This window comes from Mustela putorius, unplaced genomic scaffold, assembly GCF_011764305.1.
Source record: "Mustela putorius furo isolate JIRA1106 unplaced genomic scaffold, ASM1176430v1.1 tig00000127_pilon_pilon_pilon, whole genome shotgun sequence".
NCBI lineage: Eukaryota > Metazoa > Chordata > Mammalia > Carnivora > Mustelidae > Mustela > Mustela putorius.
The window spans coordinates 9,102,594-9,212,662 of NW_025421288.1; the positions used below are offsets into that span (position 1 = coordinate 9,102,594).

The following is a 110,069-nucleotide window of genomic DNA, read 5'->3' on the forward strand; positions in this document are numbered from 1 at the left end:
TGGACTAGATGTGGGGTGTATGGATAAACAGAAGCCCAGAGAGACGATGGCAGGTGAAGACAGCTAGGTAGGTCATAACGCTGCACTTGACAGGTGACACACATGTTGATAGGCTGGATGATAAAGGAGACGGATTTTATGAGGGACTGGCAGACTGATGAGCACACACGCAGACAGGGAAGTTGCTTTAGAACCAAAGGATGCCAATCGTTGGGATGCTAACAGCCTTATTTTCTATTTAGTCAAATAATAACGTGCGCAGGTGATCCGCGCTCCCGGTTGGAGGTTTGAAAAGGCCCGGAAACTGACGGAAAGAAACGAAGAGTCAGGCTCTGGGCACTACCCGAGGGAACTCGGGGTTCGCAGGGCCTCGGGTGTTGCCGGAAATGGCCGACGACTGCCTTGCGCTGTGGGGCGGGACGGGGGCGTGGCCGGCTCGCTGCACGCGGCGCCACTTCGGGTGTTTCCGGAAACCGCAGCGAGCCTGCCTGAAGTGGGCGGGGAAAGGCCTATGGGCGTGGCTGGAGTCTTCCGAGTGGCTTCGTGGGTTTCCGTAAACAGAGCCGAAGCTTGGGCTTCGGAATCGAGGCGGTGCGCGCGTCCCCGGGGGTTACCTTCTTCGGGTGTTTCCGGAATTCACCCGTAGCCCGCGGCCGAGAGGAGGAGGCGCGCCCCCCTCCCGTTCCTCGCCGCTTCGGATGTTTCCGGCTGCTGCCGGCGGAAAGAGCCGAGGGCCGGCGGTGGTGGCGGCCATGTTGGGAGCAGCAGGTCCGGCGGCGGCTGCCTGTGTGCCGGGCGCGGAGCAGTGCCGCTGAGGGCAGGGGAGGAGCGAGGCAGGCGGCCGGCTGCGGCGGCAGAGAGTAGGCGGAGCGGCGCGGCCCGGCCGAAAGGCGGCACAGCCCAGCCGGGGGTCGGGGGGGTGCGGTCCGGAGCCGCTCGGAGCCGGCGCGGCCTAGCCCGAGCGGCGCATCCCCGGGCTGGCGTGAGCGGCTGCCCGGCCTCCCCGCACCCCCGGCCGGGGCCCATGCGGCGGGTGCCCCTGCTGTGAGAAGCCCCGCCCGGCCGGGCTCCGCGCCTTCCCTTCCCTCCCTTCCTCCAAGCTTCTCGGTTCCCTCCCCTGAGATACCGGCGCCATGTCCAGCGCCCGGACCCCCCTACCCACGCTGAACGAGAGGGACACGGAGCAGGTAAGGAGCCCCGAGGGCTCCCCGAATTCTCTGGCTGGGCCCCTGCACCTTGCAGAGCCTCCTCCCTCCTCTGCTCTCCTCGTGTCCCTGCTGCCACCCTGCAAGCCTCGGCTGCCCTGTCATCTGGCTCTCGGCCTCGCACATCCCCCTCGGAGTCCTGTCCTGGGACCCACCTCGTCCTGACTCCAAGCTGCACACTTGTCTTTTCTGCTGACCCCCCTCTCCCCTCACCGCCTTCCTGCGCTCTTCCGTGTTACCTCCCTAGCTTTCCCTCCTCTTCCCTTTTTCTCTCAGGGGCCTTTCTGGTCTTCCTCCACCCACGCTTAAAGCCGCCACCCTCCCGCTCCTCGAAGAGCACCCCGCGATTTGCCCCAGATCGTCGTCCACCCCTCCCTCCGTCTCTCTAGTGTTGCTTCTCCTCCTCCCGCACCGGTTCTCCCAGTCCCTGCTTATCACCCTCAGGGTCCCTGCCCCGGAGTGTTCTCGATCCCTGTCCTCTTCCAGTTCCCCCAGCCTTCCCCCCCTTCCTTCTCCGAATTGTGCTCTCCCTCTTGCTTGCAACCCACCAGCTCCACCCTCATCACCTTTCCAAATGGTTCGCCTACTCTTTGCTCATCACTTTCCCTTCTTTTCTCCAGGAGCTCCCTGGTGCCTCGCGCTGGCATTTGTTGCTTCCGTGTTTCCCAGACTGCTGTCATGCGCATAGTTTTCCCACAGGTTGTCTTTGGGGTTCCAGTCCGGAGGGTTCCCTTCAGAGCCTGGATCCCTCGGGTTCTGTTCCCCCAGGTTTGCTCTCAGTCTCCGGGTTTCCGGTTTTCTCCCGGAGCGCTTTACCGACCTGCTCCCTGGACGCTCCCGGCCGAGGGAGAACATTCTCCCAGCCCCACTCTGCCAGTACAACCTGTTGCTGAGTCCTTTCTCTGGCCACGCTCCCTCACCATCCTTGCCCTTCTGCCTTCTCACACTGCCACACAAACCATGATGCCTTCCTGTGTCTTCACTCCTGGTTCTGTCACTTTTTAGTTTCTTCCTCCTTGCTCGATGCCTTCCGGTCTCTCTACCCTCACCCGGTCTTCCTTGCTCTGCCTTTTACCCAGCGTTGCCTTTCATCTCCGGATTAGTCTCTTGCCTTTTCCACATCATATTTCTTGGCCCCACACATGCCCCCGTCCAGTCTTTCCCGATTGGCTTGTGTTTGTAACTCCCGGGGCAGGCACTCAGTATACTAGTTTCTTGAGCTACACTGCCCCCCCCCCCGCGCCTCCTCCCCCCCGCCGGCCCCCACCTGGCAATCACTGCTATCATCTGTCACCCAAGCTTTAGCGTTTTCTGTGTCACCTCACCTGTGAGCTCAGAGGCATCCACTTTCCACCCCTCCTCTTGCTTTCACCCCGTCCCTTGCTGACTGCTAACTGCCCCGGGGAGAGTCCCCTGCCTCCTTCTCACCCTTGTCGGTGGAGAACTTTACTAGGCCCAGAAAAACTTGACTTGAAAAAGGAGCTCTTCTCCCCCGGGGCTGCAGCTGCCTTTCTGCATCCTCTCCCTTACGACATCCTTTATGTTTTCCTCTTGTTGCGCTCTTTCTTCGTAGCTCGGTAGAATGTTGTTCTATTCTCTTGCGTGTTCACATCCTTCCCTGGAAAATCTGCCCTTGTTGCGTTTTCCTGCATTTTTCTCTCGTGTCCCCCGCCCTCGCTCTGTCACCTGGGCAGTCAGGAACTCAGGGGGAGTTCTGGTCTGAGTTTTTCTCTGCACCGGTTGACCCTTTTGTTGCTGATGGACTCATTGCTTCTGGGGGTAAAACGAGTTGAGAGGGGGGCCCGGTGGATTTCTGTTTCATCACTGGGTTTTGCAACTGGCTGTGCATGGGACTGAGGTCTTTGGAAACCGGAGTGTGGTCTGTATCTCCCAGCCTCGCCCCCGTTTGCCAGCTGCTAGTCTCCTTGCTGGGAACCGCTTTTTCTACGCCCTCCTGAGGTGGCCTGTTCCATTCCTTTTCCTATCACCACCTTTGTCTTAGCAGGTAAACCCTGCTAAACCGGAGAACTTTCCCAGACTGTTGATTACAAGCGGGTAGGAGGAGGCCAAGTGACTGACTGACACCCTCAGGCATGTGGGGAGTGGCGGCGCCGTGCCTGCTCGCTGGCCAAGGCTGTGGGGGGTATTGTGTTCAGCAAAGTAGAGCACGGACCGCCTCAATGTGGTTTCTTTGTGCTGTTTACTAAATGTAAATGTATTCTCGCCGTGGTCTTTTTCTTATGATGTGTGCATTGATTTCCTCTCTTCCCCGCATGGCTCGCAGACTGCTGAGCGCGTAGTAGGAAGTCGGTGCACACCCATTGATTTTGTGAGAGCAGGAATCGGGTGAACCATTTGGGAATGCAAGCTGCGCTTTGATAACGGAGTCTGGAGCAGTGGCTGCATACTTTGTCATCCTGTTCCAAATTTACGAATTACTCATCCCGTTTGTACTTTATGGACTAAAGTGCCCCCAGCCGCTTCACCGCTTCTCCTGGCGTTCTCAAGGTGGCCGATGATGCTGTCTACTTGACGTTAAGTCTCGCCCCAGCAAAAGCGCAGCCTTTGGAAAAGCTTGGATACACCTACCCCAGGCAGATGCCTGTATTTTTCACAAAACAAGGAAAAGGATGAGTAGCAGCCCTCCTGGTCACGAGGCCAGGGATGCCAGAAGCATTGGCCTCCTTTAGAGTAGATGGTGCCACCAGGTAGAAAGCAAAAAAGCCTCTGGTCCGGTTGCGATTCTGGTCCCGGAAGTTCAGTCGTTGAAGTAAGCCATAATGTTGTAAAATAAAAAGCGAGGAATTTGGTTGGGCTGATTGCTTCCCCACAAAGATGCTCTATCGCTGTATTTAGGTTTAAATTACTTACACTGGTTTCACCAGGAAGTAGGTAAACAAACTCTCCTGGTTGTCTTTAAGCTCCCACCCCTTGTTGCTCTTCCTCTCTCCCTTTCTTTATTAAAACATGTGGCTGATGAGAAGCTGTTTCCAGGAGCTCTTTGATCACATCTGAATTAAACACACATCACACACACACACAGAAAATGTGGAAGCATAAAAATAAACCTTGTGTTGCAGGGAGAGTGCCTGTTTGCTGTCGACTCTGCTTCTCGCAGGGAAAGTGGGAGATAAAAGAAAGTCAAGCCCCGTAGTCCCGAGATGGTTCTGTGACACCTGGTTGCAGATGTGCTTTCTCTCAGCCATAAACTCTTCTTTCATTTGCAGAAGGAGGGTTGTGACCTGGGGCTGGTAGTTTTGATTCTCAGTCTGCGAGCGGAGCCTTCTGTCCACTTTTCCAAATGGCTCTGCTGGCCCGGAGGCTTGGCAGTGGTGAAAGCAATCAGCAAGATGACTGTTTGTCTTCCAGCCGGGGCAGCAGTAATGGGCCAGTGTGGAGGGGGTCCAGCTTCCAGAGTTCTGCTGCTGGCCAGAGCTTCCCGTAGCTACACCTGGTAAAGGGCCTACTGGCTTCAGACCTGCCCCACCCCTGGGCCTCAGGAACCAGGAGGGAGGCCTTCTGACAGAAAGCAGGAGCCTTTCAGTACCAGCCCTGCTTCGGCCGCAGTGGGCAAGGGAGGGGGTCGCTGTCATTCTGTTGGGGAGTGAGCGGTGGTGTTGATTCTTTTGGGTGGTTCTAGGAAGAGGATTGTGGAAGTCTGGCTGAGGCGAGCAAACCTAACTCAGAGAATCCTGTAACGAACAACTGAGCCGCTCTAGACACACATCCCTTGGATGCCAGTGTTGATTCTGGCTGAACACTGCATCGAATAATTTGGTTTTAGCGTCGACTCTAGCAGAGAGCTGGGTTGGCTCTCATTTCCCTGACGTGTCCTGGGGGCTGTGCGGCGCTGTGCTCTGGGGGCAGACTCTGACTTCTGCCCTCTGACTCTGGCCAAGGGCTCCTTAGTGGTGCTGCCTTCTGGTCAGGGGTGTGGTTGGATGACATTCTCACTTCCTGCATGGCCCTAGAAATTAGAATGAGGCCCTGTAAGAGCAAGGGCTGTCGGAGTCGGGAGCTCGCGGAGTTGCTCACCAAACCATTATCTTTGAACCCAGTAAAGGTAACCACCGAGTGAATTGTAATAATTTCTCTAATCTGTGGACTTTGAGAAGTAGCTAAACAGATGGATGCAAGAGAGTCGTTGAAACTTGGCCTGCTTTAGATTAACATCAAGTTTGCACAGGGAATGACTGCATCTTTCAGATGGTGACCAGAGATTGGGCCTAAGATTCTTTTCACTGTCAGTGTCTTAACTGATGCCGGTGAGATAGGAAAAAATTGAGAATATGCCTGAGAGGTTTGCATGGTTAGAGCTCTGGGAAGGCAAAAACTTCTCCGACTATACACTTTCCCCTTTGGACAGAACAACCCAGTTCTCAGTGGGCATTTGACCAGGACTAACCCATTCCTCCATGAACTCTTTCCCATTGCGCACTTAGCCACCTGGCTGGCCTTTCTCTTCTCCCAGGAGCTTCCCTGACTTTCCTACATATGTATTATGTCGGCTGGAATGAATATTTTATGCCTAGAGTGCAGCCAAGCCTCAGACTTTGTGGCCCATTATCGACAAGCGGGGTGGGGGATGGGCGCCACCTTTGGCCCCATGATAACTCTGCTAAATGGACTCTCCGCCACCCCACCTCCCCCCAGCAGCACTTTGAAGCCTATTAATGGACCGGGATGAAGTAACCTCAGCAGATGGAAAGGGCAAGGAGGGTGGTTGTCCTTCCTTTCCCAAGACTGCCTGATGAGGCTTTCCTGCAGTAAGCGGGTCCCGCCGCAGCCCCCCGCCGCCTGGTTAAGCTGCAGACTGGCTCCTGGGCCGCCTCCGGGAGAGGAGATGGAGAAAGGGTTTGATTCTGTCAGAGCTGGTGGTGCTGCCAGGTTTGCCACTTGCCTAGCAAAGCAAAACCGAGAGTGATTGGGGAAAGGGTGGGTGGAGCTTGAAACCTAGGCTTCCTCCTCCAGCGGAAGTTCAGCAAAGTGACAAACCAGATAGGTGGCTGGGTTTCCTTCTCTTGATGGAGATGCCAGCATTTGTACCTTTTTGCACTTCTCGCTTGGATTCTCCAGGCTTTCTCGCAGCCTTCATCAAACACGAGTGAGTCACTGCAGTGTTATCTGTGCATTTCCCCCTTCTGTCTCAGCAGAGGGAAGAGTAAGCCTTTACAAACTTTGTGGGGGAGGAAACCACCCATTTCCACTTCTGGCATGGGAAGAGGCCATCTCTCCCGACGTTAACTCTGAAAGCTCTAGCTCTTGGAGCAGAATGTCACCATCCCACCACAGCCCTTTTGGTGTTGGCCGCCGCTAAGTGCCATTGCTGTCTTTTGGGCTGTCGGTGCATCTGATTCTGAGACCATACCAGGAGAGAACCTGGTGGCCTCTTGGTTTCCACTGATCCTCCACTGAAAGAAGGATCCCAGGGGGGCCTGGGAGGCTCAGTGGGTTAAGTGCCTGCCTTCGGCTTGGGTCATGATCTCAGGGTCCCGGGATGGAGTTCCGCATCAGCTCTCTGCTCAGCAGGGAGCCTGCCTCCCCCACTCTCTCTGCCTGCTTCTCTGCCTACTCGTGATCTCTCTCTCAAATAAATAAAATCTTTAAAAAAAAAGAAAGAAAGAAAGAAAGAGGGATCCCAGTTCTTTCTCTTGCCCACTAACCCTGCTCGGGGCTTTAGGGGCTACAAATAATCCTTTCACCTGTCTGTCTGCTTTGGCTAGAGGGTTTGAAGTTTCTTGGTCCCTAGGCACTCTTTCTCCCTACTTCCATGTATCCCTACGTTTACCAGTAGAAAATGAGGGCAGAAGCGCCAGAAACAAATGCATTTCCTTTTGCTCCTCAGACGGTTAATGTTAGGCTTATGAAGCCGGGTAGGCACAGGTTTGGTAGGCGAGGGCAAGGTAGACACTGATATTGATGGCTGCTTGAGTCCAGAGGGACAGCAGATAGGAGCGGAGAGGCGGGGGGTGGGGGGAGGGAGAGAGGAGAAAAGGAGGGGTGTGTTCAATGATTGGCTCCAAGCCACCTTTTTCTTTATAACATAAGGAAGGCGGAGCAGACCTGAGGCTTCTCTGTAGAACCAGTCAAGCTGGTTTTGAGCAGCCTCGGCCTATTTTTCTTGTGTGCTCTTTGGGAAGTTGGCAATAGAAAGGTCTGCCTCCTCTGGGGCTCTGCTCATTGAGATAGGAGTTTAGATGAGATCTGTAAACATCCCCATCCTCTCCCAGTACTGAATGGGTCTCTGAGCCGGGCGTCTCTGCAGGAGCAGGCTCTCTCTACACCCAGGGATGCTCAGGGCAACTTTGTCTTACACACCTTTCACCGGACACTCTAAGATACGATTTCTGTTCTTGCCCCCCCCTGCCGCCGCCACCGCTAGTCACGGCTTGGCAGAAGGCCCTCCAGCCTGGCCCGGGAGGAGAAGACACTGGGTCTGTGGCTTGGGATGGGAACGGGTTCCTGGCTGTTGTGATCTGCTGGCTAAATCCAGTAAGACACCCCCCCTCGCTCCCCCACCTTTCGGCTTGATGCGGTGGGACTATCTGTCCAGGCCTGTTGGGGAAGAAAAAGGAGAAAGAAAACTTTTTGGTCTTTGGCAGTTCAGCAGGTACTTCAGCCATGGGGACAGTGAGTCTGTTGCCGGTCTGTACCTGTAGGAAAGGTGGGAGTCTTCAGTCACCATGTGCTGGCACTTCCTGAACAGCGAAAGGGAAGTCTTCTCCGGGAAAAGACGGGATTATAAGGCACCTATGCCCATCTAGCAGGATTGTTTTCCCAGTCCCCCACTAAACGGAAAACTCCCACACCCGAAAGTTCGCTGATTAATGAGTGAAACCACCTGCAAACATCATTCCTGCCCTTGCCCTTGCTCTTGCCCTTGTCCTTGGGGGCGGGATGCTCCTGTCGATACTACGATGAATGTACTCATTGCTCCTCCTGAGCACCATTTCGGTGAAGGTTTTGTTTTATCACCCTCCACCGTCTTCAGATCCGAGGGTCTGCTGGCCTTCCCCTACCCCCCCCCCCCCCCGTCATCTCCCCGCCTCCCCACCACAGATGGCCATCATCTGAGTGTCTTTGCATGTGGTGTTGGATGCACTTGTGGCTTGTTGCTTTGTTTTTGCCCACAAGAGTTTGAATTACTGGTTCTCTAGTCACAGGAAGTGGGGCCCCTTAGGCCTGCTTGGTCTAGCAGTAGCATTCTAATTGAGTTGAGCTTATGGCAGAGTTGCAAAGAGATCCCAGCACTTGGAGACTTCCAATAAGTGGTGTGTTGTGATTACAGCAGGTTCTCCAGATTCCATACCCTGGACTGGAGTCTTGGTCAGTCTCTACTCTGACCTCGGGCTTACTTAATTGCTCCAGGCATGTTTGCTCATCTGTAAAAATGGGGTAATGCTATCTTGTAGATATAGTTACTGGGGGCATTAAAAGGGGTACTGAATATAAGGCACTTAGAATAATGGCTGGCAGGACATCGTAATCACTGTCCTCACCATTTAGTGAAGCAACTCAGTGGGTTTTTCTGAGCACCAACAGCTCCGGGTCAATGTATGTTGGAATTTCTCTGAATTGATTAAAAGAATCTTGGTTTCTTTTAGTCATTAGGGTCCCTTAGGTGCTGTTTCCAGCATTTTTTTTTTTTTAATTTGTTTATTTTGGGCGCCTGGGTGGCTCAGTTGAGCATCTGCTTTTGGTTCAGGTCATGATCCCAGGGTCCTGGGGTCCACCACCATCAGGCTTCTTGGTCAGCGGGGAGCCTGCTTCTCTCTCTCCCTCTGCCTCTCCCCCTGCTTGTGTTCTCCAGCTCTGTCTCTCAAATGAGTAAAATCTTAAAAAAAAAAAAATTGCTTATTTTAGGGTTTTTTTGGTCTTTTTTGTTTTGATTTTTGTGGGTGTTTTGTGTGTGTGTTTAAGATTTTATTTATTTGACACAGAGAGAGATCACAAAGTACTCAGAGAGGCAGGCAGGGGTGGGGGGTGGGGAAACAGGCTCCCCACTGATCAGAGAGCCTGATGTGGGGCTGGATCCCAGGACCCTGAGATCATGACCCTAGCCTAAGGCAGAGGCTTAACCCACTGAGCCACCCAGGCACCCCTTGTTTTTGTTTTTGAGCCAACCCCCTATCTGAGTAGAAATGCTATTGGAGAGGTTTAGATACTATTGAGATCACTTTAAAAAATGGATTTTACTTTTTTTTACAGGATATCAGTATTGGGTGATCTTATCAATTTTAAAAAGAAAAAGAAACACCCCAAAACATTACCTTCTGCTTGCCCATATTTCGGTGTTATGAGTGGTGGTGTTGGTGGTGGTGTATATGCAGCCTCATCAGGGCCTAGAAGGCCAAGTCCAAAGTCACCAGAGCATGGGTTTTTCTGAGTGTTGGGATCCGGTGTTACAAGAGGCCTGCTGAGCGAGCCCAGGGGATTTCTTTCACGTTCCTTTCTTCTCAAGTGCAGTATTTACCCTTTGGCAACAGGAGAAAGCTCCCTGTTTCTCTTAAAGACCACATGGGAACTTAGCAGCTAATGATTTTAGGTTCCTTTTTCACTAGCAAGGGGGCCTTCAGGGGCAGGTCCTTGTTATCTCTGCTGGCTTCTCTGAAGTGAGAAGAGAGCCTCCCCTTCGTGAGGCCTGGAAGGGTCTCGGCCATTTCTCAGCGGCTGCTCCTAGGAGTTTGCGGACTTTGAATCTTGGGCTGAGATTTTGGTCTCAGTCCGTTCCTTGTTTATCTTTATCTCTCCAGCTTCTAGAGCCTGAATGCCTGGCCAGTACAGCAAGTAAGTTGCTTCCTTTTCTCACATTGCAGCTGCCAAGGAGAAAGGTAACAGTGTCGCCTCAGAGCTCATCAGGGAATATTTCTTTCACTGTATTTTCCTCTTCCTTTTGACCCCTCTGCTGACTTCTCTCACTTCCTTTTTTTTTTTTTTTTTTTTTTTTTTCTGTTTGGTTTCTTTGAACTCTGTTGCTTCATTATCACTGTCCATCTCGGGTTTTCATCTCCATGGCCCACTCTGCCTGACCTGTTTCTGTGCCTCTTTTGTGGCCTGGCTCAGGAGAGGGATTCTGATAGTCTGAGAGCTCCTTCATGTATAGAATCCCAGAACCACCCAGTCCTTTCTCCTATTCGTCTGATTTCTATAAAGTTAAGGATTTGCTGCTTTAGAAAACATTTTCTTTTTATGTCTCTGGAGCCACCTTCTTTAGTAAAGCCGGGCTTGGCAATCTGACAACTTATTAGGGGCGGCATCCCGGTTTCCCTGGTGACAGGGTCTAAGTTAGTTCTCGGCTGTTTTCCCGTGGCCTGCCCGGAATGCTACAACACTGGACCCTGTCCTGAAAGAGATCCAAGGAGAGAGTTGTTAATTCTGGTAATGCAATATTGAATGTGGTCCCCGAAGTGTGATTTGAGGACCCTGGGGCTCCCTAAGACCTGTTTGGTGGTACGTGAAATCAAAATGAGTTTCATCCCAACATTAATGCAGTATTTGCCCTTTTTCACTCTCATTCTGTTGGTGTACAGTGGAGTTTTCCAGAGGCTGAGTGATGTGTGCTGACATCATCACTCTGATTAATGAAATGTGTGCTTCTGTATTCTTGTGTTTTCTGGAATGTTTAAGGTAGTCCTTTAAGGTATAAATATGAAAGTTTGCAAGGATGAATTCAGTTTGTTCTCAGTACTTCTCCTATACTCTTAGCAGCTGTCTTCAGTTGTGCCTGCTGTAATCCCTGTAAACCTCATTATTGTCCTATAAATCATTATTTTGAAATGCCAGCATTTTCCTGGCACCTTCGAGGAAACAAGTAAGTACAACTTGCAAAACTTACTTGTAAAAGCTTTGGGGGAAAGGCTAGAATATTTAAAATTTCACTTACAACTTATTTTTGCACTCTATTCTAAAACAGGAAAATTTATCCTATTTCTCTTATATTTAAGAATGGATTGTTGGCTTTTAAAAAGGGAGATTAGAAGATTTGCGGTCTCTCTTTACTGAAACGGACACATCAGGACACATCAACAAGTGAAAGGGAGGAATCTGAAGAACCTAGGCAGGACTGTAAAATAGAAATGAAAAGTTATTAAAGGAGATGATACTATAACGAAAGCTGTCTTCTCAGCAGTATAGTTGTTAACAATGTACTTTATCAGGTCTTATGCAACAGAACACGTCTGTGTAGTATTACAGTGCTGGTTAAGTTGCAACATCGTGTCAAGACCAATCATTCAAAGCTTAAAGAAAAAGGAATTTGAGTATTTTAAGCATACATACCATGAGCTCTTTAAAAGCCAGAATTTGCTCCAGCTTTCCAGCCTAGAAATGGAAAAAATCATTTTTCTTACCGGATAACTTTTTGACATCGCTTTGGCTGGAAAAGCCCGCCCAGTAGCCGAGAGACTAATAAAGTCTTGAGCAGCGGGCATTGCTGACTGCCCACTGGCTGAAAAGTCAGTAAAAATCCAGGGCAGGAGCACTTCATGTGTTACTCTGACTCGTCGAATTAAAGATCTAGCTACAAATACGAAGACTGAGTTCATATCTTGTTTGCAGAATTGTTCTTTTGCCTTACCAATGTACAGACTTACAGACATGGCTCAACCTGTGTCTGCACCAACTACACCTCAGAGAATTTTGTTTTCTGTGAATGCTCAGCAGCTAACGCAAGTAGTAATAAAGATGCAAGGGGCTCAGTAACGCTCTTAACTTTCAGGGTTCATGCTGGAACAACTTTGTTTCCATTTGCACTATTGGTGCAGAAGCAGTGACAGAGAAAAATGCTGGCATCATAGCGTGAATCAAGGCAGTGAGTGGCACTGGATTCTACTAGTGGTGGTAGTCGGGGACTTCTTTCCTGCTCTGTGCTTGTCGTTTTTTTTTTTTTTTTTTTTTTTAAAGCCATTTTACTTAAGAATGTCTTAGATGAAGCACTAAAAATTATTAATTTTTATTAAATCTCAATCCTCTAATAAAAGTCTCTTTAATATTTTGAGTGATGAAATGCCAAGTGTCCTTGGAGCCTCGCTGCTGGATAGCGTGGTACAGTGACTGTCCTGAGAAAATGCACTAGTGTGTTGGAGCTGAACCAGCTGCATGGGTCATCGTTTTTACTTGAAAGAAAAACTGGCGGATAAACTCTGGTTATTCATACTCGAGTGTTTAGTGGACATTTTCTTGACGTTGAACGGAGTGAGTCTGTCACCATTGCCAGTGATAACATCCAAGCTTTCAGGCGAAAATGAGACTTTTCAAAAACTTGTGTTTGTCAAAGAGCTTTTTGATGAGATCAGTGGTAAAATGAATGGAATATGATTTTTTGATACTGTATGAAATGTCAGTATTTGGAAATTCTTTATAATTCAACAAAGGAACATTTCCCAGATTGTCAGTAAGTAAAACATCCCCTCACAAAGTACAAGATAACCAGTGGATTTTAACATAAAAGGACACAAAAAATTCATTGATAAATTTTCAGATTGCACATCGCAACTAGCTTTTACAAACTACTGCTTTTGAGTTTTGGTCTAGTGTCGAAGAAGATAAATTCTCAGCCTTTGAAAGGCTGTTAAACATCGTTTTCCAACTACAGGTCTGTATGAAAGGAGATTCTCTTTATATCTTAAAACCAGAACAACAGATCGAAGCACATCGAATACAGAAGCAGATATAAGAAGTCGGCTCTCGTCCATTAAGCCAGACATTAAAGAGATGTACAACAATGTGAAACAATGCAATCTTTGCCATGAATTTAATTTTGTTTTAGAAAACACAGTTTTTTCACACAAAAATGTAGGTTTTCCGTATAAACATCTAGTGGGCTTAGTGTTTTGAGTGAATTAATGAAAATATTTTTTAAGTTACCATTTCAGTTTCTAACAGGGTAGCTATTGATAGCTGTAACCCCCATAAACAAAATATTTCTGCAGTCCTCAGTAATTTATTAAAGAGTATAGAGAGTTCTGGAGATCAAAACGTGAAAAAAACCTTTGTTTGTAGACAAAACTTGAGCTGATTGTCTATCTTGGGTTGGTTACTTGCGGTGACTTCATGAGGAGCCCCTGTTTACAGTTCGTGCTGCTATATTGTCCTGTCTGGGCCCCAGAGACTTTGACCCAAGCTAACTTATTTCCTCCTTATAATACGGACAGCATTGGCCCCTTAAGGTTTTTCGTTGTTTTATCTGTGGCTTTTTGGTTTATTCCCCCTCCCTCTTTTTCCTTAAAATTTTTTCTTTTCCCCATTTTCCCATTCTCTTTATTCTTTTAAGTGTTCCTCATTTTTCCCCCTAGTTTTTTAGTGTGGAGTTTTTCGAGTTTTTGTCTGGTATTGTGTTTTGATTGAATTATGAGATAAGTTCATGGGGAGGACTTCCTTTGGCATGTGTGAAATTGTGATTTGGCAAATACAGGTATTTTTGGATGTTTTTTTCTCTTGTTTTTTTGTTTTGTTTTGCCTTGTTTTTCATTAAAATAAGTAACTTAAGGGGCGCCTGGGTGCCTCAGTCGGTTAAGCTTCTGACTTTTGGTTTCAGCTCAGGTCATGATCTCAGGGTTGTGAGATCAAACCCCACATTGGGCTCCACGCTCAGTGCAGAGTCAGCTTGAAATTCTTTCTCTCCCTCTCTTTCTGTGCATGTGCACTCACGCGCGCGCTCTCTCTCTCTCTCTCTCAAATAAATAAATATATATATATTTTAAAGTAACTCATGTTTACATGCAGTGGTGTATTATGTTCTTTTAAATGGATGGATACATAGTTAAGTCTTTTTTATTTCTTATATAGTAACTATTAATAGATATAGTGCATATAAACAAAAACTTTTGGGGGACTCCCGTTATTTTTAATAGTTGCAAAGAATTTCTGAAACCAAAAAGTATAAGAAGCACAGATGTAGACAAAATTTGGATTAATTCTCCCTGGTTTTGGTTGGTCAGTGTCTTGGTAATTTCATAAAAAAAAATTTTGCAATTCCTAGCCCCTGTTTAGTCCTGGCTGTGCCTCAAAGAGGCACTTGCCGGCTTGGTTTGCTGTCACTCTGGCGGAGGAAACTGGTTCTCAGCGACCTGATCCAGGACTTTGACCAAAGTTAGTTCTTTTTCTTCTTCAGATACAGAGCATTGGCCGTGTGAGGTTTTTTAAACAGGTAATTTTTATTTTTAAATTTTGAGATAATGTTAAATTTAGAAAAGTTGCAAAACTTTTCTAAATTTAAGAGAGTTCCTATACATTCTTCACTCTGCGTCCCCTTGTGTTAACATCATAGATAACCACAGAACGTGTATCAAAACTAAGAATTAATAACTTGGTGTAATACTATTAACCAAAACTAAGAATTAACCTTGGTGTAATACTATTAACCACAGTGCAGAACTTGTTCAGATTTCATCAGTTTTTCCACTGATGTGCTTTTTCTGTCCTAGGACCCACTTCAGGATCCCACATTGCGTTTTGATTGTTATGTCTCCGTAGTCCACTCAGATCTGTGACCATTTCTTAGTCTTGCCAGGTCTTTTATGACATTGACCATTTTGAAAAATACTGGTTAGTTTATAGAATGTTCCCCAATTATGGTAACCTGAAATTTTCTCGGGGCCTTATGTTCTAATTCCATTTTTTCGTCGTGGTGAGACACACATAAAATTCACATTTTAATCATTTTTAGGGGTGCCTGGGTGGCTCAGTGGTTTAAAGCCTCTGCCTTCGGCTCGGGTCATGATCCCAGGGTCCTGGGATCGAGCCCCACATCGGGCTCTCTGCTCCGCGGGGAGCCTGCTTTCTCCTCTCTCTCTGCCTGCTTGTAATCTCTGTCAAATAAATAAATAAAATCTTAAAAAAAAAATTCACATTTTAATCATTTTTAAGTCAAGTGGCATTAAGTACATCCACAGTGTTATGTAACTGTCTTTATCATTTCGAGAAATTTTTTGTCATCTCAAACAAATTCCGTATCAATTAAACAAGAACTCTCATCTCCCCCTCCCCTAGCCTCTCGCAACCTCTGTTTTACTCTCTATGAATTTGACTACTCTAGGGACCACATGTAAGTGGAATCCTACAGTATTTGTCTTTTTGAGTCTGGCTCCTTACACTTAACATAATGCTTTCAAGGTTCATGCATGTTGTAGCTTTTTTTTTTTTTTTAGATTCTATTTATTTATTTGATAGATGGAGATCACAAGTAGGCCGAGAGGCAGGCAGAGAGAGATGGAGGAAGCAGGTTCCCTGCTGAGCAGAGAGCCTGATGCGGGGCTCCTAGGACCCTGGGATCATGACCTGAGCCGAAGGCAGAGGCTTTAACCCACTGAGCCACCCAGGTGCCCCATGTTGTAGCTTTAATTCCATTTTTTTTTTTAAGATTTTAATGTATTTATTAACAGAAATCACAAGTAGGAAGAGAGGCAGGCAGAGAGGGGGGGGAGGCAGGCTCCCCGCTGAGCAGAGAGCCCAATGTGGGGCTTGATCCTAGGACCCTGAGATCATGACCTGAGCCGAAGGCAGAGGCTTTAACCCACTGATCCTCCCCGGTGCTCTTTAATTCCACTTTAAAAAGTTAACTCAGGAGGTGCCTGGGTGGCTCAGTCACTTCAGTCTTGGTTTTCAGTCTTGGTTTGGCTCGGTTCCTGACCTCAGGAGATTGAGCCCCACCTACTCAGCAGGGAGCCTCCTTGAGATTCTCTCCTCCTCCCTCTGCCCCTCCCCCACACACCCTTGGGTGCGTGTATGCTCTCAAATAAATACATAAATCTTTAAAAAAAAATGTGAACACGGGTTTTACTCTGATGACATGTCTTGAGTTGATGTTAGAAAATCTAATTATTGGGACATGTAGTTGTAGTGAGCTTAGTAATATTTTAAATGAATTAATAGTGTAACATTTTCTCAGTTTTAATTATAATACAGTCGTTATAACCCACATAAACAAAAGCTCTTTGAGGTCCTTGGTAATTAAGAGTGTAAAGAGAGTGTAAAGGGTTTCTAGAAGTGTGAGAATCTTTTGTAGACAAGCATGGGGTTGATCATCTCTGTCCTCCATTGGTTGGCTACTTGATATGACCTCACACTGAGCCTTTGTTTTGCAATTCCCTGAGTGCTGGCTGGGCTGCTGGAAGGTCCTCGCTGCCTGGGTTTGCAGTTATTCTAGCTGAGGAAGCTGGTTCTTAGTGACCCGAGGGACTTTGACCAAAGTTGGCTCTTTTCCTCCTTCTAATACGGAGCATTGGCCCTTTTTTTTCCCCCATTAAAAGGATCATTTGGCTTACTTGGATTTCATCATGACAGATTTTTTTTTAAGCTTCTGCGTTGGCTATTGGTCAATTCCAAATTTGAAAACAGCAAAGCTTGCTTAGCTTCTATCCTTGAAGAACCTTGGTGCCCATAATAGCTGAAGGCCAGTGGGCTGCAGTCGCTCACTGCGGCCCTAGCACCAGCAGTCTGTTCCTCCTGCCGCTGCGGAGCCCACAGTCTTTGTTCCTATTTTTCTTCCATGCTTAACTCTTTGGTGGCCCTGTTTCTGAATGAAACATGCCCGCCAAATCCCACACTTGATGGAGAAACACTTTATTTTCTACTGTAAGAGGTAAGCAGATTTGGTAACAGGGTGCGAACTATCTTTGCTTGATGAGTCTTTAAGGGACAGGTAAAATAGCGGTAGATAACAAAGTTTCGGAAGTATTTTAGCATTCTCCACCTTGTTCTTTGGCTCGTACTCATTCTCCAATTCCCATGACCCCCCTGACTTTGGAAGGCTTCCCTTGGGGCAGCTAGGAGTAGACCTTGGGGTCTCCTCTAATTGTCACTTGTACCAGCTTGAGGCGGATCTTTTAAAATTCATCCCATTTGCTCAGAATCACTTCTCATCGGGTCATTAAAAAACAGTGTTTAATCAAGTGCTCAACTTATATCAATTTGAGTCTGCATATGGACTTGCAGAATTATAGCTCCATTTCCCATCACTCAGCAGTCCCATAATCCTCTGCTTTTTACACAAAGCTTGCTTCTTTTCAGATTCACATGTGGCTTTCATTTCAATTCCAGAATTGAATTTGATGTGCTTTTCTCTCTCTCTTCGGCCACTGGTCGGTACGGAAGATAGACTTTTGCTATCAAAGGAGATTTGTTCATTCTGTTAGCTAAGCCAGACTCCGTAACAGTGCCTCCTGGATGGCCCTATAGTACATTACTTTTCCACGTGGTTAGGGAGCTCTAGAAGGGACCAACTGGTTGAGGGCTTGAATGGTTGACTACCCCTTCCCATCCTCGCTCACAGGGCATAGTTTCCGCTGAGGCCACTGGCTTTAGCTATAGACATCATAATAGCCAATACGGATTGAACACTTAACCAATATGGATCCCAGACACTTGTTTAGCTGTCTTACGATGATTAACTCATTTAATCTTTGTGAGATGGTAGGTCCTCCTGTTTTACAGATGAGGAAACGAGAGGTCCAGAAATGTTGAGTAGCTTGCTTAAGGTTACAAACCTGAGCGGTCCAGTGTGTGTCGGTGTCAAGAGCAAAACTTTCTTGACTGTGGTGAACCCTTTGGTTCTGCTTCAGTTGTATCCACGCAGTAGGAGGTAGGTAGATCCCTTAGGATTTGCTTCTAGTCTGTGGGGAGTAAAACCTGTCTCCCAGGTTGGCTTCTGAGTGGTCATGGCCTCCTTGGCCCCAGATTGTTTCTGTTCTTTGTGGCCCAAGGGTGAGATGCGGCTCTCTGGGCTTACCTTTGTGGTCTTGACCGCTCGTATAAGAGCTACGGAAAACTTTTTTAAAAAACTTTGTTATTTAATCCTGGCTTCTGATTGTCCTCTCTGTGTCTTCTCATCTTCTGGATTTTTAAGGACCATTTCAAAAAAGCCAGAGTCCCGAGACCTAAAATTGGTAACCAGCAGTAAGTACCTCATAGCATGGGACCGCTTAGATTCCTAGATTTGACTGTCTTACCCTGTAGTGCCTGGGAATTGCTGGGATTCTAGAACTCTTTTTGTAGGTATTCCCCCACACCTCCCTTCCCCCCAAAAAGGAAAAAAAAAAAGCTTTTGTGCGTGGATCTTAACTGTATGTTTTATCACAAAAATAACGTTCTCCCTTTACAACCCTCTACGTGCCACTGACACAGAGGCCCAGAGCTGCTTGCTTTTGGCCGTGACTGCCAAGGGCGCTGAGCACCGCAGCTGGTAGTGCCAGGCCACTGTGTGCATTCGGTTCTTGCCAGTTCAGTCCTGGGAGCTGAGCTCTGGCCGTCCTGCTGGGCCTCTCTCTCCCGTTGCTTGTTTTATGTGCCACTACTTCCTGTTTGCTTTTGTTCAGTCTTTCTTTTGGTTCCCTGCTCTCTCCCGAAGCCAGCCCCCCACAGCCATGCTTACGGCTCTCCCAGACCTCTGCTGTTGTGTCTAAGACTCATTGTTCTGTGCCCCTCTATGGAATTTTAATTAACTTGAGTTTAGGAGTTTATGATTGGATTTACTTGCTTGTCTTACCTGCGCAATAGTGCCCTTTTCTTGATCCCGTTCGGCATTTGGAGTTTTATTAGCAAAGTTCTAAAATTGTAAGGCTGTTGTAAGATGCCAGCATGGAGCGAGGTGAAGCAGTAAGCTGCTGCCCTTATTTCAAGCCTCATTTACCCACCTGTGCCCCTCTCATTGTCCTTGCAGAGGAAGAGTCGTACTTGGCGTTCAAACCCGATTTCGCTTTTCCAAGATCATGGTTATGTGCATTTCTAAATTACTGTAGAACCCGTCTTTTTGTTACCGGGTGAAACCAAACTCCAGGTAGGTTACCTGGAGAAGCAAAGCCTGTGGGCCCCCTGGAGAGGGGTCACCCCTCTCCACACCCACCTCCAGTTCACTTTTATCTGCTAGCGGAGGTAGCCGCTGTTCGCACGCAGGTGTCTTTTAGTGACGCAGGCCACCGCGTCCTTCGAGAGTGCATGGCAGTGTTTTCTTAATAATAAAAAGGCTGTCGTAATGGGTTAGGCCCATAGGGGCTCGGCCCTTCTATACTTGTATTCCCAGGGAGCAGAATCTCTACCTTAATTACCACGTCGCGCTGGCGGAGAGGTGTGGCTGCTAATTGATTAGACCACAGTCCTTTGCATTGATGCGGAACTGTTGGGGTGGTTTTGCTTTATTTCGTTTCTAAATAAACAAATAGATTTGAGCCAGGTAAGTTTATTTTGGAGGGCTGAAGAGCCGAGTAGGGGGTGAATCTCCTGTCTTTAGCGCCACTTCAGTATCCTTTCCTAGCTTGGCGGTATGCACTGCATCGGCTCCCCTGCCGTCCTGGTGTGCGCCGTGAATGTGTCTTTCCCCTCCCTGCCGCTCTGTGTGCTCCCTCTCTGTCTGGTAGAACCAGATTCCTTTATTTGGTTTGCTGTTCGTTCCCTCCTATCTTGGAATGGCTGAACTCTATTCTGAAGTGTATTTTTAAGATAGTGTTTAAAAGCAAACACCCTGCCTTTCTTGAAACCACAGAAACTGCTTGTGAAACAGCCGCCAGGGCAAGCTGCCAGACCTGTGCTCTTAACCCACCCCAGTGACACATGTCAGACCCCGGCAGCGCCCCGTAGTCCTGACGGTGGCGTGAGGATTTTCTCAGTAATACGAGTGTAGGTGCTGAGCTCCCGGCTTTGCCTCCAGGATGCCCGCATTATAACCCTTTTCCCAGTAAACCGTTCCAGAAGAGTCTTGTGTAGCTAATCTGCTACCTACTCTATAGGAAAGGTTTTAAACAACAAACCCAATTCCCATTCCCCCTCACTTTTTTTTTTTTTTTTTTTTAATTTTAATTTCAGGAAGTGATTTTCTTTTGAGATGATTTGGACCAAGCCTCTTACCAGCTTTTCCCATTTACCTTAATTTTTTATTTTTACCTTAAAGTTAGAACTGGCTTCAGAATTGTTTTCCTCCACAATGGAAGAGAACGTGGGCCTTGATCTTATCCCCAGGTCCTGAAATGACTTTTTTTTCTTTCTTTTTCCTTTTTTTTTTTTTAAGATTTTATTTATTTATTTATTTGACAGAGATCACAAGTAGGCAGAGAAGCAGGCAGAGAGAGAGAGGAGGAAGCAGGCTCCCTGCTAAGCAGAGAGCCCGATGCGGGGCTTGATCTCAGGACCCTGGGATCATGACCTGAGCCGAAGGCAGTGGCTTTAACCCACTGAGCTACCCAGGCGCCCCATCTTTCTTTCTTTCTTTTCTTTTCTTTTCTTTCTTTCTTTCTTTCTTTCTTTCTTTTTTTAATGGCATAGAATTTTCTCCGTTTGTCTAGGGAATTTTATTTCTTTCCAGGTACTTTCAGAAATGAGTATTTGTTCCTCCCTACTACCTTCCAGAAGAGCTCTGCCACTCTGGTACTGCCAGCTCTGCCACTGCTGGTAGCCCGATAGGTAAGGGTCCTGTTTAAAAACTGGGATCAGTGTGCACTGAGCCCTGGCACTGATTGAGTGGGAGTTAAAGGGGGAGATGGGGCTTGATGACCAACAGTTGGGACATAAAAGGAAAAATATATAAATGTGGCTCCCTCTGCAGGGTCAGCACTGTGGTGGGGGTTCCAGATGCCGAGCTTTAAGAATCCCTTGCAAACTTCCCCAAGAAGTTTTGTTCTCTTAGTTTACTCTGACTTCATTTCCGTGACCTGAGTACCTGTTCTGACTTTGTGTTTAAGCTCTTTCCCATCTTTGCTTGTCTGTTAGGCCTGTCCCTAGTTTCCAGATGGGGAGGAGACCAGGAAGGCTCAGTGCTTGGCTCTTCAGTGGTTCTCCCTGGATTGGCTTCCTCTCGGGCTGTCATCCACGACTCAGCACTGTTGACTCAGTGGGCAGGCATTCCCATTCGCTGAAGGCCCAGGGTTTATACAGATCCTGGCAGAACTCTGTGGTCCTAGCTGAAAGCGGGACCTGCGACTTTCAGATCTCTTCACCCATGGTTCTTCTGAAAAAGAACAAAAGCCATAGACGTAAATTGGGGGGAATAAGTGGACTGTTAACTCTAGTTCCGATTTGGTCCCACATTGGGCTGCATGATTTGTGCTTATTTATCTCTCCTGCTAGATAATCAGTTCTTTTGAAGTCTGGGCTGTTTTTATCTTTTTCTGTATCCCTTCCTCCCCCAGAGTCTTTTGGAGTGCTTTATGCATGGGCATGTCTCAATTATTCGTGAAATAAAAAGGCAGAAAAATTTTGAAATAGGCATTCTTTACGGATAGCCAGCCTTGAGGGAGTGTGTCCATGTTGATTTGTAAATCAGACACCTCTCTATCCAGTTTTTGGACATACGAGTCTTAATTTGTGTCTTTTAACAGGTGTAGTGATGACTAAAGAGACAACTTTTTCAGGATGAGAGGGTAAGGAGAAAGGTTAACGTTACTGGATTTTGTTAAGCACCCAGAGAGGAAACCCTAGGGGGAGAACACACTGCCGAGGAAGCCTTGTCTGGCTTCCTGAAGTAGGGACCGGGGCCGGAAAGCAAGCCCTCCTCCTTTTGCGGAGTTTTCTTCTTGCCTCGGACACACAGCATCTCTGGCTACGTCGTTGCTTCTGGTTAGGCTGGCCTCATCCTTCTCTCTCTTGGATGGGTGAACAGAGGCACACTGAGTGTTGGGGATTTTGTCCAGAGGTGGCGAGATCATGTGGTCTGCATCAGAAACTGGAGTTATTTATAGTGGGCGAAAAGCTCAGGAGCATGGCACAGGAAGAACTAATTTCACACCACCTCAGTGCCTGGTGATGATGAGAACCCAGATTTTTCTTTGAGCATCTCGGGGGATGATGAGTTGCTTTTCTGAATTGACCCAAGAACTATGAGATCAGGGACCATGTTTTCCAGGACTGTTGTGGGTAGGGCAGGAATGAGAGGATGACCATTTTCTCCTTTCTTCTTGATTCCCTGGTCCTTGTGACTCAGGGTGTGAAAGCTCCACCTGACTTTTGAATCTCCTGCTTTTGAACTGGTGCAGAAGGCGCTAGTTGTGTTAGGGTGGTGGCAAAAGGACCTGTTGGACTGGTCTGCTGGGACCCGCCTTCCCCCCCTCCCTGGCACGGGGCAGGGAGACTGAAACTGCTCCTTGGGGCTCTGCCAAGCCAGTCTGTCCTCGTGGGTCACCTGCCCAGGGCAGTCAGGTGGGCAGCTCCAGACTCAGGAGCTCCCCAAGGAGCTAGGCTGCTGGGGAGTCCTGCTGCGGGTGGGCTTGGTCACGGGGTGTGCCAGTGTGCCAGGAGGTGCCCATGTGCTGAGGAGCACCTCCTGGGTGCGGCTGACACTCAGTGTGCAGAGCCCTGGGGCCTGCTGGAAATAGACTCTGTGTCCCCGTAACTGTCCCTTGTGCCTTAGAGCCACGCTTATGGTAGGCAGAGAGTCTGGGAGGGTTGAGGAGCTTATAAATTGTGCCTAAATGAAGTCTAGGGAGGGAGAGGATCCTTCCCTAGGGCACCCTGAGTTCAGGGTTGTAATGTTTCTAAGTCTGGGGTAGTCACCTGAGTAAACTTTAATTTTTTCAGCCCTTGGCAGAGGAGATATTTCAACGTGTGAGCCTGGTGTCCGAGGCATATTATGTATGGAACCAGACTTTCAGGCAGGTTGACCCTATATAAGCCAAGGAAGGTCAGGATGTGGTCTTGAGGATGTACAGACCATGCCCACTTCCTGCTGCTGTCTCAGGGGCAGCCTGGAAGGCTTATGAGCACAGAGGCCCTGAAAACCCTCATGCCCACACAGGACAGACTTCATTTTATAGGTGGGGAGACACAGGGCGCGCAGGAGGGTGAATGGCTTGCTCAAGGTCATAGAACTTGTTTGAATGGGACCAGGTCTGGAATCACTCTATCTCTCTCGGGGACCTTGGCACTATACACCCCCTCACTTCCACTTCAGAGGCAGTCCTACTGCTTAGGAGGCCTGCATAGGCGCTGACCCACAGACCTCATGGCAGAAGGGAGGCTGGGAAAGGACAAGTGGAAGGGCAGCAGGCCCCAGCTCCACACGCCGGATATGCATTCTGAAGTCCTGCCAGGCACTCCATCCGTAGAGGTGCCAGAAGGCCTTGGGGAATGGATTGAGAGCAACGGGCACTAGCGTTCTAGCCCTGACCTGGTTGGAGGGCTCACGTGAGGCAGAGTTGTGCTGAGAGCTGTCAGGTGAGGAGACTCTGGGAGAAGCAGGAAGACCCTGACCCTGACTTTCCCTCGTGAATTAGGAAGACATTTATAGAGAGCCTGCTAGGTGCCGGATACTGTACCCAGGCACTGAGGACACAGAGATGACCCAAGTCCTGGAAATTTCCCTCAGGCTGCTCTCAGTCTTGAACAAGACAGCCACCAAGAGTTGTGAAGTAGGCCCTTCAGCAAGCCACGAAGTCCTTGTTCAAGAGGCTTGAAGTGATGTGTGTCAGGGACCTTGTGAAGTCAGAGGAGTGGAGCAGGGAAAGCTTCCTGGAAGTGATGTCTGAGCCGAGGCTAACCAGGAAGGAAAATGGGAGTGCATGGTGGAGGAGAAGTGTTCCAGGCAGTGGGAGGCAGTAGCAAAGGCCTGGAGGTCGGGGAGAACATTCTACATTGGAACACTGTTGGCTGGAGCCCAGAGTGAGACTCTAGGAAGGGCCAGGGGCCAGGCTGGAACTGCAGGCAGGGAAAGGGAACCAGCCAGCTCATTACGCAGCTGAAGGAAGAATCCAGAAGCCATGTGGGTCTGGACTGAAAATCCATTTTATGGATTGCGTTGGTATTTTATGGATATGTAAACATATATGTCTCTACATAGACATTTACACACGTACACACGTGCACACAGATACATAAATGCGTTGGAGGAGCGCTGAGCCTGTGAAGCCGTCTCTTCCTCTTGCCAGTGCCCAGCGCCCTGCTGACGTGACTGTTGGTGCCCCCCACCCCATGTTGCAGAGTGAGGGGTGGGACTGGTTTTTTACCTGCTGGTTTGGGTGGAGAGGAAGCTGAGGCTACCGTCCTGGTCAGGGGACTGTGGCTTTAGCTTTGGGGCGGGCTGACTAAGGACGCTCAGAACCGATTTCCCTCTTCTCCTAGAGGAGTGACTCTCAGGCCACTGCTGCCACCTGAGGTCCTGGCTGGCTTTTCAAAGGCAGCCTGTGGAAGGCCCCTGGTAGCATTGGGTGAGAAAGAGGAAGGACCTGGTGGCTGTCCCTCCTGCCACTCTGGACAGACAGTTCTGTCGCTCAACAGCACCTCTCTGTGGCAGCCTTGGGCTCTGCTCTGGCGAAGGAGGCGTTCTCTCCTCCCCGTGGGAGGGGCCGTCATCTGTGGCTTCTGCTCTGCCCTTGGTCACAGAGTCACTTGCGCAACACAGCCAGTGAGAGTCCCCCTGCCGGCCTGTCCTCAGCTGCTTGAGTGGCAGACCTTAACTTCCAAGGCTGGAGAGGTGACCACGCTCCAGACTGCAGGGTTCAGGGCACAGCTGCCAAAGCATGTGAAGAGTGACCCAAGGTTAGAGCATGGACTGTCCACCTCAGAAAGGCGTCATGGGAGGCTGGGTGGCTCAGTGGGTTAAAGCCTCTGCCTTCGGCTCAGGTCATGATCTTGGGGTCCTGGGATTGGGTCCCACATTGGGCTCTCTGCTCGGCAGGGAGTCAGCTTCCCTCTCTCTCTCTGTCTGCCTCTCTGCCTACTTGTGATCTCTGTCAAATAAACAAAATCTTCTTTAAAAAAAAAAAAAAAAAAGGAAGGCGTCATGGGACCATGTTTCGGTTCAGACTGCATACGGATGCTGCCCTGCACATGGCTGGGCTGTCCCCTCCCCTGCCAGGGAGTGAGTTTTGTTCCTGTGCTCGCCTGGCTTTTACTGTTTCCCCTTCTGCCTTTCCCCAGGGACCGTAAACCTGCCCACCTCCTCTTATGTTCTCGTTCTGATAGGAGTACCATTCAGAGTTCTTGGCAGGGGACCAACTCACTTCTATCCATGTTGGTTTCCCCTCCTTCTCCCAGTGTGTCTGATGTGCGCGTTCCCCAGAGTTCCTTCTGTGGCTGGTTGGCTCTGTAGGGCCGAGATTGGAGCGCGCGCTACGGGAACTCAGCTGCTGCCCTCCCTGGTTTTAGGGGCGGAGCTTGAAAATAGAGAATCATAATCTCCCTTCCTCCTCTTCCTCCTCTTCCTCCTCCCCCCCCTTTATCCCCCTCCTCCCCTTCCTCCCCCCTCCCGCCCCGTCCCACCCCCAAAACTGCCAAGCAAACTGGAGTGACCGGCTCAGAGGCTCCAAGCGGGGACTCAGCCCGCCTCACTGCCCCGCATGACAGCAGCTCTCTGGAGGAAGATGAATGCACGCGTGAGTATGTGAGCGCCGGAGCACATTCCCGTCTCGGGCTGGTTCTGTGTGGCAGGTGTGGACGCACGTGCTGTCAGGGAGACCAGGGCTGCTTAGAGGAGATGGTGACCCAGCCAGGTGTGTGTCTGCCCAAGGCCCACCCCCTGCTTCTCTGAGGCATGGGGAAGTGGAGGCCCCCCCAAACAGCCCTGCTCTTCGAAAGAGCTCGGTGGGTGGTTTGGGGAGGTTGTTCTTGGAATCCCTTGCAGTGTGGTACCCCTCTTTTCCCTAAGCCAGGCTCTCTGGTTCCTAAGCCGGACTGCTACCCTCTGTTTTCATAGTAGGGGTCTATCTTCCCTGGTCTCAGCTAGACTGAGTAGAGGGTTAGGGAAGTGGTAGCTGCTCCCCTTTGCTAGAAGGGGAAATTGAGGGAGGGAGCGCAGGTTGCCAGCAGGTGTTTGACCGGCCCTCTTCTGCCCATCTTTCCAGCCAGCCAGGGAACACCCAAGTGGAAACACCTTGCTGCTAAGGCTCAAGCGCCTGGGGCAGTGACCAGACCAGAGTAGCCCAGGCTTGCCCAGAGAGGGGCCGGTTGGTTACTTAGGGGCTGTGACAAATGGCTTTGTGGTGGAACAAGGTGGGGGAGAATCTCATTTCGCAGAGCCAGGGGCCAGCTTCTCTGCAACTTTGCTCTTAAGAGCTTAGGCTGCCTGGAGCCACGGACTCAGGGGCTGACCTCTCTCCCCTCCTCCTCCCTGTGTCTTGTGACCAGTGCTGCCATTGTCAACTTGACTTGCTGGTTAGAGAGGATGATCCTCATTGGGTCCCCAGACTCCCTGCCACCTGAGTCCCTCTGCCCTGGAGCTGTCCCTGATTGCCTCCCTGTTCTGGCTTTGAGGAGGCAAGAAGTGGTTTAGGAAGTTCTGTTTGGGTAGTTTGACTTCCGGTTGGCCTGTAGACCTCTGAGAATGGAGTGCTTGTTTCATCCAAAGACCCCCTCGGACCCTCCCTGCGTAAACCCCTACATAAACCTACGTAAACCCTGTGTAAACCTCCCTGCGTAGACCCTACACCTGAGACATTTCTTGGAGGGCCAGAAAGGCTTTGCTTGGGTATGAATTTAGTTTGGGGCTCTTCGTGGGGGACTATGTTGCCCTTAGTCTCGCCCCACCCCCAAAAAACCCTAACATTAACCTTTCGTACAAAGAACATTGAAAGAATTGAGCAGTGCCTCAAGGTCACGGGATCATAAGTGCATTTGGCTTAGTTAGCTGGTTTGGTGTTGGAGATTTCTGCTTTATATTTGAGCAAAAGATTTCTTGACAGGAGGCCTCTGAGCCGTGTTGCCAGTGCTTGCCCTGTGTACAGGGTTTGCCCCCTTCCCTCCCCTGACAGGTTGTTTTAATCCTCTTGCCTATAAACAAGTGCAGCAGAACGTGTCCGGCCAGCTCACATGACCTTGGTTATCTCTTCACGGGGTAACCAGCATCAGTTTTAGATACCACGGTCACTTGACGTGGCAGAGCTGTCAGGGTGAAGAGGTGGAGACACCAGGAGGAAGCCTGGGTCTGCCAAGGACGGTACCGTGGTCCCCTCTTACCCAGTGTCACTTTCCGCGGTCACCCGCAGTCCAGAAGCAGATGGCCCTCTTTCTGACATAGCGTCGGAAGGTCAGTAGTCACCTGACGCTACGTCCCTCATGGCACTTCATCTCAGCACGCAGGCATGGTGTCCTCTCCCATCCGGACGAGAAGGGGGAATACAGTACAGGAAGATACTTTGAGAGAGCGCGTTGACATAGCTTTTATTACGGTATACTGTAAAATTGTTCCATTTTATTATTATTATTTTTTTAAGATTTTATTTATTTATTGGACAGACAGAGATCACAAGTAGGCAGAGAGGCAGGCAGAGGGAGAAAAGGAAGCAGACTCCCCGTGGAGCAGAGAGCCCGATGCAGGGCTCGATCCCAGGACCCTGGGATCATGACCCGAGCCAAAGGCAGAGGCTTTAACCTGCTGAGCCACCCAGGTGCCCCGTTCCATTTTATTATTAGTTTTTGTTGACAGTCTCTTACTGCGCCTAATTTATAATCAGACTTTGTCACTGGTATGCATCTATAGGAAGATACGTAGTATATAGTCGATCCTCAACAACATAGGGGTTCAAGGTGCCGACCCCCACACAGCCGAAAATCCGTGTATAACTTTAGACTCCCCCAAACTTAACTACCCATAGCCTAATGTTGACCTTACTGATCGCGTGAACAGTTGATTAACCCAGATTTTGTATGTTATGTGTGTTATATACTGTAGTCTTAAAATAAGCTGGAGAAAAGAAAATGTTACTAAGAAAGTCACAAGGAAGAGAAAATACATTTACAGTACTGTTCTGTATGGAAAAAAATCGGTGTATAAGTGGATCCGCACAGTTCAAACCCGTGTTGCTTATGGGTCAGCCATATACAGGATTTGGTATCATCTGTGGCTTCGGACATCCGCTGAGGGGGTCCTGGAGAATATCCCCCATGAATCAACAGGGACTGCTGTTAAGTGTGGGTATATGTGACTCCTTAGTGGGGACTTGGCGGCAAAAGTCAGCGCCTGTGGGACAGGGGCGAGAAGGAAGGCAGTTTCATTCCTCCTGCTTTTACTCTTCCTGAATTCCTACTTCCGGTGTCTCGTTTCTCTTTCTCCTCTATCTCAAATCCTGGCTTCGGGGCCCAGGACCTGCAGCTGTTTCGGGAAACTGCCCCTGAGACAGATGCCTGCTAGTTCATGGATACAAAACCCAACACCAAATATCCCATCTTCCCAAACAGTGATCTTGTGTTGTGTGATGGACAGCTGGTGGCAGGAGCCCGGCTGCCGCTGCTGAGTCTCAGAGCCCGAGCCGCCCCAGAGCTCGGAGTGCCGGAGTGCCGCGTGGTTTCCATCACCACCCCCCCCCTGCTCCCCGCATGCCGGCTTCCCTGTCTTACTGAAGAGGCAGTACTCTTCAGGACGTGCCAGGGATTCTAGCCACACTGTGTGTGAGTTGTGTGTGTCTGTTTCTTAACGACTAGGCACATGTCCCATTGTGACTGTTGATTTGCAAGCTTCCAGGTCCGTATATCTAGAAAATATTGCCGACATTGTATATCATGGGAGCTGTGGGGTGCACGCTAGATTTTCCTAGGGTAGGATGTGTAGGTTTAATATGTTTTCAATCAGGGCAGGGTAGAGTGGCCTTTTCTGGAAGGGATAAAACAGTTGAGCCGCTGGAGCCTTTGCTGGCTCTACCAGAAACCCAAGTCCAAGTCCAAGCTGTGCCAAGAGATGAGCAGAACCTGGTCTTCATCTCCGGAGCTCTCCCAGGCCAGTTTGAAAAGATGCATGCACCTCAGGGATCTTAGTTCCTTCTGTGCCTCTGGGGTCTTTGTGGTGGTTGCTCGGACTAGGTAGAACAGTACAATGGGTAGTAGTGGCCTCCTGCTACCCAGCTAGATTCTTCTGATCAGAGTTATCCTGGGTGGGTTTTTTTCCTCTCAGTCTTCAGATCTTTATTTAAGCCACCACGCCTGTTAGTAATTAGAGCTGCCCTTTGGGATGTGTTGGGGAGGGTCTGTTTGCCTCTGTAGGTACCCTTTCTTCCTTGCACTCTCTAGGTGAATTCAGAGGTGATGAGCTAGAGACTAGGCTGCTTGCCTCCTTCAAAATAACCAGCATTCTGCTGTCTGCAGCCTGCATAATAGTGCATTTAACAGTGCCCGACAGTGGCCCCCTCTTTCCCCAGCTCCACTGTCAGATGGTGGTGTCGTTCCAGAGGGCTTCCACCAGCACTGAGCCAGTCTGTACCAAAGATCCCTGCTCCCAGTTCCATTTCAGAGGTCGGAAAACTCCGACTCACAGGGACACCTGGGTGGCTAAGTCGGTTGAGTGTCTGACTCTTGGTTTCGGCTCATGTCACGATCTCAGGGTCCTGAAATCAAGCTCCTAGTTGGGCTCTGCGCTCAGTGTGGAGCCTGCTTGAGATTGCCTCTCCCTCTGCTCCTCCCACTTGGGCTCTCTCAAATAAATTAATCTTAAAAAAAAAAAAAAAAGACTCTCTTCCTAGGACTTTCTTTGAAAAGATGAATTAACTGTTAAAAGTGCTTGTTAAGAAAGCCATGGATAATGGCTGTCTTCTCATGTACCATCTCTTCTGCTCCCTAGGTCAACTGCACAATCACTAGGGCACCCTGAGTAGAGTGGCCATTGCCACCAGAAAATGACCAGGGTTTGGCTTTCGGGGACACCGAGGCCTACTGGCAGAAGCTGACATAGACACAGTCTCGCTGAGAAGCTTTCCAGTCTTTCCCACCTAACTTCTAATGAATGAGCCTTTTCCCAAACATCTGGCCGGCTAGCAAAGGCACCTGCCCAGGTCGTGGCCACTTAGTAACAAGGTCCAACAAGTCTCCATCCTCAGTCCAGGGATGAGGCCACAGTGGGCCCAGTGAGATAGATGGGAAGCACATCCCAGGCTTCAGGTGCCAAGCAGGGAGACCATTCTAAGGAGCATATGCCCCTGATCTGTCGGGGGACAGTCCCAGGCTCCCTTTTCTTCTCTCTCTAGCTGGAAGAGAGAAAGCCAGAGAGGTCTTCCATGATGAGCCCTTCTTTCCTGGAAGGCAGTACCTACTCAAAATTCCTTTTGAAACTCCAGCCTCATTTCTCACCTCTGCCTGGGTTCATTTCTCCTCAGACCCTGCCTCCTACCTGAACACCCCAAGTGCTTTGAAGCCTTGTCCCCCAACTCCAGTCCTTTTGTTCTAAGCCCTCACCCAAGGTTGGAAGGCTGTAGAGACTCAGTTACTGCTACCCGTGCTGCTTAGGGAGCAAAGACGTGTTCCTAGGACCCAAGGCAGAACTCTTGAGTTAGCTTTCCCGTTCTGGGCTGTGGTTTAAATCTTCGGTACGGTTGACATACCACTTCAAGTTCAATGGCCGGCCCTTGGGAGCTGGCCTGAGACAGTCACCATTTGTTCTTCTCCGAATCGAACTCTTGGGAAGTTGGGGATTTCTTGACCAATGTGCCCAGCCTATTTGTATATGCTTTGTATAAGTGTTCTCATTAGTCTGTTGGCCTTCTGGATGCCACATGACAAAGACAAACAGAAACATACAGGGGCGCCTGGGTGGCTCAGTGGGTTAAAGCCTCTGCCTTCGGCTCCGGTCATGATCCCAGGGTTCTGGGATCGAGCCCCGCATTGGGCTCTCTGCTCTGCAGGGAGCCTGCTTCCTCCCCTCTCTCTCTGCCTGCCTCTCTGCCTACTTGTGATCTGTCTAATAAATAAATAAATAAACAAATCGTTTAAATCATCCCTACTTTAAAAAAAAAAACAAAACCAGAAACATACAGAGGTACCACTTCACACCCAGAAAGGTCGTCTGAGAGCTACACTCCCTCCCGCGATCGCTCTAAGGGATGGGGGAGACCAAATTCTCAATTTTAGCTGATTGGGCTTATTGTCAGGAGGCACTGGAAACAGCCCCCACTCCCCTTCCCCGACCAGTCCCACCACTCAGAGGACGCTTCCACCTGTGAGCCAAGCAGCCCCCTGGGGGTTTGCTGAGGCCAGGCACAGCCAGTTGGGTTTTTAATGGTCACAGAAGCAGAGCAGCCTCACTGCGGCCCCACCAGGTGGGGACCATCGTGAGGTGACATGGCAGTGATGACCTTAGGTGGTTTCTCTTCCTTATTCCCCAGCTCGAGCTCCAACCTCTGGCTGTGGGGACTGCTGGGGCAAGGGCTGTCCAGTGTTCTTCCCGTATTTCCTTCTGCTCCTTCAACACCCTCCTTGAGGCTGGAGGAGCAGGGAGACAGTCTTTTTTCCACTTCCAGAGGAAGGTGCAGTGGAAAGAGGCACAGTGCTGTCTTATTCAGCACCTTCCAGTGGGGAGCTGGAACTGGATAGGACCCAGAAGGCCTGTTTCCCAGCCTGGAGCTGGAGCTGCTCCTCGGCGTGAAGTCGTTCTAAGGAAACCACTTGGGAAGGGGCAAATACAAGGGGTTAAATCTGAACTCAGGTAGAGAGGCTGTTGCATAAATGCCGAGAGAGGTTTTTTATGGGGGTTTTTTTGTTTGTGTGTATGTGTGTGTGTGTGTGTGTGTGTTTTGTTTTTTTTTTTTTAAGATCTCGTGCTTCTTTTTTACTTTGTGTTGGCAAAAACCCCAGGAGAAGATGGGAGATTCTGGGAGGAGATGATTATGCTGGGTGAGTCAACTGAGCTCCCCAGCTGCCGTTTTTAGTTCCTTTGCTTTTCTGTAACAGGAGGCAGCCTGGGGAGGGCTGGGGGCAGGGTGGGAATGCCAATTTTTGCAGCAGGACAGGAGGAAGGTGTGTATGGGTGAATTTTATTGGCGTTCCAGGGGTGACAGGGCCTTACAGTCATTACATCGGTTCAGGGAGGAAATACGAAAGCCGAGCTCTCAGTGTGCCAGAGAATAAATGTCTCCTACAAGTAAGTCACTGTCACTTCCCCAAATCTTAGAATGGCCCGTCCCAGCAAGACACAGTGGTTTTGGATAGCAAAGCAGGTGTGAAATTGGCTATGGAGAGGCAGAGAGCCGTCTTAAGTTGCGCCCAGTGGTTTTTGGGCATCAGGAAGTTCAGAGCAGAGCCCCCCACCACCATGATGAAAGGAGGGGCCTTGGGCTTGTTTGAGGGGGGTCAGGGACGGGAGTGTGGGGCGTAGGCCCCCCATCCCTGGCTGTGTCTGTGTTCTCAGTCTGTCTCCAGTCCACCTCTTGATGACATTTGCCAACATCATTGTGTCAGGAGAGAGCACCAAGGGCCTTGTCACCACCTGAGGAAGTTAGTTCGTGGAACTAATGCTTTCTAGATGCCTTCCCTGCTTGGGCGAGGGGATCTTGTGGCTTCCTGCCCACTCGGCTGTGTCTGCAGAGGACAGAGATGCGGGTTACTGATGCCGGGCCCAGAGACTCATTAAGATGACCCTACATGTTTTCTTACTTATTCCTCCATACCCATTTATGCATTCAGTACCGATCGCCGACCCCTGCTCTGCGGTAGAGGCCTTGGTGTGGCGGTGAATCCGACCTGGGTCCCTCCCGAAAGCTCTGTGTTGTGGGAAGGCCGGATGGGGAACCAACAACTACCTTGAAAGAGGAGAAAGGGGTCTTGTGGCAAAAGGTCTTGATCTTTCTCCTGCCCTTGTGGCACCTTCCAGGAGGGGGACTGGAAAGATCGATAACTTGTATCACTTTTATTCCTCAAGTATTTTACCACGGGCCAGCCGGGTGCAGGTACTGAGTGTCTAACTAAGGGCATATGAGGGTGAGCAAGACACCGCATCTGACCTCTCAGAGCTCGAGGAGGCTAAGGTGTGGCGACACAGGGTCCGATGAGATGAACGGGTACAGACGGGGTGCCGTGAGAGCCAGAGAAGAGACCGATCGCACTCTGCTCGGAAGGTGTCTGGATAATTCCTCAAACAAAAGGATTTGGGATAAACTAGGGATAAGCGTGTTTACTGACCTGGATCCCTTAAAAGAAGATGTCACATGAGAGCGGGAGCCTTGCTTTCAGTGTGTGTGGGTGTGTGTGACTCTTCGTACCACACTTCCGAGCCGTTTCCTCCCCCGCAGCCAGAGTGGCGGAGCTGGGGTCCCACTGCAGACCTGGGACTCCAGCCCTTTGCTCCACCATGTACAGCCAGACAGTGCTGAATAAAAACGTAAGCTACAAAGGAAGGAAGAGGGAGGCCCAGGCACCTCAGCTGCACTGGTTAGACTCCCATCAGCCCCCCACAATCCTCTGTGCAGTGAGCCAAACCTTTCTGCTGCAGGCTGCCTTCTGCCTCCCCCAGAGCCCTGGGCTGCTGGCAGGCGGACGCTCTCCTGTGATATGGAGGAACTTGTTGGTCTCCATGGTTACAGTAACCCACTGGTACGGGCGGCGCCGAGTGGAGCGCGAGGTTGGCAGTGTGAGCTTCCCCCAGCCCTTGGCACCATGTGGTACTGGTATGTCGGCTGTTTCTTGGGCCTCTTCTGGGAGGAAGGAGTTAAGGAGCCTGTGAGGAAAGGAAAAGCAGGCACACCTTCCTCCTCCTCTGGGCTACCTAGAGGCCAGAGGCGTGGCTGCCTTCTCATTCACCCACTTCTCTTGGCGAGAGCGGTTTTAGGTTAGGAAAGAGGGTCCTTTTTGCCTGACAGCCTAGCCATGGTGGACATCGGACTTCTCTGTGTTCCAGGAGCAATACCAGCTTTATTCCACTGGTGCTTTTGGTCAAGTTCTTAGAGATGATAGCTCTTCTGGGCTCAGAGGACCCCTTGAGATGGGAAGCAGGTTCCTATCCAAAAGAGAAGCAAGATCATAGGAAACATTGTCCAGACTTACCGAGCGCCGGGCCCTGCGGTCCACCCTGGTGTGCATTTTTCATTTTGTCTTCACGCCGATCTTGTGAAGTGGGGACAGCTGCTGTCCACATGTCCCCAGTGAGGAAACGGGGATCTAACAAAGTCAAGGAATCTTGGTTGTGCTCAGTGAACTAGTAAGGAGCAAAGGCAAGCCTCCCGCCCCAGGCCCCTCGGCCTCCAGAGGTCTGTTATGGTATCCTGCCTCCCTTACCAAGTGAGCAGAGATACTGCGGTGAGTCTAATGTAACACTCACTTCCCTCCTCTGTTTCTGGAAAGCAGGAACCAGATCTCTCTGAACTTTGTAACTAGCCCTGGCTCCAGAGGTAGGCCCGCAACAAAGGTTTACTGAATTAGCAACAGTAATTGGGGATTGAGATAGAGACCAGACCCCAACGAGCAGATTCTCAGGGACGAAGTGGGACTGGAAGCTGCCAAAGCTCTGGCTGCTCCGTAGGATCCGCCCTGTTTGAGGAAGAGCCCGGCATTTCCAGTGGCTTCGAAGGCAGGAGATTTGGGGGATGAGCACTGTACGGTGGTGTCCACGCATGCCAGGGGGCGAGCTGGAGGTGCCGGACCCGTTCTGGTCGGTTCTTGCCTGCTGGTCCTCCCAGGCACGTGCTTGCTCCTGCCGTGGCTGCTCGGAGGCCTACTGGCTGCTCCCCCTGGGCTCAGGCTGCAGTGCTAGGGCGAGGCTGGCAGCTCAGAGAGCCAGCAGGCAGTGACCCTCCGTGCTTTGGGCTTTGGGCTTCATTTGCTTGCTGGCTCTGCAGGTCCCCTCCGTCAGGGGGACACCTGCCGCTGCTAGGAGGGAGCAGCCGTCTGACACACACAGCCCCACCTCCCTCCTGCACCAGGCTATTAAGGGAAGGTGAGGCCCCCCCCCCCCGCCGGCGGAGCCATCACAGTTAATTTTGGGGGCGGGGAGGTGGCACCCGACCTCTCCACTGGTCAGTGCTTCCTGCAGCCTTATGAGATCTCTCCTACCCACAATTCCCCTTAGGTTTCTTGACTCTTGGCAGTTGAGAGTGACAGTTGCTCAGGATTAAAGGGTACAGAGAGGGTTTCTGGATGCGGCGAAGGAGGAAGGGTTAAAGAGCTAGCCATTTGCCACGGCCCTGTGACTTGTCAGCTCAGTCATACCCATTTCTCCCCAGCCTCTGTTTGAGGTCAGTGCTCGGTACTTCCTCAGTTTACAAAACCCCTTACTGCTTCCCACCAACAGGATTGAGGAAACAGTCCTCTGTCGCATTGCAGAACCCTAGGGACTGGAAAAATGAAGCCATTTGATCGTACTCTGATGACCTCTGAGTGAAGAGGCAGGTGGTCGCAGGCCAGCCTGAGCCCAGGGTCCAGAATAAACCCTAAGCTCTTGCACTGAGACCGGGGCCCACTTTGGAGAAGGGTGAGGAGCAGGGTGTGCTGTGGGACCCGATGGGTGTGTCCTTGCAACAGCCCTACGCACTGGCCTGAGCCAGACACTGGCATTCCTGTTGCCCTGGGTATCTCCCCCCAACCCACCTCTCCGCTTCCTTAACGTCTTTTGGGGGAAGCCAGCAAAGGGGGCCATGAGGAACAGCAGAGTGCTGACCTGGACACCAAAGGCCTGAGCTCCAGTCCCAGCTCAGTGCTGGGGGGCTGTGGGACCTTGGGCAAGTCTCGTAACTTCTGTGCTTTAATTTCTCATCTTTAACGTGAGGATGCAACAGTGTGGGTGCGGAGGACATAGGGAGTGTGTGGCCCCAGAAGATAGTGTCAGGAACGTTGAATGTGGTGATCTGGGCTCCTGTGTCAGGCAAACACTGAGTGGCATGGTCCTTCTGGGATCTGTGCTCAGGTGCTCGGAGGGCACAGAGGAGGTTTTGCCCTTCCCTAGGGGGCTTTATGGCCTACCGGCAGGAGATCTTTCAAAAGCTGCTTAGTGGGAAAGATCCTAGCCTAGAGATATGGGATGAATTCGAAGTAGTTCTGGGAGCCAGAAGGAAGGCGTGACCAGAACAAGGGAAGGCTCCAGTCACCCCACGTTAGCAGATGCCCAGACAGGAGAGCTCTGTAGTAGGAAGGTGTGAAGACCAGCATCCCGGCTGTCCCCGGCCCTCAGAGTTCTTAAAGCAGTGCTGTTGGAGGGTGTGCTGGTGGGGACTTGTGGAGGCTGGGTAGAAACCTAGGGATGGACTCCCAGAATGGGGGCCAGAAGGGACTTAGGGGCATTTGGTTGGTTCCCCATCTTTGGAGCGAGATTCAGGATCAAATGTCTTATTCAGTCAGTGACAAAGGTTTTTAGTCTAGAACTCATCGACATCTAAAGGGGCTTCACAGGGTCCCTGAACTCCCTGAAATTATGTCCAAAATATTTTGCATGTAAGTGGAATATGCAGTTTTCTAAGTTAAATACTGCTTTTCGTGAAGCAGGAGGTCCGTCTGCCACTGTTGCTTGACTGGTTTCTGCTTAAGCCCCATCCTGTTCTCCCATGGGTGGTTTACTGGGCTTTGGCAAGGCTGCTGCTCTGCGGGTCAGCCTGCCTGATTCACGCGTACTCCTCCCAGCTAGTGGGAGCCCCTACCCAGGTCCCACCTGCTGCAGGTGAGATAAGACTTTATGGCAGCCCCACTGGAGGGAGCCTCCTCGCCCTCTCCCAGCTGTTACCCAGCAAAGCACCGTGGGGAGGGTGGGGCAGCCCACTTCCGGGGAGGGGGAGGGGAAGGGAGAAGGAAGTTGATCTAAACCCGCCCCTCTCTCTGTCTCCCTTCCTTCCCGTCGGTCGCCCGCCTGCCCCTTTCCTCCCACCTTGCTCCCCGGCGTCGGTGTCCTGTCCTGGGACTGCATGCATCTTCTGGCCACCAGGCCCTGGCCTGCGGGAAGCCGTGGGGCTGTGCGTCCCTGTTGCTCTCCTTGCCAAGCCGGGTCTCTCTCTGCTAGTGGTGGTTTCGGTTGCGACACAGTCCAGGTTCCCAGGCAGGAGCCGCTGGGGCCTGGCTGCTTCACTGTTTTTCACTGAGGAGGTGGTGGAAGGTGTCGCCTGCTTCGGCTGAGTAAGGGTGGCTGGCAGAGCCGGCAGCCCCCGCCCTGGGCCTGGCTCTTCCCGGCCTCTGTACTTTGCCCTCGCTGCCTGACAGGTTCTGCTGTGGGCTCTGCTGAATGGAAGTTGCTGGTAGTCCTTGTCCCTTTCTCCAGCCGGGTATGTTTTCCCCCTCTCTGCTGTGGGATTGCCCCCTTCTCTCTCCTTCCCATCCCAGACACAGGATCTTTAAAGAATTGCTGAATGGAGCCAGGCGGTAGCACAGGTAGGAAAATCCCTGGAAAGAGGCGCTGGCTGGGAAAGGAAGAGAGGCCACAGAGGTTGAGTCAGCAGGCGCACCCCGAGTGAGAGGAGGGGGCGGGTGACAGGTGAGGCCCAGGGAGGGTGCTCCGGTGTTCCAGTGAGGGGAGCCTGGGATCTGGGGCAGGTGTGCTGGGCTGGCGCCCAAGGGACCCTTTTTTCCCCCACAGTGCCTGCATTTACTTTCCCTCTGGCCAGGGCATACCTGTCTCTCACCCCTCCCAGCCCCGGGGAAGTCTCAGGACACTTGAGGCCGAGCCTGAATGCAGAGCCCCACAGTGTGAGCTTTGCTGGGCGAGAACTGTTGGTAGGAGCCCCCAGTGTCAGGGAAGGGGCCCTGCCTACCTGAGTCACCACTGGGCCTCTGGGGTGGAGGCTGTCTTCCGGGTGAATCTGGCAACACGCCTCAGGCTGAGTTTGGAGATCCCAGGTTGAAGGGCCTGCTAGATAGAAGGTTCTTTCTTTTCTCCCCGGGTCCTGTATTCCACCTCCCTGCTGTTCATGTCCTGCTTCTGAGTCAGGCCTGCTAAGTCACCTGTGTGGTCTAGCCGTCAGTTCCAGATGCCGCCTCGCAGGGTTCTTTCTGAAGGCTGCCTGAGACTCACGCTGGCAACTCGCAACAGAGTTTTCCAGATTCTGAGGGCCTGGCGGTGGTGTTCTGTGGGCCAGGGCCTTGGGAATGTCGGGTGTTCCTACCTTACTGTGAGCAGGGAGGGCAGACGTAGAGGAAAGAGTGTGGCTTTAGCCAGACCCTGTTTCTTCCACCCAGAAGGGCGGCCAGTCCGCAGCCCCCCACCTGGTGGTGAGATCTGGATCCAGGGAGGGGCCGTGCTCCAAGAAACATTTCCTACTGGAGACTTTTTCCTTTCTCCGCTCCCTTCCTCTGCTTCCTTCCCTGGGCTCTCCTCACCTTGGCCCACATCCCTGCTACGGAAATTGTCTCAGAGAAGAGAAAAGGAAGGAGAGGTCTTTGGTCTTTGAGTCCTGACAGTTGGGTGATTTCAGTCCTCTGAAAGAGGAGTGGGTGAATTTGGGAGCAGGGGATCAAAGAGCACGGGTCTGGTCCCCGTCTGGTCGCCTCCCGTGGAGGCTAGAAGCGCTGGTGCAGGCTAGCCGCGCGGCCCGGGAGGCAGGCCATCCGCCGCCCAGCCTGGACCCCTCTCCGGCGGGGAGGGCCAGAGCATCTCTTGGTGTCTTGACCTCCGTTGAGCGACCACTGGCTTAGGAGGGCTCCGGTCAGAGATGGAGGTCTTGTTGCCAGAGACCTTTGACTTTGCAGACGGTAGTATTTGGGATCTAAAAATGATAGCAGTAGTGGTTGCTCTCCCTTGAGCCCTGGATGCAGCATCTTAACGTGTGTTCTCTCACCGGATGTGCTGCCACTTTACAGATGAGGAAACTAATGGCGGTAAGTGGGGGAGCCACGACCCAAACCTAGTTCTGCCGGACAGAGCTCCTCGGCCCCCACCAGACCATCTCCTGACGCAGATGTGTCCTCTTTTGGATGGTTTCCTGCCCTCTTTGTAATAATCCCATCTCCCTCTTAAGGATGGTGTTGATAGTAATAAAGTTAGCTTGTGTGGAGGCATTGGCAGATTTAGGATTTGGACACTAGCAGTTCATCTCTGGCATTTGCGCTCTCAGCAACCCCCTCTGCCCCTGTGAGGAGGGAGGGGGATGGCAGAGCTTCTCTGTGGTTATTGATGTGCCTGACGTCCCGTGTGTGTGTGTGTGTGTGTGTGTGTGTGTGTGTGTGTGTGTGTGTTGAGCCTGGCGGGCGGTGCTGTCCTGTTGTGCTGCACAGACAGACCAGCCTGGAGGCCAGAAACCCCAGGAGGCAGAGCGAGGTCGGGAAGGACAGTGGGATTCCCAGATTTAGCTTCAGAGGGGCAGAGGGCCTGAATCCTCAAGTCAGCACTAAATTCCTATTACCACTTTTGAGGACTTGAGACTGCCAAGCTCCTGCTGCCGTTGGCTCATATCCTCCTTAAAGAGGGGCATGACAAGAAACTTAAGGGGTGAATTGGAGGTTGCCAGGGACACTTTGCCACCCATCTTCCTCTCATGAGAGCTGGGGCCCCTGTTCATGGCCCCTGAGGCAGGCCAGGTAGGACGGTGAGCGGTCTGGCCGCACTTGCTGGGCGGGTGGGGCTGAGAAGACGTGGGCCGTGGAGGCCCAGCCTTCGGGACCCTGATGGAGGGACTCAGGGTACCCTTCGGGGCAGGCACTAGCAGGGCCTAGGAAAGCCCTTCTCTGCAAAGGGGTGTGAACCCTCGGGTTGCTTGGGAAGGGTGAAAAAGCAGGTGTTTGAAAAATCTGCTGATCTAGCAAACGCTGAAGGCCAACCAGAGGTAAGTGAGCAACAGGGTGTCTGAAGCAGAGAGGGCAAGAAAACTGTGTGGCCTGCGGCCAGCCGACTACAAAAGCCCTGGGGACGAGGTGGACCTGAGAGGGTTGGTAAGGACTCGCAGGAGAGAGAGCGTTTCCTAAAGGGCGAGAAGAGGTTGAAAGAGACTCAGCTGAGAAGTCAGGAAGCTCTTCCTTCAAAATCAACCATATGCACGGGATCTTTTTTTTTTTTTTTCCCTCGAATGCCTAAATCCATGAGCTCTTGGGATCTGAGTCAGACCGCTTATCCCAAACCAGCCAGCAGCTACTGCGCAAAGAGAAAGAAAGGTCCTGCGTTGACACAAGGAAGAAAAGGGAAACATCCCTAGCGGGCTCTGTTTGCGTTGTGTTCTTGTTTTTCTGCCTGGAAAGCGTATGGTGAGAGAGGGAAGCTTCTCACAAGGAACCCTGGACAGTTCCTTGGGTGCCGTAGCAAGTCCTTTAAGCCCAGCTTGTGGAGGGCTTTATGACAGCCCAGCCCAAAGGGGCCGTGATAGGAAGAGCGTGGACTCACACTCTTCTGGTCACCCTGCTCTCCTCCACACTGTGTCCCTGAAGTTAACAGGGTAGCTCTGGATGGTTCTGGGATGTGGCTCTGGCAGTGCTTTGCCCTGGTATGTGGGAGTGATGGCATCAGGCATCATTTCCCTTGGAGAGGTAAAGCCGGGCTCCAAAGGAGACTGAGACCAAACTCTTAACACTTTTATTCAAATATAATTCATATGCCATATAATTCACCGTTTATTTATCTTTTTTTTAAAGATTTTATTTATTTGACAGAGATCACAGGCCGAGAGAGAGAAAGAAGCAGGCTCTCGGCTGAGCAGAGATCCTGATGTGGGGCTTGATTCCGGGACCCTGGGATCATGACCTGAGCCGAAGGCAGAGGCTTTAACCCACTGAGCCACCCAGGCGCCCCAATTCACCCATTTAAAGTGTGCGATTAAGGGGCTTTGAGTAAATTCACGGAGCAATGTAGCTGTCACCACAACCAGCAGCTCATTAGGAAACGTTCGTTAGCACGGAAGGGAACCCCACACCCCTTAGTCGTCACCCCTAAATCCCCACCCTCCTCAGCCCCAGACTAATCTGTCTCTATGGATTTGCCTATTCTGAACATTTCAAATAAATGGAATCATACAATATATGGTCCTTTGTGACCAGCTTTGTTCACTTAGCGTCCCGTTTTCAAGATCCTTCCCTGTCGTAGCAGGTTGTCACTGCATTTTATTGCCGACGACGATTCTGCTGTGTGGCTTTTCCACAGTGTGTTTCTCTATTTGTCAACTCATGGCCACTCACATGGTTTCTACTCTGGGGCTCTGGCGAGCGTGGGGTGTTGCTACCACCTCGAGTCGGATGTCCGCTCCATTTCTCTCAGGTGTGCCCCGAGGAGCAGCGCTGCCGGCTCGCATAGCCACTCTGTGTAGCCCTCTCAGGAACACACACGTCTTCGTGGGAATGTGTGTTTTCATCTGGGTCGGACGGTTTTTTGTGTTTTCTGTTTCTGCATCTGTTCAGTACCGCGTCCATTCTTTCTGCTTTGTCACACTCTCGTTCGAGCCATGGCCTGTCTGAGGGCAGACGATCGCCTTGCTCAGACCCTGTCGCCCAGTTCGTTTGCGGCACAGGTTTCATGAGCATTGGCCGTAGCTCCGATCGTGTAGGTGCGGGGATGTCCGTGAATAAATGACGGACGCCTGCCCTCGTGAGCCTCCCTTCTCACCGGGATCGACCACTCATGAATGTAAAGCGATAGATAGTAAAAGTAACGGTGAAGTGTTGGGTGCTGATGAGTGGCTTTGAAGTCTTCCTAATTGTTGGGCTCCTGGGACTTGGCCGCGCCCCCCTTTCCCCAGTGTGAGCCGGCAGCGGGCGGCCAGCAGGAGGCGCAGGGCCTGGTGGGTTATTGCCAGCGGTGGTGGGACAGCACAGGTCCTGAGCTCCCGCGCCCATAGGACGCTGGCCCTGGACCGGACACTCTGCTCTCTTGGAGTGAAGACTGGCTCATTTCTCCTCTCCTCCCCCTCCTCCTCCTGATCCTCTGCCTGCCTGCCAGCCCCCTGCAGTCCACCCCTTCTTCTCAGCACTCTGGCGTTTTTTGTGGAGAGCTAAGGGCAAGGGTGCGGGCACAGAGAGGGCGGGATCCGGGACCGTGTGCCTGTCTCCACCCTGCAGCCCACCCTGGGACACCTCGACCCCAAGCCCAGCAGTAAGTCCAACATGCTGCGGGGCCGCAACTCAGCCGCCTCTGCTGACGAGCAGCCCCACATCGGCAACTACCGACTTCTTAAGACCATCGGCAAGGGCAACTTTGCCAAGGTGAAGCTGGCCCGCCACATCCTGACCGGGAAAGAGGTGAGCTTCGGGGGCGTGAGGCGCGGTGGGACGCCTGTCCCAGGCGGAGATGCCATCCCGGTTGAATGGAAGTGCTGAGAGGGAGGAGGCAAAGGGAGGGAGAGCTGAGCCCCGGCTTCAGCCTGCTCGAAGACCGAGTCCGGGCCTTTTGTCTCCTTCGCAGGTAGCTGTGAAGATCATTGACAAGACTCAGCTCAACTCCTCCAGCCTCCAGAAGGTAAGCACATGGCATCTTCTGTTCTTTTCTAAACCTCTCTGTAGGGGTCAGTGACTTACTGAACCCAGGTGGGCCTCTCCTTGGATCCTTAATTTAAAAAATTTCAGGTCATTTCACTGTCCCTGCTGCTCTGTGGGGCTCCCTGTGGGGCTCTGATCAGATCCACATGTTGACCCCTCTGAGTGGGCTTCCTGGACCCAGGCACTGGCTCTTTTTAGTCTTTCTGCCCTTCCCCACCATTTGGCCTATCTATCTGACCTACTTCCTTCATCTTGTTATCTTCTGGCCTGTGGCCAGCCCTGGGTTGGTAACCATTACTAGAAACATGTGTTTGGTGACTCCCAAGATTTGGAATGACCCAGAGGAGTGGCTTTAGACCTAGACGTACAAGGATAGGAGGCAGGGAGCCCTGCCACCAGATTTGTGCCAGCTACACTTTAGGGATGTGAGTCTAGAAGATGAGGGTTTTTAGAAGCTAAATCCACAGTTTCGAGCCTGACAGTTCGTATAGGTGAAGGACAGGTACTCCCAATCTGCCTTCTCATTTCTAGGCTCCTCTTGGCTAAAAGTCTAAGCCATTTGCATGTAGATGAGGTTGAACTTTTTCTTCCCTCCTTGACTTACAGTGAGAAACTGAGGTCTGTCTGAGCTAGCTGCTCGGATGGGCACACATACCCCCTGGTTGGGAAGCTATGAAGAACTGGTGGGGACACAAAAAGGAGGCTTCGGTCGCAGAATGGGACCGCTTGCCAGTGACAGGTTGATGTCGAACTGGAAACTCTGTCCTCTCCCCTCATCCTGGGCTCTGGCAGTTAGGGGAAGGAGAAGGTCTCCCATCTGGCTCCCGAAGAGTTAGCTGCCCCCGTCCAGGTCAGTTGGATTTCCTGGTGCCCTCATACTCCCCTGACCGTGGCTCAGATTTCTTGACCTTGATTCACCTAGTTCTATCAGGAGGCGGACTGAATTTTTCTTTCCACGACCGCATTGTGTTATTTGAGTTAGGAGAGGCCATAGGCTCATGCTGACCGCTGCAGTGGGATTTAGGAGCTTGGGACTAGGGGCTGATATTGGGGAAGAGGCACTCTTGGACTAGCAGGGTGGAGGTTCAGGTGCCTTGACATGCTGGCAGCCAAAACCAGAGTGGTTCCTGTTTTCTCTTAGCCCTGGGATCCCCTCAAGGTTCTTTGGTTCACAGGAAACACTACTGTCATCACCAGGGCTTTCCTGCTTAGAGCTTTCTGGAAGGAAGGGAAAGAGGGCTCCTCGACATGTTGGCTCAGCCCGTGCGGGATGGAAGCCAGCTTGGTGTGAGCCGTCCGGTCTCCGGTGCAGGCCACCCTGCCATATGGTCACTGCCACAGTCGGCCAGGCCGTCTTACTTCCTGTATCTTTTCTCTCCTTGCCTCTTCCTGACCAGCCGGCTGGAAGGCACCAATGCCAGACAAATGTAGCCATTTTAAAAGCCTTTTAACACACACTGTTACCAAGGCCAGTCTGATGCTGGCCAAATCACTCTGTTTAAATTTGATCCCAGCAGTGATCCGTAAAGAGGACAATAGTGAAGAATCTATCCCCCCAGGGTTCTCAGTGAGCCCAGAAAACTCTATCGTTCTCCCAGGAGAATGCCCCTCCCAGGCCAGTAGGACCCCAGCGGGGTGGGGGTGGGGGTGTCTGTACTGCATGGGATTGGGGGCAACCCTGGCCACTGCCTCTGGCCCCATTTCAGTGTTACTTCACTGCTGCTTACCACCCGTGAGGTGGTGTCCAGGATTTTTTGCCTCTTCATCCAAGACAGCTGCTGGACCAGGATAGAAGGCAAGAGAAACCTGGGCTCTAATAAGAAAAGGGAGCCAGGTTCAGAATCCAGTTCCCAAAGACTGGAAAACCTGTCTCTTGTCCCTTTCATGTCCACCTCACAGAAGCTCTCGGATCTCATTAAGGGGAAAAACCATGCTCATTTGATTCCATAAACTGTATCCTGAATTAGGTCTCCAGACCTCTCCTTCCTGCAAAAAAACCAAACCAAACAAAATATAAACAATTAATTCTGCTCTTTGTGCAAATGGTGAGGCCTGGAAGTTACCAAAACCCCACCTCCAGTCCTCTGGCCCCCGCAGGGGGGGATGGAGTTCGTTTCTGTCATCTTTCTTTATGGAAATACTTGGTTTGGAGTCCCTGATTTTGTTTCACAAAGAGAGCGTGAGTGTGTGGAGGTGGGTTTGATTAAAATTGGCATCAGCTATATATAGGAGCGGCGGCTTCTGTCACCGCCCCAGAGGCCTGGGGAGAAGGGCCTGCCCACTAGTGCAGAGCCCTCTGACTTCTGTAAATCAGAAGATGAAGGGGGTCCCCTTCAGAAACAACCCCCCTCCAACACACACACACAGAGACCAAGCTAGAGTCTGTTTTGTCACAACTTCAGTGACAGTCCCGGTCCTGAATATTCATGTACAGGGGCTCACACTCCCTCCTTCAAAGGCGCCCGGCCAAACCCGTCTGCTGTTTGGGGGTTGGATTTGGGGAGACTGCAACAGGGCACGTGGCTGGTCTATCCAGATGCTGAACCCAGGCTACCAGTCACTGGAACCCCGCTTTCCTCCTGCGGCTGCTTCTGCTCTCGTTCCCCTGCTTCTGAGCCTCCAGGGACAGGCCTGGATGACCGGGACAGCTGCCCTCTTTCTATTCTCTGCCTGTTTTCTCTTTGGGGAGAAGAATCCTAACAGTGGCTCTGTTTGGAGGGAACCCAAGGGAAGCAAGTTAAGCAAGCATGACCCTTGGTATTTTCTTTCCTAGCTATTCCGCGAAGTAAGAATAATGAAGGTTTTGAATCACCCCAACATAGGTGAGAACAAGATGTCTTCCTTCCCTCCTTCCTTCCCCCACAGCACGGCCTCTCTTCCTGCCCGAGGGCATGCTGCTTTCTGGAGTCCTTGCGAATGACTCTGGGGAAGCCCAGCTCAAAATCCAGCTGTGCCTCTGGTGCACTGGGCTGTCCAGATGAGTAGTGTGGCTGCTGCGAGAGGAACTTTCTCTCGTGGGGGATAGGGTGAGGGCTTTGGTCCCAGGCTGCCTCTGCTCAGATTGGGGTCCTAACTGTGCCCTCTGCTTCTTCTCTGACTTGTGACTTGGCCTTTTCTTTTGTAGTTAAGTTATTTGAAGTGATCGAGACTGAGAAAACTCTGTACCTTGTCATGGAGTACGCCAGCGGAGGTAGGTGTGGAACTGCCCCTTCCTGTGGGCACACACCCCCATCCCCCATCCCCGTCCCCATCCCTCAGCCCCAGTAGGCTCCGACCTGGACCCCACCCTGTGTCTTGCAGGAGAGGTGTTTGACTACCTGGTGGCCCACGGCAGGATGAAAGAAAAAGAGGCTCGAGCCAAATTCCGCCAGGTGGGTGTGGCTCCTGCTGCGGAATATGGGCCCGACCTCTGCGCCCAACCTCTGCGCCTCTGTGCCTTGGGCTTCGGCATGTAGGAAGGAGCTGCCACTCTCTGAGTGGCCTGTGGAGGGTCCCTCGGGCTTTGCCTGTTGCTGTGGCAGTGCAGAACTAGCTCCCGGGTCCCATGTCCGCCAGCCTCGGGTGCCGCTGGGCTGACCGTCCTTCCTTCCTTTCAGATAGTGTCTGCTGTGCAGTACTGCCACCAGAAGTTCATTGTTCACAGAGACTTAAAGGTAAGGCTCGCTCCTGTCCCCCATGTCTCTTGAGTCGGAGTGGGGGTCGGCAAAGATGTAACCATTGGGCCCTGCGTGTTCAAGGAAACACGAGCTTTTAATTTTTCAGAGATGATGAGGAAGCCCCTTGGGCTGCTTCTGCCACAGGCCTCACAACTGGCCTTAGATCTCATTCCGACGGGCAGACAGAGGGCCGCTGCCCCATCGTTGCCAGGCACGTCACCTTCCGGGGCTGCCAGGCATGCAGGGAGCGCGGCAGGCTCTGCTGGCCCTTCAGGCAGCCTGGCCGCTGACCGAGGGCAGAACGGTGACTGACCCACAGCGGGCGCGTGCTCGCTCAGCTCTCTCCCTGAGATGCTCGAGTGTGAAATGCCTCAGAGGCTCCTGGCCGCCCGAGTCCAGGCAGACGTGGCTGCGATCAACCCGAGCCTGATACAGCGGAGCCCCCAGAGCCCCTCCAGCCCGCTCTGCCCTCCTCCAGCCCAGCCTCCCCACACTGGGGGCCTGCCCTGGAGTTGATGGAGAAAGTCCTGAGACTGAGGATGGCTTCCTGTTTGTGCTCCCTTCCCCGTCAGGTCCTTCTGGGTCCCTGGCTTACTGTCGTCCGCTCGGTCCTGACATTTTCCATCTTACCTCCCAGGCAGAAAACCTGCTCTTGGATGCTGATATGAACATCAAGATTGCAGACTTTGGCTTCAGCAACGAATTCACTTTTGGGAACAAGCTGGACACCTTCTGTGGCAGTCCCCCCTATGCTGCCCCAGAGCTCTTCCAGGGCAAAAAATACGATGGACCCGAGGTAGATGTGTGGAGCCTGGGAGTCATCCTGTATACACTGGTCAGCGGATCCCTGCCTTTTGACGGACAGAACCTCAAGGTGGAGTGAAGTGCACACTCGGTTGTTCGTTTGTTTGTAAGATTTTATTTGTGGGTAACCTCGACACCGAACAAGCCCCGAGATCAAGAGTCACACACTGCGCCAACTGAGACAGCCGGGTGCCTGGGACTTAGATCATTTATATTGTCCCCTCTCAGCCTCTGGTCTTACCCCCTGACCTCTCTAACCCTTGCTGCCGCTACATTTTCCCTAAGCCAGAGCTTCAGAGAAGGGCTTGCTAAAGGTAGCAGCAGACACGGGGCCTTCTGTGCCCAGTGTCATGGCCTCCATTCTTTCCTCAAGGGATGGGATAAATTGTGTGTCCGTTCTCTCCTGCAAGGCGCGGGGATGGCAGGCCTCGGGCTGGTCAGGCTAATGGGCACAGGGTGTTTGACCCCAATGCTTCTCTAGTGGGCTGCCTTGTTCAGACTCTTGCCTCCTGCCGTGTCTCAGGTATGTCTGCCTGGTCAGCCTTCAGCTCTCAGGAGCCTGGATATAAGCTTTCTTCCCTGGGCCCTGGGGTGATTTGAATTTCCCTCCTGCTGGGGCGCCTGGCTGGCTCATTTGGCAGAGCAGGCAACTCTTGATCTCAGGGTGGTGAGTTCAGGCTCCATGTTGGGCATAGAGCTTACTTTAAAAATAATAAAATAATAAAATTGCCTCCTACCCAGGAGCTACGGGAGCGGGTACTGAGGGGAAAATACCGCATTCCATTCTACATGTCCACGGACTGTGAAAACCTGCTTAAGAAATTTCTCATTCTCAACCCCAGCAAGAGAGGCACTTTAGAGGTGAGCAGCCTGGAGCCCAGGTGGCTGGAAAGTCCAGGGAACGTTCCCAGGGACACCTCCAAGTTCAGTCCCCTTCCTCCCTGTCCATACCCTTTCTTTTGCTCCCCAGCAAATCATGAAAGATCGATGGATGAATGTGGGTCACGAAGATGATGAATTAAAGCCTTACGTGGAGCCGCTCCCTGACTACAAGGACCCCCGGCGGACAGGTGAGGCTCTGCAAGCTGTGAACTTGAACTCCCTCAGACCCGGGACCACCTGTAACCGTATGTCCCCCCTTGCAGAATTGATGGTGTCCATGGGTTACACACGGGAGGAGATCCAGGACTCGCTGGTGGGCCAGAGGTACAACGAGGTGATGGCCACCTACCTGCTCCTGGGCTACAAGAGCTCCGAGGTGTGTGTCCCCTGCTTTGTCCCCTGCCGGCCAGCTCTGCTGTCACCAGCACCCCCGTGCTTCTGGCAGCCGTGGAGGGCAGCAGCTCCTCTCTGAGTAGGTGTGCTCTCCATGGATGAATTTTAAGCCTCAGCACTGGTGGATGAGACTCGCTGGCCTTTGCTTGCACTGGTCTCTGTCACAGAATGACTAAGAAAGCTGGTGGGGTCTAGGCCTGGGCCTGGGTTCCTGTGTGGGTGAGTAGATCTGGCCCCGTCTGTGTTGATTAGGCTGGATCAGTTCTTTGTCTTTTTTGGTTTGGCATGGTTGGGTTTTTAAAGATTTTATTTGAGAGAGAGCGAGAGAGAGCAAGCACGAGTGTGGGGAGGAAGGGGCAGAGGAAGAGGGAGAAGCAGGCTCCCCGCTGAGCAGGGAGCCCAACATGGGGGTCGATCCCAGGACACGGGGATCATGATCTGAGCTGTAGGCAGACGCTTAAACGGCTGAGCCATCCACGCGCCCCAGGATCAGTTCTTTGTTGATTTAGAAATCTTTCTGTCTGTTTCCGTGTGTTTGTGTCCCTCGGCATCTGGAACTGTCCACCTCTGGGTGTTCGGGTGTGTGGGTCTCTGTGCCTTTTTTATAGGAATCTTGAGTCATTGTGTCGCTTCTACTTAGTGCTTCTGTCTGGCTGTGTATATCTGTGCGCGCGTATGTCCGTCCTTCTACTTAGTGCTTCTGTCTGGCTGTGTATATCTGCGCGCGCGCATGTCCGTCCTTCCATCTCCTCATCTGGAGGCCTCGTCTTTGCTCTTCTCCCCGTCTGGGTAACCATGCCTGTGTGTGAGTCTGTGGGTGTGTGTGGGAGTGGGGTCTCGCTCACCATCTGCGTGTCCCCACATGCACTCTCGTCTCCCTGCTCTCCGCCTGGTAGTGTTGGACTCTCGGTTCTCACCTTAGCCTGCTTGGGAGGTAACTAGCCAGGGGCAGGAGGGTGTGGTCTCCGAGTGTGAAAGTGTGTTCACACTTTCACACAGGCTTATCCCTCTATGGTGGTAGGGGGGTCCTTTGTGTGCTGGGGGCCGGTGTTGGGCGGGGGAGGTCTTAGGCTCTGTCAGGATCTGTGTCAGGGCCTGTCTCCTGGAGTGTTCAGGTACACCTGGGTCCTGCAGGGGCCTATCATGTGAGTGTGGGGTGGCTTTGTGTCGGGCAGGGTGGTGTGTCCTTGGGTCCATCCGCACGCATCTCCGATGACTTGTGCCCCCCTTTGCCTCTGCTTGCAGTTGGAGGGCGACACCATCACCTTGAAGCCCCGGCCTTCGGCCGATCTGACCAACAGCAGTGCCCCTTCCCCCTCCCACAAGGTACAGCGTAGTGTCTCGGCCAACCCCAAGCAGCGGCGCTTCAGTGACCAGGGTGAGTGCTTCGGAGGACTTGCAGGTGGGGGCTCACCCCTCTCCTGAAGGGGCACAGATTCTGGGGGCTGGGGATGACACCGCTGAGTTTCAGTCCCAGTTGAGCCACTTGTTAGCCTTAGGCCGAGCCATGGAACTTCCCTCACCTTCTGGGACCTGGGGTTTGCCAGGTTGCTGGCAAGACTTTTTAGGAGAGCGCCGCGCGTTCGTGTGCGCGGCCGCCACTCGGTGGGCCACTCGCCCTTACCTGTTCCCGTCACCCCTCTGGCCCACAGCTGGTCCTGCCATTCCCACATCTAATTCCTACTCTAAGAAGACGCAGAGTAATAACGCAGAGAATAAGCGGCCTGAGGAAGACCGGGAGGCAGGGCGGAAGGCCAGCAGCACAGCCAAAGTGCCTGCGAGCCCCCTGCCCGGCCTGGAGAGGAAGAAGACCACCCCCACCCCTTCCACGGTGAGCGTCCCTCAGGGCCCGCCACCACCCAGCCCTGCTCCCTTCCCCGCCCCCCTCCTACTGTGGGGTCTGCCCTCCCGGCAGCTCCCTCTGGCCACCCACTAGGTCTTAGCTCCCAGGCCACTTTTGCTTACTGTGGAAAGCCTACCCCCAAGAGGAAAAGCAGAATCCTTTCCTTTCTCTACTCTTCTGTTCCTGCTGGAAGGCGGAGGGGAAGCCGGTTCTGTGAACAGAAGAACACTTTGGTTTTCTGTGATACAGCTCTGCCCTTTATTCCCCACAGAACAGCGTCCTCTCCACCAGCACAAATCGAAGTAGGAATTCCCCGCTTTTGGAGAGGGCCAGCCTTGGGCAGGCCTCCATCCAGAACGGCAAAGACAGGTGAGCTGGCCCAGGCCCTGCCCACCACGCTGCCCCTGAGCCCTCTCTCACAGCAGTGACGTCCGTCGGCAGCCCCGCCTCCCCGCCCTGCTCTCTGGAGTTCCGTCCTGGCTCTGTCCAGTCCAGCTTGTCCACACGCCAGCACCTCCCCCTGCTCTTCCCCCACTCCCACTCCCCCCTACCCCTGCCACCGTGTCCTCTCCCCTGTGTTCCTGGGACTGCTTCTTGCAGTGGGCAGACCAAGGGAGACTCCATGGTCATCTCAGCTGCCTTCTGGCTTCTTTCTTTCTTTCTTTCTTTCTCTTTTTTGTTGCTGCTGTTGTTGTTTACTTACTTATCTACGCAATGTCCACACCCCGTGAGTGGGTTTGGGGCTCAAACTTACAACCCCGAGGTTGAGTCACACCCCTTCTGACTGAGCCCGGGGGCGCCCCTGCCTTCTTGGTTCCTGACTGCAGCCAGGGCATGGCAGCCGTGCTCCTCTCGGCGTCAGCGCCTGAGGCTTTGCTTGGGGGTCCCCAGCTCAGAGCAGAACCCTGAGCTGCCCACCTGAAGGGTGTACGTGTTGAGGGTGACCCTGGCTGGGCCTAGCCAAACAGATCCCCCCTTAGCCTCGACCACCAGCATCTCTTGGTGTGTTGCCTTCCTGGCTCCTCCTTTTCTGAGCTTACTGAAAATTCCCCTTAGCAACACCCTGCTCTTTCTGTCGGCAAAACATCCTTGTTCTTAGAATTCCTAGGAGACCAGCGCAACCCGGAGGCAGTTACCTCCTGTCGGCTTTCCTGCACTTTCGGTTTCCTCCCCCGGTTTTGGCCTGCCTCACTCTCCTCACCCGCCCTCCACTTCCCAGTCCTGCCTTCCTCCGCTCTGACTGGAGTCCCGTGGCTGCTCCCCAGACCTGACCTGACCCGACCTGCCCTGCACCTGCCGCAGCTCGCTCCCCACCCCTCACCCCCAACCGTTCTGCCCTGCCCTTGCTTCCTAACCTTAACCTCCTGCCCCCCTCCCACCCACCCCTAACCCAGGCCTCTTCGCTGCTTTTGTCTCCTAGCCTAACCATGCCAGGGTCCCGGGCCTCCACGGCTTCTGCTTCCGCCGCGGTCTCTGCGGCCCGGCCCCGCCAGCACCAGAAATCCATGTCGGCCTCCGTGCACCCCAACAAGGCCACTGGGCTGCCCCCCACGGACAGTAACTGTGAGGTGCCGCGGCCTAGGCAAGTGTGCTGGGGCAGCTGGCGCGGCGGGTGCCCTCAGCCTGCCCCACCCCCTGCGCCCCAAAAGCCCTCCCCCCCTCCCCGCCCCGGCCCCAGGGTGCTGCTCTGCTCTTGGCATCTTAGCCACAAGAAATGGCTCTGTCCCCTACAGTCAGGAAGTAGAGAGAACAAAAAAAGAGCTTAATGCCCCTCTTTTCCTCCAGTTCTCCCTCTCAGAACAGATATGCAAGAAGCCGCCCCGAGGCTCCAGAAGGAAGCCTTTTTGTTCTGAGCCTTCCTGGACTTCCTTAGGACCCCAGGGACAGTCAGCACCAAAGGGACTCAATCCTTGAGGGTTGGTCAGCATTGTCCCCTTGAGGTTCCAGTGCGCCTAGCTCCCCAGGAGCCACTTCTCTCCGGCCTGTACTGCTCTCCACACACGCATCCTCCGTTGCCTCCCTCCCTCCCCCGAACCATCTCCTTCCGCCTCCGCCTAGATGTCCTCCTTGCCGGTGTCCTCGGTGGTCACACCCCTTCCTTCTGTGTCCTCCGTGATGGCTGCCTCTGCCCTAGCATCCCCTTCCCCCGCCCGGGGCGCTGCAGGTGCTCCGTGGTAATGGCGTGCTTGTGCCCTGACACCTCTCCTCCGCCCCCACCTCTTTTCCCACAGCACAGCCCCCCAGCGTGTCCCTGTCGCCTCCCCCTCCGCCCACAACATCAGCAGCAGTGGTGGAGCCCCAGACCGAACTAATTTCCCCCGGGGTGTGTCCAGTCGAAGCACCTTCCACGCTGGACAGCTCCGGCAGGTGCGGGACCAGCAGAATTTGCCCTACGGTGTGACCCCAGCCTCTCCCTCTGGCAATAGCCAAGGCCGGCGGGGGGCCTCGGGGAGCATCTTCAGCAAATTCACTTCCAAGTTTGTACGCAGGTGAGTGGGGGTGGGGAGGCGCTTAGGGCGGCAGAGAGAATAGGGCCAGGCCCTCCTACCTGCCTGGGAGTGGGGGTGGGGACTGCCGACAGGGTCTTGGGGTTGGAAGAGGCCTTGGGAAGCCTAAGGAACTGGTGCTTGTCAGCATCTCACGATCCGAGACCCGTGTGTCCCTCCCAGGCTCTCCCTAGCTCCTGTACGCAGCCCTCGTTCTCCGGCCCGAGAGCAGATGGCCAGTGCCGCCTCCTCTCTAGGAGAGTGTGAACTCAGATGCTAAAATAAAAGCCCCCCCTCTTCTCTCCTGGGTTCCCATGGAAACTTCTATTTGGTGACGCAGCTGCAAAGTCATGAGGCCTGAGCCAGGCTGGGCCGGCAAGGAGAGTGTTCCTGGTCCTCTGGCTCGGCCCTCTGACCGCCTTCCCCCCGACCCGGCGGGCTAGGTCCAGCTGCGGTCGCTCCTCCCCAGGGCTCGCCAAGATGAAGGCCTGTCGTAAATGAAGTAGCCGCTGGGGGCCAGCCTGGCCTCTTCCCTCGCAGCCAGCCCCGTGGGTGGACGCTTTCCGAGGTGGCGAGCAGGGTGGGGGTTCTCTTCATGAGGTTTCTCACACCTGGGCCCCAGCCACCCCGAAGAGACAGCTTCGATTCCTAGGATGCACCCAAGCCATCGCGCCTGGCAGGATGCTCCCTATGTCCCCACCTCAGCGGAGCTCGGGAAGCAGCAGCAGGCTCGCCGCCCTTGCCGCTGCTCTTAACTCAGACGGAGAGCCAAAGCCCTGGCCCTTCCAGTCCCAGAGCGCAGGGCTGCGGGGCAGGGCGGGGCGTCTAGGACTCTAGTCTCGCTGAGCGGCTCTTCCACGTGGGGTGACCCTCGAACCTATAAAGCCCACTCCCCACCTGCTTATCCACATACTGTCTTGTTGGTTTTTTTTTTTTTTATTTCTTTTTTTATTTTGTCTTTTTTTGTTTGTTTTTTTAGAAATCTGTCTTTCAGGTTTGCCAGAAGGTAGGCGTTCAGCCCTCTGTGTGTGTGTGTGTGTGTGTGTCTGTGTCCTGTTGTCCTACCTCCGTCATTAACTCCCCTTTTCTGGCTCTTGCTCCTGCCTCCATCTGCTAACCACGTCTGTGTGGCCCTCTCTCTGCCATCTTAAAGGGATGAAGACTGCCTCTGACTGGGCGGCCACTCAGGGCAGGTGACTTTGAAAATGAGGGGCCAGTCCCGAGGCACAGGGGACCTTCTCAGGGAATTCTCCCTTTAAGATTGTCTCGTCACCCCCACCCCAGGTTTGGGTTTTGGTCGTAGCCCTGGGTTTCTTCCCTGGCCCTTTCCCCCATCTGTGCATGCGCTGTGAAGGAGCTCCAGGAGGGTTGCAAGTGCATCTGGGACGGGCTCTCCTTTTGGGTCTTTGGGTCTTTCCCTTCTCTGGTCCCCTGAACACTTCAGGGCTGTGTGAGCTCGCCCCTGTCCTAGGGACAGCAGGACTTTGGAGGTGCTACAGGGACGCCGGGGTCCCAAGGCTTTTCAGTCTGAGGCTTCCAGGCCCTCAGGAGCCTTTGCCTCAGGAGTGGGCACAGCACCCCCTTCTGGCAGCTCCTGCAGAACTAGGCCTGCCCCCACCCCCACCCAGCACACCTCCTGCCTCCCGCAGGATCAGGACGAATCAAGCCACGCAGCTTCTCTGGGCCCATGTTCTCTGGATAGGGACTGTGGCCTCCAGAGAGCCAGGGGCCGGGATGTTCTAGGGCTGGGGCCGTCTACCTCCTAGCCCTGGCAACAGTGGGAGATCCCCCTCACCCCAGCTCAGGCATCTCCCTTCTTAGGCCAGAACCTGGCTCTGCCACCTCCGGCCTTATCCTCACCCTCTCTGGAAGCCTGGGTGGGCCAAACAAATACCAAGCTGAAGACCAAGGGCCGGGTTGGGAGCACTGGTTCCCCAAGACTGTCAGCCCCGGCTCTGTGCCGGGGCTAGGACACCTGGCAGACATGTCGGTGACCCAACTGACTAAGGGCCAAGCCAGGGTCCCTAGGCTTTCCCCTTCCCACCCACTGCTCCCCACCCAGCTCTTCACTGCATGGCTGGCTGTTGACTCACAGGCCCTGGTGGGGGCCTGCCTTGCTGGGCGCCTCCACCCACAGGGCAGGGACCAGGTGGGGCTGGGGAGAGCAGCAGGCTCTTTCCCCGGCACAGCCCGGGCTCCCTGCTTGCAGCGCGCTTGTGTGCATTCGTGTGTCTGTTGTGTCTTTGTGTTCCTTTTCCATGTGCTGCCGCTGCTCTCTCTCATCCGCACATCCCTGCCCTCCTCTGCAGCCCCCAATGTCCCGGCTCCAGGCATCCGTCTTCCAGCCAGGAGCTGGAGAAGCCGCTCAGCGGGGCCAGACCTCTTCCCCACCCACCGTCCCAAGGTGCTGGCCCTGCCCTGCCCTCTGTCCTCCCTTCTGCACGAGCAGATGGCCTAGCGGCCTGGCAGGCAGGGGGAGTTCTGAAGGAATGGGGGAGGCGGGCTTGTCCACGGGCGGCCTCGCGTCTCTTCCCCCCCACACCCCATCTCCAGGCACCCGCCCCCAGGCTTGCTCACTGTTCCAGCTCTCAGCCCTTTGAGCCTCCTGAGAGAGGCCTCCTTCTGACCCCCACACACACCACGTGTCCCCGCGCCCCCCCCAGCCCAGCCCCTTCCCCTCAAGAGGACTGCGGCCCTAGGGCCCGCGGGTACCGGTGTTGAAGAAGACCCATCCACGGTGTGAGGCCCTGGCCGTGGGCTGGCGGGGGAGCGGCCTCGTGCCATGGCTGCGCCCCCCTCCTCCCCGGGACCAGAGGCTCCGCCTCCCCAGCACTTGTCTCTGGGAGCGTGGGGAGGGACAGGCCCCAGGCGCTGGGCTCCCTGCTGCAGAGGGACAGTCCGGCTGCTGGTGTGAGGTGCTGCAGGGCCGTGGTGGCCTGCCAGGTGACGGGCAAGTGGCCTCAGAGCTAGGGTCCCGCTCACCCACCGGCGGCCCCTCACCAGACCCACCCTCGCCTGGGTCTGCGGCGGTGGAAGGAGCGAGAGGTCCCAGCACTAAACTCTCCCTCGCTCTGTTTTTTGAGGAACCTGAATGAACCTGAAAGCAAAGACCGAGTGGAGACGCTCAGGTGAGAGGGCTGGAGCCGGCACCAGCCCCGCCCGGGCCACCGGGCTTGCCACGAGCCTCCCGCACCTCTCCGCCTTCTCTGGCCCCCCGCCCCCCCCCCCGCTCTTCTCTGGTGGCTCTGCCCTGTCCCCACCGTCCCGGGGCCTCCCTTTCCTCAGAGAAGCCCCACGCCCCAGCTGCAGTAGCTGTGGGCCCTTCTCCTCAGCTCCGGTGCCTTCTGGAAGCAGGAGCCCTAGGCTGGGTGGTTGGGGCTACAGATTGCTCCCCATCGACCAGCTCTCTTTCCGCACCTCAGCCGCTGCTTTCTGTCCCGTCTGTGAACTGCTCAGGGCTGTTGAGCACGTGCTCTCCTTTCCTCCCGGACCCTCTGCTCCTCAGAGAAAAGCATGGAAATGTCACCCTCCCCTCCTCTCCCCTGCCAGGGCCTGGCTTCTCCTCCCCTTCTCTGCCCTCCCTGAGAGACGGAGGTCACAAAACTAGCCACCCCTGTCACCCTCCCTCTGCTTCCCCCCCACACCAGGTCTGATGCTCCCTCCCTCGGCGCTGTCGCCTCCGGGGCACCCTCCGTGCTCTTCTCTGGTCTTGGTTGGGGGGCCGGCTGCCAGGGTGGCTCTCCCGTGGGTAGGGTGCCCCGGGCCACGCCCTGACCCCCTGCCTCTGGCCTCTCTGCAGACCTCACGTGGTGGGCGGCGGAGGCAATGACAAGGACAAAGAGGAGTTCCGGGAGGCCAAGCCGCGCTCTCTGCGCTTCACGTGGAGCATGAAGACCACCAGCTCCATGGAGCCCAACGAGATGATGCGGGAGATCCGCAAGGTGCTGGACGCGAACAGCTGCCAGAGCGAGCTGCACGAGAAGTACATGCTGCTGTGCATGCACGGGGCGCCGGGCCACGAGAACTTCGTGCAGTGGGAGATGGAGGTGTGCAAACTGCCGCGGCTCTCTCTCAACGGGGTCCGATTCAAGCGGATATCGGGCACCTCCATGGCCTTCAAAAACATTGCCTCCAAAATAGCCAACGAGCTCAAGCTTTAACGGGCTGCTGGGAGCCGGGGGGCGCCGGAGGCGGGCCGGCCGGACGGAGCTGCTGGGGCCGGGCTCCCACCCACCCGGGCGAGACTGCGGTCGGGATTGCCGTGTCTCCCCCTGCTGGCACTTCTCCCCTCCTGCCCTTCTTGGTTTTTTTCTTCCATGTTTTGGGGGGACAGGAGACGGTCCTTTCCCCCCAACATTGACCCCTGCCCGGAAAGTCCCCCTTCCCCCTTCTCCCCCACAGGAGGCAAAGGAAGGGGAGGGGGGCGGGGGGGGCAGGGCTCCCCCTCGGTACTGCGGTTGCACAGAGTATTTCGCCTAAACCAAGAAATTTTTTATTACCAAAAAGAAAAAAGAAAAAAAAAAATCCCAGCGGCCACCTTTCCTCCCTGCCCCATTGGGACAGTCGAGACTGGATCTGTGGGGTTTCCCGGGAGGGCGGCTCAGGGCTGGGACACTCAGGCAAGAGTGGTGGAGTTCCCTGTCAGGCCCTCCGCCAGGCCCACTTTGGGCTTCTCCCCTCTCCTTCCCCCCTTCCCCTCCAAGCAAACCACCAGAGGTGGCCTTCCCCTGACCTCAGGCCCCAGGGCTGGAGGCCTGGATGGCCGGGCCAGGGGCCAGGGGCGGGGCGCTGCGCAGCCCTGAGGTGGGGGGGTCGGGGGTGGGGGGGTGCTGGCGGCTGCCCTGGGCTGGCAGGCGAGGCTCGGGGCTCCGCCCCCCCCCCCCACACTGTACCCTCCGCCCCTCCTTCCCCAGAGCTGGGCATTTCCTTCCACAAGCTGCTGTGGGGACTTTTGTTCCCCTCCTCAAAAGTCTGTGCCATCTTCTCCCACCCCTCCTGGGCAGAAGGCGGGGGGCTGACCCCCCCCCCCCCGCTGGGAGAGGGGAGGGGACTGCAGGGCAGATAGGCTCCTCGGCCCCCAGGGGGCCGCCTGGGCTGCTAGTCTCCGGAACAGGGATGCTGGGCGCTCCGTTATGGGAGAGCCTTTGTCTGAAAGCACAGCCCCTCGCCATTCCTCTCCCCTGCCCCCTTCATTGGCATTAATCTGGGCACCAGCTAGTTCCCTAGCAGTGACTCCCCTCACCACTCATCTCCCGGCCTTGCCTTTTCTTCCTGACACTGTCGCCCCTCCTCTCAGGAGACACTGCCCAGGGCCTCCACAGCCGCCTGGTGGGGGGCTGGATAGGGCAGCGGGGGGCCGGGAGCCTCTGCCCTCCCCCGGGGGTGGGGGGGACAGATCGGCCTAGTGACTCCCAGCTTGCTAACCTCCTCGGCCAGCGTGGGAGTGGCTGGTTATGGGCGCTTGGCTGGTGGCGGCCGCTGCAACCCTTAATTTATTTCTCTGCTGTTTCTGTTCCTGAGAAACTGGGGGAGGGGGGTCCTGCACAGAGGCTGCCCCTGCCCTCACCTGAGTTGTACATTTTTTTGTGATGGGTTTTATTTTTTATTTTATTTTTATTTTTATTTTTTTTTTTTTTGATTTATGATGACTCCACTCCTATTCATCACCCACCCCACCCCCCCCAAGCCCAGGCTCCGTGGCAAGTCAAGCCCTTAGGGTCCCAGGAAGGGGCATAGCCAACCTCAGCCCTCCTGCCCCAAGCCCCGGCTGCGGGCTCTGGGCTCCGGGCTCTGGGCTCAGGCTCCGACCAAGGGCTCCCCCTCCTTCTGTCCCTCCCTCCCTTTCCCTCCTCCTCCCTCCCCACCCCTCCTGCCCAGTGGAACAGCCCGGGTGCTCTGAGGGGCCGGGAGGGCATGGCTTGGCTCCCAGAGGGGGTGGTGGCCCATGGAGGGGCTCCCAGGCAAGGTGGCCCCTCCCCACCCACCCTCCCACACCCGCACTTAGTTTCTCCTCTGGATCAAACACGTAATAAAGAGAATGTTTGGAATCTGAGCTGCCTCCTCCTGTTTCTTCTCCCAGCCGGGCAGGGACCCAGTCCCCCTGGGCAAGATGTGGCTCAGCTCAGCCCAGCCCGCCAGCCTTGCAGGAGAGAATGGATTCCTGTCTGGGGCCTGGGGGAGGCCAGTGCTGGGTGGCTGCTCCCTCCCATCCTCAGGGCACAGACAGGAAGCAAAGCCCAGGGCAGTCCACACTGAAAGAAGAGAGAGCACTCGGTGAACGTGGAAGATTTTATTTATTTTTAAAAAACATTGAAAAATAAACCCATGTCTGCATATGTTCCCAGCCCTCCTTTCTCTAAGCTTTCAGGCCGCGGGTCCAGTGGGCACCCTCAGAGCTCAGCACTTCTCGGCAGACTCCAGAAGACAGGAGAGCTGCCCATCCAGTTCTGCCACACTCGGGCCCCGAAGGAACCTCTCTGCCCACCTCCCCCCTCCAGCCCCCTCCCCACCTCACCCGGACTTTATTGCTAAAAGAAAGGAAAGAGGAAGAACAGCCAAGGCTGTCCTCTCCCCCATCCCCCAAGCTAAGATCACTACCCCCTCTACACAAAGGGCCAGACCCAAAGGCCAAGCCCCAGCAGACTAGGAGGCAGCCATTCCAGCCCCAGCCAGGAAGAGCAAGGACCCTCAGGCCAGCTCAGAAGGCCCCTGAGCCCCAGCCCCTGGCTGGGGTGGGCGCCGAGAGACTCCACTGCCAGAATCCTGCAGAGCCCACAGGTCCAGACTGTGCCCACTGGCAGCTCTGGGACTTTGAAAGACCTGCCCAAGAGCTCGAGTCCCTTCCGTCCTCAGTGAAGCCAGAGGTGTCCAAGGATGGCCAGCAACGGCGTTCTGGAGCCTCTGGAGGGTAGAGGGCCTCAGGGCTCAGAGTGAGGGTGCCGGAGGCTCCAGGGGGGCTCCAATCAGGGTGGGTGGGGGCTGAGGGCCAGGCCGGGCACCGTGGCGGGAGGCAGCCAGAGCAGGGCGGATGAGAGGTGGTGGGGGCTGGTTGGGGGCCAGGCGGGGCTGGAGGAACCGGCCCTGCTGGAGTGGAGGTGGCTGGCGGAGCAGGGTGGGCGCCGTGGGCAGAGGCGGCCTCAGCAGCGGCGGCGGCTGGGACAGCGAGGCAGGAGGCGGCGGCGGCACGGTGGGCAGCGATCGGGGCACAGACGTTGAGACGGAGGTGATCTGCACCTGAGAGGTGAGAGAAGGGGAGACCAGGTTCCAGCACAGCCTCGCCCCCACCTAAGACCACAGCCGGTCCCAACCCTCACTCTCAGCCCCTCACCTCATCGTCTTCCTCGAGGGCTGGGGCCGGCAAGGGGGCCCCTCTCCTAGCCTCCTCCATTGGGACTGGGGCTCCGGGGGCCCCATCCTGCTCGGCCTCCCATTCCTGCAGCACCTCCTCCAGGTTGAAGCGGCGCCGATAGCTCACGAAGAAGGTCTTCACCTGGGTCAGGGTCTTGTTTCCAATGACCTCGGCAATAGCCCCGAAGTCTTTGCCGTACCTCCGGATGGCTACAAGGGTCCAGAGCGCAGCCAAGTGTGAACACCCCATGAGAAATATTTCCTTCCCTGACCCCTCCCTTCCCTTCTGCCCCAGGTCCTTGGAGGGTGGGGAAAGATTCCTGGGGCTCTCCATAACGCACCCCCCCCCGCAGTCTAACCCACCTTGTACGGCCAAAAGCTGCTCATCGGTGGTCCAGCGGGAGTTGAACTTGGTGTTGGCCTGGAGAGCAGAGGATTTATCCTTTGAACTCAAAACTATGCAAACAGAGGGCCCTGCCCCCCAGAGCTCCCCTTTCGGCTCCCGTGGGCAGCACGGGAGTAGCCCCGGCTGCACCCAGGCCTGGAGCCCCCTCACCTCCGGGGGGCGCAGTGGATCGATGCCCCCCTCCAGCGCTTGGCGGAGGCTGCTGTTGGTCTGCTTCATGCTTTGTACCTGAGAAGGCCGAGCAATGACCCATCAAGCTCTCCTGCCAGAGAGGCCACCAAGACCAACTCTGGCCACGGCTGGACTGCGCCAACACGGCTCATGGCCACCCACCCACCACCCAGCTCACCCCTCCCGCCCCACGCGGTTTGTCCCCCTCTTACGGACCAGAGGAGTTTCCTCAAAAGGCCCAGAAAAGAAGACCCAGTTACCCAGAAGCCTAGATGATACGGCAGAGGCAGTCGGGGCATCTGGACTTCTCCCCTTGCACCCCAGCTGTGCCCAAAATTGTAGCTCCCTGGGCTGCCCGCCACCCCCTCCACACGGCCCCTTCCTCTCTCAGGCCCCCACCTGGCGCTTGAGGGAGATGAGCTGCGAGTCAAGGCCTCGAAGAGTGAGGTTGGCAAGGTCTGGGCTTCCTGACACAGCCGTGAGGCCCTCGGGGCTCAGGTACATGCCCTTGGGTGGGCGACGTCGGGTTCGCAGCGGGTGGTGACGGTACTGAGACCCCTGGGCCTCCTTCTTCCCGGGGCCTGGCCGGGTATTCAGGGGCCGAGAGGGCAGAGGCTGCAAGGGAAAGGACAGGGGTGGGTGGTGTGGAGCCCAGCGACAGGGCAGGCGGGTAGGCAGGGCCAGACCTCACCTCTCTCTTAGGGTCTCCAGCATCCGGCTCTCCCTCACTAACGGCTCCCCGGCCCTCTTCAAGCTCATCGCTGTTGACACAGGGGCCCGGAAGGGAGTGAGGCAGAGGCCAGGGCCACCCCCTCCCCAGGGGTCAGTGCCCCCCCCCCGGGGCCCCCAAGACCCCCACCTGTCTTCTTTGTCCTTTCGGCCCCCCAGCCGCCGAGCCTGTCTGTCCATCACGCTGGTCCGGCTGCGGGTCTTCTTCCACGAGTAGTAATACTTCACCAGGCTGGGGATCAGCTTGTCAGGGAGCTGGAAGGACAATGCCAGAGGCTGGGGCCCACCCCACGCCCGGGGCCCACCCCACGCCCAGGGCCCACCCCACACCCTGCACCCACCCGCCGGGGCAGCCTCATCACAACCAGAAGGGCTAAGGAACACTTGGCTGGGGCGAAGGGGCTTTACCATCTGCTGGATCCGCTGGAAGCACTTGCCATGGAAGCCAAAGGCCTGTTCAAACAGCACCTTGTCCTCCACGGTCCACTCGTCAGGGAACGGGGTGAAGTTGGCCAAGTCGGCCAGCGACTTCTCCACATCGTGCTTATGCCACAAGAGCATGCCCAGCGCCTGGTCCGGGAGAGGGAACAACTCAGCTCGGCTGCCCCCAGCACTGTCCCATCCCCACCCCGGATACCCATGGGGCCAAGGCTCACCTGCTCAATGTTGTAGCCATGCTTCTCCTTGGCCATCGCAATGTACTTGTCAACTGCAGGGATGGGAGGGGCCCGGTATTGGAGAAAGGGTTACCACTCCCGACCCAAGCCTGCTTGCCCAGATGGAGGGAGGCCCCCAGGGGCTGGGCCCCCAAGCCTGAGTCCCAGGGCAGGGGCTGAACCCACATACCTAAGCCTCCAGCCCAGTAACTGACTGGCATGAACCCAAACCCCCAGCTCCCAAGGATGTGACCGAACCGGGATCTTGCCCACTCACGCTTGGCATCTGACACACAGTGGTTGGGCGACCACACCAACATCCCCTTCAGCTCCTTGTTACTGTAGCGGGCTGGGCTCTCTGAAACACAAGACCAGAAAGGGGAAGACCTTCGGCTCAGCCTAGCAGCGCTGGTCTGGACCCGTGGCCAGAGGGTGGCAGAGAAGTGGGGCTTGTGAGGTGAGGCCCAGAAGGGAAGAAGGGGCAGAGACCCAGACAGGAAGGCAGCGCAGGAAAGCTAAGCCCATGCCACGGGCTACCCACCCCCCCCCGCCCGCCTGCCTGCCTGTCCTCCCAGTGGGCACCAGCCAAGGGCTCCCCCAGGTGGGGCTCAGGGCCAAGCCAGGGGCCCTCCGCTCCCCTCCCTTCGCAGCCTGTCCTGCCACTCACCAGGCTTGCACTCCGGAATTACGGCCTGGTAATTGGTTCCAACGCGGATCATGCTGTCTGTGGAGCCAGGGGGAGGCAGTCAGGACTCCAGGGAGGGAGGGGGGGAGGGCAGGAGGATGTGGCGGGGAGGGGGTGGGGGGCGCTGGCCCGGGGCTCTCCCTCCTGACCACCCAGGGCCCTCACCTTCTAGAAGGCTCACTTTTCCCTGATCTTTCCCCTCAGTTACCCTCAGCCACAGAAGAAACTGGAAGATGAGAGACCCTGCCTAGTCATAGCCCATAGTGGAGGTGGTTGGGGGGCGGGGTGGTGGCGGGGACAAGGGGCCAGTTTAGAGCCCAGGCCAAGTAGAGCCCTTTGTTCTGGCGGGGGGTGGAGGGGTGGGGAGGGGGGTCTGCTGCCCCTAGACCTGGACCATAGCCCTGCAGGGAAGCCAAGGCTCCTCCCCACATGAGCCTCACAGCTCGGTGTGGAAGTGTCTTTCCAGCCCCTGACCCAGCCAGACCTCAGTCCCCCGTAAGGTGGCAAGGTATGAGCGGCCCAAACTGCGCCAAGGAGGCCTGCCTGAGTCCTTCAGAGACTGAGGGCAGGGCAGGGCAGGGCAGGGCAGGGCAGGCAGGGCGGGCAGGGCGGGGGTGGGCAGGGCCGCCTCCTCGGCAGCTAGGGGCCCAGCCTCCAGACTCCCCGAGCCGGCAGACCCCGGGGCTTGGGGAAGAAGCCAGCCAGAGGCTCCAGTCCTAGGAGGCAGGAGACACGAGTCGCAAACGCCCGTGGTCGGCAACTCTCCCCCCGCCCCACTCGCGTCCCCGGTGCTGGTGCACCTTTAACCCTAGGCCGCCGGGCTCACCGTGCGAGTGCTCCTCCTCGCTGCTGTCATCCTCCGAGTGGGGCTGTCCGCCGTTGGGCGCCGTCTTGGCCCGGCTGCGGGACAGGATCCCGGAGCCCGCGCTCGGCTTCTCCATCACCGAGGGCATTACCCCGCCCAGCTGCCCCGGGGGGCGCGGGAGCCTTCGGAGAGCCGCGGTGGTTGCCGCGCTCGCCTCGAGTGCCGTGCCCGGCCCGGCCTGGAGAGGTCGCCACTGAGGCTACGAGAGGCAGGAGGTCAGCGTGGCCGGGGTCCCGCGGGGCAGGAGCCCTGCGGACAGCTCCGCGCTCTCCGCGACCCCCACGGGCGAGGGCGTCAGAAAAGTTTGTGCAGAAGTGGGGTACGCGGGGGATGAGCGCAAGGTCCGGTGCGGCTGGGACGCGCTCGCTCCGGACGCTCCACGGGATTGGGGCTCCCCCGGAGAAGTCGGGGCACCCTGCCTTCGGGGCGCCCCGGGACCCCAACGCCCTCACGCCCACGCAGTTGAGCGGGCAGGCGCTGCGGCGCAAGTGGCGCCCCCCGCGGGCTGCACGCCTCTCGACTGCACCGGGATGCCCCCGTCCCCGGGCGGGGACCCCTGTCCCGACCAGACCCCTGCCTGCGACGGCAGACGGCGGGGTCCCGGCGGTGGCGGCGGCGGCGGCGGCGGCGGTGGCGGCGGGACGGCGCGCACGGCGCGCCGCGCTGGGCAGAGTTGCCGGGAGGCGGGCGGAGCGCAGCCGCGGGCGCCGCCTCGCACCCTCCCCGGCGCGCTCGCTCTCCCCGCCGCGCTCGGGCTGCTGCTCGCCCGCCCGCTCTCCGCCGCCGCTCGCTCCTCGCGCACACAATGAAGCTGCTGGCAGGGAAGTAGTGCCGGCTGCGGCCTCAGCACCCCTCCCCCAGCCGATGCCTCCGCCAGCTGAACATCTGGCCCTGGGGTGGGAGGGAGGGCCCGGGGGGCGGGGCCTGGGGGCCGGGGCTAGACCTCCAGGGGGTGGGGTCAGGGCCGGGGTGGAGAGCGCTTCCCTCCGCGGGGCCCCGGGGCTCCCGGACTTGCCCCCGGGGGGAGACCCCGACTGCCCCCCAGGAGTAGCCGGGGGTCAGCTCCACCCACGCGCACACCAGTCCCGCACACCAGTGGGCTCGGGTTACTGCCGCCTGCCCCCGGGGCCCTGAGGCCGCCTGCCCGCCCGCCCGGGTGGAGCCCAGCTTTTCCTTCCATTTCCCTTCCTGCCAAGGAACTCCCCGCCCCCCCTTCCGCAAGGGGGACCCCCTCCCTCTTGCGCCCTTGGGGGCCAGAGCGGATGGGAGGCCGGACAGGCGAGGAATGAATTCCTCCAAGAGCTACTGGGCCCAAGCCTAGCTTCTGGTGCATCTGTGGGTTCCCAGGGGTCACCTCAGTTCCCTTTAACTGCTGCAGAATGCACCCCAAAACAGTGGCATAAGGGGCCGAGGACTGGGGAGTGGGAGGTGTAGGGGAAGGTCTGGACCGCAGGGAGTGGGAGGAGCCGGGTCTTCTCCCCACTGGGTTCACTGTCACCCCAGCTGGGAGCAGCATTCCCCCTCCCCCAGGACCATCGCGGGCAGAGTGACAGACCGGGAAGCGGGTAGAGCGGCACAGACGGAGATGGGGGAGGGGGTGGGCAGAGACTTTCAAAGCCAGACCCAGCCACCCTGCCAGGCACACAAAGAGCCAGCGCACACACCGGCGGCGGCTCGGAGCCTGCGAGCTGCGCCCGTGCGGGTCCCTGCCGCCCAGGGCACGTGCTGCAGCTCACACAGGCCGAAGCCCCCGCCTGCCGCCCCTCCTACCCGGAGCCCCAGATTCCTAGACACACCTCCACCGGGCACACCCCGCTGTGCCCAGACCGAGCCGATCCTGCGCTAGCACCCTCCTCTCCCTTCCCTTTCTCGGCCACTCTGTAATCAGATTCCTAAATTTAGAAGCAACCCGGGGCCCAGCCAGGGATCCCCGCCCCCACCCGCAGCCTGCGGCCAGCCGGCCGGGGTCCTGCGGTCGGGCCACGACCCGGCTGGGGCCGCCTGGTCCTGGGGGCTCCTGGGAGGAGTCCAGGCAAGTCAGGCACCACCCCACCCGGCTGCGGCGCTGTCGGGCCACATGGGGCCACCCAGCCCGCGGCCACGTAGCCCGCCACACCTCGGTCCAGACCTAGGGAGCCTTTTTCCTCCTCTTAAATCATGGATTGGGCACCAAGCCCCAGGGTGGGGAGGGAGGTCTGGTCAAAGGAGGAGAATAAATGGGCCAAGGGCAGGTCTGACTTCAGGGGGTCTGCTCCAAGATGAAAAGAGGCTCCCAGCCTGACCCCTCCTGAGCGGCAAGGTGCCACCTCCTGGTGCCCTGCACCTCCAACCCCCTCCTGGCTGGGAGGGCTGCCCTCTCCCATACGATGGAGTCTTCCGTCTTGCCCACCCCGGGGCCTCCAGTTAGGCTGGGCCTCAGTTGGACCCCTGCCCCCCACCTTTGCCTTCCTTCTGGGCTAATACCTAGCGAGGGTACGGGGCCCAGACCTCACCCCCAGGCCTCAGCATCATACTTATTTTGGCCTCCTTCCTCCTCTAGGGCTACCCCAGGTACCCCCAGTCACTGGCATCCCCCCATCTCAAGTCCCCCTCTCCCCCCACCCTCCCCTCCACCCTGGCCCCTGTTAAAAATCTCTTTCTGCTCCCACTTCTCCCTAGAGTCTGGAGCTCAGGGCCCCAGGAAGATTCTGCTATGGAGGCTAGGGACAAGGAGAGGAGGCTTATTCCTTGGAGTTGGTGGGGGTGGGGTAGTCCCTAGGCCCTGGTGCAATGAAGCTTCTACCCAGGAGGTGGGACAGGGACAAGGGAGAGGTATCTGAGGAGTTTGGGGGCAACTGTGGGGGCCAAGGCGTCCAGAGAGGAGGCTTATTCCTAATGAACAGCCCCCTCCCAGGGGCAAAGGCAGGGAGTTAAGAGGGGGAGGGGCAAGGCCCCACCCTCCCACCTGCTGCCTCTGCCCCCTCCCCAGCTGGCCCCCTCTTTTGTGCAAAGCCACACAAAGGACAAGGGGCCCCGGCCGGCCTGGCCATCTGCTCCCAGCAGCCTGAAGGCTCTTAAAGAGACAGCACCCCCTCCCTGCCGCCCGGGGGGCTATGGGGCGAGGGACAGGGGGAGCCGCTCCTCCATAAGACCTGATCTCAGTGGAACCCCAAATCCCACCCACTTTTTCCTGGCTCCCCCAGCATCCAGGTCAGGAATCATCTTCCCCCAGCCCAGGCCCAGGGCGCAGAGGTGCCACGTGGCCAGGAACATGGGGGTGTGGGAGGGGAGAGACAGAGAGGCAGCCCAGGGACCAGCCCCTCCTCTCCTCCAGCCTTAGGCGGCGGAGGGGCCAGCAAAGCTCGATTGCGCGGTCCTGGAACTGGGGTCCCTCACCTCCCTGAGGCCACCTCTGAGCTTTGTGAGAGCCGCTGGTCTCTGGGAATCACCTCCCCGCCATCTTCACTGGTGAGCTCCCACTCACCCTTCTTCGGGGAGGATGACAGTGCCTTCTTTTTGAGGGCTATAGGCCAGGACGCAGCCCATCGCCTTGCAGCAAACCGGCGATCTGGGCACCTTTATTTCCTGAATTTCCCGGTGGAGGAAACTGAGGCTTTGCTCAGCCCCGGGCGGGGTGGGGGTGGGGGGAGCACCCCCGCCGCAACCTACAGGCCTCCAAAAAGCCACCCACCCTGTCTGAGGCCTGCCTTCCTCTCCTAAGCCAGATAAGACCCCTCACCCCTGAGATTCCCCAGGGAAGCCAGACCGAATCCCAGCTTGGGGCTTCTGCCGCACTGCTAAGGGACATGAGTTTACATTATTTGTGTGATTGTTTATTTCCTGTCTGTCTCCCTGCTGGGCTGTGGGCAGGGATTGTGTCCACTGTGTTCCCTGTGTCCTCAGTGCCTCGCATACAGTAGGCACTCAATATTTGCAAAAGGAATAAGTGCCAGAAGCGTCCCCCACCCCCCGCCCCAAAAAGTCCTCTTCCCTGGGCTCCTCTGTCCTCTGCCCGTGGGGCATCTTGCCTCCTCTCGGCAAGGTGAGACAAGGGACAAAGGTTGAACAGGGATGCTGGGAGAGAAAAGCAGGGTGACCTTGAGAGAGCTACCGGGGCCTCCCCTTGTGTCTCCCTCCTCCCAAAGGCGGGGGCAGCTCCAGCCAATCCTGAACCCGCAGCCCTGCCAGACAGACTGGGACTGTCCCGAGCTCTGGCCCTGCAAGGCTGGCCGCTGTGGTGTGGTGCCTGGGACCCCGGCCAGGCCCTCAGTAGCCACAGCCAAGGGGCTAAGCTCGGGGAAGGAGGAAGGCAGGCGGGCAGGCCCTGGGGTGGGGGAGGGAGGTTGGCCGAATCTAAGGTGAAACCTGGCTGGGCCACTGGGGGGGACCTGAGGGGAGGTGCCTCCCTGGACTGGAGGCCTGGGGCGGGGAGACAGAGTAGGGGAAGTGGACAGGATGGCCTCCTGCATGGAAGCGGTGGGGGTGAGGGGGGAGCTCCCCCCAGGACGCCCACCCCTCAATCCTGCCCAGACAGGAATCCCATTCCTCCGGCTCCCCAAGCCCCCTGGGGCCCAGGGCGCTGTCCTCCCCCTGTCTGGGTCCAGCTCAGGGTCCCCCGCACTAGCCCACACTCCCACCCAGGGCTGTGAAGAGCTGAGAGAAGGTGACAGAGGTGACGATCCGGTGCTTGGCACCGCCTCTGCGTTTTGGCCGCGAGAGGAGGGAGGTGAGGCCCTCGAAGCATCTGGAGTGGTGCTGGGGGGAGGGCAGAGCAGGAGGCAGGAGGTCAGCAAGGAGACCCCAGGCTTCCTGACACCCACGCTGAGGAAATCTGACTCCCTGGGCAAAGCAGGAACTGGGGAGGAAGGGTCAGCAAGACCTTCATTCCGAGAGCCCAGAAGAAGACACAGAAGGCGACAGGAGCTCCCTGGACCCTGCCAGCGGGTGGGGAGGATGGGGGGGTGGGGAGCGCTTCCAGACCCAGGAGCCAGCTCCGTTTCTCCGGAAGCCAGGAAGGGGGCCTCCCCTTGCCCTCACCTGGGTGACAGCTGGCGCCCTCTGGCGGTGACAGCGCAGACCGAGGGGTCCGGCCTTAGCCTGGCCACAAATGTCCTCCCAGGGAGAGTGAACCTGGCGCCCGAGGGGCCCATTCTCTTGGGCTAAGTGTATGGGATCTAGGTCTCCCCACCCCCTCGCTGGGCCATTTAGAGTTACTGAGCTTTAGATCCAATCCCCAGCAAGGATCCTTGGCCCAGGGCCACCAGAACCTCCCAGAACACAGTCAGGTGGGGCAGGAACCCTTACAGAAATGGCAGAGGAGACAAGAACAGGGAAAGTGGAGCACGTGGGGGCTCAGATGGTGAAACATCTGCCTTGGGCTCAGGTCATGATCCTGGGGTCCTGGGACCAAGTTCCACATCGGTCTGCTTCTCCCTCTCCCTCTGCCTGCGCCCCTGCTCATGCTCTCTCTCTCTCTCTCTCTCTGAATCTCTGTTTCAAATGAATAAATAAAACCTTAAAACAAACAAACAAACAAACAAGGAAACAGGGAAAGTGCAGGGGCAGTGTGGGCTACTGAGCGCAGATCTGGGGTGAGTCCTGGCTCTGTTTCTTGCTTGCTGTGTGGCCTGAGGGGAGACACTTGGCCTCTCTGAGCCTCAGTGTGTCCCTCTCTCAAAGAGAATAATAATGCTGATACCTGATTATTGGGAGGTCCCACATCATCTCGGATGGACTGTAATTTGAACCTCTATCAGTGCTGGTTTCCCTTGAAATTAAGGGTCCTCTGGAGCACCCACCAGCAGGACTGGAAATACCCTCTCTGCTCTCTGAAGGGGCCCAGGCTCTGTGGACTGCCTGAAGGCCATTGCCCCCCAGGGTTCCTGGGTCTGACCTCTAGTGCTAAAAACTCTTCCTCTGTGACCTCTGACACCTGACACCCTTCAGAACCATCCACCAACCACTTCAGATTCCCGCCTTAAGTCTGATCTCTCTAATTCATCATGCACACACAGCTGGATACGGATTTTATTTTGAAGATTTAAAATTCATTTTTATTTATTTTTTTAGAATGAGTGGGGTGGGGAATACAGGGAGAGAGAGAATCCTGAGTAGGCTCCATGCCCAGAACGGAGCCCCAACACGGGGCCTGATCTCACAACCCCAAGATCATGACCTGAGCCGAAATCAAGAGTGGGATTCTTAACCGCTCAAACCCAAATCCCCAAGGTCAAGCGTCACATGCTCTAGCAACTGAGCCAGCCAGTGCCCCCGGATTCTTTTTTTTTTTTTAAGTAATCCCTATGCCCAATCTAGAGGGCTGGAACCCACAATCCGGAGATCAAGAGTCCCATCTTCTTCCAAATGAGGCAGCCAGGCACCCCTCTGGATACAGATTCTTCAGTACTGCTTGTATCATGGCTCACTCCTGCTCAATAACCTTCCAGTTGCCTTCCAGGCACAGTTGAACTTCTCTCCCAGCCCAGCGACTCAAGGGCCTTCTAGCCTGGGGTGTTTTTGTTTTGTTTTGTTTTTAATTTATTTATTTGACAAAGATCACAAGTAGGCAGAGAAGCAGGCAGAGAGAGAGAGGAAGGGAAGCAGGCTCCCTGCCGAGCAGAAAGCCTGATGTGGGGCTCGATCATAGAACCCTGGGATCATGACCTGAGCCGAAGGCAGAGGCTTTAACCCACTGAGCCACCCAGGTGCCCCTCTAGCCTGTTTCTGATCCAGCCAAGCAGGTCTGTTCACCATCTGCTGAGCCCCACCTGGTGCCCCAGGTGCCCCATCTGCCCTGGATGCTGGCCCAGCCCACCTATTTGCATGCCCTACGCCCGGCCCCTCCCTTGGGACCGCTGGCTCCGGAGAACGAGTCGGCTCCAACCTGGCACGTGCAGGGCTCCTGACCCGGCAGCCAGCACCCTTCCTGCCCCCTCTCACACCTCCCCGACTGCCCCATCTGCTGCATGGCTCTTAGCACATGACCTCGCCTCCCACTTCCAGAAAGAATTGAGGACACTGGGAGGAGCCCCCTCCAAGGCCTGCCCGCACACCCAGAGCTTCAGCTCTTTCCCTCTCCCAGATAAAACTGCATCTTCTCTCTTCAAGACCAACTCACTCCCAGGCTCCTGGGTCTCCCCCTCCACTGACGGGCCCACAGGTAACCCCCACACACACACCAACACACCAACACACACGCACCCCTCGGTCTCATGTTCACCATCCCCCGGCTGTCCCTTTCAGCTAAGCTACTGCTGCCTTCTCCTCTCTCTCTCTCTCTCAAGCTGGGCATCTTAAAAGAGTTGTTCACACCCTTTATCCTTGTCTTCACCTCCTACTCACTCCCCAGCCCACTGCAGTGCGGATTCACCCTCTGCCACTCCGCAGAGAATTTTCTTGCCAAGGTCACCAGTGGCTGTTTTCTCTAAATGCAAAGGACTTTTGGCAGGCACGGGTCTCCCTCCTTGTCTGAGCAGGACTGGACGGAGAGGGGCCGTCCCACTCCAGATGTGAGTCCCCCCCGCCCCCCCGCCCCAGTCACCCCTCCTGCCTGCCTCCTGATGCTCACCCTTGATGCTTCAGGTCCAGCCCACATCCTTAACTCCTGGACTGTGGACTCTCCAGCCTCCACCTCTAGCCCAGACTCCCTTCCCAGGCTCTGGACCGCCATATCCAACCGACTGCCTTCTGGATATCTGCTGGCGGTTATCTCAGGGACCTTGTGCTCATCCTGTCCAAAACAGACCTCAGCCTCTTGACCAGCCATTTGCATTCCCACTTCCCCTTCCCATCCTTACCCAAAGTAGAGACAGAGGTATTGCCCTGCACACCTCTCTGCGCTTCACTTCCAAGTACATCAGTTTCCAATTTCTGTCAATCCCCTCGCCCTGGGCTGTCCCCATCCCATCACTGAGCCGGCCTCCCAGCTGGCTTCCTTGCCTCCTCTCCTGCTCCCTTCTAATCTGTCCTTTATTCAGCAGCCAAGGTGATCTTTCTCAAATCCAATCTGATCACGTCAGTCCTCCACTGCTGGTTACCCTTGGCTGAAGTTCTAGCTCCTGATCATGACCTATCTCCTTCAAAATCTGACCTCCTCGGGTGCGTGGCTGGCTCAGTTGGTGGAGCCCGCAACTCTTGATCTCAGGGTTTTAAGTACGAGTCCCACGTTGGGTATAAAGATTACTTACAAATAAAACCTTAAAAAACGGAAAGTCTGACCTGCTGACATCCGTTCCCACTTTGCCTTTTCTGAGAATCCGTATGGTGCCATTGAACCCCAATGTCAGCCTTTCCCAAGGCCCTGGACAGCATGATTGGTTGAGAAAGAAGACTAGCAACCCAATTAGCACGTTGCAAATATGGAACAAAGGCCATGGAGCTGAGCCAGGAGTGCTGGCTGCCATCTTTGATCATCAAGGAAAGCCAACACTGTGGATGTCACCATGAAGAGAGTGGTGGGGGGGGGGGGGGACTGACTTCTCAGTGGCATCGTTGAGCTGCTGGATCAACTTACCTGAAGCCACTGATCCCCTGAAGTTTTAGTCATATGAGCCAATACATTCCCTTGATCAAGCCTTGTTGATTTCAGTTTTCTGTCACTTGCAACCATAGCCTCTAAAGCAGCACATCTGTCAACACCATCCCACTGGAATTATGCTTTTTTTTTTTTTAAGATTTTATTTATTGATTTGACAGACAGAGAGATCACAAGTAGGCAGAGAGGCAGGCAGAGAGAAACGGGGAAGCAGGCTCCCTGCTGAGCAGAGAGCCTGATGCGGGCTCAATCCCAAGACCCCAAGACCCCAAGACCATGACCCGAGCTGAAGCCAGAGGCTTAACCCACTGAGCCACCCAGGTTCCCCAACAACCTGCAATTCCTTTGTGTCATTCCTTATACCTGGAACGCTGTTCTCCTTTTCCTTGTTGGCCAATTCTCCATTTGAGCAAAGGGAAGCCCTTCTGACTGCCCCAGCCCCTCTCACTCCAGAGGTTCCGGGAAATCACTTCTGCCAGATCTCCCCTGATTCACACTGCCGTGTTGGGAGCTCCTTAGGGAAGGCAAAGACTTACAAAACAGTAGGAGCAAGATCCAACTTCTTTTTTTTTTTTTTTAAGATTTTATTTATGTATTTGACAGAGAGAGGGCAGAAGCACACAAGCAGGGGGAGAGGCAGAGGCAGAGGGAGAAGCAGGCTCCCCACTGAGCAGGGATCCCAATGTGGGGCTCGATCACCGGACCTTGGGATCATGACCTGAGCCAAAGGCTGTTGCTTAACCGACTGAGCCACCCAGGCGCCCCAAGAGCCAACTTCGTATAATCATGTAACAGCCAACTTATTTGATGACCAATTATTTGTTCATAGCCACATGCCCAGATCCTAGATTAATACAAGTGCATAGTAGAAGGTCTGATAACTATTGGTTGAATAAATTGGCAAATAAACAAATGAATGTTTATAGGCATCAACCACTGTGTGCAAAATGCCTTACCTGGTTTTTCTCACATCCTCCACAGTAGCCCCTCCACAGTAGCCCCACGAGGTAGGTATTCTAGGAATCTTTTTGTTGTTGTTGTTGTTTAAGATTTTATTTATTTATTTGACAGAAAGAGAGCACAGCAAGAGGAGTTTCAGAGGGAGAGAGAGAAGCAGGCCCCCCACTAAGCAAGGACCCCCAATGTGGGGCTCCATCCCTAGACCCTGGGATCATGACCTGAGCCAAAGCAGACTCCCAACTGACTGAGCCACCCAGGTGCCCCTAGAAATCTTCATTTTATAAGTGAGGACCTGAGGCTTCTGAAGATGTCCTGCCTTAGATCACACAACTTGTGTGATCATCACAACTTGTGTGATCTAAGGCACCCTGGGATCGTGACCTGAGCCAAAGGCAGAGGCTTTAACCCACTGAGCCTCCCAGGCACCCCGAGCAAGTCCATTCTTAAACCAATCTCAGGCCAAGGATTCCAATGGCTGGATTGGACCAATTGTGTTGGTACTCTGGCTGATCTCCAAACAAAAGGAAGGGGGGGAGTGGAGTTTCTTTCCTGGCAGACATGGACTTTGGACCTGAAGTCATGGCTCCCAGGTACCCACCTTTCCTAAGATGAGAACCACAAAAGAGAGCTACAGCTCCTGATGGAAAGCAGGCTCATGGGGCCCAATGGTGAGCCTGCAGGGACAGATAACCCAGAACAGGCAGACAAGCAGTGGTTTATGAACTCTTATAGTTAGAGGTATCCAGTTATTCATTCAACATGAGTTTACTGGCCATTGTCTCCTCCTCTGCCAAGTCTGCATTAGTGGGCGGGCTACCTGGTGATGGCTGATGAGGGGACTCTGTGTCCACACTTTGCTTCAGCAGAAACAGTGCCAGGAGGGATTAGTAATGTCTGTCCTGAGTGCAAAATGGGAGGGGGTGAGGCAGAGAGAAGGAAACAGAGTGAATTAGGGGTAGAAAGACCTTGATCCTATATACAGGATCCTGGAGTGTTGTTAGAGGCTGAATTGTCCTTCCCCAAAATTCATGTGTTGAAGCCCTAATCCCTAGACCCTCAGAATGCGACCCTATTTGGAGATAGGGTCTTTATAGAGGCAACCAAATTAAACTGTGGTCATTAGGGTGAATCTTGGTTCAATATGACTGATGTCCTTGTAAGGAGGGGACATCTGGACGCAGAAAGCCATATAGGGAGAATGCCATGTGAACATGAAGACGGCCACTTCTGTGGGTCAGAATCTCAGCAGTGAAGTTGGGCAATTCTGCCTTGGGGTCTCCCGTGGGTTTGCCATCAAGATGTTGGCTAGGGCTTCAGTCATCTGAACTCTTGGCTGGTGTGGGACCAACCTCTTCCAGTGTGCTCACTCACTTGGTTAGCAAGTTGGGGTCAGCTGTTGGCGCAAAACCTCAGTTCTCCCCCATAGGGACTTCTCCATGGTGCTGCTTGTGCTTCTGGCTTCCCACCCCATCTTCCCTCTCTCCTCCTACTCCCCACCCCAGCCTCTGCCCCCAAGGGACCAATCCCAGAGCCTCAGGCAGAAGTTTGATCTCATCTTAGAGATCTTGGAAACCCCACCCATCACTTCTACAGTATTTTATTATTACAGAAGTCAGCCCAGAGTTAATGTGGAAGGGAATTGGGTAAGGTAAGGGCACAAAGGCCAGGAGGTAAGAGTCACTGGGGCCATTTTGCTAGCTGACTGCTATGTGCTGGACAAGAGCGCTGGTCCCGTAGAGGATTCTGGGGGCCAGAGTCATGAAAAGTCTGACAGAGGGAGCTTAGGAAAGATGGAGCCCAAAGAGCATATTAGTTTCCCAGGACTGTCCTAACAAAGTACCCCATACTGGGTGGCTTAGAACAATAGCAAGTCAACTTCTCACAGCTCTGGAGGCCAGAAGTCCAAAGACAAGGTGTTGAGAGGGTTGATTCCTTTTAGAGCCTCTCAGGGAGCATCTGTCCCATGAAGGCTCCTGGAAATCCTCTCGTTCCTCGGCTGCTAGCTGCATCCCTACAGTCTCTGCCTGTCTGTCCTCATAGGGCCACGTTCCCTGAGTGTGTCTCAAACCTCAATCTCTCTCTTTTCTCATACAAGATACCTGCCCTTTGGGCGCTTGGGTGGCTCAGTCGTTGAGCGTCCGCCTGTGGCTCAGGTCATGATCCTAGGGTCCTGGGACAGAGCCCCTCATTGGGCTCCCTGCTCAGTGGGGAGCCTGCTTCTCCCTCTGCCCCTCCCCCTTCTCGTGTCTCCTCTCTCTCTCTCTCTAGTAAGTAAAATCTTTAAAAAAAATATCTTCTGGGGCACTATTCAAGCCCATTATAGGAGGCACCTCTGTGGAGGAGCTGGCTGAGGCCGTGACCTACTGGCGCCATCTGCCAGGACTCAGGTATCACCTCTAGGGAGCCTGCTGCCTGTCCTTTGTGTCCCACAACACCTGTGCCCCCCACCGTCACTGCCACCATGATTCCTTCAGCTAACATTTACTGAGCACGAAAGCCATGTCAGACGCTGAGCTGGGCCCCAGGGGTACGGCAGTTAGTTAGTGTTGCCAAATTTAGTGCACAAAACTATGGGACACCCAGGGGGAGAGGAGAAAACAAAAAACACAGGACACCCGGGGAAATCTGTATCTCAGAGAGTGAGTTGAGGTTTATTCCCCGAATGGTGTTGGCAACCACGACGGTGGTGGAAGAGGGAGGCACAGCCCCCAGTTACAGGAAGCCCACGGTCTTATGGGGGAGCTGGTGGCAGCGAGGGGCCTCGGTGCTGTGAGAAGAACAGCCATGGGGAGACCCCCAAGAAAGCGGGCCCAGGCTATGTCAGTGAGAGTGAGAAAAGGGTTCTGGTGTCCAGGCTGGGACCCTAGGGGTGAGGACCAAAGAGGGTTTCTGGTGAAGGGAACACCCAGGCAAGTCTTTGCAAGGAGAGGGGGACCCCTGGGCAGGTGTGCAGGGGCCAAGCACGCAGGCACCCCCCCCACCCCCCCACCCCCCCCACCCCCCCGGCTCTGAAATCCTAACAGAGGCTGGGACCTCAGAATGCATCACTGGCCTGATCAGATGTGCATTTTAGAAACAGGGGCCTGCAGGGTATCACAAAGACCAAGGAAAGAATGGTGTTTGGAAGGAGTGAGGAATAGGTCAGATCCTCCAAGGAGGTCGAGAAAGATAAGGACAGAAGCGTGTTCACTGGCAAACTGCGGGAAGCATCTGAGGGAAAGGTTGAGGGAAGGAAGGGACCCTGAACGGAGGAGGCCGGGAGGAGGAGGCTCAGCTCCCCAGGGGGTGGGAAGGGGAGGGTGGGGGCACATTCAGATTCTTTTTGGGAAATCCTGGGACTCTGCTTGTTGATGGCACGATATAGATATAAAGTCGGCCTCACCCCACCCCAGTTGTGCTTTGGTATCGTCTCCCTGGCCTGTTCCCCAGAACAGAAGACAAGCAGCCTCCATGCCTCCTTGGTGGGTAAAGGAATGAAATACTAGTGGGGAGCAGTTCAGGGCTGGTAAGTAAGGGGAGGCAAAACAGTGTTTGGGCGAGGGGCTGTCCTGGGAGGAGCTGGAGGAAGAAGGGTCTAGGAAGCAGGAGGGAGGGGTACCGGGCCTGGGAGAGAGGAGCAGACCGTGGCCCTGTACCCAGGGATGTGAGAGGGGGCGGGGCAGGGGTGGGGGGTGGGGGAGTTGTTGCCCGGGAGTGGTTTATGAGGCAGTGTAGACATCCTGGTCTAAAGGGGCAGAGGTTTGTCAGGGAGGGGAGGCAGGAAGGGGTGGAATGGGTGGGGAGATGAACTTTTGTACCTCGGGAGGGAATTCCTTCGCCGCCTCAGGCCATGCCTGGTGCCTTCCCGCATCCCATCACATTTAATCTCCTGAAATTCTCCCAACCTGCCTGGAAGAGGAGACCGGGAGGAAAATGATTGCTGTGGGTAGTCTCACTCTAGAAATAAGACAACCGAGTCTCTGATTCTTGAAGTACTTTGCCTAAAGTCACAAACCTTCTACACAAACCTCTCTCTCTCCGAGAGAGAGAGAGATTTTAAACCCAGGCTGGTCTGACCCCAAAGAAGGCTCAGTCCTCCACCACAGGAGACCAGGGAAGCCCCAAGGAGAGAAAAGCCCACAATCAGCAGGGAAGGATACTGATGGAGGGCAGGGATAGGGCATTGGACTTTCTCAGGCCTCTCAGGGGCGCAGGTGATGTCACCTACCCAGGGGACTGCTGGGCTCACCTCCCAGGCTTTGTCAGGTGTCCAGCAAATTCCAGGAGCCTGGAGGAGGGTGGACTCAAGAGGAAGGAGAGAAGAGACAGGGCACGAGGCAGTCATGATGGCAGGGATCTGTTCCCCTAAACAAAAGTGGGTAAGGCGACCAGGGAAGTCTGGGTTAGGAGACAAGGGAAGTCGAAACAGGGTGGGGACAGCTCTGGGGTGGGGGTTGAACCTGATTCCCACCTTGCCCCTCCTCCCTCTGTAAACACCCTGGCCCACTCCTTCATGCTTCCCTGGCTCTGCAAATACTGTTCCCTCCCCTGGAATCTCCTTGCCTCCTCCTTCAAGGGCAAGTTCACAGGTCCCCTGTTCGCACCTTCTCCTCCCTCCCTTAGCTCCCTCTTCTGGTCCCCAGCGTGGCGGCAAGCAGGCCTCCCTTCCCCCCCCCTTCCTCTTTCCTTCCTTCCTTCTCACTTTCTCTCTCTCTCTTTTTAAAGATTTTATTTATTTGACAGAGACAGATCACAAGTAGACAGAGAGGCAGGCAGAGAGAGAGGTGGGGAGGAAGCAGGATCCCTGCCGAGCAGAGCGCCCCATGCAGAGGCTTAACCCACTGAGCCACCCAGGCCCTGTCTTTCTCTCTTTCATCTTTCTTTCTACTTTTATTTTTAGTAATCTCTACATCCAAGGTAGGGCTGGAACTCATGACCCCGAGATCAAGAGTCACGTGCTTTTCGGAGAGTCAGCCAGGCACTCCAGGCAAGCAGATTTTCTCACCAAGGAACAGGGTTCAAACTAAAAGATTCATTCATTCCAGTCTACCTACATTTCTTCATAGTCTCGTCCAGCTTGAACTACCATCACACGCTGGCTGCGCGAAAATGTGTGTCTCCTGTCTGGACCTGATCACTCCAAGTCTCTATGAGAATGAACAAAAGACATCTCTAGGGGCGCCTGGGTGGCTCAGTGGGTTAAGCCCCTGCCTTCGGCTCAGGTCCTGATCTTCCTGAAATCCAGCCCCATGTCGGGCTCTCTGCTCAGCACGGAGCCTGCTTCTTTTTCTGCCTCTGTCTGCCTCTCTGCCTGCTTGTGATCTCTCTCTCTCTCTCTCTCTCTCTCTCTCTGTCAAATAAATAAAGAAAGAAAATCTTAAAAAAAAAAAAAAAAAAAAGACATCTCAAGCCTGACATCTCAAACGTGACGTGGTCCAAACGCAGTTCCTGATCTTCCCCAGCCCCGCCCTCATCTTGCTCCTTCCAAATTTGCCTGTGTCTGTTGAGATCTCTCCACCCTTCCCATCGCACAAGCTAAAAAACTCAAAAGGGGTGTGTGAGTGGTTCAGTCGGTGAAGCATCTGCCTTTGGCTCAGGTGTTGATCCCAGGGTCCTGGGATCTAGTCCAGCTTTCGGCTGCCTTCAATACACACCAGGCCCTGACTGCCTCTCCCATGTCCACTGCTGTCCACCTGCTACAAGCTTCATTGCTCCTGCCTTGACAGGACCAGTGGCCTCTGCATAGGTCCTCCTGTGACCCTCCCCTTACACTCTCTTCCCAACTCAGCAGCCAGCTGGTCCCATGAGCACAAAAGCCACTCCACGGCCCCTCCACTCAGACCCTCCAGTGGTGTCCCAGCCCATTCTAATCCCAAAGTCTTTCAAAACCTCTAAGCCCTAGGGCACCTGGCTGGCTCAGTCGGTACAGCATGTGACTCTTGATCTCAGAGTTGTGAGTTCAAGCCCCATGTGTGTTGGTGGGGGGCAGGCAGAGCTTACTTAAAAAACAAAACAAAATGTACAAGTGCTATAAATGATCCTCTCTCTACCTGTCAGATTTTACCTCCTACTTACCTCCCACTGGCTCGCTCTGCTCTGGCCACACAGTACTTAACTTCTTGCAGTTCCTCAAACATTCCAATCATATTCCTGCTTGGGGGTTTTGCACTGGCTGTACCCCCCAGCCTGGAATGCCCTCGGGTATCCATGACTTGCTCCCCTCCCTCCTCTAGATCTTGATACAAAAAATGTTACCTCATGTTTGCCTTCTGGAGTATCCTAGTTAAAGCACTAAATCCTGGGGCGCCTGGGAGGCTCAGTGGGTTAAAGCCTGGGACTTCAGCTCAGGTCATGATCCCATGGTCCTGGAATCAAGCCTGGCATCCTGCTCTCTGCTCGGCCGAGAGACTGCTTCTCTCTCTGCCTGCCTCAGCCTACTTGTGATCTCTGTCAAATAAATAAAATCTTAAAAAAAAAAAAAAAAAAGCACTAAATCCTGACCTTTCTTATCCCCTTTCCCTGCTTTATTTTCCTCCATAGGACCGATATCATCTACCTTATCACATATTTTACCTGTTTATTTAGTTTATTATCTGCCTCCTCCTTTTAGCCTACAAGGTCTGCGAGGCAGTACCTTTTCTGTTTGCTATGGTTGTTTTCTTCGCTGCAGGGTCAGTGCCTAGCCCACGGTGAGCACCCGATAAATATTGCTTGAGTACCCGTTTGGGGGCCACCACTGCGCTGGGCACTGAAGATGGGCTCAGGAGCAGAGCCAGACAAAGTCTGTGAAGCTTAAGTCTTGGGCCGCGGTTGTCTCACTTTCCCAAGTATGACCTTAACCCGGGGAGCTCTCAGGAGACTGGCTCCAACCCTGGAGATCGATCCTGGGGTAGGGCGCAGGGGTGTGTAGAGCGCACACAGCTCCCCGTGGGACTGGGATGCAAGGAGCCACACTGGCCTGCTGGGAAGAACCTGCACGCCTGAGGTCTCATTGCCACAGCACCAACCCCTCTCCATTAAATAGTTGTTACACGCCCGTTTCCTCTCTAAACAGTGAAGTTTTGGACTGCTCCTCTCTGTGGCCCCCGGGGTTAACACAGCGTAGACGCTGGTAAATGTTCGCAGAGACTCAGAGCCAACGGACGGAGGGTGAATGAATAGAAGACGGATGAATGAATAACGGGACTCCAGTTAGAAAAGGAATTTCAAGAGTTCAAGATCTAGAGGGTGGGAACGTTTCCAAAGAGCTCCCTCGGTGCCCGAGGGTTTGCAGGAGGGGCTGGGGCGTCCGAGGTCAGGACGCGTTTGGTCCTGTGCGAGGGTGGCAGCTTCGCTGGCGGCCGGCCCGCCGCGGAGGGGAGGAGCGCAGGGGTTAGCGCTGCCACTCACCCAGCCGCCAGCCCGCGCGCTTCCACCGGCCAGGCGCGGCCGTTGCCATAGCTACAGACACAGCCGGGAGACGAGGGGGCGGGCCCGGGCACTACGTCATTCCTAGCGCGACGCTGCTCCGCGCCTCCCGCCTCTTTCGGGTGCGAGACCCTCGGCCCGCCTCCCCGGCTCTCCACCTGCGCGCTTCCCCCGCTCGCGCCCTCCCCCGCTCTGCGCCGGCGCGGTGCCCGCCAGGGCGCGCAGGAGAGCCCGCGAGGCGCATGCGCGGTGCGGGGCCCGCCGCCGCTCTGGTGTCGCCGCCGCAGCCGTCGCTGCCGTTGCCGCCTCCCTACCGGCAAGTGTGGGAAGGAGGAGCTGAGGGCCGCCGCCGCCGCTGCCGCCATGGGGGTGAGTGAGGCAGGGAGAGGAGACGCGAGGGCCGGCAGCGCTCCCCGTTCCGTTCGTCCCCCTGAGCCCCCATTGTTCCTTGAACCCCCTCTCACGTGACCCCGACCCCCTCCGGCCTCACGTGACCCCCAACCCCCACATGACCCGACTCCCACATTCTTAGCATCCCCACACTAGGCGCAGCCCGGGGATCCCTTGGGGAGCCCCCTTCTCCGGGCCCCACCCCCTTGGGTGTCCCCCGTCCCTCGCGTCGCGCCCCCCCAACCTTTCTGACTGACCTGTTATCTTCTTGACCACCCCCTAACCCCCGGGGCTGACCCTGGGGTACCCCTCGCCCCCAGGGGTCACCCATCACTTGGCTGTCACCGGCTTCGCGTCTTCCCACCTCCTAGGCCGCCCCCTGGCTTGCAGGGAACTGAGGCCCAGAGAAGAGGCACCCAGCCAAGGTCACACAGACAGTGAGCAGGGACCAGACCCTGCCTCGGGCCTCCCCAGCCCTCAGCCACTGGCTGTTGCTTCCCGCTACCCGGATACTCGGTGAAGCGGGGTCCCCTACACCCTTTGCAAACCTCTCCACCAGGATCCTCCTGCTCCTGAAACGCCCTCTTCCCCTCCAACGGAGGCCTGCTCTCTCGGCCTTGATTATTACTTGGGTCGTTAGTACTCTTAAGTGCTGCAGGTGGCTTTGCAGGGGGAAGCTGTGCAGAAGGTGAGCAGGGAGGGAATTGATGGGGAGTGGGGAGGGGCACTGATGGCTCCAGACCCAGAAGAATAGCGACCACCTGTTCTGTGTGTGGCAGCCTGGAGGTGCGCCCTTCTCTGGCATGTGCCGATAGAGGGCTGGGCAGAAATTGTTCAAATACTTCTGCGAACTCACCTTCCTAAGTTCCAGTTAGAGTAGTATCAGTCACTCTCCTGCGAAGGGAACCGGTACTCCCTGGTACTTTATAGTTTTTACCTGGAATTTTTACCACCTTTAAGGAGTCCTGACTTGGGACCCAGAGATGCCTCGGTTCCAGCCCCATCTTCCTGGCTAGCAGCGTGATACTGGGCCTGTGACGTGGCCTTTCTGAATTTGAATTTCCTCCTCTATGTAAAGTGGATGATGATACCCGCCCTCCTCAGAGAGGAGAGGATTAAATGAGATAGTGGATGCATGAAATTGTGGCTGTTGTTTCTGCTTGTATTCTCAACCTTGATTGGAGTTATCTAAAATAGATCTGTGCTATTTTTAACCCGTTACTTTGTCCCTACTGTTGTTAACCTAGATTTTCTCTCCAGTGATAATTGAACAAGTCAACTTGTTAGGCCAAAATGGTAGTTCCGATCCATGTCCAAGCACTTTAGGTAATCCATGTCGTCTTGTTTCAGCAAGGAATTTGGGGTACAGTGTACTTCATGTGTAGAAAATCAAGGTGTATTTAACCCAGGTTTTGGTGAAAGGTCCCAAAGCCCAGCTCTTGTTGAAATGAGGTAAAAATCTGTGTCCCTGGGATCACTCGGTGTCTACCCAGCAAAGCCACTGCAGACGGGGCAGCAGACAAGAAGCAGAACATGCCATTCTGGTTCAGCACTTCCTTTGTTGGTTGAGTTGAAAGAGCAAGACTCAGCGATGCTGCGACCCTTGCTTCCTTTCCTCCTGTTCCTCATACTCCACAGATGTGTTTCTCAGAACGGCCCCTGCCTAGTCTCTTCTGGCGTAAAACTCACTACAAAAAAAGAGGGACTTGAATCTTCCTCCCTGGAACAGTGCTGGAACCCTGTCATTATCCGCCTTCCTCCTGGGTGGGGGCAGCAGACTCCCCACCTCTGTGTCAGGAAGGTCGGTGTTTGTGGCAGGCGCCATCGACGGGGAGGGCCCTGCTCTACTAGACAGCCGACCTCAGGCTAAGAGAGAGTAGCCTCAGCTGGATCACCCTTCTCTTCAAAGTTCCTTCACCCTTGCTGCCACAGACATGTTGTCTTTTAGGAATTGGAATGTAGATCTCTGGCTCCCTTCCCAAAAAAGGAGGGTTTTTTTGTTTTGTTTTGTTTTTTTGTTTTTTCTGGATCCTGGATACTTTGCGGGGTGAAGGCTTGACACTGAAATCTAAGAGATGCCAAATCTCTTGTCTGAAAGGTGCCTTCTGTGCCCATCTGTGCGTGTTTTGGTTTTGAGTGTCTCTGTGAGACCTGGCAGTCCTGACTGCATGTGGAGATAACTGCTTCGAGAGAGCTCGCGGGGGGGGGGGGGGTTCCCAGCTGCAGGTGAAAACACCTGCGTCACACTTTAGAATGCATGCTGCACACGTGCAGTTGATGTCGTGGAAGAAGCTTGGATGTTAGGATTCGGACCTGGATTTGAATGTTCGCTGAGCCATTCGACAGGTATGGACTTAGTACCTGCTGTTTGCTGAGCACTGAGTGGGTGTGCATTGGCTAATGAAGCCGGTGTGACCTCTGGCTCGTGGAGTGTTACTGTGTGGTGTGAGTGGAGGGAGAAGGTGGCATGGAGAGACCTCTCTGAGAATTCTGTTCACTGGCTCTGTGACCCTGAAAAGTTCTCTGACCTCTCTGTGCCTCAGTTCTCTCATCAAAGAAGTGGGCACACATAGCTTGTTACTGTAGAGGCTAAAATAACACCTGTTTATTAAAGCATTAGCAGAGTATGTGATGTTAGTGGATCCTCCTAACCAGAAATCCTTATTTTTTATATCTAGTACATTGTATCATTTTGTCTTCATAACAGTCCTGTGAGGTAAAGGCATTGTTAGCCCCTTTTACTGATAAGGAGATGGAGATCCAGAGAAACTAAGTGACTTGCTGAAAAGAGATTAAGTAACTTGCCCAAAGTCACACAGCTTCTAAGTGGAGGAGCTGAGAATCAAATCCAAGTCTCTTGACTCAAAAATCCCACACTCTTTTTATTATATAGAGCTCCCTTGGGAAAGACACTTAACCACAATGAGCTTTACTGTTCACTGTGCTTATTTCCCATTTTAATTAGGAGAATTTTCCTGTGTCCCTGCAGGATAGCTTTACCTACACGAGGCAGGGCAAAGCTAATTGGAACAGCAGGAGACCACTTTTCCTAGTGTGTGCTAGGTTTGAGGGAGAGCCCCTGCCTGTCTGCCCTGGGCTGCTACGGCCTGCCACATACACCGTGCGCGGGCAGCTGGGCACGTAGGGGTCTCTCTCATCATCTGCCATCTCGGGCCATGGCAGCCCTGAGCCTCACACTGAGGATTGTCTGGCTGGCCTGTTCCCTTGCATGAATGAGCCCATAAATCTCCTGGAGGCCTGGGGGCGGCCCTCCTGCTGCTTGTGCTTAGGAATTACTTACTGCTTGTGCTTAGAAATGAGATGCTGTGGAGCGAACCCACGTTTCAGTGCTTTCTGGGTCCCGGGAGTCACACTCGCCTTCCAGCACCTTTGATCTTAGCTCTGTGTTGTGTGGAGAGAGAACTAGGGCGCAGGGTGGAGGAGGGGGTTTGCCTCTACCCTAAGGTGACTTCTGACCTGTCCTTTCAGGGAGTCGGTGAGGCCAGCATCCGTGTCCCCATTTTTCCGGAGACAGACTTGCTTTCCCAGGTCATGCGGGGGCAGCAGGAGGAGCATTGGCCTGGCGGGAGTGATGCCAGGGCTCATGTTCTTTCCTGGAGGCCGGCTGTCTCGGGTTTCCGTTCCCCTCCCTCGGCGCGGAGGTAGGGCCGGGGCAGCACCGAGCTGGCAGGGTGCGTCCGCCGTCGCCGAACTGGAAGGGTGATGAGAAGTGAATTGCCCAGCGGCTGCCCTAACAGCCGCGGAGGTCTGGACTACACCTGGGCGAGACTGAGAGGAAAGGTCTGTTGACATTGATGTCGGCCTTCCCACTGGAGACAGCGGGGCTGGAGGAACAAACACTAGGTCCGGGGCCCAACCCCTGGGAGTAAGTCCCCCTCTCCCATTTGTTCTTGGGGGAACACTGTGCCTTTGAGCCTCAGTTTTCTCATGTGGGAATGGAGGTGCTGGTTGTTGCCCTGAGAACCGAAGCAGACGTGTGCGGAAGTACTCTGCTAGCTGAGCGCCTTTCATGATGTTGTTTTGAAATTCAAACCCCCAGTGGAAAAGATGGGTGCTCTAAAGCCTGTGTGTGGTCGAAGAGGCCTGGTTCTGTCCCCTCCAGTCCTGCTCTTCTGTCTGCTCCCTGCTTGAGGGCATAGGGGATGGGAGCCCGGGGCTCAGCAGCATACAGTAGCTGCTGTAGGACGAATGGACACCTAGAAGAGCAGTCCCTGTGAGTTCTTTGTGTCTGGACTCTTGCCTCCTGGTCCCTGGAAATAACAGACAGTGTCATTCCCAGAGATCTGAGGGTAGAATTTATCCCGAGAAACTTTTCCAGCATCTGGCTTTTCGATTGGTTCCCCCTTAACCGGTGCCAGCGTCAGGGCTCAGGTGCATTTGGAGGGAGTACAGCCTCTCTCTGATGAGCTCAGGAAACAGAGGTGGAGTCAGAAGAGGCAGTGAAGTGGGTCAAAAAGCAAAGCCATCCCGCCAGTGCCTTCGGGTGCCTTTGGAATTTGGGCCAGGGGGTGAGCAAATCTGGGGGCATGTGCTGCCCTGGTCTTCCTAGGGAGCGAGAATGAGAGAACTCTCCTTGGTTGTGTGAGATGCCAGAGTAAGTCTCACCAGCCTCCTACCTCAAGGGAGGTTTTATGAGCCTCATGCACCTCCTGCAGACAGGGAAGCAGACACAGAGGAGGACTGGTTGGGGCCCGAACACCACTCTGCAGAGCAGGAAGAGGCTCTGGGTAATCTGTCAGATTCCAGAGCATGGGCTCTTTCTCCTGTGTTACTAGCTTTTTACAGGAGGGTGACAGGATCCGTGTAGGCCTGAGAGACCCCCCATGGGAGCCATAAAATAGGATTTGCTCTATATGTGGTTAAGGGTGGTTTGCCATTGGAGCCCCTGTGCAAGGACATGCTCCCTTTGCTCCCCCCCTCCACACTCCCCGCTGCCTGTGTGCCCTGCACCATGGCTTGCGGACCATGTGTCAGCATGGCCTCTTTGCACAGTTGAACCCCTTGAGGCCCCCTGTCTGCCCTTGTCGATACTGGGTGTGCAGGGTGCCTGCCACTTAGGTCTCTTGGCCGAACAGTGCTTCTGGGGAACAGTTCTGTCTCCTTAAGCTAGAGTGCTCTGGTCTCAGCTTAAAAAGGGGACCCAACACCCCGAGGGGCTCCCCCAGACGGGATCTCTGTCTTCTGAAGCTGGAAGACACTGAGAAGGCTGTGAATAAACCTGTCCTTAGGAACAGCTGTCAGCGGCTACCTCAGATGGCATCTCCTCCTTGAAACCTGCCCTGAATGTGTCTAAAATTAGTTGTTCCTTCCTTAGGAGCCAGTGGATGAGTGCATATTTATTAGGCACCTGCTGGGGGCCAGGCCCTACTGCGGGCATTGTCATGTGCTCTCACTGGGTCCTCACGGTGACCCTGCTTCCCTGCTTCCCAAGGGTCGGTGCCCTTTTTGACAAGGAAGCTGAGAAGTCTGGTGACGCTCCCGAGCTCTCACGACTAGAAAACACGTGCGGCTTCCCCATCCCAGCAAGTGTGCAGCAGCCAGGGTTGGCAGTTCCTGCCACTGAGGACAGGCCTGTGGGCTCGGGGCCTGACTCTAAGGTTCCTCAAAGGGAAAGAAGAGTCTTTGGTTGGCCACAGCCCTTCCAACCAACTTTGCTTTTCCCTGCTGCAGAGGAAGTCAAGCAAAGCGAAGGAGAAGAAGCAGAAGCGGTTGGAGGAACGAGCAGCCATGGATGCTGTCTGTGCCAAAGTGGACGCAGCCAACAGGGTGACTCCCCTGCTTCCCAAGTCCCTTCCTCCTAGAACTTGAGCTTGGTTTTTCATTTGACTTCTTTTGGCGCCACCCTGTGGCAGAATTTTGTTACTGGCCGACTGAGGAAAATGAGCCCAGCCTGAGAGTTGCGGGGGAGGGCCAAGGATTGGCCTAGGTGTGCAGGGAAATGGGAATTCAGATGAAGTGGCTGGGTGGAGTATGGAGCGTGGGGTTCTCCATCTCAGGGTCTTGAGTTCCGGCCCCACCCTGGGAGGGCAGCCTACTTAAAAAAAGAGAAAACCCAACGAAGTGGCTGCTTCTCTCTGTGGATCTCCTTCCATAGCAGTGGAAGAGGGTCTGGAGAAAAAAAACATTTTTTTTTAAAGATCTTATTTATTTATTTGACAGAGCGAGATATCACAAGTAGGCAGAGAGGCAGGCAGGGGGGGCGGGAAGCAGGCTCCCTGCTGAGCAGAGAAAATTTTGTTAGGATTTTGCATTTTGGAGAGGAAACGTCCCTGGTAACATATGGTATAGTTTTCTCATTCATTCCTTCATACATTTATTGACTCTGAAGTACAAAGGACTGTGCTGGCACCGGGGGCAGGGGCAGCAGCCTGGTTCAGGGGCCAGAGTCCAGGAGGGAGGAGTGGTGAAGCGGCTCACCCAGGCGGCCCCGCTGAGAGCAGGCTTGGCTTTCAAACAGGACTGAAGAGGCTCTGGCCATTCTTCCTGCTCCCATTCCATATCCTATTCCATTTTTGTTTCTCTCTTTTATTATTTTTTAAAGATTTTATTATTTGGCAGAGAGCATAAGCAGGGGAAACGGCAGGCAGAAGGAGAGGGAGAAGTAGACTCCCTGCTGAGCCGGGAGCCCGATGCAGGGCTTGATCCCTGAACCCCGGGATCATGACCTGAGCCGAAGGCAGAGACTTTAACCTACTGAGCCACCCAGGTGCCTTTTTGTTATCTTTTTAGCCCACCCTGTAAACAGTCCACATTTATAAAGAGGTGGTTCAGGGACATGATTATGCCATTTTGGGTTTTTGACACGGTGGGGTTAGTTAGGGGCTTCTTAGAAGTATGCAGGTAAGGGGCGTCTGGGCAGCTCAGTCAGGTAAGTGTCCAACTTTTGATCTTGGCTCAGGTCATGATCTCAGGGTCTCGAGACCCAGCCCTGTGCTGGGCTCTGCACTCAGCATGGAGTCTGAGATTCTCTCCTCCTCTGCCCCTCCCCCTGAGCCTGCACACGTGCACAGCCTTCTGAAAATAAATAAGTAAAATCTGAAAAAGAAAAAAAAAGTTTAAGAAAAAAGAAAAAGAAAGTATGCGGGCAGATGGGGCACCGGGTTGGTTCAGTTGGTAGAGCAGGCAACTCCTGATCTAGAATCACGAGGTCCTAGCCCCACAGAAAGGAAGTTTGCAGGTGGATCATGTACCCTCCGGTTTGGGGGTCATGTGACCTACAGGCCAGTGTTCGTGTTAGGCTAGCAGAGTCTCTCCTTACCTTGTGAAATGAAGCTGACTAAACTGTCTTGGGCCTCCTTACTAGACCCTGCCTGCGTGTGCTTTCAGAGCCGAGGCAGGCGAGCGCTGTCTGGCGGCTGCTCCTGGATGGAGGGCCAGGCCCCGCAGCGTGGCTCTGCACAGTGTTTCACCGCAGGGAGAGCCTGCGACTGCACCGCACACGTTTGTGCTACTCTTTTCTTTCCCTCCGCAGCTTGGAGACCCTCTAGAGGCTTTCCCAGTGTTCAAGAAATATGATCGAAATGGGTAAGTGTTTAACACTCCTAATTGTTGTCTCCTTGAGTGTCTGAAGGAATTCACTTTCCCGGAGTGTGCTTCCTCCGACCCACATTTTCTCATTTTTTGTTACAAAAAAGGAGAAGCTGTGTTGAGTGTCTTGATACAAAAGCACCTGATTAGGTGACAGAGAAATCTGTAAATGAACAAAGATTGCATCATCTTAGACTGATGTTTCCTTAGGATTTGATATTCTCTCCGGGTGTAGAATCATAGAGCTGACTGCCTTCAGCTCGGGTCATGATCCCAGGGTCTTGGGATCAAGCCCCACATCGGACTCTCTGCTCAGCAGGGAGCCTGCTTCCTCATTCCTCATCTCTCTCTGCCTGCCTCTCTGCCTACTTGTGATCTCTGTCTGTCAAATAAATAAAATCTTTAAAAAAATAATGATAATCATAGAGCTGAAACAAACTGGAAAACTCATCTAGGGGGCGCCCGGGTGGCTCAGTCGGTTAAGCGGCTCTCTTCCACTCCGGTTATGGTCCCAGGGTCCTGGGATCGAGCCCTAGGTCCGGCTCCCTGCTCAGCAGGAAGGCTGCTTCTCCCTCTCCCACCACCCCCTGCTTGTGTTCCCTCTCTTGCTGTGTCTCTCTGTCAAAAAAATAAATAAAATCTTAAAAAAAAAAAAAGAATTAAAATCATCTAGGCTGACTTCCTCCTTTTGTGCAGAGGGGAACCAAGGCTCAGAGAAGCTGAATAAGATTCCTAAGCCACGTAGTTTCTCCCTGGCTGCTGAGGGGGCTTTTAATTCCCAATCTAGGGCTCTTTCTGGGAGTGTATGGTGTAATTGTTAAAAGCCACTTACTGGGGCGCCTGGAGGACTCATTGGTTAAGCATTTCAGGTCATGATCCCAGGGTCCTGGGATTGAGCCCCACTTCTGTCTCCCTGCTTGATGGGAAGCCTGTTTTTCCCTCTCCCATTCCCTCTGCTTGTGTTCCCTCTCTCACTGTGTCTCTCTCTAATAAATAAATAAAACATATATATATATATTTAAAGCCACTTAACTGGCTGTATGACCCTTGACCCTGGACTTAACCTCTCTGTGCCTCCATTTTCTAATCAGCAGTGGGTCTGATAATAGATGGTTTGGGGAGGATTAGGTATGAAGTGCCTCATACCTGGAGCTTACCAAAACCTAGGTCAGTGTTATCACTACTATTACTGCTACTAATCCAGTTTCCTGCCTTAGGATCTGGGTTAAAGCCCCCTTCCCCTTTCTGTCCATCTGGTTATAAAATAGGAAGCATAATCTGTCTTATCAGAGCCGCTCTTGGCTTAGGGAAAAATGGGTTATGGTTTTATTTTATTTTATTTTTTTATTTTTATTTATTTATTTATTTATTTATTTAAAAGATTTATTTATTTATTTGACAGACAGAGATTACAAGTAGGCAGAGAGGCAGGCAGAGAGAGAGAGAGGAGGAAGCAGGCTCCCTGATGAGCAGAGAGCCCGATGCGGGGCTCGATCCCAGGACCCTGGGATCATGACCCGAGCCGAAGGCAGAGGCTTTAACCCACTGAGCCACCCAGGCGCCCCTTATTTTATTTTTTTAAAGTTTTTATTTATTTTATTTATTTGTCAGAGAATGAGAGCGAGCACAGGCAGACAGAGTGGCAGGCAGGGTCAGAGGGAGAAGCAGGCTCCCTGCCAAGCAAGGAGCCCGATGTGGGACTCGATCCCAGGACGCTGGGATCATGACCCGAGCTGAAGGCAGCTGCTTAACCAACTGAGCCACCCAGGCATCCCTGGGTTATGGTTTTAGAGAATCACAGCTATGGGTTTGAAATAAAACTGTTCTTCTGATTAATTGTATTCAGGCAAGCCACAGTCCAGACAGCCCCATTTTTTGGTCTGTTGAACGGAGTGATGAAGCCAGACTTGTAAGGTTGTTTTAAGGAGGAAAGAGGATTATGTCCAGTTCTGTAAGTAGCAGCTGGTTTGAGTGTTTCAGTGAACAAGACAGATAAATGTAAATATATGAACTATGAAATGATCACTTTATTTTTTTTTAAAGATTTTATTTATTTGACAGAGATCACAAGTAGGCAGAGAGGCAGACAGAGAGAGAGGAGGAAGCACGCTCCCCGCTGAGCGGAGAGCCCGATGTGGGGCTCGATCCCAAGACCCTGGGATCATGACCCGAGCCGAAGGCAGAGGCTTTAACCCACTGAGTGCCCCATCACTTTATTTTTTTAACCCAGGCACCCCATCACTTTGTTTTTTAAAAATATTTTTGTTTATGTGACAGAGAGAGACACAGCGAGAGAGGGAACACAAGCAGGGGGAGTGGGCGAAGGAGAAGCAGGCTTCCCGCTGAGCAAGGAGCCTGATGTGGGGCTCTATCCCAGGACCCTGTGATCATGACCTGAGCCAAAGGCAGACACTTAACGACTAAGCCACCAGGCGCCCCATGAAATGAACACTTTAGTAGGCGATCCTATATCTGCTTTTCGCGGCTTTGTCTGAATTTCTTAGTACCACGTTAACGTGTCCTTCCTGTGATCAGACGTAGTACAGTTCCTCCAGTAGCCTCGCCTTTCAGTGTCTGGGAAGTCCTCTGGCACAGTTTAGAGATCCCTTACTGTGATGTCTTCTGTGTTCCATATTCCACATTCCTATTGACTTTCAGAAATACTGGAACAGTTCTGAAGCACGCATTGCCAGCTAACTCTGGGCTCCTTTGGTGCCTGGAATTTTGTGTGATTTGTGTGGCTGTGATCCTGCTTTAATGTACTTAAAGAACTAAAGTGAAAGAGAAAGAGAGAGAGAACTCAGATTAGTGGAGAATTCCTACCTCTAGACCAACCTTTGGAAAATAGATGGCTGAGCCAGAGGGCACGCCGTGTGGGGTGTTTCTGACTATGCCATGGCCAGCACTTAGAAAGAAAGGAAGACTCTTCAGAGCCAAGATGTTCCAAATTTACAAGACTGCGCGCATGTGCAGCTCATATGGCGGGCCAGACAGCAGAGGCGACAGTCATTTTGAATGGAGACATTCCCTGAGGGGTCGTGTCAAGGGCCATTGGAAGGGCCTGATCTGGGACCTCTTTAAGGACTTTGTGTCACTGACTTTGGTCCTGTCAGAATGTGGCACTGTCTGGAGATTGGGGTTCCACGGTTCGGCCACGGAGCTGAACTGTGCTTTACTAACGTTTCTTTTGGAGTAAATAAATGATGAGACCTTAATGTCTATGGCATCTGTGAGTGTAAGAAAACCTCATGGTGTTGGACCCTGCTCCACCTGGGTTGGTCAGCCGAGAATACCTGCTGTGTCCTCAGAGGAAATGGCAGGCAGGACCCCTCCGGGGGCCTAGGGACCATGGTCTTCTCAAAAGGCCTGAGGTGACCCAGCCACTTTCAAGGTGCTGTGGCTGCCCAGTGAAGAGTCAGTTCAGAGACTAAACACCCACGGGCAGGAACTGAAGGATCCGAGAAGACTTCAGGATTCATGGCGAAGCGCGGCAGAGGCTGGAGAGAGCAAAGCGGTAGCAGAGAGGGGTGGAAGTTTACAGAGTGCAGACACCGCTGAGGGCCTCGCAGGGCAGGCAGGAAATGGGACTGTGGTCAGGGCCGTGGGCCGGCCATGAGTTGTCAGTCTCAGCCCGAAAAGGCTTCGTTCCTTCAGCGGCACCTTCTCTAGTCACTACGGGGAAGGCAGGGCGCAAGCTCGGCTTCTCTCTGTGGGTGAGCCGAGACCAGGCCCGCTGCGCTGGGAGGCCGTCTGGGCAGCGGGCCGCCCTCAGGCCTGCCACCGGCTCCACTCACCACCCTTCCGTCTTCTTCAGGTTAAACGTCTCCATCGAGTGTAAGCGAGTGTCCGGACTGGAGCCGGCCACGGTGGCCTGGGCCTTCGACCTGACCAAGACCAACATGCAGACCATGTAAGTGCGCCCTGACGGGAGGGGGGCCTCGCTCCTCCCCTTCCGGCCCGCCCCGCCCTGACTGCCCCGTGTGTCCCAGGTATGAGCAGAGCGAGTGGGGCTGGAAGGACCGGGAGAAACGGGAGGAAATGACGGATGACCGAGCCTGGTACCTCATTGCTTGGGAAAGCAGTTCGGTCCCTGTTGCCTTTTCTCACTTCCGGTTTGACGTGGAGTGCGGGGATGAAGTCCTGTACTGGTAGGAGCCCCAGCCTGCGGTCGGCCTTGGGGAGGACGTACTGGCGCTGGTCTGGGCACTCAGCCGCGTGGCGGGGTCCGCTGCGCCGGTCCGGGTCTGCGGGCTGCCGGGGCCCTGGGTCCTCTGATGGGCCCTGCCTCCCCGGGCTCACTTGGCTGCTTTCTTCACCCAGCTACGAAGTGCAGTTGGAAAGCAAGGTGCGGCGGAAAGGCCTGGGGAAGTTCCTCATCCAGATCCTGCAGCTCATGGCCAACAGGTAAGGGCGCCCCGTGTGTCGCTGTGTTGGAACGGTCTTCTGAGCCATCCACACTGTTCTCTGAGCCTCGGTGGAGGACAAGGCTCATAGGAATGTTTCAGAAGAGAAGCATCTAGAACCCTCTCAGTAAAGCTGCTCTCCTCCCTGCTGGGATTCCTGGTTTTGTATGCGTGGCTCCAAGCAGCAGGTGCTTCTGAGCGCCTCTTGTGCCTGAAAAGTGGGGTGCAGAGAGAACGTGGCGAGGAAGCCAGTTCATTGGGGGCCCAATGCCCGCGCGGTCTGATCAGCCCCGGAACAGAAGCAGCGGGTGCTGTGAGCGCCCAACACGGAGGCTAGATTGGGGCTCAGGGTGTGCTTCTCAGGAGCAAATGGGAGACAGCAGGCAGAGACAGAAAGAGGAGGCATGAGTTAGCCTGTGTTTCTCTTTCTGGAAGGTGTTCTCTGCTTTCTTCTCAGCACACAGATGAAGAAAGTGATGTTAACTGTATTTAAGCACAATCATGGCGCCTACCAGTTCTTCCGAGAAGCGCTGCAGTAAGGAGCTGGGCCAGGGTGTGGGGCCCTCTGGGTGGTGGGGGGTGCCTGTCCCGGGGGCTTTCTCCTGGTCCTGGCGCTCATTCATCCTGAGGGCTGAGCTCCTGGTCCAGTGGTCCTGGGGAGTGGCCTTGGGGTTGGGGGGATGGTGCAGACATGCCCGGGGGCTGTGCCCTCACTCCTAGGGGTCTCGTGAGTGTGGCTGGTAGAAAAGTTTTTGGGCTGGGAAGGAAGGCCGTCCACTACCTGCAGCCAAGCCTCTCCTCCTGCCTGCCTTGCAGATTCGAGATCGATGACTCTTCCCCCAGCATGTCTGGTTGCTGTGGAGAGGACTGCTCCTACGAGATCCTGAGCCGGAGGACCAAGTTTGGGGACAGCCAGCACTCCCATGCGGGCGGGCACTGTGGCGGCTGCTGCCACTGAGCTCCCAAGCTAGAATGCTCTCTCCAAGGCCTGTCTTCTCCCTGGGCTCACGTTACTGGCCAGGTGCCCTCAGAGCTGTGGCCTCCTCAGCCCTGCGCGTGCCCGGCTGCAGCCCGAGCGCACAGAACCCTGGGGTGGAGCGGCCTGAGCCGCCCGCCCTCCGCCCTCCTGGAAGGACAGTGTGCGCTGAAGGAGCAGAGAGGAGACGGGCTGAGGGAGGGGCTGGCGGAGGCCGGGCACGACGCAGACCCTCGCGCAGCGGCTGCCTTCTCGCTCGGCCCTTGTGCCCTCGAGCACGAGGTGCCCCAGCTGCTCTGCAGGTGGATTCCTGACAGACCGTCCCCTCCCCCCGCCACACACACACTTGGACAAATGGGCTGTTTTATACCTATCTTTAGAAAAGTCCAGGAGCCCCGGGTCGGGGTCTAGCTGGTCCCCAACGAGGACTGGACTGGATGCAGGCTCTGGACGTTGAGACCAGCTTCGGAGGGAGTCCGGTTTTGTAGCCGAGTGCTCTGATGGAGATCATGGGAAGGTCTCCTGTGCCACGACACTGGGAGGCCAGGGAGCTCTTTGTAGCTGTGCTTCTGTGGACTGACACTTAGTGTGGAGGCATCCCAGGGGACCGGCCCGGTAGGTTCCATCCATCTCTGCCTCGTCGTCGATGGGAGGACCAGGAACAAGGTGTGGCTGGGGGCCGGGGGGTTCCCCCCGAGGAAGAGAGTTGCTTCTCTGGGCTTCCGGACTTTGCTGCATTCTAGCCGAACCTCTTGAACTGGCAGTGACTTGAGCTGTCCTGTCACAGAAACAAGCCAGAGGTCCTGCCAGTTCCTCTCTGTCGCCCCCCTACCACTTGTCCTCCCCCGACTCACCTCACCCAGTACCTCTGTTCTTACTCTCAAGGGGAAGAATTACTTTAGGGAGCCCTTCATCTTTCCCCAGAAGGACCCCTCAGGTTCCCAGCCTCTTCAGTGCTGTTGCCTCTCATATCTTGGTGCTGATCGCTCTCTGAGGGGGCACAGCCCTCCCTTTGCAGAGAGCCCCCAGCCAGCAGCAGGCCCCACTGCCTGCACTCCCCAGCCTTGCCCCTCGCTGCCTCAGTGAGGCCTGGTGCCACCGCCCTGGCCGGCAGCCCCCCGGCTGCGGCAGGAGTGCCTCTCGGTGGCCAGACTGCGCTGCTCTCCCCTCTCCAGTGTCCCCCTGTGGCCGCGGACTGGAGCGGGGGAGAAGGCCTTCCTCTTCTCTCCCGGGATGGGGAGACAGGGCGGTCAGAGCTTACACTTGCCCTGGTCTCGGGGCCTTGTGTCCCTTCCAGGGAAGAAAACGACCAAATCCTTATCCAGGAAAAAGTACCTGCCGCCTCCCTTTGGACATCCTTGAGCCCTGCTTTAGGGAGTGTCTTAAAGGTTCTAGCCTTTGTGGAGTTGCGCTCTTGGAGGTCTGTCCCGACTTCAGAGTCAGCCCAGACCCCACACTCCGCCCTGACTCAGGTGGTCTCTGCTGGCAGGTCTCCCCAGAGCTGATCTTCCCCACTTTCCTGCTCGTGCAGGGGCCTGTGCGCTCGGCCTCCCCTGCCCAGCCCGGCCTTCCGCAGAGTGCTGTGCCTGTGCGATGCTGTTGACCACGCAGGCAGCATGCGACAGGGCACTCCCTCACAGAAGGCCTGGCAGCTTTCCACTGGAGTGAGCCTGTCTCTGCCCTGCCTTCCGCCTCCCAGGGGATTCTGTGGGGGGAGGGGTGGGGGGCATTTTAAATTGCCGGGGAGGGCATTGGTGGGCTCCTTCCAAGAATCATGGAATGACAGAAGCATGTTTAGGAATTTTTTTTTTTCCTTTGATCCCTGTCTGTTGACACAGAACAGATAAATATTTATTGTCTTAGATCATGGATTTCTGATACCTCCCACTCAAGGGGATCAAAAGGAACCCCACTGTAAATTCCTCATAAGGTGAGTTCAGTGTATGTTGCTTTCTCTGCGCTTGTCGGACCCCTGCCCGCAAGCCCACCGGCAGATGGAGGGCTCAGTGCCTCACCTGCTCCTGCAGCCTCTGCCGCCCGTTTCTGGGCGGCTCGGGTCCCTCGTGGGGGCAGGAGACCAGCAGCTCCCTGTGTTTTGGTGTTGGGCCCGTTCACGTCTCAGACAACCATCTTTCTCCACTTCGCCAGGTCTTGGTTTTGAGAAACAGAGCAGGCCTTTTGTTCTCTGGCTGTTTTGTGTGTTTTGTTTGGGGCATGTTAAAATATTTTTTTTAAGATTTTTTTCTTTTTTTTTTTTAGTTGTATTGACTCTATTTCAGGTTATTTTTGTTGATGTCAAATGTGTGTATGACATGTATATGGTTCTTTTTAACCCTTTCTGGGTTTGGGTTTTTTTTTTTAGAGGAAATTGAAGATAAACTCCTTGATATATATATTTTTTTCTTTAGCAACTTCTTATCACTGGAATCAAAGGGAAAAGTGATCTCTTTTTGCATTGGTTGTATTTGTATGTCACAAATAAAAGACACTTTGTTCAGCTGCTGGGATCGTGTCCTGATACTGGGGTGCCATGGCCAGTGTGGTCTCAGGGGACACCCCGGGCCATCACACTGTCCCATCGTTGGGCCGAAACCCTGGGAGGCACGAAGCTGTGAGGCCCCATGCCCCTTGCTGCGAAAGAAGCCTTGGCTTGAGGAACCTTGAGGGTGTCTGCGCCGAACGGTCAGAGAGGGGAATGTTTGTGCCACTTCCCACTGGCCCTGGGTGGGGGTCAGAAGTCTTACAAGGGTTGCCTGCTTTGCATCTTGGACAGAGTCCCAAACCAGGCTTTGCAACATTTGACATCTTTGGCTAAATGTGTGTGCACTTGTGTGGGAGTTCACTAGATTGAGAGTGTCGGTGTTCCTTTCCTCCCTTTTACACTATCGGCTTACTCCGAATATTCCTCTTCTCTTAAAAAAATTCCAAAGCCCTCTTCCCTCCACTCACAAAAGAAAAAGGCTCAGAGGAAGGGTAACTGGTCAGGCCTGACAGGACAGGAAAGTTAGAAGCTGGGAGAGGCTCAGCCCCTGGCATGTGACAGACTCTTGTCACACAGCTTCTCCCGGGCAGACTCTTGCCAGTCCTTGGCCCTGTGTGAGCTGGGAGGAGAGGCAGGAAGTAAGCTAGGCCAGGGCTTCTGGGGTTCAGAAGCGCTAACTGTGGACACTGGGGGGGGCCTGCCTCCCCAGGCTTCTGCTTGGTGATCCTATCTGCTAGGAGTTGGGGGGGAAGGAGGAGGCTGGGGGAGCCCCAGGCCATGGGTATTGTGCTCAGGCAGGGCCCTGATCTGGGGAAGGGGGAGCAGGGTTAACAGCTGTTTGGTGGGTGTCCCTATGGGTGAGACCAGCCGTCCCCAAGTGTCCTTCCTCCTGGGGATGGCTTGTGCTATTGTCTTACCTTGGGAGCAGCAAGAGAGGCATCACAACCCTTAGGGAGAGAGCGTTTCACTGGGCTGATCATACAACAGATTTCCCATGTGACAAAATTCTGTCCCCGCCATCCTCAGGCCCAAGTTCTTTGTTCCTTGCAGGCTGCTTTAATCCCAGCCAGGAATTCCTCGGAATGACATCCGCTTGTCACAGGGCAAATGGGCAGGATTGGAAGAGTATGGGACCCCTCCTTGGTCCCTGCTGCCTGGGGTCTGTGCCCACCTCTTTGAGGGGCCTGGACTCCTCTTTGGTCCTCCAGTGATGGAGCCCTCCCTGCGGCTGCAACAGAAGCTGCTTCTCCAGTGGTACGGGGTGACACACCGGCGAGCTGACAGAGCAAAAGGCACCAACCCCGCAGAAGTCTTCCCTTTCACTCAGGGCATGAGCTGGTCTGAAAAGGACTGTGTTTTGCCAGTGGAAGCAACCATGATTGCCTGGTGATTTCCGCTACCAGGTTTTGAAGGTGTTGGTTCAACTGCCTTGATGTTCGTGGTGCGGGGGACTGTGATTTCCTGTGCCCAGTCCGCAGTGCCCCAGTATATGGTGGCGCCTGGGCAGGATGTGGTCCTCAAAGGGCTCTGTGGACGTCGGCACCACACTTGCTGATGGAGTTCTAGGTCGCCTCGTGGATCCAGGCTCCTGTTGGTCTTAAGGCCCTGTCTTCCCTCTCAGGGCTTGGCCTAGAGAAACAAAGCTGGCCTGTTGAGAAGGCCAAGGTGGAGGAGACAGGCTTGCTGCAGAGGAGACCTGGAGGAGGGTGTTGGCACGGGTGGGCAGTGCCTGTGGCCTGTAGTGATGACTCATCTGTCAGGCAGCTGTGTAGCTCTTCTCCAGAGCGGGGCAGGCAGCTGAAGCCCTCTGGTCCTCACCGTAGGGCTCCCTACCTTGGCTTTTCCTGGATGTCCTATGTGATCTCCCCATCAACTGGACGGGGAAGGAGTGATGGGTTCCAGGAGAGGCAGGCTGTGCCAGAGCTCACTGGATGTCCCAGCTTCGGAACCTGCAGCCCGCTTAGTCCCCGCTGCACCCCATCACCCGCCCAGATTGGAGAGCAGCCCCTGAGCGAGCCCTCCCACAGCACACGTGCACACGTGGCTTTCCGTTTCCTGGAGGTGCCGTGTGGAAGCAGAGATGAACCTGTAAACCTCCACTGGCTCTAGGAGTCCCTGCGGCGCGATCTTCATCCTATGAAGGTGAGCATTTGCCATGGGTCCGCAGGTCCTCGGGGCTATGCTGCCATGGGTCCGCGGGTCCATGGGTCCACGGGTGCCACTGGTCCTCAGGGCTACAGCCAGAGGCAGATGGCAGCAGCACACAGACTTGGCAAGAAAGGTCAAGGCCTCTACCATGACCTGGATCATCTTTTCCCTCTTGGCCTTGAGGTTGACTGAGTCCTCCACAGCAGCGCAGGATGCTCCTTTAGGCGCAGGCCCACCAGCACACCCTGGGGAGATGGGGCTGGGGGTGGGAGGGGGGCTTGGGTGTGCTTGGGGGGTGGTCCAGCCTGGCAACTCCACGGCTCCTCTGGTCCCAGGTACCCATCTATATCATGGAGCCGGGAGCAGCTTTGCGGACCTGCCGAGGTCCTCCCGGGAGGCCTGTGGGCTGTCAGCCGTGGCGAGTGGGCAGCCCCTGCCATGCCTGCGCCCCTGGGCTTCACCAAGCCTGAGTGCCTGTGGCGTGGAGCCCGTGAGTGCCGTCACACATGGTTGCTGGCTGTGGGCTGTGTGCCGGAAGGGGTTAACCTCGGCTTGGCTCCTGGAGAGTGTGGGGGGGGCAGTGGCTGAAACTTTCCAACCAGCTGCCACCCCCTGGGGTGCTGGGCTGGACAGCTGCATTCCACGGGGGAGAGCAGCACCCCCTGTTGCTCTACACCTCCCTCCCTCCCCAAGCCGCCTGACAGCTGTGCCCCAGGAAGAGCAGATGCCCCTCCGGGCCTCTGCCTGCACCCACCCCGTGACTCCTTGCCCTGCCTGGACCAGTGCCAGCTTAGGTTTCCCTGTCAGCCTTCGCCTTCTGGTGATGACAGCACCTCCTGCCTCTTTCTCCCCCTGGACTTTGCAGGAAAGCCCCCATTTTGCAGATAGGGGAACCCCTGGGAACCAGGAAGGGAAAGGGCCATTCTCTAGGTAACCCAGCAAATTAGTTTGAGACCTACAGCCCCTTCTGGATAGGCCTCTGCTGCCACCCCCCACCCCTGGGGGACAGTGCCTTCCAGGCCTATGGACAGGTTATGGCTGTCCTCAGTGAGAACCCTGGCGGGGGGCGGGGGGGGCTCCCTCACCTGTAGCCCTCCCCTCTGCCCGGCCTGGGTCCAGTGCCTAGCACCCACTCCACATGCCAGGAGGAGAGTCTAGGCCAGGTTCTTAGCAGCTCCAGGGTGGGGTTAGGTGCTCCAGGAGGTGTTGAGTTCCGGAAGGGGTGTGTGCTGCGGGAGGGGGCATCTGAGGGGGCAGCCCCTCCCCAGGCCTCATGGGTTCCATGTTTGGACAGAGCCGCTGTGGGGCCAGCAACTTGAATAAGATCCCAGGCCCGAGGGGGGGGGCAGCTGTGAGATGGTATCTCACAGTACCTGGTATCTCCTCAGCCCATATATGACGCTCAGGACCTTTGGGGCCTGGATGGTGACACTGGTCTCAGGAGTGGGGACCAGCGGCCCTATCCAGCCCCAAGGCTTGCGATCTATTCCTACCGCCCCATTCAGGGAGTGGGGAGTGGGGAGACAGTCCGGGCCCTGGGATCAGAACTAGGACCCAGACTGGGACCTCTAGGCCTCATGCCCATAGAGCTAGAGCCAGAGCCTTCCAAGAATCTGAGTGTGTGTGTGTGTGTGTGTGTGTGTGTGTGTGTGTGTCCCCTCTCAGCCTTTTATCCTTGGACACCTACCTCTCTAGATATTTATTTGTTTTATGACGATGAGATCATATCACACATTTGTTTTCCTTGCGTTTTCTTATCTGTTCTGAACTTTTTAAACTGAAGTGTCGCAGACAAACAGAAATTTGCATAAGATGTGAACAGACAGCCACACTCGTGATGGAATCATCGCAGTGAACACGATTTTGTCACCTGCGCGCCTCTGGGGGATCCTGTGCCCGCCCTCCTCCCCCCAGGAGTCCCCCCACCTGACATCTGGTCCCCTCCCCCGCGGCTGCCCTTTGTTTGCGGGGGACCACGCAGTCCTCAGCGTGTCTAGCACGGCCTCTTCTGCTCCCCAGCACGTCTGTGGGACTCCTCTGCTGTCTGTGGCTGTAGTGTGCTCTCTCGGGGTTCTGCTCAGTGCTGTTTTGCTGTATCGGTGCACCACACCGGGCTGTCCCTGGCTTCGGGGACAGGTCCGGTTGGTAAGAATCCGAAAGGCAGACCCAGGTGCAAACCTGCCCTGGGGTTTGTAGACTTCAGGGGCGGCCCTCACGCCCCACCTGGCTCTTCCTTGCTCAACTTCTGAGAGAAGCTGGATGGCGATCAGGAGAGCTGGGGAACAGAGCACAGAAACCTCTCCTTTGCCTCCTGCCAGAGAATGTGTGGCTCCCCAGGGAGTAACCCAGGGAACCCCAGAAAGGCCCGCCCTAAAGTCTCTGGGCTTCCTGCCTGGCTGTGCTCTAATCTGGGCATTACTGCTTTGGCGGAAGGACAAAGTCAGGAGGGCAGCAGGGAGGTCCCTGCCCTTCCTTCCTTTCAGTGACAGACAGCCGCCAGTGTCTGATGCCCCTAGGCTGTGCCTCTTAGGATGGAGGTGGTGGTGGGCGGCGCAGTTTGGAAGCATCTGTCTTGGGCAAACTGTTTGCCAAGGCCCGGGCAGGGTGAGGGAAAGGGGCCTGGTAGCTAGGGGGCGGGGCGGGGCCCAGACCGCAGGGGTGTCAACGATTGTCAGGAAGGGGAGGAGGAGGAGGAGGGGAGGAGTGGAGAAGGGTGCTGGGTAGCTCAGGGCCTGGGAGCCCGTTCCTCCAGAAGTTCAGGCATAGTCTGTTGGGGGCACTCTGGGTCTGCTGCTACCTTTCTGTGAGCCTCCCCCCCCTCCCGCACCCCGACACACACTCCCTGCCCCTCTGGGGCTGAAGTTTCTCTTCCACAGCCCTTGTTTTCCCAGTCCCTCTGATGCAGGCAGGCTGGGTCCAAAGACCCAGGCCAGGGGTCGCCCATAACCAGCCAAGAGGGGCCTCAGCTTCACACAGGAGAGAAACCAAACACGAGCCAGTGAAACTGGAAACAGTTTATTGAGCAGTGTAAGTGACAGCTAGAGACTGGCAGATGGAGTGTCCGGGAGAACTTGGAAGGGAAAGGAGAGTAAGTTTCAGCATCGCTGGGGATAGGGACTTGTACCGGGAAGGGGTCTAGGGTACGTGTCCCTCCAGGAACCTGGGGTAGGCTCCGATCACAGGCTAGCGTCGAGCGAATAGTAGGTATTATCCATAAATTACTGAAGGTGGGGGTATTGATGCCAGTGTCAGCCAGGGTTGGTTGGAAGCTAATGGCCTGGAACGTGTTTGGGATCTGGCTCTTAGGCGTTACCAGGTGTTTTGGACCTAGGACAAAACTCAGAGGATGATTCACTTCCTTGCTTCCCCCTTGAAGTGGGAACAGGTTCTTTGGCTTATTCAGAAATGGGGCCTAGAGGAAAAGAAAAACAGCAGAGACAGAGCCATTCTAATTTTTTTTTTTTTTAATATATAGATTTTAAGTAAACTCTGCACCCAATGTGGGGCATGAACTCACATACCTGAAAGCAAGAGTTGCATGCTCTACAGACCAACCCAGCCCAGTACCCAAGACACAGCTGTTCTAAAATGAAGTCGCTTGGGGCACCTGGGTGGCTCAGTTAGTTGAGTGTCTGCCTTTGGCTCAGGTCCTGGTTTCAGGATCCTGGGATAGAGCCCCGAGTGGGGCTCCCTGCTCAGCAGACAGTTTGCTTCTCCCTTGCCTTGCCCTTTGCACATGCTCATGTTCTCTCTGTTGCTCTCCTCTTTTTTTTTTTTTTTTTTTTGTTAAAGATTTTATTTGTTTGACAGACAGAGACCTCAAGCAGGCAGAGAGGCAGGCACAGAGAGAGGAAGGGAAGCAGGTTCCCTATTGAGCAGAGAGCCTGATGAGGGGCTCCATCCCAGGACCGTGAGATCATGACCTGAGCTGAAGGCAGAGGCTTTAACCCACTGAGCCACCCAGGTGCCCCCATCTGTCACTCTCCTCTTAAATAAATAAAATAAAGTCCCTTGTAAAAAATAGAGGTAATTAATTAAAAATAAAATAAGGGGCACCTGGGTGGCTCAGTGGGTTGAACCTCTGCCTTCAGCTCAGGTCATTATCTCTGGGTCCTGGAATCCAGCTCTGCTCAGCAGGGAGCCGGCTTCCCCTCCTCTCTCTCTGCCTACTTGTGATCTCTCTCTCTCTCTGTCAAATAAAAATAAATAAATAAATAAAAATAAAATGGAGCCCTCAGTTTCCCTGCCTCATCTTGCCATCTCACCCTACCCCATCTCCACCCCCTGCCAGAGTCTCTGATGCCATTGCCCATGATGTCCAAACTGGAACTTCTGGAAACTCCCTCTGCAGTAGCTTATGTGACCATTAAAAGCATGGGTTTTGGAGCAGATAGACCTGCCCTGGAATCCTGGCGAGGCAGCCTGTAGCTGTGTTATCTTGAGCAGATCAGATCACCCAGGTCTCTAAGCTTATTTCCGCATTTGTTAAAAAAAAAAATCAAAAATTAAATTTGAAATAATAGCAATTCCCTCGTGATGTGTGCCAGCCTCTTTGGGAACAGTGGCAAACCAGACACATGTTCTGCTTTTGTGGCCCCCAATCTAAGGACAGAGACTGACTCTGTGGGTAGTGCTTAATAGGGGCTGCTGGGCACAAAGGTGGCACAGGCTTCCTGATGCAGTGCCACCCTCCCTGCCACTTCCTAACACATCAGAGAACTTTGGATAGCTTCTCATTAAGTGCTTGTTTATTGTCCGTCTCTCCCCGCTGGAATGTCAGTTCTGTGATAAAGGAGTCCTTGTCCACCTTGTCTGCAACAGTTCCTGGCAGACGTAGGGACTAGTAAATGTATGGCAAATAGAGGCGCCTCGGTGGCCCAGTGGCTAAGCGTCTGCCTTCAGTTCGGGTTGGGATCCCAGGGTTCTGGGACGGGGTCCCACACCTGGCTTCCCACTCTGTGGGGAGTCTGCTTCTCCCTCTCCCACCCCCTGCTTGTGTTCCCTCTCTTGCAGGGTCTCTCTCTGTCAAATAAATGAAATCTAAAATCTAAAACATATGATAAACTATCAGTAAGTAGAGTCATGGAAGTAGGAGTTGACTTGAAAGAGGAAGGCTAGCTAAGTGAAAAGTGTTCTAAGTAGAACTTAAGATACAAAGAAGCAAAGGCTTGGGGGTGGAGAGGATCAGAGAGCAAGGAGGAAGGTGTCGAGTAAGTAGAAATGAGGCTGGACATTGATATCCAGAAATTGGGATTTTGTCTAGCAGTGGGGAGCTACTGAAGGTTTTTTAAGTAAGTGTATGACTTGGTTAGATTTATGTTTAAAAAAGAAGGGGGGTGCCTCTGCCTTCATGGTCTCAGGGTCCTAGGATCGAGACCCATGTTGGGCTCTCTGTTCAGCGGGGAGCCTGCTTCCCCCCACCCCTCCTGCCTACTTGTGATCTCTCTCTCTCTCTCTGTAAAAAAAAAAAAGAACAAAAAAAAAAAACTGGGGCGCCTGGGTGGCTCAGTGGTTAAACTCCCTGCCTTTGTCTCAGGTCCTGATCCCAGGTTCCTGGGATCCAACCCAGCGCATTGGGCTCTCTGCTCAGCGGGGAGCCTGCTTCCTCCTCTCTCTCTGCTTGCCTCTCTGCCTACTTGTGATCTCTCTCTGTCAAATAAATAAAATCTTAAAATATATATATTTTAAAAAGATGAGAAGGGAGGGAGCCAGGAAGGAAAAAAGGAAGGGGATGAGAGACCGGTTGCCACTGCATGGAGACTGGAATCGGAAAGGGTAACAGAATTCAGTTACAAGGTTGGTGTCGGGGGTCCAGCCAGAAATAACGGAGGCCTGGCGGAGGAGAATTTCTGAATAGAGGGATTTAAGAGTATGAATGGAGGGAGGAGTCAGGAATGCCGCCTCATTTCTGGGTATGTGATTGGGTGGTTCTGGTGTCACTCAACTGACATTGGAGGGGGGAACATGACTGAAAGAAACGCCCCTCCGTGCCCCGCCCATCGGTGGTGGGATGGCGTCGATTGGCTCTTTCGAGGAACGCGCCAAAAAATGACGGGGGCGGGGCGGGAGGTGTGTCCCCGCGTCATTTCCGGGAGACTTCCGGGCCGCTCTTTTCCGGCCTCCCCGCAGCCGGAATTTCCGTCCCGCACGGCCATTTTGACTTCCCGACCTTGGGCTACTGCGGGCTGCTGTCCGTAGTCGTTCCGTGCAGCTATGTCTTTGCCCGCGGTGCAGCTGCTGAGGGGCCTGACGGGTCTCACCCGGAGGCTCCCGGTGCAGCGTGCCCAGATGCATTCCAAGCCGCCGCGGGAGGAGCTCGGGACCATGGTGAGGAGTGGGGCGGGAAGGGCACGGGAGACGGAGCGGGCCAGACTGGGGTCCTGCGGCGAGTTCGGGGCTGGCGGGTCTGGTACCGCAGCCTAGCGGGGGGCGGCAGTGCTGGCGCGGGCGTGTCTGGAGGGCGTGAACGAGAGGGACAGTGCCCGGCAACAGTCGGGGATCAGTCAACCCCAGGATCTCGGGTCAGATCCTGCCAGTCACATTCCTGTCGCTTACGCGCTGCGCAGTCTCGAGCCCTTAGCCCTCTCTCTAAGCCTTATCATTTACTGGGGGTGCCTGATGACTGTCAGCGACGATGATGGTTGCTGCTGCTGTTCATTATTAGGGAAGGTGGGTCTTGGTAATTTCCAGAAATGTGGGAGAGTTTAACCCTAAATGACTTTCACCTGTTTGGCACTTTTATGCATTTGCCTCCGCGGCGGAACTCGACCTTGAATGCCAGTCTTGAGAATCCAAGGCGGCGGGCCCCTGTGAGGATCAGAGGCCGAAGAGCTCTGTGGTTGAAGAAATAGTAGTGACCCTAATTGCATCTGGCGTCTGCTGAGCGCCTGGGGCGTGCTGGGCACTAGCAAGACTGCTGCGCCCGTCCCTGGGACCCTGAGAACAAAGGGCCATCCTTTCTAGTTCCTGGTTGAGGGATCGGAAATCTAGGAGCACTGTCTTCAGTTGTCAGAAGTCAAACCTCCAGTAGCAAAAGTAGTAATTTGAACTCAGGTCTAACCACCAACTTGTGCTGTGATCTTAACTGCTGTGGGGAATATGGAGGTGGCTGTGAAAAGTCTTTTGTCCCCAGCTTCAAAGGTTGAATAGCAGTCCTGGAAAGGAGATTGGAGGAGAGGGGTTCTTTTGGGGTTTTTTGTTTAAGATTTTATTTTTTATTTTTAAGTAATCTCTACACCTGGTGTGGGGCTTGAACTTCTAACCCTGAAATCAAGAACTTCATGCTTCACTGACTGAGGTAGCCAAGCACCCAGAAGAGATGGGGTTATTTTAAGGCAAAGAAGGGGAAGTACATTTTACCTTATCAGCCTGTGCAAGGTTCCTGGATCCCAATAAACCAAACAGGTTTATTTATTTATTTATTTTAAAAAGATTTTATTTATTTATTTGACAGAGAGAGATCACAAGTAGATGGAGAGGCAGGTAGAGAGAGAGAGAGGGAAGCAGGCTCCCTGCTGAGCAGAGAGCCCGATGCGGGACTCGATCCCAGGACCCTGAGATCATGACCTGAGCCAAAGGCAGCGGCTTAACCCACTGAGCCACCCAGGCGCCCCAACCAAACAGCTTTAAATCCTTGTTTCTGTCCCTTCACTTTATCATCTCATGGTGGATTGATTGTTCTGTGGATCCTAACCCAGGCTGCTCCCCACCCCCATATCGGACCCTTTACCTCAAGGCCTAGAGTAGGCCTTGGATCTGCTGTGTCCCTCCTCTGGAGCCGGAATCCTGACTCCCTGAAAGGGGCTTTATTTATTTATTTATTTAAAGATTTTATTTATTTATGACAGAAATAACGAGTGAGGGAACACAAGTATGGGGGAGTCGGAGAGGGAGCCCGCTTTGGGGCTTGGTCCCACGATGCTGGGATCATGACCTGAGCCGAAGGCAGATGCTTAACAACTGAGCCACCCAGGCGCCCCTAAAAGGGGCTTTCTGCTGCCTGGGAAGACTGCTCAGACTACGGGAAGCCTGGGGGAGTCCTTATTCTGCGGGTTCCTTCTTTCTTGTGCTCTGTAGGATGTCGCTGTTGGGCTCACCGCCTGCTTCCTGTGTTGCCTCCTGCCATCGGGTTGGGTGCTGTCGCATCTGGAGAGCTACAAGAAGCGGGAGTGACGGGGGCTGTCCTGTCCCTCACCCTGTGACCTGACCACCCCGGCCTCTCCTGATCATGTCTGCTGCATTCCTGGCCGGATCATGTCCTTCAATTACAGTGACCTCTTCCTCAATCATGACCTTTCCATTTCTCCATGGTGACATCCTGGGACCACGTATATCGATTTGAGGCCCTTCTGGGTAGGGCCCTCCTTGTGACAATAAAGTCTACTTAAACCTTGCTTCCGAAACTCAGTGTGTGGTTGGCCTGGGCTCCTGCCTCCACACTTCAGCTGAGGCTGCTACTGGGCGGGGGTGTGGAGAAGGAGGCCCTGCTGGCCGGCGGTCCCTGCTGGCCGGCGGTCCTGTGGTAGGTCCTGCGTGCTCAGCCGTTCCTGCTGTCTGGGAGTGCTGCTTCCTTTGCCTGCTTTCCTGTGTTTGAGTGCTTTCTGGCTTCTGGGGAGGACACATGCTCCTGTTGTCACGGGGCAGCCCGCCTTGCTTGTCCCCTCTGGCTCTCTTGCTTGTGCCAAGCTCAAGGCGGTGCTGTGCGTCCATCTGTGTGTCTGCCCTGCTCCCCGGGGCCGGTCCTGCAGCTGGAAGCCCTGCGCGTGGGGCCAGCCTCCGCTTTGCTCCTGGCCAGAGGCTCCAGCCATTTCTCTGGAGCTGCTTGTCCTTCGTAGATGGAGGCGTTGCGTCGTATCTTGCTTTTTCATGTCAGCCCCAAGGCGCCTTTTAGTCCCTTGTCCACAAATGCCCGTGGGCTGACTGGCTTCCTCGTTCCCTGCCTGCTTCCCTGTCTCTTCCCTTTCTCGGCTTGGGGCCTCTGCCGCTCCTCCATTCCCAACGCCCTTCCTCGGTGACCCTGTGCTGGCTGTGGGCGTCTCCCTGCTGGGATGGGGCCTGGGAAGCGCTCCACACTGAGCTGGAATAAAGACTGCACGCGTCTGGAAAGAGCGCTCAGACCTGTGGAGGCCGCCGCAGCTCTGAGTGACTCAACAGACAGGTTCAGTGTCTCCTGTGGATCTGAGGCGTGAGTGTGTGGCTGACTTTAGGCCCCGGGTGCCCGCACACAGCCCCCCGACCCTTCTTCCGAGGGGCTTGTGTGTCCTGGCATCTGCTAACAGAAGCTGAGTGTGGCTCCTGCCCCCCCCCCCTCACTCGGCCTAGTCTTTCCTGGCCTTTTCGTTCGGTCTCTGATGCTCACGAGCCCGAGTGTCGCCCTCGGGACCCAGCACCCGACTCCTGCCCATGCTTGCTTCCCTGAGGGGTGGGGAGTTGGTTGCCTGCTTCCTAAAAGGCTTTCCCTCCACACAAACCAGACTTTGTTGTCTGGAGTTAGAGGGCCCAGAGGTTGTGCGTATTGGGCCACTGACCAGGGAAGGGGACGATCCATTAGCTGAGCGCGGGGCGTCCACGGTCACCCACGGGGACCTCAGGAGCCCTTGTCTGGGCGGGGATGGCGATCCCCTCCAGAACAACTGGGGGGCTTCCGTCTCACGCCTCACTCTGGGAGGCTTTCCTGGTCACGCTTCCTGAGCAGAGGGTTCCGAGCTACTTGGGTCTTGGTTGGCTCGGGTTTGTTGTGGGCACAGAAGAGGCCATGAAGCTGCTGCAAAACGATGTGACACCAGAAGAGCGTTTCTATGGTAACCGCACGGCCTGCCAAGACTTCCTACCGGGTGTCCCCCCATTTTTGTGCCTGTGGAACGCGGAGCGACAACTTCAGCCCAAAGCTGTGCATCTCAAGCCACTGCTCAGGTTGGTGGGAAGCCAGTGGTCAGGGCCACGTCCTCCAGAGTCTGCGTCTGAGAAGGTCCTCAGCGAGCCCTTCAGCAACTCTGGTTCCTGTTCCTCCGCAGGCTGAGTCCTGCAGCAGACGTGGGGCTGGAGGAGAGTGTGGGGTGCAAATCACCTGTCACGCTTGAACCTCATCCTCCCCTTGGTGTTCAGTGCGGCCAGCAGGTCTGACATCTGGCCACCTTTCACTGTTCCTAACCAAATTGGGGCCCTGGGTCCATTCCCTGCCGAGAAAACAAGACTCCTTGTGCTCCCAAATAGCATTTAATCAGTCGGTGTGGGTGTGTGTTAGATCCCGAGCCTGGAGGTGTAGGTGTCTGCCCTGGAAGGCACGCGGGGCTGAGGGAGGCTGCCCTCGTAGATGCTAGAAAGTCAAGAAAAGTGTATTGAGAGTCAGCAGGCCTGGGTTTGAGGCCTGGCTTGGCCATTTCTTATATGACCTTGAGCAAGTCATCTGGCCTCTCTGAGCCTGTTTTCATGATTGTAAAGGAACAGCAATGTGGCGGGCAGAATAATGCCCCTTCAGAGATGTCCGTGTCCTCATCTTGGGACTTGACAGATGTGATTCCTGGTAAGCTTGTTGAAATGGGAGATGATCCCGCAGGCCCAGTGTGACCACAGGAGTCCTTAAGTGGGACAAGAAGAACAGCAGATGGTGGATATCTCAAGAGATGCCCCCCAGAAGGACTCTGCCCATGGTGGTTGGCTTTGAAGACAGTGAAAGTGGGTCATGAGTTCAGAGATGCAGTGGCCTCTGGGAGCTGGGGACAGCCCTCAGGTTACAGCCAGCAAGAACAGGGGACCTCAGTCGTACAGGCGCAGGGAACTGGCTCTGACTGCCTGAGTAGAAACAGGTTCTCAGAGCTTCCAGAAGGAAACGCCACCTGCAGATTCCTTGACTTCCATCTGCTGAGACCCATACCAGAGCTCTGACCTCAGGAACTTTATGTGAAGTTAAACATTCGTGTCATTTTTAGCCACTAAATTGGTGGTGATTTCTTACGGCAGCAACAGGGAAGCTCTTGCAGCCTTCTCGGGCTATGAGGAGCTCTGGGGAGGGGCCGGCTCTGGGGCATCGGATCCTGAACGGACAGAGGTGCTCAGGGATGTGAGGCATTACTGGAGGGGTTTGCCCCAGTGAGGAGTGAGGGTTATTGTGGGTGTGGGAGGAGGGCAGTGGGGGGCTTTCTCTTTGCCATCTCCACCCGTCCTCTGCTTGCTTTTTGCCTTAGGTGGTCTGAATCCTGCCAGCGAGTGTCCGCCCAGCCAGCCGCCTGAAACTACAGCCCCTGCCCAGCCTCGCCGGCCCGGCCTCTGCACCAAGGCCTTCCTAGACCATGACTTTGGAGCGGGCTGCCTTTGGACCATCATGGGTTCCTGGGGCGAGAGCTGCCACGGTCCACCTGGGGTCCGGGTCCCCCCATTCCAACAGATGCCCGACTCCCAAGCTGGCCCTGGGAAGGGCCACCAAGCCCTCATCTTCGGCCCACCCTGAAGGTTTTCTTCTGCAAAGCTGTCTCCTACAGCCTCTGTGCTGTTCGTAAACTCTGTCTCTGGGGCTGAGCTTTTAGTCTGGGTCCTGGTACGGAGTCTCCTCTCTGTGCCCCTGATAGCGCCCATGAGACATGGAAGTGGGGGGTGCCCGCGGGGCTCTGAAGAGGCACCTGTCGTGTCTGTGCAGTGGAAAATAAAGTCCTCTGCTGCTTGTCACCTTTGTGACTGTTTTCAACAGCAGTCGGAACCCAAGTGCCAGCGCTGCCTGTTTTGTTGCAAAATTTAGTCATGGCCGGCGGCGCTGCTCCATTTCTGAGAGGCAAATGGGGAGGGAGAGATATATGCCCAGAGCTCCACAATGACCCCTGCGCATGTGCAGTGGGATTCTAGATGCTTTGGGATAGGGAATCAAAACCCTAAAATGGTAAAAGTAATAGAAGAGGCAGAATGAGGGTAAGAGAACAGTTATTAACTGCCACATAAATCAGCATACAGAAGATCAGGGTGAAAGTTAGCCATCCTGGGCTCGATTTGAGAGCCAAAACCTCCCTCTGGCCATTTCCTACCCCCCCCTTTGTTTTTTAAATATTTTAATTTTTTTTTTTAAGATTTTATTTTTTTGAGAGAGAGCAAGAAAGAGTATGAGCAGGGGGGAGGAGCAGAGGCAGAGGGAAAAGCCGACTCACCACTGAGCACAGAGCCCAAATGTGGGGCTCG

The 110,069-nt window shown here is 54.8% G+C and overlaps 4 protein-coding genes and 2 long non-coding RNA genes across 19 annotated transcripts; 3 read left to right on the forward strand and 3 right to left on the reverse strand.

Annotated features, from left to right (window-relative positions):
• Positions 1–558: 558 nt before the first annotated feature.
• MARK2 (microtubule affinity regulating kinase 2) lies at positions 559–58,295 on the forward strand. 8 transcript variants are annotated; one of them, XM_013044574.2, is made up of 20 exons: positions 559–1,187; positions 41,763–41,942; positions 42,106–42,159; positions 44,953–45,001; positions 45,304–45,369; positions 45,480–45,550; positions 45,776–45,832; positions 46,473–46,709; positions 47,381–47,500; positions 47,610–47,709; positions 47,785–47,897; positions 49,160–49,292; positions 49,567–49,745; positions 50,029–50,126; positions 51,178–51,339; positions 51,989–52,246; positions 53,223–53,249; positions 54,553–54,647; positions 55,327–55,371; positions 56,043–56,146. In XM_013044574.2, exons 1-19 carry the CDS (start codon positions 1,134–1,136, stop codon positions 55,332–55,334), a joined length of 2,061 nt encoding a protein of 686 aa, XP_012900028.1. In that variant the 5' UTR covers positions 559–1,133; the 3' UTR covers positions 55,335–55,371; positions 56,043–56,146. The 8 variants fall into 8 exon arrangements, with proteins under 8 accessions (XP_012900028.1, XP_012900026.1, XP_004770272.1 ...); XM_013044572.2 differs by lacking the exon at positions 54,553–54,647 and adding an exon at positions 25,399–25,495 and having other exon boundaries at positions 560–1,187; positions 56,043–58,295; XM_004770215.3 differs by lacking the exon at positions 54,553–54,647 and having other exon boundaries at positions 561–1,187; positions 56,043–58,295.
• Positions 31,106–35,090, reverse strand: LOC101671992. Of its 5 annotated transcripts, none has more exons than XR_006601698.1 (5): positions 34,089–35,090; positions 33,294–33,971; positions 32,997–33,200; positions 32,486–32,617; positions 31,106–32,396 (listed from the first exon to the last, which is right to left on the reverse strand). It is a non-coding gene; the product is annotated as an uncharacterized LOC101671992 (long non-coding RNA). The 5 variants fall into 5 exon arrangements; XR_006601702.1 differs by having other exon boundaries at positions 33,294–33,508; positions 33,858–35,090; XR_006601701.1 differs by having other exon boundaries at positions 33,294–33,531; positions 33,858–35,090.
• A 222-nt stretch (positions 58,296–58,517) lies between the features above and the next one.
• On the reverse strand, positions 58,518–63,712 carry RCOR2 (REST corepressor 2). Of its 3 annotated transcripts, none has more exons than XM_004770207.3 (12): positions 63,064–63,704; positions 62,220–62,276; positions 61,830–61,910; positions 61,553–61,605; positions 61,305–61,466; positions 61,027–61,151; positions 60,859–60,928; positions 60,567–60,782; positions 60,147–60,224; positions 59,954–60,011; positions 59,571–59,800; positions 59,030–59,476 (listed from the first exon to the last, which is right to left on the reverse strand). In XM_004770207.3, the coding sequence occupies exons 1-12, from the start codon at positions 63,188–63,190 to the stop codon at positions 59,168–59,170; spliced, it is 1,566 nt and encodes a 521-aa protein (XP_004770264.1). In that variant the 5' UTR covers positions 63,191–63,704; the 3' UTR covers positions 59,030–59,167. The 3 variants fall into 3 exon arrangements, with proteins under 3 accessions (XP_044920008.1, XP_004770264.1, XP_012900031.1); XM_013044577.2 differs by lacking the exon at positions 63,064–63,704 and adding an exon at positions 62,722–62,786; XM_045064073.1 differs by lacking the exon at positions 59,571–59,800 and having other exon boundaries at positions 58,518–59,476; positions 63,064–63,712.
• Positions 63,713–74,835: 11,123 nt separating this feature from the next.
• LOC101671306 lies at positions 74,836–77,234 on the reverse strand. Its single transcript, XR_200735.2, has 3 exons — positions 76,803–77,234; positions 76,372–76,462; positions 74,836–75,437 (listed from the first exon to the last, which is right to left on the reverse strand). It is a non-coding gene; the product is annotated as an uncharacterized LOC101671306 (long non-coding RNA).
• Positions 77,235–80,091: 2,857 nt separating this feature from the next.
• Positions 80,092–95,774, forward strand: NAA40 (N-alpha-acetyltransferase 40, NatD catalytic subunit). Its single transcript, XM_004770205.3, has 8 exons — positions 80,092–80,329; positions 86,042–86,137; positions 87,843–87,895; positions 91,713–91,808; positions 91,888–92,046; positions 92,219–92,302; positions 92,759–92,836; positions 93,118–95,774. Exons 1-8 carry the CDS (start codon positions 80,324–80,326, stop codon positions 93,257–93,259), a joined length of 714 nt encoding a protein of 237 aa, XP_004770262.1. The 5' UTR covers positions 80,092–80,323; the 3' UTR covers positions 93,260–95,774.
• Positions 95,775–104,026: 8,252 nt separating this feature from the next.
• LOC123387318 (cytochrome c oxidase subunit 8A, mitochondrial) lies at positions 104,027–106,300 on the forward strand. The gene is made up of 2 exons (XM_045064097.1): positions 104,027–104,234; positions 105,984–106,300. The coding sequence occupies exons 1-2, from the start codon at positions 104,121–104,123 to the stop codon at positions 106,077–106,079; spliced, it is 210 nt and encodes a 69-aa protein (XP_044920032.1). The 5' UTR covers positions 104,027–104,120; the 3' UTR covers positions 106,080–106,300.
• The last annotated feature ends 3,769 nt before the right edge of the window (positions 106,301–110,069 follow it).

Coding starts and splice junctions, on each gene's coding strand:
- NAA40 (XM_004770205.3), top strand. Junction 86,138..87,842: donor AAGTGGACGCAGCCAACAGG/GTGACTCCCCTG, acceptor TTCCCTCCGCAG/CTTGGAGACCCTCTAGAGGC. Junction 87,896..91,712: donor AAGAAATATGATCGAAATGG/GTAAGTGTTTAA, acceptor CGTCTTCTTCAG/GTTAAACGTCTCCATCGAGT.
- LOC123387318 (XM_045064097.1), top strand. CDS start 104,121: ATGTCTTTGCCCGCGGTGCAGCTGCTGAGGGGCCTGACGGGTCTCACC. Junction 104,235..105,983: donor GGGAGGAGCTCGGGACCATG/GTGAGGAGTGGG, acceptor TGTGCTCTGTAG/GATGTCGCTGTTGGGCTCAC.
- MARK2 (XM_004770215.3), top strand. CDS start 1,134: ATGTCCAGCGCCCGGACCCCCCTACCCACGCTGAACGAGAGGGACACG. Junction 45,833..46,472: donor TTGTTCACAGAGACTTAAAG/GTAAGGCTCGCT, acceptor CTTACCTCCCAG/GCAGAAAACCTGCTCTTGGA. Junction 47,898..49,159: donor TGGGCTACAAGAGCTCCGAG/GTGTGTGTCCCC, acceptor CTCTGCTTGCAG/TTGGAGGGCGACACCATCAC.
- RCOR2 (XM_004770207.3), bottom strand. CDS start 63,190: ATGCCCTCGGTGATGGAGAAGCCGAGCGCGGGCTCCGGGATCCTGTCC. Junction 60,012..60,146: donor ATCCACTGCGCCCCCCGGAG/GTGAGGGGGCTC, acceptor TCTGCTCTCCAG/GCCAACACCAAGTTCAACTC. Junction 59,801..59,953: donor GCAGCTTTTGGCCGTACAAG/GTGGGTTAGACT, acceptor GGACCCTTGTAG/CCATCCGGAGGTACGGCAAA.